The sequence below is a fragment of the Labeo rohita genome, chromosome 2 (genome assembly GCF_022985175.1).
Source record: "Labeo rohita strain BAU-BD-2019 chromosome 2, IGBB_LRoh.1.0, whole genome shotgun sequence".
In the NCBI taxonomy this organism is placed as follows: Eukaryota; Metazoa; Chordata; class Actinopteri; order Cypriniformes; family Cyprinidae; genus Labeo; species Labeo rohita.
The window spans coordinates 37,628,676-37,755,973 of NC_066870.1; the positions used below are offsets into that span (position 1 = coordinate 37,628,676).

Genomic DNA, 127,298 nt, shown 5'->3' on the forward strand with positions numbered 1-127,298 from the left:
CAATGCATATTACTAATCAAAAATTGCATTCTGATATATTTATGGTAGTAAACGTACAAAATATCTTCATTGAACATGATCTTTACTTAATATCCTAATGATGTTTGACATAAAAGAAAAATCTATTGTTGGCTACAAATAAACCCGTGCGAATTAAGGTTTTGTGGTCCAGTTAAGGTTTTGGCTCACAAATCTCATGCTGTTTTCAACATACGAAGTCTATAAAGATGTTAAGACGATGTAAATGATTCAGCCATAAATGTGGCCGACGCTCTTTGCATGTCATTTGTTTTTACCCAGAATACACTGACATGGTTTTAGACCTGAGAAGAAACTCATTCACTCACACAGACGCATCATAGAAATCACATACAAATGCAAAATCACAGAGTGAAAAGAAAGTGTATTTTCCATGTAGGCTTTATTCGTATGGTTTGTTTTTATTTTTACATCATCATTACCAGCTAATGATCTGTACAGACACACAGGCCATGGATGTTTAGTGTTAGAGACGGACACTTACGGACGCTTGCTTGGTTTGGTTCACATGCACTGAGTCTCACCAGAAAAAGAGATTCAGAAAGGACAAAGCCTAAAATACAGCACAGACCTTCCTCAAATCAATAACCAAAAATATATACAGTCAAACATCTCATACACGCACATTCACACACATTCACACACACTTTAGTTACTGAGGGCAGACTGGAAATCACATACTCAAACACGAGAGCTTCACACCAACAACATGCAGCCGGAAAAAAAATAAAAAAACTCTCAGTACTTCACACATACAGTACATTATTATACTTTAAAACATATTGTACATTATACTACAAAGACTCGCACCATTGATTTTGATAATATTGTTGATTTCATTGCTGAAATAAAGCCATTTTTTTCTTTAAAACCCAAACTGAACATTAAAGAAACAACGTAGGTTCAATAAAAGTATTATTTTATAACTTCACACATTTACATTAATACACTTTAAAATGGACATTAAAAATTTATAAAGCATTGCCACTAGACTTGAAAACATATCAGTAAAATCTTAACATTATATCCAATTTTTAATTCCATTTTAAGTGCATTTTTGTAAATGTGATTTTTAAAAAATGTGGAATTATTCCGAATTATTTTGATGTCACAGATGCTGTTTTAGAACCAAAACATTCCCTCGAGAGATTGATTATATACATTTATATATAAATTCCTGTTGTGACCATGATTATGATATTCAGCACATAGCCTTAACAAACAAAAAAGACATTAAAAAAATATAAAAAACTATAAAGTTTTCATAGACATCCATAAAATTACATAGATATAAGATGACAATAAATTAAAAATTTTTTTTAGAGAAAAACTATATTAGAAAGTCTTCCTTGAAATGGAATAAAGCTTAAAAAAGCAGAATGACAAGGTTGAAATCAAGTCACAGTTCAGTACGTTTAGTGTTTCGTCATAAACACGAACAATCAACTTCTGATTTTATGTTGAATGACAACAAACATACTGTACACACACTCTATCGCTTCCAAAAAGTCATTATGTCTTTATAGATATTGACTCTAGAGAGCGCTTAGTGCGCCATAAAAATATATTGTTTTTTCAGTAATATTACCCAAACATGCTTAAAATAAAATACATTTACTGTATTTGGGACAAAATGTTATGATATCATGAAGTACTTTTTATGCTTCACTGGCAATGACAATAATAATTTACAATAATAAGAACATTTTCTTAAAAGAAAATGACTAAAAATACTAAATTATAAATTCTAATTATAAAACAATATTAATTTATAAAAAAATGCATACATTTTATTTTTTTAAATAAATAATAGTAATATTTACTAATAATATTTTAAATGATTAATAATAATTGCTTAAAATAAGATATAAAAATTTGCCAATAAAGTACAAAAAACACTATACTACATTATAAATGACAAAATATGATTTACATTTTTAAATAAAATGACTAAGCAATAATAGTAATAATAATAATAATTATTATTATTATTATTGTTATTATTATTATTGCTTAAAATAAGAAATAAAAACCTATTTGTAGTATAGTAATATTTATTAGGAATATTTAAAATAATTAATAATAATTGCTTAAAATAAGATATAAAAAAAAATTGCCAACAAAATTAAAAAACACTATACTACATTATAAATTATAAAATATGATTCATATTCAGTAAAATGATTTTTAGCAATAATAATAATAATAATATTATTATTATTATAATTGCTTAAAATAAGAAATAAAAAACTATTTGTAGTACAGCAATATTTCTTAATATAGTAATATTTATCTAGTATTTGTAGTATAGTAATATTTATTATTCATATTTTAAATAATTAATAATAATTGCTTAAAGTAAGACAAAAACTATTTGCCAATAAAGTAAAAAACACAGTACTACATTATAAATTATAAAATAGGATAAATGATTTTGAGCAATAATAATAATAATAATAATAATAATAATTATTATTATTATTATTGCTAAATAAAAAAATATTTGCCAAAAGTAAAAACATAAATAATAATAAATAATAATAAATTATAATTATAAATTATACTGAAATAGAAAGCCATACAATTATCTAGACGAAAGATGACAATAAATAAAACATTAGTTTAAAAGAAAAATATATTGGAAACTTTTCCTTAAATACAATATGGATTTTTTAATTTTATATTTATAATAAAATTATTTTTTAATAATAATAATAATAATAATAATTAAGAAGAAAATAACTATTTGCCAGTAGAGTAATTTTTTTAACTCTTAATATTACCACAGTTTTAATTCTGAAGTAAATGCATCTCATTTTAAGGATGTTTAGGCATTGTACTTGAAAGCAAGACAAAAATATAGATTAAATAATTGATTTTCTGCAGTGTGTTGACCTGAATAGAGGGAATTCACCATGAAGAGTTTTAATGAAGACCATCTAAAACAGCATGAAAAATACAGAGAAAGAAATACACACGATTGATAGAAAAAGACAGGACTCACATGACCGATCCTGGATTCATACGTGATGTTGATATGTTGCAGCTCCAGCAGTTTCACAGCAGCTTCCAGCGTCACGATATGTTTTTCATCATCTGCACTAATGCTTTCACTCTCAAAACATCCTATTTTAACTGTATTCCATCTCAGATGTACACAAAATAAAAATACATCATGTAAATACATGCAATCACGGGGAGAAGTTCATATTGCATAATGAGGAAGCTCCACGCTGGACGTGTGGATTCGGGAGAAGAGTCACGGCGCTCGGATGAGCTCATGGAATGATTGAAGACATTAAATCTAGTCTAGTGCATTAAAATGACGAGATGCGCTTGAGGGTCGATGCACGTCACTAAACGTCCTGACGTTTGGATTCACAAACACTCACACACTGGGTTTTCTGAGAGCTGAAGGGAACGGATCGGGAAGTGGCACCCAGGTAGAAAAGGAACGTGTTTTTTGTCCGGAAGGTTCTTCGGTTCGTCTCGCTCGTGCTCGTGCACGAATTCATCCTGAAGAGCTTCAGTCCCACGGGAGAGACAGAGAGACCAGTACATCCTGATTACTGTACAGACACAAACAGAGACAGAAGAGATGTTCATGTAAACACAAGATGCATCATAATTTATCAAGTCCTCCAATGCACACTCAAGTACATACTTTCAAACAGCGAGTATGCAGTGAGAGCAGGATTGAAACACATAATTGAAAGCAAAAAAAATGCATCTTTAGACCTCACAGCGCTGATGTGACTGCATGAACCGCACACACACTCATATATAAGCATGCCCTTGGACTGTTTGCGCACACACACACTCACTGAAGAGCCTGCGGTGCGTGTGTGTGATGAGGCTCAGAGCTGAACGTGACTCAGCGGCGGCTGAAGCGTCCTGCAGCTCATGCTAATGAACGCATCTGAAGGACACACACTGTCGCCTTCAGCATCTACAGCAGCACTTCACTGTTTAAAGCAACAGTTCACCTCACAAACAAACATGCTGTCATTATTTACACACCCGTCTGCAAATCCTTTGGAAAATAAAATCAGTAAGAAAATACAGCTAACAGCTATTTATAATCAATTTTAAATATTATATACTATCATTTTAATTATTAATATAAATACGCTTCATAAACATTATACATTTTACAATAATGTAAAATCATTCAATAAATATATAATTATATTTCACTGTTATCTGTCTAAATACACTTCATTTTCAAGACGATATTATATACATATGTAATTATTAAATATTTAAAGTTTTATAAATGTTATAAATTTTATTATAATATAAAATAATTCTATAAATACATTTATATATAATATACAGAATTTTTAATATAATATAATATAATTTTATAAGTAAAATAAATGGATTAAATATTTTTTTAATTTATTTTTTTCATTATTAAGTGGTTAACATCTAAATATGTAACAAAAAATGATATATATATATATATATATAATTAAATAAATCTAATTAATTTCTTTAAATTCTGTTACTACTACCTTCATGTTATATATAACATGAATTTATATATATATATATAAATAAATTAAAAAATAAAAATACATTAAATGATTTTTTAGATATGATATACATATTAGTTATTATTAATAATTAATAAATTATTAATAATATAAATAAACTACATAAACGTTATACATTGTATAATAATTACATATATATAAATATATAATTATATTTCACAATTATCTGTCTATATATAATATACTCATTTAATATATAAATACAATTTACTTATATAAGTATTAATAATATTAATAGGCTTTATAAATGTTAAAAATTATATAATTTACTTTTTTAACATTTAAAATTATGCAATCCATTGTAACATAATTCATATATATATATATATATATATATATATATGAAGAGTTTCGTTGCAAAACGAGATATATCCATTTTGAGAAATGTTGGTTATTTGACATTATTATTTAAGACATCAACAGTCAAGTTCATTCACAATTTTTGTACATTAAACTATTACTTGAGCTCAGTGAAGGCCAGGGACACAATATTTTTCAAATCCAGGATTTTTTTTATTTAATTTTATGTCCATAAATAGTTCATAAATAAGTCAAAAACCATGCCAAAATGCAACATATTTATCTTAACATTGTCAAACATCTTAAATTGGTTAAAAAAAACAATACATCATAAATATATGGAATAGTATATACAAAGATTGATTAATAATAATAAGATTCTGAGTTAGTTTTGGCCAGAACATACACAACATAACATAACATAACTTTTTTTTTGTTTGTTTTTTTTTTTGCAAAACGCTATAAACGTAGCCTACGTGACTGACACCTCGCCTACAGTATACACAATTAAATGGTAAACGTTTTTTAGTTAGCCTATTGAATCCTCTTTTTAAAAATATATGTTTTTTTGTTTTGATATTATCGTTAAATCAATGAGCAAACTCGGAGCACTTCACCGGCATTGACTCTCTTCCCAGGGGATGCTGCGCTCGCGTGATCCCGACGTCTGTCCTAACCACCGCAGCATTTTGATTTTAGCTTATTTCGCTGTCCAGCTCAGTCCTCTTTGCTCATCCGATATTTCCTATTTCTTGTTTGTATTTTCGCGCTCTTGTCGTCGTTGATTGGACCCGCAAACCGAAGCGTACAGTATCTGCGCGCTGCTGCCAATAGGTATCTAAAACGTCACCCGTGTTCATGTGAAATGTAGGACGGAGGGGACAAACGACCCAGAGCGTCTCTGACATGATTTGCATGATTGGCTCATGCTTCACCGGCCAAACTGGCTGGTAAGTCTTTATCAATACCCGCCAAAATGATTTTTAACCCGCATTTGGCGGGTTGGCGGGTGTTAATTTCGAACCCTGGTTATATCGCACTTTGTAAAGAAACTGGTCTGGCGGATATCGCGTTTTGTGAAAAAATACATTTTATAGTAGGCCTAAAATGTACATTCTTAAATTGTATTAATGGCAGCAATTCACACATGGATTAAGGTACATCTGAACAGTGATTTCCAATAATAAAATCCAAATGTCAAAAAATGGCGTTTATCGCGTTTTGCAACCAAACTCTTCATATATTAATATAATTCATTACTCATTAAGTAAGTAAATAAGTACACTGTTATTTGAAAAGTTTGGGATCTGTGAGATTGTAATTTTTTTAAACAAGACTTTTCTGCTTATCAAGGCTGCGTTTATTTGATTAAAAATACAGAAAAAAAACTGTAATATTGTGAAATATTATTGCAATAATTTAAAATAGTGGTTTTCTATTTTAATATACTTTAAAATAGAATTTAAATCTGTGATCAAAGCTGTATTTTTTTTTTATCATCATACTCCAGCTTTCAGTGTCACATGATCGTTCAGAAATCATTCTAATATACTGATTTATTATCAAAGTTGTTTATTTATTTATTTTTGCAACCTTCAATACTTTTTTCAGGATTGATAAATAAAATGTTAAAAAGAACAGCATTTATTTAAAATAGAAATCTTTTCTAACAATATACTGTTTAAAGTTTGGGGTCAGTAAATTTTTTCTTTTTTTAAAAGAAATTAATACTTTTATTCTGCAAGGATAAAAAGTGATAGCAAACAAAAAAAGCAAGAATTCTATTTTGAACAAATGCTGTTTTAAATGTCTTTTTAACTTGTTATTTTAAAAAAAATCATGAAAAAAGTATCACAGGTTGCAAAAAAATATTAAGGTTTGAACATTGATAATAAATCGGCATATCAGAATGATCACACCGAAGACTGGAGTAATGATGCTGAAAATTCAGCTTTGATTACAGAAATAAATTACATTTTAAAATATATTCACATAAAAAAAAACACTATTTTAAATGCCAATTATATTTTACAATATTACATTTTTTTCTGTATATTTATATTCAAATAAACGCCTTTATAAACAGAACAGGCTTCTTAATGAATAAACTAAATAAATAAATAATGTGAATAATAATAATGAGTTGGTAAGTAAATAATGGTTTTCATTTTGGGGGAACTATTGCTTTAAGACTTTCTTTTCAATTTACTTGACTTGATGGACAGATGCATGAATGAATGAATGAATGAATGAATGAATGGACAGTGATGCTCAATGAAAGTGTAAGCACAGGTGTAGATCTTGAACTGGAGGGGTTTCTGAATGGCCAGGGATCCGTTTGGGGAAGTGCTTTGGGTTGGAAACCCAAACTTACTGTGTCGATTTCATCGTGAGGCTCTGAGCCGTAATGCAGCGGAGAATAAACCCAACTCCTGTCCTCTGGAGGCTGCAGACGCACCGCCGCAACAGCAGAGGGCGCCACACACACACACACACACACACACACACACACAGAGCCATGCAGACGCATGAAACACACACAGAGACAGAAAGAGCAAACGCATGTGGTGACTGGAAACATTCAACAGTGGAAGAATAAAAGGACAGATCACAGTGAAATGTGCCTCCAAACACACACTATCAGACTACACACACTAGTTTGACTGTATGCAGCATGTATGCAGTGCACAGTATGCACATTTTCAGTATGCATGCAATTTATGGAACTAAAATAAAAACCATTAAAAATTACTTTAGATAAACTTATTTCATTTCAGCTAGGTGCCAAAGCATATTTTCATTTAGTTTAACTTGACATACTGAAATAACTAAGGTAAAAACAAAGGAAAAAAATAAAATATAATAAGAAACAAATCAAAAGTGAGTGAGTCATTTAAGCATTCGCTCAACTGAGTCATTCAAAATACTGATTCATTAAGAAACAAATCAAAAGTGAGCAAATCATTTAATTATTCTCTTATTTAATTAGTTCCGAAACACTGATTCATTAAAAAAACAAACCAAAAGTGAGCAAATCCTTCAGCGATTCACTTAACTGATTCGTTCAGAAACAATGATTCATTAAGAAACAAATCAAAATGAGTGAGTCATTTACCATTCACTCATTTGTTATTCAGAACACTGATTCATTAAGGAATCAATAAAAAAAATGAGCAAATCATTTAAACTTTCACTCATTTAATTTGTTTAGAAACACTGACTCATTAAGTAAGTAATTCACCTGATTTGTTCAGAAACATTGATTCATTAAGAAACAAATAAATAATAAAATAATAATAGAATGAAAATATATAATATATAAACAACAAAAAGTATTAATATAAATATAATATAAAAGTAATATAAAATGTTTATATATTTGTATTACTTTTTAACAAAAAACAACAACAACTAAAACAGAAAATCTAAATATAAAAACTAATTTAGATTCACACAATTAAAATGATTACAGCATCTTTATCAGTGTTCTTTTAATATTATTGAAATAATACAACTTTTATTAATAGTTTGAATTTGGTTTTATATTTTCATGCTTATATTTTCATTTTAATTTTTGTTTTGTTAATTTAGTAAATGTTTTGTAATTTTTATTAGTTGTTTCAGTTCGTATTAATTTTTATTACAGTTTTAGTCTTAGTTATTTTCGCACATCAAGTTAAACTAAATGTTTCCTTGGCAAATAACTGAAATAAACTAACTTTAATTTTTGTAAATATTTTATTTAAGTTGAAATTTATTTTTTTCCCCACGTTTTTGAAGTTTTTTTTTTAAATGTATTGTTTTAGTTAAATATAATTACCCTGATCTCAATTTTCTGGCCTGCTAAAGGTTTTAAATTGGACATATAGTGTGGTCGTGTGACCACAGCATAGCACACTACTATATGAAGTGTACTGCATACTGCACACTGTTTCACACACTCATTTAATACGTAATGTTGAGTAAGCAGAAGCTAGTTTTTCATACTGCTGACCCAATGTGCAAAGCATTACCAGGAATCATAAATTTGTTAAATATGGATTGGAAAAACTACATGAGCCTAAGCTACTGGATTTTAAAACCAACTCTAATAAAACTCTAAAAACACTCTAAAACTACAGTCTACTGCAGGATTTCCCAACCGAGGGTTCGTGAAATTATAATAGAAATGCCAATGTCCAACTGAACTCAAGTACAGTCGTTATAATGTGATATTATGGAGGTGGTTGGGACGTCCTGCTCTCGGGTGTTCAGATCCGTTCACTTACGACACTGCAGGAGCTGAGCTTCCTCCGCTGGAGAACCGGAGAATAAACCCAATATCTGCCCTCAGCGTACTGACACACACACACACAGACAGAGAGACAGGAGGGAAATGAGGATGAGTAAATAAAAGAGACGGACAGAGACAGGAAACAGATCATGATGATGCTGATGAATGAAACCGATTTCAGCCGACATGGAATCAATCCATTTTTAAAGAGACACAACATTTGCCTTTGTAATCTTTTATCATAATGTAATGATTGGCTTTTGATATATCAGTTTCTATTGGATGAAATCAGTTCTGGTGCAGGATGATGTCAAACTGGTACTGACTTCAAAGCTTTAAAGAAGTCATGAAAATAAGAAATACGTAAAAGAGAGAAGCTAAAAAAGAAGTGGTGATTAAAGATTAAAAATCAATATTTGATCAATTATTTATTTTACAAAGATTTCTTTCACAAAAAACTATACATCGTTGGAAAGGTCTAAGACTCCTACATAGGTATTTTACCATATTTTTGTGTTACAAATGACGTAGGAAAAGTAATAGATTAATATATGTCATAACATGAGCTCTGACCTTTGTCACAAAAGACTTTCCTCGTCGCCTTCACGTTTTAGAAATCATAAGAAATTATATATCAGTTCAAAACTTAAAATCTCAAAATTCATCCTTTGAAAGGCATTTTAAAATCAGACATTGCATTACCACGGAAAATGTACATCAAAATCATATTACAAAATGTTTTCATTTATGAATTATAAAAATGTAAGTCTGGATAGTACATTTTTATGTCTGTGACAGTTAAAGGGTTAAATATGTACATTTTTATATTATATTTATAATATATTATATATTATTATTAAATATTATATGATTCTAAATATAAATAATATATTTTATATTATATTTTTTATATTTATAATAATAAGAATATTTAGAATAATATAATAAATAAATGTAATAATTAAATAAATGTATTTTATATTTATATTATATATTATTATTAAATATTATATTATAAATATTCTTATTATAAATATTATGTAATATAAAATATATTAGATTTTATATTATATAAAACATATATTTTGTATTTTGTATATATATATATATTATTAATGCATATAAATATTACATTATTGTTTTTAATATATGATCAAATTATTACTATATTATTAAATATTTGCTATTATAATATTCAAATTAATTCGCTTGGCTTAAATGTGACACTGGACCACAAGATCAGTCATAAGTGTCAATTTTCTGAAATTGAATAAATAAGCTTTCCATTGATGTATGGTTATGACAGGACAGCATTTGTTTGAGATACAACTATTTGAAAATCTGAAATCTGAGGGTGCAAAAAAAGTCCAAATGAAGTTCTTAGCAATGCATATTACTAATCAAAAATTAAGTTTTGATATTTTTATGGTAGGAAATTCATGGAACATGATCTTTACTTAATATCCTAATGATAATTTTGACCTACACAATGTATTTTTGGCTACTGCTACACATATACCCGTGCTACTTAAGACCGTTTTTTTGGTCCAGGGTCACATATATGTAAATGCAAAATCAAAGACAGAGATTCACAGAAATACAGAGAGAGAAGCTAAAAATGGAAAGGAAATTAGAGAGGCGATTATCTCTGACAGAGAGGAAACCACAGCATGAGATTAACAGAAAATGAGTGTGTCACTCACACACACACACACACACACACACACATATACACACATATTCTATGTCTCACGCTAAAATCCTCACAGCACCAAAACATTTTCAAACACATGGTCACCGTGTCCAAACCAGACCTGACGAGACAAAATCAGGTCACGCTGAGCAGCGAAATGTGTCATCAGGTCATGCGGTTCAGACACAGTCTAAACTAACTTTAAGACCTTCACTCAGAGAATCAGAAGAGAATCAGAAGAGCTGGACCTGAAAGCTTTAAAGCCTTGATGATGAAGAAGAGAGAGACTGTCACACTCAGAGAGAGAATGTAAACACACGCTCACACACGTTTGTTACCTTCACAGCTCCACTAGATCATCCAGACTGGCGCTCTGTGGAACACGTGACTCATAATTAGCCCCACACCACATAAACTCACCAAATTAGGTGACTTTTGCCATGTTGTTTAAGTGAAATGAAAATGTGTTTACTGTAAAACATATATATAGTTGAGTGCTGCATGCATAAGTGTGTTGAAAATATGCTGTATTGATAGTAAATACAGGGTTCCCATCTTTTGACCAATGCATTTCCATGCAGTTCTTACACACAATATTATTTTATAGAGACTGCACTCACTAAGAGCAAATATTATATTATTATTAAATATTATTAACTAGTACCTTTCACTATTTAGGTTTTCATTGATTTAGGATTTTATCCAGCAGTGTTGTTATTGTTAACTAAAAAATAAACTAATAAAAATATTTTTTGGTAATAATAAAACTACTTATTATTATTATTTTTATTTTATTTTTTTTAATATATAAAAATATATATTTGCTAAATTAAAATAAAAAAAAATTAATATAATTTTAAATCCATGATATTTAATTTTACATTATTATGATTATTATTAGCAATTTTTACTATATATTGTGTATATATTTTTATTGCTTTAATATTTATCCATTTTATTCAGCTGTGTTGTTATTGTTAGCTAAAACTAAAACTTTTAAAAATGGTTTCTGTGAACAGAAATAAAGCTAAAATAAAATAAAATAGAAATATTAAAAACTTAAATGAAAAGAGAAATGTTGCCTTGTAAACTAACTGAAATAAAATCAAGAAAAAACTAAAACTCAAGTATAAATATATTAAATCTAAATGAAAAATATTATAAAAATATAAAAATGTATAAACAATAATACATGGCAAAAGCACATGGAATAAACCTAAATTTATAAATAAATAAATATAAAAAATAATTGCATAAATAAATATAAAATAAAAACAAATATAAATTAACAAAAACATTACATATAAAGAAATGTAAAATATAAAGAAATACATCTAAAATAATTTAAGTAATTAATTAAATTTAAAGAAAAAACTATTATATATATAAATAAATAAATATAATGAATAATTGCATAAATAAATAAATATATATAACATAAAACAAATATAAATTAATAAATAAATTAAATATAAAGAAATAATAATTGAAATAATTAATTAAATATAAAAGAAAAATCTATTATATGTATATATAAATGAGAAATGTTGTCTTTGGAAACTAACTGAAATAAGTTCAAGTACAAAAAATGACTAAAACTCAAATATAAATAAATGAAATCTAAATAAAAATACTATAAAAAATACTGAAATGTATAAACAACAATAAATGACAAAAGCACATGGAATAAAATTAAAAATGCAGTAAATATAAAATAAACAACAAATAAATGAATAAATTAAATATAAAGAAATATATATATATATATATATATATATAAAAATAATAATAAAATACATAAATAATACCAAAATAACATTATTATTCATGTTTTCAGCATTTTTGTGATTGTGGGAACCCTGTATGTGACACTTCATAAACTCAGCATGAAATGATGTTAACATGACAGCATTATGCTGGTGTAAATCACCCATATTTGAGCTGACCGCCACCAAAACAATACCTGATGAAGTTCTTAAACATCCTTGAGTAACAGAGCAAACCCAAATGACGAGTTTGTCTGTGTCAGTCTAGCATCCTACAATCAGTCATACTTACAAAATAGATGTCAGTGGTCGACGCGATCTCTTCCTCCAGCGATTCCCGGCTCTGGGACTCTGAGAGTCTGTCCGCGTCGGGACGCTGCATGCTCGGGCTGGAACGGAGCGGCTCTGCTGCTTCAGGGGCCAGAGTTGTTTCGAGGGTCCTGGTTTCTGTCAAAGGAGCCGTTTCCACAGGAACTGTTGTTTGGATGGTTGTGTCATCAGGCAGAGTTGCCTGGGAGATGGTTTCCTGGGTTACGGGTGCTGAAGCTGCGAGGTCATCAGTGTCAGGAGGAGCAACATCCATCACAACACTAAAAAAAGAGAAGAGGACAAATACATTCAAAAATAATTAAGACTCAAATGTTTTTATAATAGGGCAGGGTTCTAAAGTGCGACTGAAAACTACTGCATGCGACTATGAAAAAATATTTGAGGGGAACTTCAAAGGCTTTAGCCGAAACAAAATACAATAGAAATATTAGATACTATTTAATACGTTTAAAATGTAAAATGTTGTCAAATTTTTACATTATTTAAAATCTTGATTAAAAAAAAATATTTTCTATATATAAAATATAAAATCCAAATTAAAAATTTAATTTAGATTATATAAATTAAATTAATAATTAAATATTAATTATATATAAATTAATATTAAATTTCATAATTATTACAATTTTTAATTTTGCATAATCCAAATATTTTTTTATGTGCAATTCAAACACATAAATTAAATATATAGAAATATAATATTTTTATTAACTGAAATCAAGCTATAAAATAAAACACAAAAAGCTGAAATCAAGCAGTATAAAGTAAATAAAGTATAATAGAAATATTAGATGATATTTAAAAAGTTAAAAAACTAAACTGAAAGTTTAAAATGTCTATTTTTACACTTTTTTAAAAGCTTAATTAAAAAAAATATTTTATATATATATATATATATAAAATATATAATCCGAATTAAACTTTCATTTTTAATTCGGATTATATAATTTAAATGATTTAAATTAATAGTTAAATATTAATTATATAAAAATTAATATTACATTTCATAATTATTACAATTTTTAATTTTGCGTAATCCAAATAATTTTTTATGTGCAATTCAAACACATAAATTAAATATATAGAAATATAATATTTTTATTAACTGAAATCAAGCTATAAAATAAAACACAAAAAGCTGAAATCAAGCAGTATAAAGTAAATAAAGTATAATAGAAATATTAGATGATATTTAAAAAGTTAAAAAACTAAACTGAAAGTTTAAAATGTCTATTTTTACACTTTTTTAAAAGCTTAATTTAAAAAATATTTTATATATATATAAAATATATAATCCGAATCAAACTTTCATTTTTAATTCGGATTATATAATTTAAATGATTTAAATTAATAGTTAAATATTAATTATATATACATTAATAATTATTAAATTATTTAATTTTGATATAAACATAAACGTTTTTTGATATTAACTTATTCTTATTCTGTTGTTTTAATTAGAAGTTTTAAAAAGTTTATAAAATATACTCTTTAAAAAATCTGACATAAAAGATGACATACTTTTAATCAAGACAGAAAATGCCAATGCAATGGTAAAAACAAAATTCCCCTTTAATTCAGTTTAAGGAGTCAAATATCACCTTGCAATGGGAAGGATAATTTTTCATTATTGAATTCTGACTGTGCTCCTACATTTTTTAAGTTAAAAGAAAAGTAAGCGTAGAGCCCTGTAGGGGTGAAACGTAAAATAATCTGGGATCAGTTTCATACTTGAGACAATAAGTAACCACCTAGCAACTACCCAAAGCTATCTAGCTACCAGGAATGTACAAATCTAATTTTTAACAGCTGTGCTTTGCAAAACACTTTTGTTTGCACATTATCAGTGACCCATTGAGTATTTAACATGGCAGACGTGCAGCCGAACTTCACCGCTTCCATAAAGAACTGAAAGTGACAGAAGTGCTGAGAGCGAGGCTTGGAGTGTTTACGTGTTTAACGTGAGGAGTAAAGCAGAAACAGATGGTCTGCAGTAAAGCTCTCTGGACCATATGGCCAAACCCTACACCTGTATCGCACAGATACGCCGCTTCTGTAGGATGACAATAATAGCCCAGAAAACAGATGCATATTTCATAAATCCAGCAGGAACAGCACACAACGCTCTGGCTGACAGATTTTGTATGCACTAATCATAATCTCACATACTGTGTAGAAATATTATGTGAATCAGGATGCAGCCTGACAGCTGTCTGATCAGGGAGAATGTACAGATGGTCATTATTCCAAAATAAATCCAAACAGGGGGATCACCATCACACTCAATAAAACACTTAGACCTAAATTTAAGATTTATGTATTTAAATTGCATCTAAAAATTCCATGTATTTGGATTACAGTTGTAACATAAACTACATTAAAAAGGTTTGTCAAGACAAACTTTGAAGTTGGCTTGAGAAAGCCAAGCAGGAAGTTTAAAAAGTTTTACAAGCTAGAAGTTTTTAACACAATTAGCATATTACTAGCATGTTGTTAGCATGACTTTAGCATGATTAGCAAGTTACTAGGACGTTGTTAGCATGATTCTAACATGATTAGCATGTTATTAACATGTTGTTAGCATGATTAGCAAGTTACTAGCATGATTCTAACATGATTAGCATGTTACTAGCATGTTTCTAACAGCAAGTTGCTAGCATGTTTTTAACATAATTAACATGTTGTTAGCATGATATTAGCATGATTAGCTAGTTACTAGCATGGTTAGCAAGTTACTAAAATGTTGCTAACATGTTTCTAACATGATTAACATGTTGCTAGTATGTTTCTAGCATGATTAGCATGTTGCTAACATGTTTCTTGCATGATTCTAACATAGATAAGTTGCTAACATGTTTTCAGCATAATTAGCATGCTGTTAGCATGATATTAGCATGATTAGCTAGTTACTAGCATGTTAGTAGCATGATTAGCAAATAACTAGCATGTTGCTAACATGTTTCTAACATGATTAACATGTTGCTAGTATGTTTCTAGCATGATTAGCATGTTGCTAACATGTTTCTTGCATGATTCTAACATAGATAACAAGTTGCTAACATGTTCTCAGCGTAATTAGCATGATATTAGCATGGTTAGCTAGTTACTAACATGTTAGTAACATGATTAGCAAGTAACTAGCATGTTGCTAGCATGTTTCTAGCATAATTAGCAGGTTTTCTAGCATGTTTGTAACATGATTAACAAGTTGCTAACATGTTTCTAGCATGATTCGCGGGTTGCTAGCTTGTTTCTAGCATGATTAGCATGTTAGTAGCATGTTAGCATGATTAACAAGTTACTAGCATGTTTCTAGCATGATTAGCATGTTACTAGCATGTTGCTAGCATAATTAACAAGTTGTTAACTTGCTAGCATGTTCCTAGCATGATTAGCAGGTTGCTAGCATGTTTATAGCATGATTAGCAAGTTATTAGCATGTTTCTATTTCATTTATGTATTACTAAAAAATATGCCTCACATTAAGTTTATTGGTTTAGGTTAAAACAGAAAATAAATACATATAATAGAAATATTAGATAATATTTGATAAGTAAAATTTTAATTTTAATTTGAATTATATAAATTAAACTAATAATTAAATATTAATTATATATAAATTAATAATTGTTAAATTATTTTAAAAAAATTAAGTTAAAAAACTAAAATAGAAAAATTTGAAATGTCTAATTTTTACATTTTGTAAAAGCTTAATTAAAAAATACATCTTGTATAGATATAAAAAATATTATAATTTAAACAATGGTGTTTTAAAATTGTTTTCAATACCTGAAATACAGCTGAAATAAAATATAATAAAATATTTAAATATAATTAAATATTCAATATTTTGTAGTTTTTAATCTAAAGCAGCTTACACTGCATTCAACATATACATCTTTTCAGTTCATGCATTCCTTGGGAAACAAAACCATCACTTTTTTTTCTCAAACAAATAACTAAAAGATATCAGATTCGAAATGCTGCTGGTATGAGATGTTTAGAGTAATGACTTGTGGCAGTAAAATCAATGTAATGTTTGCACATACTGTGTCAGGGTGACTTCTGGCTCCTTCTCCTCCTCCTCCTCATCCTCTTCTCTCTCTCTCTTCACCTCCACCTGCACAGTGATGGTCTGCTGGTCTTCCTCATGCACGTCCACCACTTCATGTGTCCTGCAAAACAAGCACAATCAACCAGAAAATCCCAATGGCAGCTATTTCTTCTTAAAGAAATTTAAAAAAAAAAAGTAAATTAAATTTTAAAAATTATTTTCACTTAATTTTGATTAATTTTTCTAAACACAGGACTTAATACAGCATCTTAGGTTATTTAGCATCTCAAGCAAATATATAAATTTTTTGCATCATGATTGATAAGCATATAAAGCCACAATATGGTTCAATATGGTTTGTAAACAAAAATACAGTCATGCAAATGAGGCTCACCTTCCTTCAGCGTCTTTCAGAGACAACGTGTGTCTTCTGTGAAAACAAAAGAGAACAAAAATATGCACGTGGTCAGAAAAGAAGCACCTTTGTCGCTATTTTTAGTAATTATGCTTCATAATACACCTTACGAGCATTTTATGATCTCATGAATAATTATTACCACAGTTATAATAAAATATTTATCTATTCATTGTTACACATTTAGAAAGTACAGTATAATGCATTAAAACATCTTCAGATTTAACAAGGAAACTGCAAATATTGTAATGCATTTTAACTTTGGTTACAATTATATATATATATATATATATATATATATATATATAACACATTCGGTTACATTACATATCTTTATGATGCATTATACATTAAGGCTTCAAGTAAAGTGTTACTATTGTTTCTTCTATGCTTTATGCTGTCTAATATACATATATACATAATATGAAATCATCTCTTTAAATGAGGTGACTGATGTTGACCTGTAGCGCGGGTGTTCTGTGGTGTCTGACGGAGAGCGTTCTGGGATAGATATGGAAGTGTTTGAGGACAGAGTTGTGGCCACAGACGCAGTGGTCGCTTCCTCGAACGACGGAGGAGTGCAAGACTGCAAACCTGAAACAAAAAAATAAGCAAACGCTGTTTTTTTTTTCATTCAGGATGAGTAAATGATTACTTAATTTTTTTGGTGAACTGTCCCTTTAAGTGAACATTCCATTTTATCACTTTGCAAACTTTATGGGAATGTTACTTTTAAAAGTTTAAATTTTAAATGTAGTTTTAAATGGACATTCTGAGACTAGTAGCAACATTTAAAACAGCAAATAATACATATATAATGTTTTTGTGCTAACATTTTGAGAACATTATTAAAGAGCAGACAAAATTGAATGTTGTCTTTAATGTTGCTGAAAGAACGTTTGCTCATAACTTCGAGAGAACCTTACCAGAACATTCTGAGAATGCATACTGAGCACACTACATCGTAAAATGTAACTATTTTTTATTGTATATAATATTATGGATAAAAAATTCCATTGTCACTGTAAAATGACGTTATGTTGCATGTGTAATTCAGAAAGTTTTCCTGTTATTATGTCGAACAATAAATTTGATTATTTTGAAATATTAAAACAACTCTCGAAGTCCCGATTTGAATCAAATGATTCACGATATGCACTACGAAATCCGGATCTGAATCAAATGATTCGCGCTCCGTGCTCCAAAGTACCAATCTGAATCAAATGATTCACGAACCATAATTTCAGATAAAAAATCATATCGTTCAATTCGCGAAATGATTCGCGAATCCACTCCGAAGTTCCGATCTAAATCAAATGATTCGCGATCTGCGCTCCAAAGTCCCGATCTGAATCAAAAGATAATTTCAGATCAGATCGCGGTTCGCGAATCGTTTAATTCGCAAAATGATTTGCGAACCCGCTCCGAAGTTCCGATCTAAATTAAATGATTCGCGATCCACGCTCCAAAGTACCAATCTGAATCAAATGATTCACAAACCATATTTTCAGATAAAGAATCATATCGCGGTTCGCGAATCGTTCAATTCACGAAATGATTCGCGAACCCGCTCCGACGTTCCGATCTAAATCAAATGATTCGTGATCCACGCTCCAAAGTCCCGATTTGAATCTAATTATTCGCGAACCATAATTTCAGATAACCAAGCGGATCGCGGTTCGCGAATCGTTCTATTAGCGAAATTATTCGCGAACCCATATCGGGATCTGAAGTCCCGATATGAACAAAATGATTCGCGATACGCGATGCTCCAATCTAAATCCAATGATTGGCGATCCACAATTTGAAATCCCGATCTGAATCAAATGATTCGCGATATGCGATCCATTTGGAGCGCTTCGAAACAGTGAATCATTTTGAGGCGCAATGGTTTAACTGACTCTGAGTTTTGAAAAGCTCCGTTTCACCCATCAGGTGCTTTTTAAAATCATTACAATCGATGTTGAAATTGGAAAATAAATAGCTCTTTTAATTTGATCTGTTTTTTGCTAGCGACTAGCTTGAACTGGATGATCGAAGTCACGAGTTTGAATCAATCGGAGCGGTTCCAGCGTAAATGACTCACTCAAATGATTCGGTTTGTCTGTTCTTCCGCTTTTCGCATCTTCAGCCACGTTTACACAACACTGTCAGTGCTACTACTTGCTTAGCTAACTAGTTATATGACATTAACTGAAATTAGTGGGAAAAGTATGATGTTTACAAATAAAATATCAGTTTTTCGATTCCAAAGATCCAACACAAATCTATGAAGACACCTTACGAACCCTGAAATAAGAAATCACAGTCAAGTGCATTACATTATAGGATACATTCTACTTGAATGCTGTTCTAAACATGGCCAAAAGTGGTGGAAACAGGTTTCCATGCAAAGTAGTACTTCTCAAAAGCATGCATGTAAAAATCACCATCGTTTTCCAGCACAGGGAAGCTGCGCGCTCCTCTCAGATCATAGATGTTCTCGTCTCGTTCTGAGGGAAGCTGACTGGCCGACCAGGCCGCTCCAGGACCGCCGAATTTGGGAATGTTTAGCACCGCACGGCCCTTCTTAGCAGGAGACGCCTTCAGCGCTGGACAAACCCAGAATGAGACGCCTGTTAGATCACAACATCTCCTTTAGATCTTTATTTACTTTCACTACTGCAGTCACTCACAAGTGCTTTTCCTGAACACATTGCTGCTCATGAACCTGAAGAAGCGGTCGGCGTAGAAGTTCGGCCGGTGGACGGAAACAGTGTCCTAAGAAACGGAGGAGAGATGTGAGCATTTATTTATCAGGCAAAATGTGTTTTGTTTTTTCAGTGTGATGGAGAGAAAAAGACAGACTGGAACTGAAGTAGAGAGAAACAGAAGTTGGAAAGCGAATGGAAAGAGACGTTCTCTCAGACGTACGGTATCTACAGCGAAACCAAACACAAGAGATCCTTATCAAAGTCTGTCCACCGTCTCAGTGAATCTCCACACACACACACACACACACACACACACACACACACACACTCACATCTCATGCATTATTAAAGGAGGCTACAGGGTGAAATTACCCTATTGGGGCATCAGGACCACATTCAGTATTCACCTTCACAAAAAACAGTCTGTGCATCACAGTTTGTGTTTATACAGATGTGCAGGGAGCACAGAATGATGTGTTAATGACAATATTTCACTCCAAAAACTACAGAGCACCTGCATCATATGCAATATATAATACAATTTTAAAGGGCCCAAAATAAAATAAAAACATTGCAACAAATCAATAAATAAATAAATAATTAAAGGAATTAAATTAAATTAATTAATTAAATAATTTTATTATTTTTAATTTATAGCTAAATAATTTTAAATTAAAAAAATATATATAATAATATTAACTACAAGGCACTATATGTAATATAAAACACAATTCAAAACATTGGCAATTTTGCCAGTGAAATTAAAAATAAAGTAATTAATTAAAATAAAATAATTAAAATTGCTTATACAGTACCAGTCAAAAGTTTTTGACTAGTAAGATTTTTCATGTTTTTCTTAGAGAAGCCTGCAATTATTTGATGCAAAATACAGCAAAAAACAGTAAAATTCTGAAATATTTTTACTATTTAAAACAATTGTTTTTATTTGAAAATATTTAAAAAATATAATTTATTTCTGTGATTTCAAAGCTGAATTTTCAGCATCATTACTCCAGTCTTCAGTGTCACATGATCCTTCAGAAATCATTCTAATATGCTGATTTGCTGCTCAAAAAACATTTATTATTTTTATTATTATGTTTAAAAAAGCTGAGTAGAATTTTTTTTGTTTCTTTGATGAATAGAAAGTTCAGAAGAACAACATTTATCTGAAATAAAAAAATGTTTTGTAACATTATAAATGTCTTTATCATCACTTTTGATCAATTTAAAGCATCCTTGCTAAATAAAAGTATTAATTTCTATAATTTCTTTCTCAAAAAAAAAAAAAAAAATTATTTATACAGAATTTATACAGACTCCAAGCTTTTGAATGGTATAGTGTAAAATATTACAAAAGTTTTTTTTATTATTTTATATAAATGCTGAATTGGACCTTTCTATTCATCAAATAATCCTGAATAATAATAATAAATGTTTCTTGAGCAGCAAATCTGAATATTTGAATGATTTCTGAAGAATTATGTGACACTTAAGACTGGAGTAATGATGCTGAAAATTCAGCTTTGATTGCAGAAATAAATTACATTTCAAAACATACTCAAATAGAAAACAGTTATTTTAAATAGTAAAAATATTTTACAATTTTACTGTTTTTGCTGTGCTTTGGATCAAATAAATGCAGCCTTGGTGTAAACATTAAATCTTACTGTTCAAAAACTGGTAGTGTATATTTAAATATAAATACTTTTTAAACTTCCAAAATATCTAAATGTTACTTCTGGCTCCTAAATATGATATAATATAATCTTTAAGATAATTATGCACCTAAATGTAAAATCTAAATCTAAGATTTGTATAGAAGTAAAATTAGTTATTTGTACTGGGGCAGGAGATGAATTCATCACAGAACTGTGTTTATAGTGTAGATGTATAGTACCAGGAGGATTATGATGCATTATAACAGTGAAGATGAAGATGTATTTGAGTGTGTTTCTCACCCCATCATGCACCAGAGCCTTCCATGTGTGTTCCAGCTTCTTTATGAGTCTGCAGGAAAAACAGAAAAACTCAAACATCAGCTTCACTTCACAGACTCACTGAAGCACAGAGCCACAGACTGCTGAGTGTCCTGATGGAGAGCTTCGGATTTATTTTTGTGACTTAATGCAGTCTTCTAAAAAATGTTACATAAGAGCATAAAACAACCTCGAAAGCTAGTGAAGATTATGAAGCCATGCGGCTCATCACAGTTGCTCTCTATGAGATTCACTAACATCAGCAACTAAGAAAATACGAAAAAGGAGAAAATATGAAAACTCTAAAAGGCCACCTGCACTATATGCAACATAAAACACAATTTAAAAAGGGCACAAAAAAAACAATTCTTTAAAAAATTACAGTCGCTATTAAATAAATAAATAAATAAATAAATAATAATAATAATTTTATTATTGTTTTATTTTTTAAAAACTAATTTTTTTTTGTTCAATTTTGCAATTAAATATTACAAGAGTAATATTTATTTATTTTGATTTAATTTAGAACAAAATAAAATACAATTAAACCAATAAATAAACAAATAAATGGTCCGGTTTCCTTAATGCAGATGGATATTTATAAGCAATATAAATGTCCATATGCAATATTAGACAATTAAAAAATAAAAAGCTAATTTAGGTTAAAAACAGACCATAATAAAAATAAATGGTCATAATTAACTAATTAAGAGTCTTAAAGGGTAGACAGTTAAAAAAATAAAATAAAATAAAATAAAATAAAACAAAATATTTTTAAATTCACAATTGTATTAAATAAATAAATAATACTATAATTAAATAAGTAAATAAATGCAAAATTATGCATTTTTTTATTATTGTTTTATTTTTTAAATACAGTTTTTTTGCAGTGAAATTTTACAATATTAATTTATTTATTTCATTTACTTAATTCAGAACAAAAAAATAAAATGAAACCAATAACTAAATGGCCAGATTTCCTTAATTCAAATGTATGCAATATAATATAAATGTCCATATGCTATATAAGACACACACGCACACCAAAAAAAGCTTAAAAACAATTTACAATTTAAATTAATTCATTAAAAATTAATTAATTAATTAACTAATTAATAATAATAATTTTATTATTGTTTTATTTTTTAAAATACTATTTATTTTTCTGTTTTGCAATGAGATGTTACAATAGTAATACTTATATATATATTTTTTAATCTGAAAAATAAATAAATAAATAAATAAAATTAAACCAATAAATAAATGGCCAGAATTCCTTTATTCAGATGGATATTTATATGCAATATAAATGATCATATGCAATATAAGACACAAAATTAAACCAATATATAAATGAATGGTCAGATTTACCTAATTAAGAGGTAGACAATTTAAAAAATAAAATAAATTAAAATAAAATAATAAAATAAAATAAAATAAAATATTAATGTACATATCAATAATTATTTAAAAATAATAATAACACAAGCACTGTATTTAATATAAAAAAAATCAATAAAAAATAAATAAACAACAACTGTTACAGAATATTTATTTTTAGTAATATTTTTAGATATCAGTATGTATAAAACTGTAAAATCTAAATCTTACATCAAGCTCTTAAATATTATATACCTTAAAAATAAATTAATTAAATTAAAATAAATTAAATGAATTTTAAAATGTAATTTAAATGTTAAATCTTACACAGGTTTGACATTTGTAAATAAATGAATAAATAAATAAATTGTGGGCATTAAAAATAAATCATGTGATTTGAAAGTCAGGATTTAGGAGTTTTCACTGATTTAGTGAAGAGAGCAGATTTGAAATGTGCTTTATGACTGAACTGATTTTATTTTATTGACCTGTAGGACTGCAGGATGTCTATGATGCCGATGAAGAGCAGGAGTCTCTCTCCTTTCCCGTTGACAGCAGGAATCCCACCCATCCTGCAGAGAGAGAGAGAGCAGACAATCAGTGTGTGCTGCTGAATCCGATCAATCTGGTGATGTTAAAGAGAGACACACACGTGTCGTCCGTGTCTATGGAGCCTCCGCACGCCGCTCCTCCCTGAATGGACTCCATGGCGGTGGAGTAAAGCGCTCGCTGAGCGGCCGGTCTCTTCTCATCGCTGCTGCTCTGCGATCCCTCCATCTGCTGATCGCGCTCCGCCTGATCCAGATTATGAACACCCAGCAACAGACTGTAGTCCATGATCTTAAAACTCTCCAACACCTGCACACAAACAACACACCTTCACTAGAAAACCCTCTGCACTTTATATCCACAGTAACCCAACTAGGGCTGTGCAATTAATTTAAATAAAAGCAATCATAAAATAAAATAAAATAAAATGTTAGATTTTTATAAATATTGATTTGAAATATTACAGAACAATATTTCTGTACAGTATAATAGTATTTTCTTACTTTGTATTTATTTAGCAATTTTTCTATTTTTCTAGCAATAATGACAATGTTACATTTTTAGATTTGGTAGCAATGATGATGATAATATTAATAAAAATTATTATTATTTTATAAACATATGGCTACATAATCATTTTTAAATCAGATTTAACAACAACAATAATTATTATTTTTTATTTTACAGTGAAATATCACAATAGTAATATTAGTTGTACATATTAGTTTAATACTAGTTTTAATATTAGTTTCACAATAGTTTTATTTAGCAATTTTTATATTTTTATTTAGTAACAACAACAACAAAAATAATAATCATTATTATTATATTATTATTATTTTATATTGTATGACTAAATAATCACAACATTTTTGCAAAATATTGTAGCCCTACAAGTAAGAAAAACAAACCTATAATTTTTGGTTTTAATTACATTTTAAATCAGAATAAAATAAAATAAAATAAAATAAAATGTTATTTTTGTTATTATTATTATTATTATTATTATTTTATAGCTGTATAGCTAAATAATCACAAAATTTTGGCCAATTATTGTAGCCCAACAAGAAAAACAAACCTATAATTTTTGGTTTTAATTACATTTTAAATCAGAAACACTAAAATAAAAATTAAATTAAATTAAATTAAATTAAAAAATAAAATAAAATAAAATAAAATAAAATAAAATAAAATAAAATAAAATAAAATAAAACAAAATAAAATAAAATAAAATAAAATATTATTTTATAGTTGTATGGCTAAATAATCACAACATTTTATCCAAATATTGTAGCTCTACAAGTAAGAAAAACAAACCTATAATTTTTAGTTTTAAATCACATTTTAAATCAGAATCACTCATTTGAAAGTAAAATCAAATCAAATCAAATAAAACAAAAAATAAAATAAAATAAAATAAAATAAAATAAAAGTATTATTTTTCCTAAATACTCAATTTCTATTTTACAGTGAAATGTTATAATAGTATTATTTCTTATTATTTAGTAATTTATATTCTAAATAGTAAATGAATTAGCAATATATATTTTTATTTAGTAACAAAAATAATGTTAATTTTATTTAATAGCAATTATTATTATTATTATTATTATTATTATTGCTATTAAATAAAAGTAACACTATTATCATTAACCAGGGCTGCATGATTAATCAAACAAGATATCTAATAAATAAATAAATATTATTTCCTTTTTTTTTTTTTTTAAATACTTGATTTGAAATATTATAGAACATTTCTGTATCTGTACAGAAATGTGTATTCTGCATCTACAAACAATTAGAAAAGTGATAATTCCCCATATTGTGCAGCCCTAAACCCATACGGATGTGTGAACCCATACACACTCACCAGACAGTCTCTCTGGAGCGTCTTCACCAGGGCGTTGTACGTGTCCACGTCCAGCAGGAGTCCGTCCTGAACGTCCTGCATGAAGTCCAGGTCTTTAAAGGTGGGCTTGGACTTCTCGCGCTCTTTCTTGGACGCTCGGCGCTTGTACGTGGAGCCCTTCAGGTCGAACTTGAGGTGCATGCGAAAGACGCGCGGCAGGATGTTATTCATCACCACGATTCGGATGTTCTTCCCGCCCGACTGAACGCAGTACAAACCGAAGAACTTGGGCAGCAGCGTGCGCGGATTCTGGTTCAGGTTCTGAGAGACAAACAACACAGATGAGCCTCACTTTAAGAGTCAGGGTTTTTTTTTTACTATATTTAATTATATTTATTATGATGTTTGCAGATCAAACTGATCCTATCTGGTTTTAATACAACTCATTAATATTATACTATAAAAAAAAATGGATAAAATAAATAAATAAATATTTAACAATCATTTTTAAATTATATTTAATATTTTCATTTTCACAAATTGTAAATACATACGGTATACAGTTTTTTTCACGTAAATGTTATTGTATGTTTGTGTTATTGGAAGTTAATTTTTATTATTATTTTATTTTAATTACACTTATTATTTAGGAATTTAGGCCCATTTTGAGCACAAATTAGGTAGAAATTTGTGGCATTTAAAAATATTTGGAAATTATATTTTATAAACTACATTAAAACTATACATTTATAAAACTTATATTTTATGAACTATTTTATTTTTAAAAAATATATTAAAAAGAGTGCTTTAAAACTCTCTAAGGTTTTGGTTTTAAATATATAATAAATGTATTAAAATGTATTAAATAAATTAGTTATAATTTGCATTTACTGTATCATTTACTTATTGCATATTATTATTTATAAATAAATATTAAATTGATTTCTTACAAGTAAGAAAAACAAAGCTATAATTTTTGGTTTTAATTACATTTTAAATCAGAACCACTAAACTAAACTAAACTAAAATAATTGTATTATTTTTCTCAATTACTATTTTACAGTGACATATTACAATAGTATTATTTATTATTATTTAGCAATTTATATAGTAAATTAATTAGCAATTTATATTTTTATTTAGTAACAATAATAATGTTAATTTTATTTAATAGAAATTATTATTATTATTATTATTATTATTATTTTATTACTAACCAATTATTATTAACCAGGGCTGTATGAGTAATCAAAAAACCTAAATCAGGAGATATCTAATAAATAAAAAAATAAATATTATTTTCTTATTTTTTAAAATACTTGATTTGAAATCTGTATTCTGCATTGACAAACAATTAGAAAAAGAACAATTCCCCATATTGTGCCTTGAACCTTACAAATATTTTCATTATTTTATATTAGAATTTTAATTTTTTCATTTTAAATATTAAAAAAAAATTCAGATAGTTTTCATTTCACTTAAGTTAAAGATAAATAACTAAAACTAACCAAAACTAAAAACTAAAACGTAATAAAAACTATACAAACATAGAAAAATTAGTTAAAAATTAAAAACTATAATAGTATATCAATTATGCTAATATAACAGTTTGAAAATTGTAAACATGGCACATGTGACCTATTAATTAATTAATCAATTATATATTTTTTTTTAGCATCTTTTGTGTATAAATGCACAAATTAATTGCCTTCAGATGTATTACTTCACTTATTCCTAATGCTTAATGCAACTTCTCATCACATGCATTTTTTAACATCTTAAATATTTTAAAGGAGTTGGTGTAAAATGCTAATGTAAAAATGCCAGAAGTATTACGTCGTCCAGAAAGCTTTATCATACCCTTTCACACTGTAATCAGGCACACTACTGTACGTAGGATGGATAGTACGCAGGTTGTGAAGCTGGAGCTGGACTGAAGATGAGGCTGATGACTCACCATGTAGTATCCTGGAAGCAGCTTCTGCAGGAATTCGGCCTCTTTGTGCATGACGGTCTTCAGGATGAATTCATCGTCTCGAGTGACGTAGAAAATGGAGCCGCTGGCACCGGGATTCGAGAGCTCGATCAACGGTTCATTACAGAGAGAATACTGCAACAATCACACAGATGAACAGAGACGTCACAGATGCTGCAGTTATTCTGATTAATGATTATACTCTCGACTGAGTCATGTAAAAAATGTAAGATTAGAGATTAAAGTCATATTTCGAGAATACAGTCAAATTATTTCGAGAATAAAGTCGAAATGTTACAAGAATAAAGTAAAAACTACGAGAAAAAAGTCAAAATATTTAGAAAATAAAGTTAAAATTATGAAAATAAAGTCTAAATATTTCAAGAATAATGATGAAATTATAATCAAGTCAAAATATTTCAAGAATAAAGTAAAAATTACAAGAACAAAGTTGAAATATTTCGAAAATAAAAGTTGAAATTGCAATAATCAAAATATTTCAAGAATAAAGTCAAAATAATATGAGAATAAAGTTGAAATGTTTAGAGAATAAAGTCGAAATATTTCAAAAATAAAAGTTGAAATTACAATAATCGAAATATTTCAAGAATAGTCTGAATGTTACAAGAATAAATTCAAAATATTTAGAAAATAATGTCGAAATTACGAGAATAAAGTCAAAATATTTTGAGAATAAAGTCGAAAATTATGAGAAAGTTGAAATGTTTAGAGAATAAAGTCAAAATTACTAGAATAAAGTCAAAATATTTCAAGAATAAAGTCAAAATAATATGAGAATAAAGTTGAAATATTTAGAAAATAAAGTCAAAATTCCAAAAATAAAGTTTAAATATTTCGAGAATACAGACAAAATTACGAGAATAAAGTTGAAATTATGAGAATTTATTTTGACTTTATTCTCGAAATATTTAGTCTTTATTGTTGAAACATTTCAACTTTATTCTCATAATATTTTGACTTTATTCTCATATTTTGACTTTATTCTCTAAATATTTCAACTTTATTTAATTTATTCTCTAAATATTTTGACTTTATTCTTTATTCTTGTAATATTTTGACTTTATTCTCAAAATATTACGACTTTAATCTCTTAGTCTTAGATTTTTTTAATGTGGCACTAAAGACACTGCATTAAACATGACATTTTTGTAAAAAAATGTAAATAGAAGCAACATAAGAGCTGGGATCACACACACACACACACACTCACCCACTCATCAGTGGATATCTGTTGTTTTAAGTGCTTAAAAAGGAAAGTATTAGTGTGGTAATCACCACCCATCTGTCTCAGGTAATGTGTGTGTGTGTGTGTGTGCTTATAAAGCACCCATGTGCTTCCACACACACCTAGTATGTTTCAGTTTCATTTAAGCTCCAGACGCTCATATCATAATTAGGCATTAACCTTCCCATGACCCTCAGCACTGCCCTATATAAACCTCAACACTGACCGCACACTTATCCAGCCTCACCGGCTTCTCAAAAAAGAGTCAAGATATAACAAATCAGCTACAAGATGATCATTAATTTGTTTTAAAGCAAAAAAAATCATTTGAAAAATAATTTTAAAATATTAATTCTGGGGTCAGTAAGATTGTATCACTTAAAATCATAACTTTCTATTTTAAATAAATGTTGTTCTTTTGAATTTTCTATTCATCTTTGAATCCTGAAAAACAAAATGTATCACAGTTTCCACAAAAATATTGTGCAGCACAACTGTTTTCAACATTGATAATAATCAGAAATGTTTGTTGAGCAGCAAATCAGCATATTAGAATGATTTCTGAAGGATCATGTGACACTGAAGACTGGAGTAATGATGCTGAAAATTCACAAAAATAAATTACATTTTAACAGATATTCACATAGACAACAGTTATTTTAAATAGTAAAATTATTTCAAAATTTTATGCTGTATTTTAGATCGAATAAATGCAGGCTTAGTGAGCAGAAGGGCCTTCTTTAAAAAATGTTTACAAATCTTACTGACCCCAAACATTTGATCAGTAGTGGAATATAAATTTCTATAATGTATTTTATTTTTTATATTATTTTTAATTATTTTACAAGTCAATAAGCTACTCATCCCACAGCTGATATGAACAAAATTAATCAAGAACATGGTACAAAAAAAACAACTAAGTAATTAGAATTAATAATTATGTTTTTCTGAACACAGAATCATAAATCATTTGTTACACTTCAAAACCATAAAACAAGTTCTGTACACACAGACCCAAACATGACCAAACATGCAGACAAAACACACAAACATTAAAGCCCATGTAAGTTGATGTAAAACAAAACCTCACCTAACAACATCACACACACACACACACACACACACACACACTCATTCAGAAAGCATCAATCAAAACAGACAGAAGTGAGACTAAAGTGTCAAGCATCTTTTTCTGGCATATTTTATCTGAAGTAAAGAAAACTCAAATAGTTTCTTATAGATGTTTTTAAATAAAGGCTGAGTTGATGGTGGTGAATCAGTTTCTTTGTAACCTACATTTTACATTTACGTTAAAAAATTGCGTTCATTCGTGAAGATTATCATGATGAACAAAACGTGTAAGAATCAGTGCTCATTTTCCAGAAGGAAGCCAATGGAAAAATCCTACGGTGTTTTTCTCAAAGGGATAATATGTCAAAATACAAAAGTTCTCCTGTGTGTACAAATACGAAATAACACACACACACACACAATTATTAGTGAATGTGATTTGTGTTGCGTCTCACCAGATAGTCGTCAGGACGGATCCCGAAGAGTTCTCTGAAGTAGCGAAACGCCACCGGAGCGTAAGTTTTAAACCTGAAGTCTGGATAATGATGCGCCGGCGTCAGATTACTGCCTTCACTGAGAGAAACAGAGACACACACATCAAATCTGGATGATATGACTGATCAAAAGAACTTAAGATTTTACATTTCACAATAAAATGATTTTTAGAAACAAATGAATCCTTGGTGACCTTGAAAATAAAACAAACAAAAAATCTTACCAGCCCCAAAACTGTGCTATAATATGTTTATGGGTCAAAGATGGAAAAGGGTTTAAACATAAAAGTGTAAAACTGCTTTAAATTTTTCCAAAAAAATTAAAAAGTTTTCTGTTTAATGTAATTGCATTTTGGTTTTTGGTTTTTAGAGCAAAAAATAAATATCATATATTTTTTCCTAATTTACAGAAGACACCCACTAAAATGTCATTCAGTGTAACAATCTTAGCAGGCAGAATAAAAATCAATTTATGGCATATTGAAAGATTACTTTCACCCCAAATACGAATTATAATAAATCTGCCACTATCCTTGGTTTTACCCATTTGTCAGTAAGAATTTTTTACTCGTTTAAAACACAATAAAATTTTACACGCTCCCTTGTTCTTTTATATATTTTAATGTGTACAAGTCAGAATAAGCATTTTGTTTAAATTTTTACATGAATATTGTGTTACACTGACAATGTCACATTTTATTCTCCAAAAACTTATTTGAAACCTTAAAAGCCTTAGAAGTAGACACTTTACTTACATTTAATGTGCTTTCTATGGACATAAAATCACTTTCGTAAACATCTTAACATCTCTGACCCTTATATAATATGTTTAGATATTTGTACTGAAAAATAAGACAAAAATACAGAATGAGAACTTCATTTTTTGCAGAGGATTGACTTATAGTCACTGATTGTAAGAATAAAATTATTTGAATTAATATTCCGGGGGAAAAAAAAAAAATCAAATCAAAGCTGTAAAATTTTGAAATATTTTTACCGTTTCAAATAACTGCTTTCTATCTGACTATATTTTAAAATGTAATTTATATCTGTGTTGCAAGGCTGAATTTTCAACCCAGTCCAGGACTGGACTTTAAAAAACTAAAAAATCTTACTGTCCAAAAACATTTGACAGCTACTGTACATTATATTTCAGAATACATTTTTCTACTAAAATGTTGGCTAATGCATTAAGCCATCCAAAACCAGATTTTTTTTTCCTATTTAAATAAAGACCAAAGCACTAGCTATACTAGTAATGCTTGACTAGCAAACACTACTAACTAGATTCTCCGTGGTAGTGAGATTATATGAACAGATCGGTTTAACACTCTCATACAGACCTGGGGAAGAAAATGCTCTCCACCACGTAGAAGTCTTGCATGAGGACGTCCCGCTCGGGTTTGGAGCTCAGGTTACCCACGGTGTAGCCGATCCCCAGCTGAATGGCTCCTTTCAGGGCAGACGAGGTCGTCTGTCGACACACAAGACGAACACTTCAGACAGCAGTTAAACATGCCCTGCATCCCTGACATACAATAATGACTGGATAACAGCATGAAGACAGATACAAGGGACCAAACAGCAAACTACGAAAATATAAAAGGTTCATACAGATAATGCACCCCCTTGTCATCCAAGATGTTCACGTCTGTCTTTTTTCATTCGTAAAGAAATTATACTTTTTGAGGAAAACATTTCAGGATTTCTCTCCATATAGTGGACTTCTATGGTGCCCGAGAACTTAAACTTTCAAAATGCAGTTTAAATGCAGCCTCAAAGAGCTCTAAACGGTCCCAGCCGAAGAAGAAGAGTGTTATCTAGCGAAACGATTGGGTATTTTCTAAAAACAATTTACAATTTATATTTTTTTTAACCTTAAATGCTCGTCTTGTCTAGCTTTGCGTCAGCTCCGGTTCAAGGCAGTTAGGGTACGTCTAAAAATTCCTGTCTCATTTTCTCCTCCAACTTCAAAATCGTCCTGCATCGCTGCAGAAGGCCCAGTGTTTACAAAGTGAACACGCAAAGAAGATCAAATGCCTCTTACAAAAAAAGGGAAAACAGCAATGTAGGGCGATTTTGAAGTTGGAGGAGAAAATGAGATGGGAGTTTTTTGACATACCCTAACCCTGAACGAGGATTTGTGCATTTGAGGTTAAAAAGTATATAAATGGTCATTTTTTAAAAAAATAACCAATTGTTTTGCTAGATAAGACCCTTCTTCCTTGGCTGGGATTGTTTAGAGCCCTTTAAAGCTGCATTTAAACTGCATTTTGGAAGTTCAAACTCATGGGCACCATAGAAGTCCATTATATGGAGAATATTCCTGAAATGTTTTCCTCAAAAAACAATTTCTTTACAACTGAAGAAAGAAAGACATGAACATCTTGGATGACAAGGGGGTGAATACATTATCTGTACATTTGTGTTCTGGAAGTGAACTAGTCTTTTAACTAGTTGGTTATTAGCATACATATTACTAACATATTGGCTGTTTATTAATACTTATAAAGCTCATATTAATGCCTTATTCTTTTTTTATATTTTTTAATAAATATTAAAATATATATATTATTTAAAAAAGTATTAAAAAAATTAATTTAATTTTTAAAAAATATTTTTTTTATTTTCAAAATTCTATAACATTTTTATATAAATATATAAATATTTTAGATAAAATGCATATTCTTATAATTCTTTATATAAAATTATATGCAAATATCACATCAGACTAACAGTTTTTTGAAGTAAAATTGTGATTGAAATTGACGCTTCAGATTGAGACGCTGTGAAGGCGATGGGTGACTCAAGACGCACCTTCTTGTAGGTGGTTTCACCAGACGCATCGACCCGCCTGTGACCGATCTTCTTCTCAGGGCCGGAGCTGGAGTGACACGAGGACGACGGCATCTAAAAAGAAGAAAAATTGCAAATGAGATCTCCTTAATAGATCTCAGTTATTTCTCATAGACAGAAAAGAGAGTAAATAAAGCAACAAGCCCCGTGAAGCCGTGGTTTACAGTGAATTTTTAACAGCTGAGGGGCGTTGTTAGGCATGGTGCAAAGTGGAATGCCTAAAACCTCTTTGTCTGTTATAAATTCACTGTAAACCACAGCTTCACAGGACTTACTGCTTTCATAAAACGTTTTTTTCATACACATAAGAAGGTTTCACAAAATAAAACAGAGCAAATAAAGTGTGATGATATAAATAAAAACAGTATTCTTCCACCAAACAATGTAGTTCCTCAGAAACATCTGTGGTTGCAGCAAAGTGGTTGCCGAGCAACACACAAACGTAAACAAAGGCGTATGTTTATAGAATAATTTACAACAGCTTCTAATGTGGCTCAACCAATCAGAATCAAGGACCGGAACTGTCTGTTTAATAATGGAAATTTGATCATCCAAAGATGATCTCCAAATCTGAGCTGCTATCCACATGCATTTCATAGCTCTGTTACTGTATGATTCATTTGAGCCTGTTTTTATTTCTCCTGAGGAGTTTTAGGAAAAACATTCAATTAACCTTTCATCCAAAAATGAACATTTCTTAATATGCGCTCACTCTCAGCCCATCCAAGATGTAGATGAGTTTGTTTCTTCATCAGATTTAGAGAAATGTAGGATGGCATCACTTGCTCACCAATGGATGTGAATGGGTGCTGTCAGAATGAGAGTCCAAACAGCTGATAAAAACATTAGAATGATCCACAAGTAATCCACACCACTCCAGTCCATCAGTTCACATCTTGAGAAGACAAAAGCTGCATGTTTGTAAGTAACAAATCCATCATTAAGGCGCCTTTAAATGTCATTTAAAGGCGCCATAATCCATAATATCGTTTCCTCCAGTGAAAAAAGCCTCCTGTTAATCTCCCACATTGTTTTTTTGGACTGTTTTGGCTTGTAAACGATGCTTGATCTGTGCAGATTTCTCTCCTGATTCAGACTAGACCACTTTTTCAACAGAGGAAGTGTTATTATGGATTACAGACTCAGTGTAAATATCTTAATGATGGATTTGTTTCTTACAAACACGCAGTTTTTGTCTTCTCAAGATATTAACTGATGACTGTGATGTTTTTATCAGCTGTTTGGACTCTCTTTCTGACGGCACCCATTCACATCTATTGGTGAGCAAGTGGAATGTAAATTAAATTAAGAAAATGTAAATTAAAAATGTAAATTAATTAAGAAACTACATTTCTTCTCCAAATCTGATGAAGAAACAAACTCATCTACTATTTTGGATTGCCTGAGTACATTTTCAGCAAATTTTATTTTTTTGATGAACTATTCCTTTAAATTTCAGTTTCTGAAACAATAGATCAACGTCATTTTCCAAACACTTGAACGTTTAACTCTACTCAAGATTGCATTAAGAGTGACCAAAATTAATGATATAGAAATAATAAATGATGCTTCACCTCGGTTATGTAGGTCTTCTTAAGAGCAGCGTCTGAAACGACAGAGGAAGGAATGGGCATTATGACAAATGTAGATCATTAAAAAAATAATAATAAAAGATGAATTTAACCTAAAGCAGTTTATATCAGTGAGAAAGCACAAAAAGGAGCATGCATTGCATGCAACGTACTAGTATGCAACTATGTTGTCACGTGACCACATTAGGTTGCACATCTGATTCATTGAAATAAATATGGAAATTTAACATTTTTATGCAATTTTCTGTAAAAATGTCTGTTTAGAATCATGCTTTGTATTACTTCCATTTCAGTCGTCACACAGGAATTGGAAGGTCACGTCGAGTGCATTGCACTGTGGGATACATTAACCCAAACACATTTTGGAAGCTATAATATGTACAGTAACTATAAACACACATACTGCAAAACTAGTATGAAGAGCATGCTATTTTGAACACACTTCGGTTAATGTGTGAATATCAGTTCAAGGACAAACAGCGGGAGTCTGCAGCTCTGTGCCTCGCAGATATTTCACACTGCGCTTTTCTTGCACATGTTTCTGTGTCACTGAATTCAAGGGGAGGGGGCGGAGCTACAGACAAGCAAACCTGTCAATCATCCCTCCGCACGTGCCGGCGCGGAATTAAGGCAAGATAACAGGACGCAAAATGAGACCTGACCTGCTTTACACCCGAGAGGAGCGAGACAATTTAATAACGGGGAATTAGAGCAGCAATACAGTGCAGAAAAAAGTCTTCATTTCATCCTGGGACACGGATGAATCTCATCAACACATGCTCAGGTCATATTTTTAGCACATAATCAAAATAAAATAAATAGGAAAATACATTTTGCATGAAGAAAATTAGGCAATAACTGTTTGTGTGCATAAATTAAAATTTATATTTTGATTGAAAATGATGTTGCAGTGTTATAAATATTTATCTCAAAAGCAAAGATATACTAAAAATAAATAAAAACAAAAAGTAAAACAAAAATGTAAAAAAACAAAAACATATTTAAAAGAATAAATAAAAAAAATAATAAAATAAATAAAAATACATATTGCATGAAGAAAATTAAGCTTTAAAAACGTATATTTTGAATAGAAAATGATGTTACAGTGTTATAAATATATATAAAATATATTAAAAAAATAAAACAAAAAGAAAAAAAAGAAAACATATTTAGCATAAAGAAATTAAGCCTATTTTGAGACTTATTTTGAGACTACTATTATATTAATATTTGTTTAAAAATATTAATATAATAATAAATGTTCTAATGTCATGAAAATAATCTTGTAATAAGTTATAAATATATATCTAAAAAGAAAATACATTAAAAAAATAAAACAAAAAATATAAAAAAGAAAACATATTTAGCATAAAGAAATTAAGCCTATTTTGAGACCTATTTTGTGTCCATGATTATATTAATATTTGTTTAAAAATATTAATATAATAATAATTGTTTAAAAATATTAATATAATAATAAATGTTCTGACGTCATGAAAATAATCTTGTAATAAGTTGTAAATTTATATCTCAAAAGAAAATAAATAAAAAACTAAAATTAAACAAAAACAAAAACATAAAAAAAAAAAAAATTAAGCCTATTTAGGACCAAAAATTTGGTTTAAAAATATTAATATAATAATAAATGTTCCAATGTCATGAAAATAATCTTGTAATAAGTTATAAATATATATCTCAAAAGAAAATACATTTAAAAAATAAAACAAAAAATATAAAAAAGAAAACATGTTTAGCATAAAGAAAATTAAGCCTATTTTAAGACCACAAAAGCGTAAAAAAAAAAAAAAAAAAAAAAAATTATATATATATATATATATATATATATACATACACATATATATGTAATGTAATGATTTATTTAACTGAAGTCAGAATAAATTGAAATTACTAACAAAAATCACAGATGCATAAATACTCATTATTTAAATAATACATCAGTATTTTTTACTGAGAAAATGTATTTGTCACAATGCAGTTAGTCTTAAAAAAGGCTTTTTCGTGCAAACTATACTCTTATTTCAGGGTTAAATGCGTCCTGGACATGTTCTTGACAGATTTTGTGAGATCAAGAATATCCTCTGTAAAGCTTTTAGAGTGTGTGTGTGTTTTGGGAGCAGATGCGGTATTGTTGGCGTCTCTCGTGGAGGCGCATGTGCTTGAGGAGCAGATAATGAGAGCCGAGGAAACGCATGACATGTGCAGCCGTCGTCTGACTGCCAGAGACATAAATACACACAAACATGCTGAGAAAATCACTTCTGCCTCTCACACACGCTTCACAACCAGCGTTCAAACACGGACAAATGCTGCAAAACATCACTGCCAAAGATTTACCATGGTAACCATATTTACTATAGAGAGTGTTACTACAGTTTTACACTTTATGAGAAAATGTGGAGGCGTCTGCCTGTGCAAAATGCAGAAATGATGGTTAATTATGGATGTGTGGGATCTTTTGTTAAAGTGCAGGGTTTTATCTGAAATGTCACATAAGAGTCGTTTTACAAATCTAAATCCCAGAATCCAATGCAGACAGCAGATAACAGTGTTTGCCAAAAAACAACAGCTTTAAAAAGAGCCCAAATCAATTGTAATCATATTTGTGCCGCTGCGATTTATGGAAAGAGAAACATCAGGCTCGTGTCTGACCTGACAAAACCCGCATTACAACAGAGGATTGCAATGAAACATCCACAGAGAAAAGAATATGTTGGGATAAACAAAAATGATTTTTATACATTATACATACCAGTTTTATATTTTTTACGTTTTTTTAAAGAAGTCTCTTCTGCCCATTAAGCCTGCATTTATTTGATCTAAAGTACAGGAAAAAAATCGTAAAATTTTGGAATATTTTTACTATTTAAAATAACTGTTTTCTATTTAAATATATTTTAAAACGTATTTTATTCTTGTGATTAAAGCTGAATTTTCAGCATCATTACTCCAGTCACATGATCCTTCAGAAATCATTCTAATATGCTGATTTGCTGCTCAAAAAACATTTATTATTATTATAATATTGTTATTATGTTGAACACAGCTGAGTAGAATTTTTTCAGGTTTCTCCGATGAATAGAAAGTCCACATGAACAGGATTCTACTGAAATAGAATTTAAAGCATCCTTGCAAGATAAAAGTATTAATATAATTTCTATGCTATGGGTTTTATAATTAATATTCTATAATTTCTAAATAAATACATATGCTTATGAACATTTACCTTTGAAATAATATAGTTAAAAAAACAAAAAAATCATTGTAAATTTAAAATCTTCTTCAGACAGTCTTTTTTAAATTAAAAACGTAACTGCAGCATTTCTGAATTTTTGCCTTTTTTCTTGCAGTTCTAAATTATAAACTCTCAATTCTAAGAAGAAAAAAGTCAGAATTTTAAGATATAAACAAAGAAGCTCAATTCTGAGAAAAAAAATCTGAATTGTGAGTTAAATAGTCACAATTACAGTTTAATTAATTATTATATTTTTGAAATATTTTTTAAATTTTAATTAATTTTAATAAATTAAATGATATGAAAATTTACCTTCAAAATGATATAGATAACATTTTTTATTAATTAATTAATTAATTATATTTTTTAGAATTGCAACATATGAAGTAATAATTCTGCGAAAAAAAAGGTTTTGAGATATAAACAGAATTCCTAGATATAAAAATACTCACAAAAATAGTCACAGTTACCGTTTTTTAATTAACTAGATTTTTGAAATTAACTATTTTTTAATTAATTAATTATATTTTTAAATATTGTTTTATTTTAATTCATTTTAATTAATCATATTATCTGAAAATTTACCTTCAAAATGATATAGATACCATTTTTTAATTAATTAATTAATTTAATTAATTTTTACATTTTAATGAATTTTTATTATTTATATTATATAATATATAATACAATTTACCCTTGAAAAAGACCAAAAAAATCGTACTAAATTTAAAATCTCCTTCAGACAATGTAAAAGGCTTCAGAACTTTTTTTTCTGTAATTTCTAGTCTTATTGTGGCATTTTTGAAGGGAACTATATGGAAACTTGTTTTGGAATAAAAATGCAATTCGAAACGAAACTCTCAACTCTGAAAAGAAAAGTCAGAATTTTAAGATTTAAAGAATTGCAACATATGAAGTCACAATTCTACAAAAAAGTTGTGAGATATAAACAAAATTCCTAGATATAAACTCCATTCTGAGGGAAGAAAAAAAAAAAAAAAAATTATCGGAACTGTGATTAAAATTAAAAATAAAAAAAAAATTAATTAATTATTATTTTTTTTAATTCCATGGCGGCTTCCAAAGAATTATGATTACCATGCAAATTTTTTGAATTTGATAGTTTTAAATATTTTAATTTTTTAATATTTAAAATTTAAAACCATTTAAATTGGATAGGCAGGTAATTTCCTGCAGGAGGGAAAAATTATGATGTGGGTAAATGGAAATAATGTGCAAAAGTTACCAAAGTTAGTGAGCAAAAGCATAGTTACCAAAGCATTAAAAAACCCACCTAAACTAATAAATAACAGATTTGAGATTAATATAATAGCAGATCTATCTCATTTTAAATTAATACTAAAAACTGAGATGAAAAATTTACTTTTGCCAGAAATATACTTTTACTATGTTCAATTAAATAATAAATATTCAGCGATATCTTCAAAAGATTTTGGAATTTTGCCACACTTCTTTCTCTGTATATCGTGTTGATATGGCAACTAGTAAATACCGTATATTTGGTTACTCTATCATGTGTAGAAATATTTAAACCAGGAGTGTTACGACTAACCCCACGTTAGTTTGTGCACCACGCCTAAATTATTAATTGCGAGATGATAATGATAACCGTCTCAAGTGAATGAATCATCTGCAGTCAGCAGTGATAGAAGATGGTGTGAGAACAAAACTGACAAAGGATAAGAACCCTAAATCCCCGAAAACTGCATCACACATGCATTCAAAAATAAAGAAAAAAGGAAAATTTTTTTTTAACACAACAACACATCAAGGCTCATTAGATGAATCATGCAAACACTGGTGCCGAGAGTCTCACACCTCCAATGAACGCAGCACAATCTCACATTCACACTGTCAGCGCCAATTACATCACACAGCAAAACCACAACAAACACATTTACACATGGCAAAAATATGGGATCACTTAACAAAAACCACATACTCTCATCCAGCACATGATTGTTGTATATATTCAGAGCTGAGAGAAAATCTCAACAACTCAAAGAAAACCTTCCCTCTAATGACTAATCAATATGAGATGTAGAAACACACAGACTGTTGCCAGATGACAAGAAAAGCTCAATAAATCGTGTCCTTCATACTGGATGTTTAAAACCGCAACGTGAAGAATAAAAAAAGGACTATATGGTCTAATTTGGTCGAGAGACAGACTGGATCTCACCATGAGCGTTGTGGGAGAAAGCCAACAGACTGTTCGAGACTCACAGCCAACTGATTACGACGCTTCACGTACATCTGTTTAAATGATGATTTCAATGCAGCTATGATCGCTGGTCACTTTATACGGCTGTAAACAAGACTTCACTTATGGCAGCTCTACCATATACTTTAATAGATGGTAATACTTAAAGAGCAAGTACTGAATGACTGACATATTGAACTGGATGTATTGTGCATGAAGTGGGAAGAATAAAAGCATGAAGAAAGCACATAATGCTGTATAGACTTGTAAAATAACATTCAATTCTCACTTTCAATTCAGAAAAACTATCAAAATGCATTTATCATTCAACTGATATCCTGAAAGGGGACATCCATAAAACCAAAACAATTATAGTAACATATTATGGATTCTTGATATTGTGCATCATCATTACAGCATTTGGGTAAGTCTTATTATTTCTTATTTTTAAATGAAAGGGAATAAAATATAAATTAAAAATGCCTAAAATAATGAATTTATAGTTTTTCCTTTATGCTTAAAACGAGGGAGAAAAAAGAAAATATAATAATTATATATATACTAATCATGCATATATAAATTCCAGAATTGGTAGTTGTTGTTTTTTTTTTTTGCATATGTATTTATTATAACTGTGTTAGAATCAACTATATATGCATGCATTTTTATGCTAAAACAAAACAAAACAAATAATTATAATACTGCTATAATTCAGGAAAACAAAAATACTGATCAAGTTTGTAATTTTTGCAGTTTAATTTTCTTCTAAATGGCAAAAAATAGGGGGCTAGAAAATTATAAAATGTAAAGATTTTTAAAAACAATAAATTAAAATAAAAATTGCGTGCACACAAATATATGTATGTTTATAATTTTTGCAAGTTAATGCAAACTGCAGTTTAATAGGGGTCTAGAAGATTGCAAATGTAAAGCTTTTATTAAAAAAGAAAAAAATGTAAATAAAAATTGCGTGCACCCACACATGCATAAACGTATAAGTTTATAATTTTTGCAGTTTAATGCAAATTGCAGCTTAATTTTCTTTTGAATGGCAAAAATAGGGGGCTAGAAAATTATAAATGTAAAGATTTTTAAAAACAAGAAATAAATGTAAATAAAAATTGTGCATAAACATACACAAACAAACATATGTATAAGTTTATCATTTTTGCAGTTTCAAAGCAAACTGCAGTTTAATTTTCTTTGAATTGGCAAAAATTGGGGGCTAGAAAATTATAAATGTTAAGATTTTTAAAAGCAAGAAATAAATTTAAATAAAAATTGCACACACACATGTATGTATAAGTTTATAATTTCTGCAGTTTAATTTTCTTTCAAATGGCAAAAAATGGGGAGCTATAAAATTATAAACGTACACATTTTTAAAACAAGAAATAAATAAAAAAAAAATTGTGCATGCACACACGCATATATGTACACATTTATAATTGTTATGCAGTTTAATGAAAATTGCAGTTTAATTTTCTTTTAAATTGAAAAAATAGGAGGCTAGAAAATTATAAGAGTAAAGATTTTTAAAAACAAGAAAAAATGTAAATAAAAATTGCACACTCATACACACAAACACATGTATGTATAAGCTTATAATTTTTGCAGTTTAATTTTCTTTTAAATGGCAAAAAATAGGGGTTAGAAACTGATAAATGTAAAGCTATTTTTATATATGAAAAAAGGTAAATAAAAATTCTGCACACATCCCCACACATATATAAGTATACGTTTTTAATTTTTGCAGTTTAATGCAAATTGCAGTTTAATTTTCTTTTAAATGGCACAATAAAGGGGGCTAGAAAATAATAAATTTAAAGATTATTAAAAACAATAAATTAAAATAAAAACTGTGCACACACAAATATATGTATGTTTATAATTTTTGCAGTTTAATGCAAACTGCAGTTTAATTTTCTTTTAATCGCATTTTCTAAGCACTAGAAAATGATAAACAATACAAAAAGCAAGAAATAAATAAAGAAATTGTGTACACACACACACACACACATACATATGTACAAGTGTATCATTTTTGCAGTTTAATTCAAATTGCATTTAATTTTCTTTTAAATGGCAAAAAGGGGGGGTAGAAAATTATAAATATACAGATTTTTAAAAACAAGAAAAAAAATTTAAATAAAAATTGTGCGCACAGTAATTTCTAAAAATATGAAGAAAAAAAAAGATCAATTATACATGATTTTTGCAGTTTAATGCTACTGTTTCCATACAGCGAGTTGATTTGGATAAAAACATCTGCTAAATGAATGTAAATCTGACATAAATGAAAGTTCTTACACCATGATAATTATCTAAAAAACAAAAGTTGCTAGACAGTAGATGCAGCTACTGTAAAAACACTAAAGATGAGTGATTTCTGCCCCAGCAACAGCGCTAGAATCAGTTCAACCCCAAAACATCAGGAAAAAAAAAAAATAGCAGAGCCGGCTGCAGGTCAGGCCACAAACTGTCCGACCGCATTAAAGTCAGTCTATCACGAGAGCCAGAGGGAACCAGCCTCTGAATTAACACACCAAAACTGCCTGAAAACCAGCTGAATTTAACAAGAGAGCATGAGTCATTTCAGCCTGTCATCACTCATTTATTGTCTAACATTCAGTGCGTTCAGAAATCATACTAGTTCTTTTATACATTTACATACAGCGGTAAAACACACCTTGACTAATCATATTCTCACAGTTTTCCATGACTGCAGTTTTCTGACATTTCTCTGGAGAACATGACAAATTTCATCCTGGCGCTGGAGGCGATCAATTAAAGAGGCGCTTTATGAACATCTAATGACTGATGTGAGCCTCGAGGCGACAGAGACGAGATAATGAACCGAGCGAATGTCAAACTAATGTCTTCAGCACATAAAAGTGCTAAAAGTTTGTTTGAAAACATCCTCAAACTGCCTTGAAATGCAATACGGCATCCTAAACACACTCATCAAACAATCTAGAAAACTGAGACACCTGAAGTTATGCCTGTTTTTAATCTGAGAGGTGCTCTGACACCTCTTTGCATTGGCATATTATGTATAAATGTATAAAAGTCATAAATACAGACCTCAGATGTCATAGGAGTCCCCGCGTCTGGACTGATGCTGTGCTTTTGTGTTGCTGGTTTCTATTTGCAGTCGGATCAGCGTGAGAGGAGAACGCTCAATCGGATTGACAGCAGGAACTAATCTGCTGCCCTGACAAACTCCACAATCTCTCTGATCACCTGGACGCGAGCGGCGGCCAATCAGACGCAGAGATTACGGCTGGTTTCTGCCCACCGGTGGATCAGACCGTGTGCCAAGGACGAGGGCACAGAACGGCAGACAGACAGGAAACACGACCGGAAACCAATCACAACCTCTCAAGGACTCACAGTCTCTGGCTTTAGACACACAAGAACATTCAATGATAGAATGATGGACAGATCAAACGAACGACAGACAGACAGACAGACAGACAGACAGACAGACAGACAGATAGATAGATAGATAGATAGATAGATAGATAACAGAACAAATAAACAAATTAATGAACAAACAAGTGAACAAATGAACAAACGAATGAATGAAGGAACAAAAAGACAGATACATAGATAGACAGACAGACAGACAGACAGATGAATAACAGAACAAATAAACAAATAAATGAACAAACAAAAAGTTAGATAGACAGATGGAACAACAGAATGAATAATAGAAAAAATAAATAAATGAACGAACAAACAAGTGAATGAACAAACAAACAAACGAACAAACAAACAAACAAACGAACAAGCAATAAATAGATAGTAGAACAAATAAACAAATGAACTAACGAACGAGCGACAAACAGATAGAGAGATAGATAGAGGAATAATGAAACAAATAAACGAAACACGTGAATGAACAAACGAATGAACAAATAAACAAACGAGCAATAGATAGACCGAAAGATAGATAGATAGACAGATAAATAATAGAACAAATAAACAAATGAATGAACAAACAAACAAGTGAACAACTGAACAAACGAATGAACGAACAATGGATAGATAGATAGATAGATAGATAGATAGATAGATAGATAGATAGATAGATAGATAGATAGATAGACAGATAATAGAACAAATAAATGAATGAACAAACAAACAAGTGAACAAATGAACACGAATGAACGAACAAATTAGCAAGCAACAGATAGATAGATAGATGGATATATGGGTAACAAATGAATGAACAAACAAACAAACAAATGAATGAACAAGCAATAGATAGATCAACAGACAGAGATAGACAGTAGAACAAATGAATGAATGAATGAACAAACTAACGAACAAGCGACAGATAGACAGACAGATAGATAGACAGATAGATAGATAGATAGATAGATGGATAGATAGATAAATAATAGAACAAATAAACAAATGAATGAACAAACAAACAAGTGAACAATTGAACAAATAAATGAACGAACAATGGATAGATAGATAGATAGATAGATAGAGGAATAATACAACAAATAAACAAACAAACAAGTGAATGAACAAATGATCAAACGAACAAATGAACGAACAAGCGATAGACTGAAAGATAGATAGATAGACAGACAGACAGATAGATAGATGGATAGATCTATCTATCAAATTAACAAGCATCAGATAGATAGATAGATAGATGGATAGATGGATGAATAATAGAACAAATAAACAAATGAATGAACAAACAAACAAGTGAACAATTGAACAAACGAATGAACGAACAATGGATAGATAGATAGATATAGATAGATAGATAGATTTATTGATGTAAGTGACGCTACATTTACTCAGTGTTTTTGGAAGTGGGGAAACTAACCAGACTGGAAAGTTCCAGCGGCAGTAATAATAATCTGGTCACTGTCAGACTGTACTGGAATTAAGGTTAGGTTAGTACACACACACACACACACACACACACAAAACCCTTCTGATACTACAGGTGTTTGATCACATAATGGATGGACCATTATATATACAGGGGTTGGACAGTGAAACTGAAACACCTGGGTTTAGACCACAATTAGTATGCTGTTTGGCCTCCTTTTGCAGCCAATACAGCATTATTTCATCTTGGGAATGACAAATACAAGTCCTGCACAGTAGCCAGAAGGATTCTGAGCCATTCCTTTAGCAGAACAGTGGCCAGGTCACTATGTGATGTTGGTGTATGAAAACATTTCCTGACTCGCTCCTCCAAAACACCCCAAAGTGGCTCAATAATATTCAGATCTGGTGACTGTGCAGGCCATGGGAGATGTTTAACTTTACTTTCATGTTCATCAAATCACTCTTGTCACCAGTCTTGCTGTGTGTATTGGTGCATTATCATCCTAATACACGGCACCACCTTCAGGTTACAATGTTTGAGCTATTGGGTGCACAGAGTCAACCTTCACACTCTGCTCTTATTGGTGGAATGTGCGATCAGTGAAGATAGGCCACCAGGCTGCATAAATATAGCCATGAAACCTCCAACACTATATTGGCCAGTGTTTCAGTTTCATTGTCCAACCCCTGTATGTCATGATAAGAAAGCACCCCTAATATAATAAAATGATCAACAGCATTATAATTCAGTGTTTTTATAAACACATTAGTGCATTATTTGAAGTATTCCCTCACTGTAGCACTGCAAATATATCTTTAAACTTATGTTTGAACAGGTCATCTTTACTTCAGAGACATTGCTTCACTAAAGTTGAGTCTGACTGATTAATAATCAACCTTAAATCAACCCTAAAACTACAGCCAACCTACTTATTGCTTCATGACAACATGAACATCCTGAGCTGAGATATAGAGAATTCAGAGTAAAAAAAAAACGAGAGTCTGAGCAGTTACGAGTCTTGATTTGAGCTTCACACGCCGGTAAATCAAGAGCACTTTAAAGCACAGCAAGTCTAGACCAGTCAAATAAAACATTTAATCACACAACTCTCCGCTTTCACTGCGAAATCAAGCCTGCTGACTTCTGATCAGAGTCAAACAACCACTGAACCAAGCTGAAACTCAACTGGATCTAATAGCAGTTTCACTATGATTAATCATGTCGAGTGTGTATAAACACTCATGACATTTGCAGTGCAAAACATGAAATGGTTAAAAACATTCACAAGACACTTTTCAACTACATAAGAATCTCAAATATCACGGAACAGTGGACTGGTACTGGATAACACACTTAGAAAATACACTATATAAATATATATGATATTGAAAGATTACCATATCCATATAGTATTGTATTTATTAAGGTACATTATCACAATAAATAAATAAATAAATAAATAAATAACATTATCAGTGTTGTTAACACTACTGTAACTAAAACTATAAAAAATGTTTTAGTTAATAGAAAAAACCTGAAAAAAAAATTAAATACAAATATTAGATTAAATGTAAAAAAAAAAAAAAAAAAAAAAAAAAAAAATTAAAAATGTTACCTGGCAGCTAACTTAGTTGAAAAAAAGAAAAAAAACTAAATAATACTAAAATTTAAATACAAATAAAGCTAAAAAAAAGACAAAAGCAGTATAAAAACTAGTATAAAAGTTTATATAAATATAATATGAAGTAATATTAAGTACCAAAATATTAAAATAATATTAAATATAATATTAAATAACATTAAATATTAAAATATTAATAAATATTATTAGTATATAAATAATAATAATAATACAATAACACTGCATGGTATCAATGCAGTACAATTTAAAAAATATAAACTAAAAGCTAATTCAAAATTTTTATACTATAACAGTATAAAAATAATACTAAAGCAACACTGCAACATTTTTAAAACTGGGCATTTCATGGATTTATTGACCATCTGTATTAAGAAACTGTGCTCAGATTTGCTGTGAAAAAGTCTGCAATAAAAAGTCATAAATCTCAATATGAACTCAAACATTTCTCATCTAAGATCAAATGAGACAACTGGAGACAAAGTTGTTCCTTAAATGACCCATAAGTTTGTCTCCTGAGCTCTGAGAGAGCAAAGCCTGAGCAAAAACATCTTGGATGCTGCGTTTGTGAAGAACATCAGCTAAAGCTTTTTCTCTATTAGTATTCGGGGTGAGATGAGAACATTATAACTTCATCAGCCGTATCACTGGCTGTGTTTATGTTCTGATGCGAGTGAGCTGTTCTGGATGAGACGCTGATCTGCGGCTGAGGAGATGCTAAATAAAGCTCCGCCCTTCAGCTCCTGTTCTTACGCAACTAGTGTTTACAGCCTCAGACACACACGCTCACGCGCTTGACAAAATCATGCACAAATCCAACAGAGATATCACAGATATGGCACTGAAGCACAAGGTTTGTAACTCGTCCTGCAGCACGACTCAGATCACTTAGACACTTAGAGCCATTTCAGAGCATATACAGCTGAGGTCAAAAGTTTACATACACCTTGCAGAATCTGCAAAATGTTAATTGCTTTACCAAAATAAGAGGGATCATACAAAATGCATGTTATTTTTTTATTTTTTTATTTAGTACTGACCTGAATAAGATATTTCACATAAAAGATGTTTACATATAGTCCACAAGTGAAAATATTAGTTGAATGTAAAAGTTTACATACACTTGATTCTTAATACTGTGTTGTTCCCTGAATGACCCACAGCTGTTTTTTTGTTTAGTGATAGTTGTTCATGAGTCCCTTGTTTGTCCTGAACAGTTAAACTGCTGCTGTTCTTCACAAAAATTCTGTGGTTTTTTAGCATTTTTGTGTATTTGAACCCTTTCCAGCAATGCCTGTATGATTTTGAGATCCATCTTTTCACACTGAGAACAACTGAGGGACTCATATGCAACTATTACAGAAGGTTCAAACACTCACTGATGCTCCAGAAGGAAAAACAATGCATTAAGAGCCGGGGGGTGAAAACTTTTGAAAAGAATGCAGATGTGTACATTTTTCTTATTTTGCCTAAATATAATTTTTTTTTTCATTTAGTACTGCCCTTCAGAAGCTACAAAAGACACTTACATGTTTTCCAGAAGATAAAGTAAGTGACATTTACCCTGATTTTCAAATTCCAAAAGTTTTCACCCCCAGCTCTTAAAGGCTATTTTTTTTAATGCATAAACTTGCACTAGGCTAGACTAGGCTAATCAGTGATGATGTTCTTTGCTCATTTTCTGTAGCTTTCTGTAGGAAATGTAAGCATTATAATTAGTAACTTACAATGTTTTTATTCAACTGTTGTCATGTTAAATACAAATTAATTCATATTAAAAACATTAGGCTGCTTTTAGCCTTATGCTGGAGCTGGTTTCGGGCAATGAAACTAAGTAATTAAATACATTAACATGATAATATCATATATCAGCGATCTCGCAGGCTGATGATAGGACCCAACAGTACTATAGTGTATTATTTACTCACCCTCCATGCATCCTAGGTGTATATGACTTCCTTCTTTCAGATGAACGCAATCAAAGTTATTTTACAAATTATCCTGGCACTCTCAAACTTTAGAATGGCATAGATGGGTGTTTCTCTTCATCAGTCCAAAGCAAGTCCAATAAAGTGCATCCATACATAATAAAAAGTACCTCATGCAGCTCCGGGGGATGGGGGGTTGGTGGGGGGTCAATAAAGGCTGCCTATAGTGAATTAGTGCATTTTTGTAAGAAAAATATCCATATTTAAAATGTAAGAATCACTTTAATCTAGCTTGTGCTAACAGTTGTACACAGAACTTGCTGCTTTGACAAGGGGCGTGGCAGTACTGAAACACTGTCTAAGCTGTTGACCAATCACAAAGCAGTGGTGCAGCTAACCAATCACAACACATTTCGTTTTTCGGAGGGCGGGCCTTCATTAAACCCGGAACTAATTGAGCCATTAATGCCAGGCTGGGGAGAAAGTGTTGTAAAAATGTAAATTATGTGGAGAATAATGCATTTTCAAACCACCAAGCATGAGAGCATGTTCCAGTACACCCCCAAAACAAAATCAAGACTTTGTTTAATGCATCATTTTTCCTTCTGGAGCATCAGTGAGTGTTTGAACCTTCTGTAATAGTTACATATGAGTCCTTTAGTTGTCCTCAATGTGAAAAGATGGATCTCAAAATCATACAGTCATTGTTGGAAAGGGTTCAAATACACAAAAATGCTGAAAAACCAAATAATTTGTGGGAGCTGAAGGATTTTTGTGAAGAACAGCAGCAGTTTAACTGTTCAGGACAAACAAGGGACTCATGAACAACTATCACTAAACAAAAAAACACAGCTGTGGATCATTCAGGAACAACACAGTATTAAGAATCAAGTGTATGTAAACTGTTATAAATTTAACTACTATTTTCTCTTGTGGACGACATGTAAACACCTATGTGAAATATCTTATTCAGGTCAGTATTAAATAAAAAATAAACTGTAAACTGATTAACATTTAGCAGATTCTGCAAGGTGTATGTAAACTTTTGACCTCAACTGTACATAATACTAAAGTAGCACTGCATGGTGTGAATACAGTAACACTTTGTATATATTTAGGCCAAATGACACATCTTTTCTCTCAGTGAGGTTAGTCCTAGTCTGAACTGTGGGACAGATTTCCAGCGTCTACACGTGCTGACTCCTGCTGTTCTGTCCCATATAATCATCTCCTCAAAAACCAGCACGTCACAGCTTAGTTGTCCGACCTGTGTGAGCAATCTGAGAAATTATATTTTCAATCAGGTCAGTGAACGACAGAAAAAGCATTTCACGCGTCACTGTACTAATTCAGTCCACTCATCTTCAGTGACAGACCTGCCGATACAAACAACAGCGTTACCGCTCGGGCAACCATGGCAACAAGACGTGCATCTTAATTTTTATTCGCCGTCTGACGACGTCAAAGACCTTGTTACTCAGACGGGCAGAATTACTGCAAAACAATAAAAAGTTAGACCTCATTGATATCTCAACTGTTTCTCCAAGAAATGTGAAGCAAAGAAATGTAAAGCAAATGGAGGCATTTGCTAAAGTCTCCTGCTTCTCAGATGAATCTCATCTCAATATATATAGCTGAAACACACACACAAAAAAATTATATATATATATATATATATATATATAATTTATTATATATATATATATATATATATATAATTTATTATTTTACATAAAATATTTGAAATACATAAAACTAAAACTGAAATAAAATAAATAAAAAGTAAAAAAATAAAAATAATAAAAAAAAGTAATACATGCATAAAAGTCATATAACAAAATGACTGAAACTTAAATGAAATTAAATAAGTTTAAGTACTAAAAGGAAAATAACTGAAATAAGTTTAAGTACCGAATAAATAAATAAATAAACTGAAATGAGTTTAATGAACAGAAATATTAAATAAATGAAAATTAAATAACTGAAATAAGTTTAAGTACCAAATAAATAAATAAATAAATAAATAAAAATAACTGAAATGTTTAACTACCAAAAAAAAACTGAAATGCGTTTCAGTACCAAATAAATAAATAAATAAATAAAACTGAAATTATTTTAAGTAGCAAAAAATTAAATAAATAAAAGAAATAACAATGAAATAACTGAAATAAGTTTAAGTACCAAAAAAAAAAATCTGAAATAAGTTTACATACTAAAACAAAAAAAACTGAAATAAGTTTAAGTACCAAATAAATAAATAAATACATAAATAAATAAATAAATAAATAAATAAATAAATAAATAAATAAAACAAACTGAAAATAGTTTAAATAGCAAAATAAATAAATAAATAAATAAAAATAAAATAACTGAAATAAGTTTAAGTACCAAAAAAAATTGAAATAAGTTTACGTACTAAAATAAATATAACTGAAATAAGTTTAAGTACCAAATAAATAAATAAATAAATAAAAATAACTGAAATATGTTTAACTACCCAAAAAACTGAAATGAGTTTCAGTACTGAATAAATAAATAAATAAATAAATAAATAAATAAAACAAACTGAAAATAGTTTAAATAGCAAAATAAATAAATAAATAAATAAAAATAAAATAACTTTAATAAGTTTAAGTACCAAATAAATAAATAAAAATAAATGAAATATGTTTAAGTACCAAAAAACTGAAATTAAAGTAGCAAATTACATAAATAAATAAATAAATAAAAAATAAAATAAAATAAATAAATACAAAATGAAATGCGTTTAAGTACTAAAACGGAAATAAAAAATATATATAACTCAAAGGTAAAAATGTAAAAAACAACTAATAAAACATAACAAAAACTAAAATTAAAATAAAACTGAAAATATAAATGAATATGAAATATTAAAATATGAATAAACACTCAAATAGCATATAAATAATATTAAAATAACACTGTATGGTGTGAATATAGTAACAAAAAAAGTCACTGTATAGATCTAAACGGCATTAGCATTAAGAAAATGTGAGAAAATATGCGCATAACAAAATGACTAAAACTTAAATTATTTTTTTTGTTTTTAGAAAATATAAAATAATATTGAATATCAAATATAGTTACTGATACTGTTAGTATCAATTCATTAAAACCCACAGAAGAAAAAAAAAAAAAAAAATATCTAAAGTGTTTCTTCTTAAAAATATTGAGAAAAAATGGTGCACAAATAGAGAAATTTGCCAACGCTCTTACCTCGCTAATATTTACAGCTTTATACTCCTACTGCAAGACAACGGTTTTATCTTTAGAGAAACATTTCAGACAAAATGCATATTAAACAAAACATACCTGAGAGCTCCATTCGATCTCATAAGAAACCAATGACTACAGTGAGATTCTGCTGCATATGTGTGGCCCTTCACTGCAGATGAAGCTCTTCATAATCAGCTTATCTGCTGCATGTTCTCTGATCTCAACAGCTGGAAGAGCATCTTCTGCACTCGGCGAGACTCAGCCGTCCGTTACGTAAGCCTTATGTAAAGCAGCGCTCAAGACTGCAGCCTGCGGCGGATGATGATGAGCCACACGCGACAAGACAGAACTCAAAGACTCAAAGACTCAGTGACGTTTGTTTGATCCGCTGAATCCCGCCGGAGCTCCAGCACATGACAAAACCACAATCGCACCAACTCCGCCTGCTGTTAGAAAGTCTGGGTGAAATGCACGTCTGATATCACAAATAATGAGAATTACTCTGTTTACATGAGCAAACAGTGCAAACGAAGAATGAACTGAAGAGGGTTTGTTATACATTTAATCATCAGATGCCTCAGTCTACTAGTCTCACTATTACTGATGCTCATTAACATTCAATTTTTTTTTTTTAAGAAATGTATACTTTTATTCATCAAGACTGCATTCAACTGCTCAAAAGTGACAGTAAAAACATTTATAATGTTACAAAAGATTTCTAAATATTTCCTGAGCAGCAAATCAGCATATTACAATGATTTCTGAACAATCACCTGACACAGAAGACTGGAGTAATGATGCTGAAAATGCAGCTTTGATTGCAGAAATATATTATAATTTAACATATATTCACTTAGAAGACAGCGTTTTGTAATCCTAAAAATATTTCATAATTTTACTGTTTTTATTGTATTTTTAATCAAATAAAAGCAGCTTTGGTGATTAAAAAAAGTCTCTTTTTTAATAGTGCACAAAATGTTAGTTCATATTTGCACTAATGGTAGTGCAAATATGAAATCTCCCTAGTAGCAACGGTATCTAGCACCTAGCAACCAGCTAGAGCACCCTAGAAACCCTTATCAACCATAAAGCAACACACATGGCAGCAGTGAATAAACACACATGAAGTGATGTCGCTGTTTGAACAGTGATGTCATGTGTGCTTCTATAAAAGCGCACTGACACATGAGCCGTCGCCATGGACGCCATGGCAACATGTAACACGCAGCTTATGTTCTGATCTTACGCTATTGAAGACGTGTTAGAGCGTCTCGCATGATCGAAGCACGACGAGGACATTATTAATTACTGACACTAATAATCTATCTTTACCACATGTACTGAATTTACGGGTCAAACCGGTGTTGTTAATGTTAAACTATTTTTTTTTAAAAAGTTAACAAGTAAAAATAAATAGATTAACAAAAAAATGAATTCATTAAATGAAAAATGTTGCCTTGACAATTAAGTGAAATAAAATAAGATCATATTAAACAATGACAATTATTAAAACTAAAATAAAAATATAAATTTACAGAAATATTTTAAAAAGGAATGACAAAAGCACATTAAAAAATTAATAAAACTTGTAAATATAAATACAAGCTACTTATAACTTGTATAATAGTATGTTTATTTTAAGTATCAGACATTTTCCAAAACTAAAAGTAAAGAAAACAAATTAATCCTTATCCAAAAGTCAAGCATCTTCATTGTGTAGAAAGACTTGAAAACTTGAAAAACATTCAGATCTTAAAACGTGGACAGAATCACAGAATCCAGTAAAACGCAGAATGCCACAGAATTTGGATAATAAGTCAAATCAAAAGTAGTACTGTAGACTTACTTAAATTGCAATATAAACAAGTATGCATATTTCAACTGCTATGTAAATATGAAGTCTGCATGTAATGTTTTTGAGATACACAGAAACTCAAAGCTCTTCACTACAACCTGACAAAATAAAAGTTTGCCTTAACTTGAATAAATTATGGCAGAAGTATATTACTATTGTACAGTAAAATGTACTCAAAGGAATAATTAAAATAAACAAATAAATAAATAAACAAACAATTAATAATAATAATAATAATGTTTACTATTGATTACAGTTTAAAAAATTCATTTAATTATTAATATCATTTTATTTCAATTACCAGCATTTTTGATAAATCTACAGTACATTCAATCATAAAACACAGAATCCCTCCCAAAAAACTAACTTAAATAAACTAAAAATAATTTATTTATTACATTTTTTGTGGCACTATTATTGTTACAATTTTAATAAATTATGAAATTGCTACAACTTCATGAATTCAGTTTATAAGACATAATTTTTAACTATAAAAAATACATCAAAACTGGATTTTAGAATATAAAAATGGAAAACACTAAAAAATAAAATAACTAGACTGTTATTCATTTATATTTGCCATCAGGATGAAGGACAGAAGGGTCAAGGCTCAAAAAATAGTCACAGGTCTGTTCTGAATGCAAAAAATGCAAATAGAAAGATAATAAATATCATATAATCGTTTATATAAAAAATACAGAAAAAACAGTAATATTGCAAAATGTTATTACAATATTAAATGATGGTTTTAATAATAATATACTTTAAAATAGGGCTGGTCCGAATACCATTTTTTGAGTAGTAATCAACACCGAATAGTCGAAGCTTCGGAGGGAGGCTATTTAAATAAAAGAAGAACGAAAAAAAATGGCACGGTGTTTATATATATATTTATGTTTATATAAATGATTTATAAATAAATATACATATAAATTATACATAACGTTTGTGTAAATAGGCCTATATATAAAATACATATGTATATAATTTTGAAACACAAAATAAATGAGGCTCAAACATTATTAACAAACGTGCGTGTTTATTTTAGCACTTCCGTTAGTGAACAAGCAGCCAACAAAACGCTAACATAAATCAAAGAAATAATACATTTAAATAAGAAAGTAGCCTAAATAAAAATGTTAAACAGGCCATTAAACAAACATTCGTTGCAAAAATTCCTAACAACCTCGCCCGGACCGTACGACAGCTCATCAGAATTAACGTTACTGGCCCGAGTCCGACAGAAACCGGTCTTTTTTCTCTTTTTCTTCCCCATTACACAGCTGCTGTTTTTATTCGTAAAGTGATTACATTTATTTCCGTTTCTTTCGTTTATGAAGTTAATTTAGAAATATATTTGGAACACTTTTTATTTGTTGAATTCAAGTTTTTGTTTTTTAAAGTATCGACCAAGCGGCCAGCGGCAGACAGATGAATTTAACCTTCTCAAGTCATCACGATTTAAAAATCCATAGATATAAAAAAAACTTAAAGCATATCACAATATTAGTTTAATCGTTTAACCTAGATAAATGTATGCTATTATGCGCATATGCAGTCGTTTGTGGAAGCGCGCTTTATAATTCATGCAGGACATGGAGGCGCCGGTGCGATGTGAAACTTAATTTTTGCTCATAAAGGTAAGAGTAATATATCATCCGGAACTGTAAAGGGTCTACCTTAGTTTGTGTGTACTCACATTATCAACAAAACGTGCTTTTAAAGAAAACGAACAGGATACGCTTTCTGATGTTGAACAGGAGCGCTGCACAAAAAATTACCAAAACGCCATTGCCTCAGACACGATTAGAAAACGAAATAATTCAAATTCAAAACAAAACTCTTTCATTAGCTATGGGCCTAACCATAAAAATGCATTCAGGCATTAAAGGCGCGTCCATTGAGCAGATGGTGAGTCAGGATCTTCATCTTTGCCACAAATACTAGTTTATTAATAAATTATTCGAATATCTCCTTACCTTTCCCCTGACACATTCATGGTAATTATTTTTGCTGGGGCTGGACCAGCTTTACCCTATTGCATGCATTTGCGAGGTTGTCATTGCGACAGTCACAGCCATAATTTTGCTTCCACCATGTAAGTGGGCCCGACTAGTACTGTCTCTCAAATATTGCTCAATCTCTTTCTTTGCTTTCTCTGTGCTGGTGGTGAAGCAGTCTGATTTTCTCCATTCATATTCAAGCGGGAATGAGAACCGTTTAGGGGAGGATGCCAGGTGTATGAAAAAAAATAAAAAACGAATATTCGAATCTTAAAATTTAAAATCGAATGCCAACCCACCGAACGAATATTCGAATAATCGAATATTCTGGTCCAGCCCTACTTTAAAATATAATTTACTCCTGTGATTCAAAGCTGAATTTACATCTTAAGTGTCACATGATCCTTTAAAAATCATTCTAATATGCTGATTTATTATTAGAATTAATTAAACAGTTGTGCTGCCAAATATTTTTTTGAAACCTGTGATACTTTTTTTCAGGATTCTTTGATCAATAAAAGGTTAAAAAGAACAGAATTCCTTTTACATGCTGGCTGCCAATCAACAGGTCACAGTTCCTGCAGGGTTTATTAACAGTCCTCACATAGTACAAAAGCACAGAGATTTCTTCAGAAAACTAGATTTATGATTAACTCAAAACACAGCTGAGCAACTGACTTAACTGCATTCCCTCATAAAAACAAACCCGTGACTCTGGGACTGAACTCAGCTTTTAATTCTGTCTTGCACAGTTTGTTTAATGAAGCATAGCTTTATATATTTGCAGGTTTGAAGCTGAAGATCTTACAATAACCTTCATATGACTTCACATAAGTCACCTAACCTCAACTAACCTATGCAGATGTTCCTAAGTTTCCAAACTGCGTGGAGTGGATCTGGACAGGCCCTGTGGCATGAACGTGTTTGCGTGTAAATCTGTGGTACAGGTACGAACACGTCAGTCTGTTTGCCAGAGACTGACACACATAGTTCAGGTTACCTACTGAGTCTCGACAACAGCCAACGGCTTCTATTCTCAAAACAAACTGCACACAACAAGCCACTCGCTTCAGTTGTCCTCCTTTAGATCTCAAACGGAGAGCCACGACTCAAAATTTGCTCACAGGTCCGTTCTGAATGCAAAAAAAATGCAAATAGTAAGATAATAAAAGTCATACAATCATGCATATTTATATCAAAAACACACAAAAAAAACTGTAATATTGGAAAATGTTATTATAATATAAAATGATGGTTTTCATATTAATATACTTTAAAATATAATTTATTCATGTGATGCAAAACTGATTTTTAATCAGCTGTTAGTCCAGTCTTAAGTGTTACATGATCCTTCAGAAATCAATCTAATGTACTGATTTATTATTAGAATTATCAATGTTGGAAACAGTTGTACTGCTTAATATTTTACTTTTTGGAACCTGTGATGCTTTTTTCAGGATTCTTTAATCAATAAAAGATTCAAAAGAACAGCATTTATATAAAATATAAAGGTTTTCTAACAATATACACTACTGTTCAAAAGTTTGGGGTCAGAATATTTTTATTCTTTCTTTTTTTGAAAGAAATTAATACTTTTATTCACCAAGGATGTGCTGAATTAATAAAAAATTATAGCATAGATTTACATTGTTAGAAAATATTTGAATAAACGCTGCTCTTTTGAATAACAGGTTTCAAAAAAATATTTGGAACAACGGTTTCCAACTTTGATAATTCTAATAATAAATCTGCATATTAGAATGATTTCTGAAGGATCATGTGACACTTAAGACTGGAGTAACAGCTAATGAAAATTCAGCTTTGCATCACAGGAATAAATTATATTTTAAAGTATATTAAAATAAAAACTATTAATGTATATTGTAATAACATTTTGCAATATTACAGTTTTGTTTCTGTATTTTTGATCAAATAAATGCAGCCTTGACGAACAAAGACATCTTTAAAAAAAAAAAATCATTACAAATCTTACTGATCCCAAACTTTTGAACAGCAGTGTAGGATAATGCATAGAACAATGTACTATATCTTTTCATAAATAATAAAGTTAAAATGCATTATGACATATGCAGACTCCTTGTTGCATGTGAAACTGTTTTTTGCCATGTGTTTTATACTTCAAGGAATAACAATGAATAGATAAGTGTTATAATGCATTAACTGCAGTTAAAATTACTCAAGAGCTTATGCAATGCAAAAACATGCATGATAAGTCATGCACAAAAAAGTGCATAAGTCATCAAATTAATGCATTAAAGAAACTTTGATAATGCATTATATATAAAGGCTTGAAGCAAAGTGTTAGACTAGGGTCTTACTGAAAAGTCTATAATATACTTTGGTTAAAAATTCTCAATGGTTGTGTAAAACAACACCCTTTTTACCTTGTCAAAATCAGCTCTGCAAAAATCATCCCATTCTGGTCGAGGCTGCTTTAAATGTTAATGAGCACTGCTCCCCCGCCCCTCTCTTCTCTCTGTGGAGTGACGAGCCTGTTTACTTTAGCCACATTTAGCCGCTAAACATTATTAGGAAAGGCGATCGCAAAGATTCCTTCACAAAAAAACCCTTACACTCACTTCTGCTGTAAGTGAAGCTGGATCACGAATCATTCGTGCGAACACAGACGGATATATGTAGATGGGGAGGTGCATTCCCTTCACAAACAAACATAATCCACTGCATCTTCAGCGGCTCAGATGTCGGGAGTAAATGACGACCACTATGTTCATTATTACATCCAGCAACACAACACCTCAATCGCTCAATCGGAGATATTCTTGTCTAATTTACATCTCTGCTCCGGCATCGAAACATGGAAGTTACTGGACTGTTCCAGCTGACCTGAGGTAAAAAGCTCATGTCAATCAACTATGGTGGGAGTGTCCTCTGTGGGTGTGACGCCACAACAACAGGCATCTGAGAACGGCTCGATTTGAAAAAGGGGATATTATTTTTACAGATTAATTAAAAACCACTGCATGGATTTTTACCATTACAGGGTAGATTTGTACACACACTGACAACACACATTAATGTTCAAACAACATGTAAAAGTGAACTTAGCATCCGATGACCCCTTTAAAGGGAGGAAAAAAATAGATATACTCAATTGTCAGTATTTGATTTTAAGGACATTTTATATACTTGCATAAAACAAACAGTTTGGTTCTACATTGGATCGCTAATCTACAATACGACTAACGAGATTCAGTGCAGCATTATCACCCAGACAACTATAAAGAACAAAAACAAGATTTTCTGATTTCTGGAATACGTTCAGCAGTAGAGATTTAATGTGCTTCCTCTCTTAATGCATCCCAAAATGCTCGTTTCCTTCCCGTGATCCTCTGATATGCTTCTAAGGAGCTCTAAATGCATTTATTTCCCCAAATCTGACTGCGATCTTGGACAGAACAGCACAAGGCCTGCTTTATTTTTCGGGATAAGATCTGATCTGAGAGCAGGTTTGACGTGGGCGGATCAGCGAGCGCCGGTTCTAACGTTACTCCAAACCACCTGCAGCGGTTCCACACGAAACACGCGCAAACATGCAAAAGAGCAGAAACAGCTTTGTTTCATCTCTCTTTACTGTAAACACACACAGCTCATAGTACAAAAAACATGTGAGATCATTTATAATATATAATCGCTCGCTTGAGAGCATTTAAGAGCAATAGAATTAAACAGAGAGCTAATGGAAACTATTACTGAAGAGTATTGCTTCTCAGATGTTTCTCTTGGGAAAAAGACCTCGGTAATCTCATTTACGTCTACTTTAGAGTTTCAGATTTGCTATTATCAACCCAGAGGAATTTATTTATAGTTTTATAGCTCATAAGTTTCATTTAGGTGTAAACATCTGATACAATGTTTCTGTCTGATGCTGTTTTTATGTGATACAATGTTTCGATCTGATACAATGTTTCTAAATGAGACATAAACAAGACCTCAATCTAATTTAATTAGAGCTGCAGCAGGAATATCAAACAAAGCTCTCGTCATGTCAACACTACAGTAATAATGAACATCAACAGACAGAAGGGACGATCATGTGACGGCGACACACACGCTCTGAACTCGCGATGAACGGGAATGCTGAGTGCGGAAAAGCGCGGCTAAAAAACAGGATTAGCAGCCGAGCAGAGCCTTAAAATCAAGCCCACGGGACCTGAAAGAGACCCCCTGTCTGTGTGTTCTCAACAGGATATTCTACAGGAACAGCTGTCAACACAAGGCATGTTGGGATGGAGGAAACACTTTCCACCTCAGCGAGACACTTCGGAGCATTATTACTCAGATTGACTTTGAGTTTGCATTTGAAGGACACACTCAGACTGACGTTCAGCACAACGTCATATGATGTTAACACGCAAAACATGCTCCGCACAAATAAACACACACTCTGAATCCAACAAAAGTAATGTGGCATGGCACAAAAATTCATAATTCATGATATTTAGATGGTTCTTCTAAGAATATCATGGTATTATTATGATATATATCAAAAACATGGTAAAACACGATACTGCATCAGTATATAATTTGTACATAAACACCTGTCTTTCATCTATTGCATACATATGTTAATTGCATAGTTGTATCTATGTATTATATATATTACAAAATAAAATAAGTGAATATATGTAATATTTTTTATTCATAAAAATATTTCTATTGAATTATAAAATCATATAAAATAAAAATAGAAATAAAAATAATTACGTAATTATGAAATATATTTTATATTATATATAAAATAAAAAATATAAGTATAAAATATACAATTAAAAACAATATTATACATCTAATATTTTTATTTATATTTTTTACATCTAAAACTAAAATATAAATAAATATAAAATATAATTTTAAATTTATATTATATACATTTATGAAAATATTTATATATATATATAAAATCAAAATCAAGTAAAATATACAATTATAAAAAATATTATATATATATTTATTTATTTGTATCTTTGATTAAAAAAAATCAAAAATATAAAGAAATATTAAAACTATATTTAAATTTATACAATTACAAATTAAAAGTGTGTGTGTGTGTGTGTACATATATATAAATAATCGTATTTATGATTCCATTTCTATATTTTATAATTTTATATAATATAATATTATATATATATATATATATATATATATAAAATAAAATATATATTTATAGATATTCACTTTTATTTTCTGTCTTGGAAGACAAATAAAGACAAATGCTCTTTCTGATTAATCAAATATTCATATACCATAGTACTTTCATGATTGCCATGGTGTTGGGTAAAAAAACAAAACAAAACATGTATTTCAATGTAATTTTTATCCATTTACACACAAAAATATCTATAACTCAACTCTTATGTCACTTAAAAAATATACTGTAGCAGTAACATGATTCAGTGATGAGATCATATGGTAAAACCATGGTATTTGAATACACTAAGGTACTGATTGCCATGGTAAAATGATGTATTTCCATGGTATGTTTTTACAGCGTTGCAGTTTATATGAAAATAAACTGAAAATGAATAATCTAAACATTATGCCATTTAGAATAAAAGTACTATGGCAGTAAAATAGTCAATGATTGTATGAAATGGAAATACTATGGTACTGTTTGATTACAATATTTATAAACCTGACACTGTCAGGTATTTCCAACATGACTATATTATAAAACACTAATCTTAAACTGTATATTTACATGGAAACGCAACGTATATGCATTAAATCGACAGAAGCATGAATGTGAAAGATCCTCCGCATACCGAGATCTGCAGCATCCATCCCGCATCCCGCGCCGACCACCGCGTCCGCGTCCTCCGGCAGCGCGGAACATCCTCCGGCCGCGGGTCCCGCAGCGGCTCCCTCCATCAGATCCGGATCAAACGGGCCGTCGAGCGTTAAAACGAATCAAATGAAGGAAAAAAGCAGGACGCCTCATGATCTGTGTCCGCTCCCGGCCGCCGCTGCCGCACAGCGCTCGATCACACGCGCCGCCGCCGCTGCTGCTACAATGTTACGCCAGCAGTGACGTCACTGGAGCCCGGAGCGCTGCGACGTTCATCAGAGTATCGCCTTTCAAAACGACGTCAGACACGGAGGAATTTGCACATGCTGTACATTAAACCATTTAAACCCAGTTGAAATAATTTTACATTTAAAGCACTGGAAAGCGGTTCCGACTTACCAGTGAATTAAATATGCAGGACAAATTGACAAATAAAAAAAAACAAAAAACACCGCAGTTCTTAAATGAAAAATACCGCCCTCTACCGGATGACCCTCAAACTACAGTACACTTGAAAACAATTCGGTTCCGGACGCTTATCAGCTACTCAAGTTATTTATTCAAAGTCACTATCAAGACACTTAATACAGGGACGCACGGAGGGTAAAACTAAACCAATTAAAACATTTCTGTATATTTAATTTTAATATTTTAATAAAGATACTGTATTAGATGACGAATTAACTTCTTATTTCAGTTGCAACATTACTAATTTTTGTTACTAAAATTAATAACTGGAAACAAAATATTAAAACTAAAAATAAACTAAAAATAATCATAAATGTTAATACTCAAAAAAAAAATACAAACGACAAGCATAAAACAAACAAAAAAAGTAACTAAAATAAGCAACTGAAATATTGGAAGTATATATAAAAAAAAAAACATACATATAATAAATAAATAAATATACATACATATTTTAAATACTACAATACCATATAAATAATACAAAAGCAAAAAAAAAAAAAAAAAAAAACTGGGCCTAAGGTAAAGATTTGCCCCAAAATATTAAAATGCATAAGGAAAAATTTGAAGGACAAAAAAAAAAAATATATAATAATAATAATATATAATAAAATAAAAAATAAAATAATAATAATAATAATACTAATTAAATAAAACACACACATATATATATATATATATATATATATATATATATTCTCTCTATTAAATATTTTAAAAAATATGAAATATTAACAAATACTCCGATAGCATATAAATAAAAACCAAAAAAAAAAAACAACATACACACACAAATTATTTTTGTATTTAAAGCTGATTTTTAGCAGTCATAATGACTCCACGCTAATTATCCAGAAATTATTAATTGAAATAATTAAATAAAATTTCAATTAATTTACTAAGTTAATTCAAGGTTTACCAAAAAGTGATTTTGAATAATAAATCATTTATTAATAAAATAAAGATAATTTTAAAATAAACTACGCTTACTGAAAAAAAAAAGAATAAATATTTCTTAACCTTGTGATCATTAACTAACATCAGCAAACATGCAAATGTGCTGTTAAATTTTTCAAATATTACGTTTTTAGGTTAATTATTCCCTTTAATTTATGAGGAAGCTTTTAACTACTACATCTGACTAATAGCAAATTTATGAATTATTGATGTGGATTGAACCACTTTTCCACATTGATATGATGGTGAAAAACTGGCCCAACTTACCTGCATTCACATATGCAGATACAAAACATTCATAAAAGAAGAAACCACACAGGAAGTTGTGACGCTATTGTTTAATCATTACAGCTGTTCATTAGAAAAGCTTGATCGGGTACATGTCAGTGCATGCGTGACTGGAGTTCAGCTCCTCTCTGCTCGCGCGGCTCGACATCGGAGGTTTTCCCAGAGAATTTGCACGCCGGACGACATCAGGCCGTTCCCACCTGAGCACAGGCTTGAGGAACGGCCGTCACAGATCTGGGCTTCACCCTGCCAATGTCCAGCCATCGACCAGAGAGGAGACTACGAATAAAAGGTGTCTACAAACAAGGGACGGAGATCGGATTTGATCCAAATGGCTACAGGTACTTGGGAAGATCCTTTTCAACAACCTGAGGGGACAAATAAAAAAGTGTATTTTATTTTTTTATGTTATGTTCAATTATTATACACTTAATAAAATGAATAAAATAATTGTAATTGTTTATTTAACTTACAAAAGAAGTGACACATTTTAATAAAAATTAAAACAAATATAAATAACATAAAAAGAATAATACAATTATAAAAAATAAAAATTAAGTTAATTTTAATTTAATTTTAAATAAAAATGTGATGTTTATAAAATTAAAAACAAATTAAAAATTTTTTTTACAAAATGTAATTACATTTTTATAAGTCTACAAACTTAAAATTTAAAACAAATAAAAATAAATTTAATAAAATCAATGCAATTGTTTAACTTTTAGAAATAAAATGCAATATTTTTATAAAAATTAAAACAAGTATAAATAAATTTATAAATAGATAGTACTAAATAAATAGTAATAAATGTAATTATTTTTTTTTATAAGTGTAAAAATATAGATGTTATATAACTAACATTTTTTTAATTTAAACAAATTTTATAAATTTAATAAATGTAATTTAATTTTTAAAAACTGACAAACAAATACAAATACATTTAAAGGAAAGTTTAATAAAATAAATGCAATTGTTTGATTTTTATAAATTTAAAATATAAAATTTAAAACAAATACAAATACATGTAATCATTTAATTTCTAAATACAAATATTTTATTACAAATAAATAAATTATATTTAAACATGAAATTTTTTATAAATATTTAAAATATGAAAAGATCATGTTAAATTAATACATTAATAAATTAATGAAATTTAAAACAAAAACAAATCAAATCAAAATGTAATTGTTTAATATTTATATTTAAAAAAAATGTTTTTCTATAATGTAAAAAATACAAAATGAATTTAATAAATGCAATTTGATTTAATTTATACATACAAAAGTGTTATAACATTTAAAACAAATACATTATACAAATATTAAAAAAAACAACAACTTTTAATTAAAAAAAAAAAAAAGTCAATTTTATATATTTATAAAATGTAAAACAAACAAGTAAAGTATACATTTTTTCAAAAAAAAAAAAAAAAAAAAAAATTCATATATTTAAACAAAAATTATTTTGTCAAATTCCACATGTTAAAGGATTATTTATTCACATGCTTCAAACCCACATGACTCCGAATAACATGAAGGAGAGGAAACAATGCCAGAATATTATTTTTAAATGAAATTATTCTTTGACTTACGCTTGGATCGTCCATCGGTCCGTACCTCTTCACAACCTGGCCTTCTCTGTCAATGAGGAACTGATAAAAATAAGAGTCATGAGGCCACAATATTCAACATGGCAGGGAATCAGAGAATACATATCATCTATTAATATACAATTAGTTAAAAAACACAGATACCTTAGTGAAATTCCACTTGATGTTGCTGTGAAAATAAAAACAGTTTTATGCCACATGATCAATGCATTACAAAATATGCTAATCAAATTTTAAATAAATACTTTTAACATCAAGTATTAAAAAAAATATTTTTGCTAATTTGCATCTGAAAATAAGTGAAAATATGAATAAACAAACCAGTCGAACTCACTTTCCCAGAGTTCCTTTGCCTTTGGGCTGCTCTTTCATCCATTTCCAGAGCGGATGAGCCCCGTCGCCGTTCACGTCGATCTTACTGAAGAGGTCAAACTCTGCGTTGTAGCCTTTGGCAAACTCCTTGATCTCCGCCTCTGTTCCAGGCTCCTGTAAAAGCACACAAGAGCTAGAGAACCACAACACTTCACTGAATTACAAATCACAAAACACCAGAGATTTACAATGGAAGAACATGACTATATGATGACTTGAAATCTGTGAGGAATCAATATGCAGTGGCTATAAATGGTTAATAATACGCAGGGAAGATCAGAGTCATTCACAGTTCTGCATGTAAATATTGTGGAAAAAAAGCTTACACACATGAATTCAATAAACAGAGAAATAAATAAAATAATCGCTTCTTAATTTGAAGCACTAAAATTACAAACTGGAAACAAATAAAAAAAAATAAAAGCTAAAATACAAAAAAAAAAAAAATATATATATATATATATATATATATATATATAATAATAATAATAATAATAATAATAATAATAATAATATATATATATATATATATATATATATATATATATATATAAACATTGAAATAAATAAATAAATAAATAAATAAAATACATACTTGCATACATATTAAGCACTAAAATTACTAATTGGAAACAAATAAAAACTAAAACAAAGCTGAAATAAATTTAAAAAAGAACAAATTCAATAAACATTGAAATAACTAACTAAATAAATAAATACATAAATTTAATAAACATTGAAATAAATAACTAAATAAATGAATACATACATTTAAAGCACTAAAATTACTAATTGGAAACAAAAAAAAAAGCTCAAATTAAAACAAAAACAAACACATTAATTCAATAAACATTGAAAAAGTAAATAAATAAAATTAATACAGGAATATTTAACAAAAATTGAAGCACTAAAATTACTAATTGGAAAATTCAGCAAAAAAAAAACAAACAAACAAAAAAAAAAATCCTAAAAAAAATAACATGTAATTGACCAAATCACATAGAATTATTTAAAATTAAGCTAAAATGAAAATGAAAACTGTGTAATGCAAATAAATGGATTTTGCATCTCATTGTAAGATTAAATCTCACCCAAAATAATCCACTTACAGATTCACTCGTGTGACCTACTTACAGTCATGAGAGTAAACGGTCTTACAGTCTGTTCCACAATTACATTCAATCATTAAAGACAAGCGTTCAGAACTGAATGAGTTTTAATTCACAATATAATGCACACAGCAAAGTCTTGCTATTTATGCAGCATGTAAGCACTGCACAGAACATTAGTTTTCTATATGCATGGAACACTATATCCCATAATGCAACATACTTGAATTGACCTTCCATTTTCAGAACAATTTTCAACATTTACTCTCTTAACAATTTTTAAACAAAACTGGAAGAAAAAGCAAAAATAAACTGATTTCTGAGATGCAAACTGGATGCCACTCACTAGATTAAACATGCAACGTAATCAAGTCATGCAGAGCCACTATATCATGCGATACCACTATTTAAAATATTGCATATGCATAGCATACTACTTAATATGCAGAACAGAGTATATAATGCACTGCACACTGGCATTCCATTCCTGTACATACCTGCTTTCCAAACTGGTTGCAGGGGAAGCCCAGGATGCGTAAACCTTTCTCAGCGTACGTGGCGTGCATTGCCGCAAACTGAGTGTAGTTTACAGGAGTCTTACCTCATTTAGAGGCTACGTTAGTGATGATACAAACATAACCCCTGAAACACACAAACACACTTCAGACACGACGACCCAGATTCACAGAGCAAGATTACGCTCGGCCAAAGACTAAAAATAACTGCATACACAATGAAGAATGAGCATTAAAGGAATAGTTCACCTAAAAATCACAATTTGCTAAAACATCCAAGATGCAGAGGAGTTTGTTTCTACATCAGATTTGGAGAAATGTAGCATTGCATCACTTGCTCACCAATGGATGTGAATGGGTGCCGTCAGAATGAGAGTCCAAACAGCTGATAAAAACATCACAATAATCCACAAGTAATCCACAGCACTCCAGTCCATCAGTTAACAACTTGTGAAGCCAAAAAAAGCATGTTTGTAAGAAACAAATCCATCATTAAGACGTTTTGAACTAAAATACCAAGTCCACAATCAATAATAACACTTCCTTCAGTGAAAAAGTGGTCTGGCCTGATTTAGGAGAGAAATCTGCAGAGATCAAACACCGTTTACAAGCCAAAACAGTCCAATATTTGGCTGGATTTTGATGCGAGAGACAACAAGAGATGGACTTTTTCACTGTAACAACCGGTATTATGGATTATGGACTTCTGAAGATGTTAACTGATGGACTGGAGTGGTGTGAATTACTTGTGGATTATTGTGATGTTTTTTTTAAATCAGATGTTTGGACTCTCATTCTGACGGCACCCATTCACATCCATTGGTGAGCAAGTGACGCAATGCTACATTTCTCCAAATCGGATGAAGAAACAAACTTATCTACATCTTGGATGGCCTATGTCAGATTTATTACACAACTAGAAGATAAACAAAAATAAACGTAGAGAAGAAATAGTCGTTTTATTATTATTAAACATATAAGAGTGCCTGACTTAGCAAATCAATGTTTCTAAATGTATTGATCCGTTCACCTGTATTTCTCCAGAGACACTTCATTTCCATCAATGTCTTTGGCTGAGAACTCGTATATGGATTTGGCCGAATGCCAGTCGTTGGCTTGGGCACACTGCAGTAAACAGAAAGGTTAAAGGTCACGGGGTGTGACGAGTGTCTGCCAATCCCATCAAACAGATGCTGACCACAAAGCACAATCATGTGCTATAAATCAGTTGTGCAACTTCCTCATGTAATAGCTTAACTTATGAAATCCCAAAATACGAGTCATCTTTGCCCTCTGACACAGCTATGTGTGATTTTTCACTTGCGTAAGTGAAAAATCACAGTGCAAGTTATGCATAACACAAAAACAATGTACTACTTTAAAAAAAATCAGCATTAAATGTAGACAGACACATTTTATATAGTGATCATGTCTAGAGCTACTAAACAAAGCAGATTTTCCATCTGTGGGACTGTGTATAGAAAACAAAGCCGTCACATGGGATTCATCACGCTTACAGGAAACACGTAAACATCCTACAGCTGAGACTGGTCAAAGCTAAACAGATTGGAGTAATCCATTACGGGCTTACCTGATAGTTAAGACTATATGTGACCCTGGACCACAAAACCAGTCTTAAGTCGCTGGGGTTTATTTATACATTGTATAGGTCAAAATGATTGATTTTTCTTTTATGCCAAAAATCATTAGGATATTAAGTAAAGATCATGTTCTATTAAGATATTTTGTAAAATTCCTACTGTAAATGTATGAAGACTTAATTTTTGGTTAGTAATATACATCGTTAAGAACATTATTTGAAGAACTTTAAAGGTGATTTTCTCACTATTTTGATTTTTTTGCACCCTCGGATTCCTGATTTTTAAATAGTTGTATCTCGGCCAAATATCGTCCTATCCTAACAAACCATACAGCAATGAAAAGCTTATTTATTCATCTCAATTTTGAAAAAATGACCCTTACGACTGGTTTTGTGATCCAGGGTCACATGTGACCCTGGGCCACAAAACCACTCATAAAATAGCATAGTATACTTGTAGCAACAGCCAACAATTTTTCTTTTATGCCAAAAATCATTAGGATATTAAGTAAATATCGTGTTCCATGAAAATATTTTGAAAATATCCTACCATAAATGTCACAATTTAATTTTTGATTAGTAATATGCATTGCTAAGAACTTTATCTGGACAATTTTAAAAGTGATTTTCTCAATATTTTGATTTTTTTTTCACCCTCAGATTCCAGATATTCAAATAGTTGTATTTCAGCCAAACATCGTCCAAACCATACATCAATGGAAAGCTTATTTATTCAAATAATTGACCCTTATGACTAATTTTGTGGTCCAGGGTCACATATGCTGCTATATAACAGTCCATTTGTGATTAAAAAGTATATTTTTATATGTGTGAAACTAACAATTATACAAAAAAAAAAGACTCAAATAGGACAAAAACCACATAATATTTACAGTATTAACAGTTGGCATGGGGTTGAATGTATTTTAAACATGCATAATCATCTCTGCAGGTATTCATTTGATTTTACTACAGATTTGGGAGTGGCAAATGAAACTTTATGACAGGTAACTTAAGTTAAAATAATTAACCTATTTAAATAATCACATTACACATTTATTTGGAATGACTAAATCTTTTAAATCATAGTAATGCACCTGCAACACCTTACAATAAAACATGCATCACACCCACATACAAAGCACTGGTGTATTTAAGAGATGCATTGACATTTAGCCTAAATAATGTAAATATCATTGAATGCTATTGATAAAATAACCTATAACAAATAATGAATTTATAATTGAATACTTTTAATAAAATCAACATCATCACGGGTTAGTTTTACTAACACACACACAGCAGTACTGATTACTTTTAATAATAAACCTAAATAATGACACTATCATTGATTATTCTATTTTTCTCCACGTGATTTCTTTTAAAAGCCGCATGCTAAACCCAAATCTAGGCCTAAAACATCTGTCTACCAACAAAACGTTCTTTAACGAGTCGTTTTGTTAAAAATACACTTAACAAAACGAATATAAATTGATTTGAGCGCATAAATAAATCCATAGAGACGTGATTTCATCATGAAGGCTAACGGGCTAATGTTGCTCTATCGGAGTGAATTAGCAGAGACACACAGGTGCCACAAATAAACACGAACTTTGACCTACTTATAGCAGCTACACTAACTAGCTGTCAGACAACAAAAACTAGTCTTAACACACTCTTAGATGTGTTAATCAGCAGGTAAAGATGTTGTCCGGTATCTTACCATAGCTCTAGCGAAGCTCCGGCTCCCCACCGCCCCGACCAACAGCGCGCGATGTAACAACCTCATAGTACTGCGGCACAAAGCCCCGCCCAGCTACGGAAAGACACGCCTCTTTAGTCGGCCGTAGCCAATCAGAGACGGCGCTTATGTGACGACGCAAAGTCATATGATGAATACGTGCAATGCGTGTATATTTAATCATTATTAGAGAATATACAAAGATATATTAAAAATATAAAGATTTATAATATAAATATAAATAAAAATGCTTTCATTAATCAAAAACATTATATTCATCAAAAATATTTTGCTTTATTTTAAATATATTTTATGAAACATGTCTCCAAACATCTGCTGTGGTCTTTTGGTTTCAATAAAATTAATAATAACTAGATGAGTAAAGTTTGAGAACAAACTTTAAGTTGGCTTGAGAAAGCCTAGCCTGAAAGTTTGAAGCAGTTGCAGTAGCGTGATTTAACACATTGCTTACATGATTTAACACGTTGTTAACATGTTTTAGCATGATTAGCTTATTGTTTGTATTTTTATAGGCTGATTAGCATGTTTAGCATGTTACTAGCATGTTTCTAACATGGCTAACATGTTACTTGCTTGTTGTTAACATGTTTCTAGCATGATTAACATATTACTATCATGTTGCTAGCATTTTTCTATCATGATTAACATGTTACTATCATGATTAGCAAAGCTGCTAACATGTTTCTGGCATGATTAGCATGTTGCTATCATGATTAACATGTTACTAGCATGTTGCTAGCATGGTTAGCATGTTACTAGCATGTTTCTAACATGGCTAACATGTTACTCGCTTGTTGTTAACATGTTTCTAACATGATTAGCATGTCGCTAGCATGTTTCTGGCATGATTAGTAAGTTGCTAGCATGTTGCTAGCATGGTTAGCATGTTACTAGCATGTTTCTAACATGGCTAACATGTTACTCGCTTGTTGTTAACATGTTTCTAACATGATTAGCATGTCGCTAGCATGTTTCTGGCATGATTAGTAAGTTGCTAGCATGTTTCTAGCATGATTAGCATGTCGCTAGCATGTTTCTGGCATGATTAGAAAGTTACTAGCATGTTTCTAACATGATTAGCAAAGTTGCTAGCGTGTTTCTAGCATGATTAGCAAGTTGCTAACATGTTTCTAACATGATTAGCATGTCGCTAGCATGTTTCTGGCATGATTAGCAAGTTGCTAGCATGTTTCTAGCATGATTAGCAAAGTTGCTAACATGTTTCTAGCATGATTAGCATGTCGCTAGCATGTTTCTGGCATGATTAACAAGTTGCTTTCTAACATGATTAGCATGTTTCTAACATGATTAACAAAGTTCATGATTAACAAGTTGCTATGTTTCTAACATGATTAGCATGTCGCTAGCATGTTTGTAACATGATTAACAATTTGCTAACATGTTTCTAGCATGATTAGCATGTCACTAGCATGTTTCTAGCATGATTAGCAAAGTTGCTAGCATGTTTCTAACATGATTAGCATGTCGCTAGCATGTTTCTAGCATGATTAGCAAGTTGCTAGCATGTTTCTAACATGATTAGCAAGTTGCTAGCATGTTTCTAACATGACTAGCATGTCGCTAGCATGTTTCTGGCATAATAAGCAAGTTGCTAGCATGTTTCTAACATGATTACCAAAGTTGCTAGCATGTTTCTAGAATGATTATCATGTCGCTAGCATGTTTCTGGCATGATTAGCAAGTTGCTACAATGTTTCTAACATGATTAGCAAGTTACTAACATGTTACTAGCACATTGCTAGCATGTTTCTATCATGATTAGCATGTTGTTAGCATCATTAGCATGTTACTAGGGCTGCGTCCAAAGGCTCTGAAATGCTGCTTTCGGAGGCAGCATTCTAAGGCAGGAAGGCATCAAGGCACGTCTGAATTCTAATTCTGCTTCACTTTGCTGTCTCCGGAGGAACCTTCTTCTGATGGAATTTTGAAGGCAGCATAGATGTATCCTTCACTGCCCTCGATTTCCCACAATCCTGTGTGTGTGCGTCATATAGGCTATATAAATAAAGATATTCTGATAAAATTAGACTTGTTACTTTATATAATAGATGAGATACTGACCATGATATTCTTTATGAATCGTAATAGTGTAAAAAGCATAATAAATAATATTGTTTATAATAATAGTAATTAATAAAATGTTAAAAAGGTTCAAATGAGTAGTGAATAAGAATAATATTTACAATATACTACTAATAATAACGAAACGACCTGTTCTGCAGTATTACTTCCATCAGCGCTTTTATTTGTTTAAGCAAAAAGTAGCTGACATTCTCAGTCCTCTTCGGTGGGTAATGACACTGAGGTCTTTATGTATTAAAGCATTTATATATAACTGTATAAGATCGTTTTTCTACAAAATCTACAACTTAACGGTTAGGTAACCTAGCAACGGCGTCATGTTCTGCGGCCTCTGAAGTCTGTCCGACACTGTTTCTAGAGTTTCCTTCGCAGTCTTCGAAGTCACTGCCTGATAAGGCAGCAAGTCAGCTGACTAGGTTTTCGGACGCAGCCTAAAATTTTGTTAGCATGTTTTTAACATGATTAGCATGTTACTAGCATGTTGTTAGCATGATTAGCAAGTTACTAGCATGTTGCTAGCATGATTTAGATAGATTAGAAATATTAGAGTGAAGCGTAAATGAGTGTAAATGGATTAGAAATAGCACATAGAAGGGAAGCTTGATTGAGTCTCAAGGGATTCTGGGAGTTTGAATAGTGTTGCTCATTTGAACATTCCGTCAATGTAAGTCTATGGGATTTTTGGTTTTGATAGTCTGGTTTATGAAAACCGTAAGCCGGATCAGTCTGAAAAGATACAGCACACCGAGTCAGACCAGTCTGAAGGTCTGGACCGAGTTTGGTGGTTCTAGCTTGAAAGCTCTAGGAGGAGACAGATACCGAAATTTGGCTCAGAAGAAGAAGAATAATCTTAAATAGGAGATCAGTAAGTTGACTTTCTCAAACCAACTTAATAATAATAATAATAATAATAATAATTATTATTATTATTATTTCCATTACAGTTGCAGTACAACAAAACGTACACGTGAAAAGTAATAATACGTAGTAATACTTTTTAAAATATTATATATAAACAATATATGACATTAGATATTAAATGAAAATAAAACTTTACATTTATTAAAACTTAAAATAAATGCGCTTAGTTTCTAAAGTCAGGACTGCGTTAAAACCTTTTTTTTTTTTTTTTTTTTTTTTTTTTTTTGCCTGGCAATGAATTCGACACCATCCGGGGTCTTTAAGCTCTTCTGTGAGCACGTGACTCATGACAGGAAGTGCGCGGAGTTTGAAAGAAGGTTGTTTGAGAACTGTATTATAAATATATAAATATAAATAAGGACTGTGTTACCAGTTACGCGCGCTAATGGATGATGAGGAGGAGACTTATCGATTATGGAAAATCCGTAAGACCATAATGCAGGTGTGAATGTGTCTCTCGCGATTTTAACTCTCGTTTGGTAGTTGTTTACATTGAACACTTGATCATAAGATTAATAGATAGTATTTATAAGTAAATCTAAGTCAGATCTTCTACACAGGCGTTGAAATGAACAGGACAAGAAACAAAGATGATTGAAATGCATAGAAGTACAGTACTATAGTGAATAAAAAGTCACAATTGAAACTAAATATTTTCTAAATAATATTGTACACAATAATACAATTTTTTCACAGTGTAAATTGGGTTTTCATACTTTTAAATTCAAGAGAATAAACATAAGTATACATTTCACACAAAATAAAAATAATAAAATAAATGAAAATACATGTAAAAGTGATTAAAATTAATAAAATGAGATTTTTATAAATATAAAAACGTTATACATTTTCCTAAAAAGTTAAAACAAAAATAAATGTAATTATTTAATATATATAAAAAACATTTCTACATATATATTTTTAAAATGTAACGTTTAATAAATGTAACATTTAAGTTTTAAAATATAAAAATAAATTCATTCAATTAAAAAAAAAATAATTCAATTGATAAAATAATTTATTTAATTTTTCTAAATATAAAAACTTTTTTATAAATAAAAAAATTAAAACATAGAAATGTAATAAATCGAATCATTTCATTCTACAATTATTTATTCTACATTTTATAATACATACATACATATATATATATATATATATATATATATATATATAAAAATAAAAATAAAAAATTTTAAAATATAAATATTATAAATTCATTACATTTAAAACATAATAAATAAATGTAATAAATGTAATTGTTTAATTTTTATAAATCTACAAAAGTATGTGTTTCTAAAATGTAAAACAAATACAAAATAAATTTAATGTAACGTAATTTAGAACTACAAACATTTTAGCACATTTAAAACAAACATACAAATATTCTATAAAATGTTTTAAACATGTATTAAAATACATTTAATGAATTAATACATTTTTACATTAATAAAAAAATAGTTTTTTTTTAAATAAGTAAATAACTTAAAACATATATAATGTAATACATTTAATAAACATTAGTATATTAGTATTATATTAGTACATGTTTGACAGATTTTAGATCAGGGGTTTTTGTTTTTTTCACAGTATTAATTGGGTCTTTATGCATAAAAAAACATAGCTGCCTTTTACATTTTACGATGCTTAGCTGCATTTATATTGCACAAAAAAATCTAACTTCTGCATGTTTTTTCTGCTGTAGCTCTGCCATGATCGAGGATATCTGGTGACCCAAGATGAGCTGGACCAGACCTTGGATGAGTTCAAAGGTCAGTTTGGTGACAGACCCAGCGAGGGTCGACCCAGACGGACGGACCTCACCGTGCTGGTGGCCCACAATGACGACCCCACCGACCAGATGTTTGTGTTCTTTCCAGGTGAGCTGTGATGCAGGAGTCCACGTGACACTGGACATTTCACATGTGCTTATCTGAGTGTTTTGTGTCCGTCAGAGGAGATGAAAGTGGGCATCAAGACCATTAAGATGTACTGCCAGCGGATGCAGGAAGAAAACATCGCTCGGGCCATTATCGTAGTTCAGACGGGCATGACGCCTTCTGCTAAACAGGTACAACACACATACAGATCTCACCTGAAACCTCTAAACCACAGGAAATTAGGTGCAGGCAAGCAGATGGATGGATAATTAGTGGTTTGTAGTGTATCAGCTGACCTGTTTTACCCAATGATTTTGCAGTCGTTGGTTGATATGGCACCAAAATACATCCTGGAACAGTTTCTACAGCAAGAGCTGCTTATAAACATCACAGAGCATGAGGTCAGATCTTTTATTTATTTATTTATTTACAAAATGTAATAAGAAAAAAGGAAAATAATCCAAATTCTATTCTATTATTTGAATTTTATAAGCTCAGTTTATTTAAAAAAATCATATTGAGATTTTTTTTATATTATCAAATATTTGATTTAAACTGATTAAACATACAAAGTACGTTACAAGTACTACAAAGTACTAAATTATAATTTTGTCTCTCAATCTAAATAGCAGTATAATTTTAACCCAGGCTCAAAAAATATTTTCGATATGAATGTTTAAAAAAATTTATTAAAACGTTATTTAAAAATAATAATATTAATAATTAATTATTAAAAATCATATTGGGATTTGTTAAATTTATAAAAATTGCAATTTGTACTGTGATGATGAACATTTAAGCTGTTAAAAGAACAAAAACTACTAATTTGTAGTTTTGTCTTTAATTATTAGTATAATTTTTACCCAAGCATAAAATATTTTAAAAATATATATATTTAAAATCTTGACTAAAATCTATATTATTTAAAACATTAATCATATAAATATTTATTTAAAATCATATTCAGATTTGTTATATTAACAAATATTGTGATCTAGTAAAACAAAAACTACTAAATTATAATTTTGTCTTTTTTATATAATTATTAGTGTGATATTAACCCAAGCACAAAAATATATAAATATTTAAAATGTTGATTAAAATATTTATTTAAATCATTAATCATATAAATATTTTAAATATATATATATATTTATTAAAAATCATATTGAGATTTGTTATATTAACAAATACTGTGATCTAGTAAAACAAAAACTACTAAATTATTATTTTGTATTTTATTATAATTATTAGTATAATTTTAACCCAAGCACAAAAATATATAAATATTTTAAGTATTGATTAAAATATATTATTTAAAACATTAATCATATAAATATTTTAAGTAGAAATATTTATTAAAAATCATATTGAGGTTTGATATATTAATAAATATTGTAATGTAGTAAAACAACAAAAACTACTAAATTATTATTTTGTATTTTTTTATAATTATTAGTATAATTTTAACCCAAGCAGAAAAATATATATACATAAATACATATTTTCAATATTGATTAAAATATATATTATGTAAAACATTAATCATATAAATATTTTAAATACAAATATTTATTAAAAATGACATAGAGATGTGTTATATTAACAAACATTGTGTTCCGTTAAAAGAACAAAAACTAATAAATTAATTTGTTTTTATTATAATTATTAATATAATCTTGGTGGAGGCTTTAGATAAGCCATACTGGCTTTTTGCCTTCTCTGGCACTGAATATGTATCAGTATGTCCTTGGTGTTGTATTTCTTTTTTGTGCAAAAAAAATATATATATATATATATATATACTTTAAACACAAGCACAAAAATATCAAAAAATTTAAAATATTGATTAAAATATATTAAAAAAATTATAATATAGATATTAGAAATATATTTTAAATATAAATATTATTTATTTAAAAATTATATTGAGATGTTATATTAACAAATATTAGTCTGTTAAAAGAACATAACATACTAAATTATAATTTTGTCTCACAAACACAAAATATTTTATATTTTTACATAAAAAAAAAAATATATATATATATATTATTTGTAAAACATAAGTATTATGAATAGAAATATTAAGTATAAATGTTATTTAATTTTTTTAATACTAATATTTATGTGCATTACAACAAAACAAAATCAAAAAATAATAACAAAAACAGGAAATCTTTAAATTATTCATGATTGTTTCTGTTTTTCTCCTTCAGTTGGTTCCTGAACACATTGTTATGACAAAAGAGGAAGTAACAGAGCTGCTGGCCAGATAGTATCCATAGCAACGGTGTGAAGTGATTCTTTTAAAGTGTTAAACGGAATTGCAAAAACGATTGTTTTCCAAAACCGTTGTTCAGAAAAACAGGTCGTCCTGTTCCAAACTCACTCACTCTTGACTGAGTAAACTTGGGTGAAAGAAAGTATTTCAACACTTCAGGCTGATAAGTATTTGGCTCTTCTCCGTCACTTTTCTTGACTGTAATCAGTAAACTCAAGGAGACACAGTTACCCAGAATTCAGTCTGGAGATCCCGTGGCACGATATTTCGGGCTGAAACGAGGACAGGTGAGTCTGAAAACATTTATTAACACATTCTTTGAGTTTGAAGTGTCTACACCTGGATATCAGCATTGAAAAGCACACACTGGTGGAGCAGTATTTTGTTATAAAGGTGTTCATTTCTGTCAAACAGGTGGTGAAGATCATCCGACCCAGTGAAACGGCTGGACGATACATCACATACAGACTCGTACAGTGAACGGCAACGTGTTTTTATTTTTCTTTAATGTCGATCTCGAGCTACAGATGTTTTGATTTATGTTTGTCATGTGACAGGTTTTTCATTGCTGTCTGATTTTTTGGTTTGTTTTATAATGGACGATTGAGATTTCTGTGACGGACGGCAACAATTATGAATTCAGATTTATCTTTAATTTCCATAAAACTTGAATCTTGGAAAACAAAAAATAAATCAGTTTGTGTTTAATGAATGGTTTTGTTACTGTGCTGCTGTAAATATTTTAATGCACTAACTGCAGAAACAAAAGTTCAATCCCAGCTTCCGTATACTTAAAAAAGAATTATTTTTTTAAAAATTATATCTATCTATTTACTTTTTACAATATTAATATTTAAAATAAGATAAATATTATTTATATTTCTAATTATATATTATTGTAATTATATGAATATTTTAATGCACTAATTGCAAAAACAAAAGTTCAATCCCAGCTTCCATATATGTAAAAAATATATATATATATATATATATATATATTAAAAGAATTATTAAAAAAATTATCTATCTATCTATCTATCTATCTATATCCTCTTAATAAAAAAAATACAATATTAATATTTAAAATAATAAAGATAAATAAATATTCAAATATGTATTATTTCTAATTATATATTATGGTAATTATATGAATATTTTAATGCACTAATTGCAAAAACACAACTGAAATCCCAAATTATGTGCATTAAAACAGAAAAATGATATTTATATATTTTTATCTGTTTATATATATATATATATATACACACACACATATATATATATATATATATATATATATCCACATTGCAGATATGATTAATAAAAAATGTATTTATAATATTAATATTTAAAATAATATAGTTATCAGTATTATTTGAAAATTTATTAATTCTAATATATAACAATATATGAATATTTGATATATATAATTTATACATAATATTACTATTTAATATTAATATTTAAAAATGATTAAGATAAAAAAATTATTTAAATATTTATTATTGTAATTATAAATATTCTATATTCTAATTATATGATTGTGTTAATGCACTAATTGCAAAAAGTTAAATCCCAACTTATGTACATTTATATATATAAATAATTTACAATATTATTAATTAAAATAATAACGATAAAAATATTATTTAAATATTATACATAAAGTGTATATATATATATATATAGAAATATTTGAATTATATACACACACACACACACACACACATATATATATATATATATATAACCACATTCCAGATCCATTATAAACATTCCTGAAATTATTTACACTACTAATATTTAAAATTATAAAGATATAAATATTAGAATTAATAAATATATAGCTAATTATATATTCCATCATATTTCAGATCTGTCAGACCCAAGCACAAAAGTTTACAAACTACATTAATCATTGCAAATATAGTAGAAATTACAGATTTATTGCATATAAATGTTTTCTAAGAATATATACAGTTTCAGAATATACAGAGGGTTTTGAATGAACTTTTTGAACTATATGCATTTATCAGTCAGATTTTAGTTTACGTGGTTCAGATAAAACTACAAACCCAAAATGATTCAACTGTATTAAGTTTGACAATACAGTACTGCTAGAACAATATCACTAATGAAACACACACACTATTACAAATAAAGCAAATGTTAAGAAGTGAAATATGCATAAGAACTTTATAATGCATTACAAAAGCTATAAAACCAGCACTGACCAGCAGTCCAGCTCTTGTTAGATCAGTTCAACCATAACACAATTTTATACTTATTTGCCAATAAACAATGAAAAATTCCAGTGCATAAGGGAAGCTATAATAAATATTGTAAAATATAACACACGTACGTCTTAACAAAAATGTATCAAAAAAATATGAGACTTTAACCAAGGCACTTTTAATATCCACAACACACTGTAACTATTGTATTCCACTTCCAGGTCGTGAATGTGGTGGTTTATAGAGTCTAGTGCACAAACGTATCATTATATTGAGAGAATATAACCACCATCATCTGAATAAAAAGACAAACATTATATAAGCTACACTGATCTCAGAGGTCACTGAGAGGTCATCGAGTTCACCTGTCAGTCAAAACCCTGCTATTCTTAATGTTATTAATCTGACTTAATGTATATGAAATAACACTTGTTCTCCTTTTTTTGCTTGACTAATGGTTGTAATGTGTTTTGGCCCGTCTTACTGATCTGAGACCTGCTCTTCGTTGGTTTCCTGCGGGTCGGTTCCGGCGGTCTGCTCTGGGATGGTTTCTGGTACTAGTCCGCTTAGGTCCAGACTCACTCTGGGACTCATCTGGTCTTCCTCTGTGCTGGTCTCACTCTCCTGCCTCACCAGAAGATGGCGCTGCGGTCTATTTCCTCTGCTCAGATCCTCTACGTCAGAGTCTGAGTCCAGCGAACGCTCCTGAGAACCAGAGGAACCCACCGAATGACCTGGAAAGAGATGGAAAACATCTTGATCAAAGGTAGGACAGTATAATTTGTTATTTAAAATAAATAAATAAATAAATAAAAATCACACTAAGAATATTTCAACAAATATTGTAATCTGAATTGTGATATGATAAACATTTGAGTATTTTTAGTAGCTCTAATTTTAAATTTCTAATTACTAATTTTAATTGCTAATTCCAATTTTAATCCTAATATTAATTTTTAATTTACAAAACTTAATTTTATATTATTCATAAAATATAATATTATAAAAAATCCAAATATGTAATATGTATTTATTGTTTTATATAATAAATGTAATATATATATATATATATATATATATATATATATATATATATGTGTACTAATATATTTACAATATTAAAATTAAAGACATAATTTAATATTTTTTTATTCTAATAAATGTAGAGATTTCACCACTTTCCAGATCCTTTTTTCACAAACCCAAGCAAAATAAAAACATATTAATAAACATAATATTTAAAAAAGTAAAAATAATCACTCTTTTTTTTAAATAATACAAAAATTTAAATATGTCATTATCAATGTTTAAATAAATACTATTTATTACATACATTATAGGTATTAAAATGTATTTAATATATATTTGATAAAGATAAAGAATTTACTGAATTATTATGATCTTATTAGACTTAATTTATTAAAATACTAAAATTGTAATATTTAAACAATTCAATTTATTATGACATTATTAGACTCAAATTATTAAAATAATAAAACAAATACATACTATAAAATTAGTAGATTATTACACTTAAATGATAAAACTATTAACACTTAAATATAAATATTAAAATATTTATGATTACTTTTAAAATAGAGATTATAAAATATTATTAATAAACGTGTGTTTCATTGTTTTTTCTGCTGAACTATGACTTAAATGATTAAAAAATTGACAAATTAAAACTCAAATAACTATGAAATTATTAGATGTAAATGAATAATAAAGTATTAAAATCTAAATACTTAATATATACAATTATTATTAGATAAATTATAAAAATATTACAACTTGAAGTATTACATCATTAATGTTTTTAAGAAATTATTATAAAATATTAATAAAACTGTTTATATATTTGAAATTATTTAATTATTAAAATTGTAATTATTATTAAATCAATTACCCCATAACAATTTTTTTATACATATTTTATGACACATTTAAAAAATATTTTTTCACATTTTTGTACGGTTTGGAGCAAAGTCCCACTATTTTGATTTAATATTAATAGTATTAGCTATTAATATTATTAATGAACTTACTTATTATTATTAATATTATTAATATACTTACTTAAATTCTTATTATTACTTATTACTTAAATATTTATTACTTAAATGTAATTAAATATTTATTACTACTAATTTTAATAATAATTCTTATATAATTATTATTAAAAATATATATATAATTTTTTAAATAATAGAAATGTTTATATAACAAATATTTTATATATATTATATCAACTAATTGATTTATATTATTTTAAAATATTAAACAAATCAAAATAAATATATAAATGTATATATATCCACTTATTTTACAAACCCAGCCCCATTTTTAATGCATTCTAATATTTGTAATATATATTTCTCTCACCACATTCCAGATCTGCTCTGTTTGGCTCTTCATTAACTCCAGTCTCACAGTCCTGAATAAAGGAATAAAGTCCTCAATCACTGACACTGCTGTATAAACCTGCATACAACATCACATCAGATATGATTGTGTGCAGACCTGTCCTGGAGAGCGGACTGAGGAAGAGGACGAGGTGAAGATATTGTGCTGGAAGACGATCAGAGCCTCTACGATCCGCGCCTGATGAGGGTAATCCACCAGAGATGACAGGGACACTGTGGCTCCGGTGGGTTTGGGTCTCATCAGTGTCGGCCCGAACACGATGCCTAAATTACTGGCGCTCATTTTATTGTCTTGCTCCAACTCAGACACTCTGACAGAGAGAGAAACAAGAATCCTTCAGCATTAACATTACACAGCAATGTTTTACATTCTGCGATAAATGTCAGCAAACTTCAGAAAAATCAATAAAACTGCAGTTTGTTTAGTTGATATTTCAAGCATATACTATTTTAAATAATAAACTATTTTAAACAATTTTTATATTCATACAGGTAAATGCAATACAGCACCTATAATACACCTAAAATCTTGACATTGAAAATAAAAGTTCATGTTATTTGTCAACTATAAAATTATTTTTTTATTGCATACCTTGATTTTATTGCATACCTTGATTACCTTTGTTTTTTTTGTCTGCTGAACTCCTATAATTTAAATTACTAAAAGTTTGACTTAAATTTAAATTTAAATCTAAACTGTTAAATTATTAGTTTATTATTAAAATATTATATTATTAAATTATTATTGAAATATTAGGATTTAAATATGTAAACTATTCATTTATTATGAGATTATTAGACTCAAATTATTAAAATATTAAAGATTAAATACATAAACTATCAAATTATTAGACTTAAAATATTACAACTTAAATACTTGAAATATTAAATTTTAATTACATTATTAGACAAATTAGTAAAACATTAAAATGCAGATGCTTAAACTTTAATTATAAAATATTATTAAAATTAATAAAATAATATAACTTAGTTAAACTCTTACATTAAAAATGATAAAACATTATTTAAAATGTTTATTAAAATTGTTACATTTAAAATGTTTTTTATAATGATAGAATTATTAAAATGATAATTAATATTAAATAAAGTTAAAGGCCTTTATGATTAATAATATAATTTATAATACATTTAAAAAATATTTTATTACATTTTTGTAAGGTTTAGAGCAAAGTGTCAATATTTTGATTTAATATTAATATTATAAATAATTATTATTAACTTAATGTTGATATGCAACTTACCTTTAATTTTAAGAATATACAATTTACACATAATTTAATATAGCACTGATATTTTTAATCACAATATCAAAAAACCTCCTTCAGTTTCTCTGTGAATCACTGTGATTTTTTAAACTCTGCCATGGGTTATGAATATGTTTTTTAAGGTATGACGGTGCAGAATCTGACCTGCGCAGGTGGCGAACGATGTACTTGAGCGTAGCGATGTTAGCAGGCGGCAAACGCTTGAGCAGCTCTCTGAGTTTCTCAACTAAAACCAGCACTTCACGTTCGGTTTCCGACCCGCGATCCACCAGTTCTGGGCTTTTCACCCCCTCGCCGGCCTCCGAGGTGTCTGAGTTCAGGCTCTCCTTTGCCAGTCCCATCAGATCATTATACATACGGAAGGGCATGATGGGCTCCGGGAGCTGAGGAGACAGAGACGGAGACGATGACTGTGATGCTGCTCACGGTAAACACACCACAACCCTGGTTACCTGTGTCAGGTGACTCACCTGTCTGAGGTAGAGCTTCAGCACGTTGCTGATGTCGTGTGGAGACGCCTGAGACAGCTCCACCAGCTCTTTACCGTTCTCAAACGCCTGGCACAGCTTCTCCACACGCGTCTTCACTCCATTCACACGATAGATTCCCTGAAGACATGCAAAGAAAAGCATTAGCCCTACTATGGTATCATATTTGATGCACAAAGGCCTGATGATTAACACAACGCACAGTCTACTCCATGCCTTCTGTCATCTGAGGAACGTTTGTTTCCAGAAGCTTTACCTTTCTCTTTTTTCCCCCCCATATTCTCACTATATCAAACTATATGAGCCATAGAAGTCTGATGCACAGTATCACATATTATATGTAACAAAAACACATGAATACTTTTTTTTGTTTTTAATAAATGGTTCCATTTATTGGGTTAAAACACTACACTACTACACTAACCATACTTTAACCATGGTATTTGTAGTAAAACTGTGGTTATACAAAAAACATGGTTACTACATTTTTACTAAAGTAAAACCATGGTTCATTTTGTTTTCTACTGTTTAATAAAAAAGCAAGTCCACTCTCGAGCTGAATCAAATGATTCGCAAACCTGCTCCAAAGTTCCGATCTAAATCAAATTATTTGTGATCTGCACTTCAAAGTCCCCATCAAAATCAAATGACTTGCAATCCCAATCTGAATCAAATGATTCATGAACTCATCTAAATCAAATTATTTGTGATTCGCGCTCCAAAGTCCCCGATCTGAATCAAATGATTCGCAAACCTGCTCCAAAGTTCCGATCTAAATCAAATTATTTGTGATTCGCGCTCCAAAGTCCTGATCTGAATCAAATGATTCGCAAACCTTTGTGATCCACACTCCAAAGTCCCAATCTGAATCAAATGATTCGCAAACCTGCTCCGAAGTTCCGATCTATATCAAATTATTTGTGATCTGCACTCAAAAATCCCGAGCTGAATCAAATGATTCGTAAACCTGCTCTGAAGTTCCGATCTAGATCAAATTATTTGTGATCCGCGCTCCAAAGTCCCCATCAAAATCAAATAACTTGCAATCCCGATCTGAATCAAATGATTCATGAACTCACACTGAAGCCCCGATCTGAATCAAATGATTCGCAAACCTGCTCTGAAGTTCCGATCTAAATAAATTATTTGTGATCTGCGCTTCAAAGTCCCCATCTAAATGAAATGATTTGCAAACCCAATCTGAATCAAATGATTCACCAACCCACTCCAAAGTTCCGATCTAAATCAATGATTTGCAAATCCGCTTCGAAATCTGATTTGTGATGTGTAATTTCAAGTCCCGATCTGAATCAAATGATTTGCGATCTGATCGGAGCGCTTTGAAACAGTGAATCATTTTGCAACGCTATGATTAAACTGATTCAGAGTTATGAAAATAACTCCATTTTCACCCATCACTATGCGTGCTTTTTAAAATCATTACACGATGTCGAAATTGGAAAATGAATAACTTGTTTAATTTGTTCTGGTTTTCGCTAGTAAATCGCTTGAACAGAATGATCAAAGTCATGAGTTTGAATCAATCCAGTTAAGCAGTTCCAGCATAAATGACTCACTCAATTGATTCAGTTTGTTTGTTTCTCCACTTTTCACGTCTTCAGCCATGTTTACACAACACTGTCAAGTACTACTACTGATTTAGCTCACAAGTTTAATGACATTAACTGAAATAAGTGTAAAAAGTATGATGTTTATCAATAAAATATCCATATTTCCATTCCAAAGATAACATCCAACACAAATCTCCGAACACACTGAGGTGAGGTAACCCGTTTACTGCTAACTAGTGAAACGCCCCATTAATGTGACAAGCTGCAGCTCAAAATACATGTTAGAAACATTGTGCATTATGATGGAGTTTGTAGCTTAATTCACTATATTTGAAACAGTTTGAGCACTGCAGTTCAGTTGCAGTTCAACAGGAAATCAGTTGAAAGCATCTAGTCATCTCATACCACTGAAGTGAATGTTACATTTATCAGTATATCTGTGACTCTGGACCACAAAACCAGTCATAAGGGTCAAAGTATTGAAATTGAACATTTATAAATCATCTGAAAGCTGAATAAATAAGCTTTCCATTGATGTATGGTTTGTTAGGATAGGAAATTATTTGAAAATCTGGAATCTGAAGGTGCAAAAAAATCAAATTGGTAAGAAAATCGCCTTTAAAGTCATCCAAATTAAGTTCTTAGCAATGCATATTACTAATCAAAAATTAAGTTTTGATATACAGTCATGTGAAAAAGTTAGGACACCCAATTGAATTCCATGGTTTTCCGTATCAGGACATCATAAAAAAAAACTGGTCCTTGGCTGGTCTTAAAATTTAGAAAATAAAACCTCAGATGAACAACAACACATGACAAATTACACTGTGTCATTATTTACTGAACAAAAATAAAGCCAAAATGGAAAAGCCATGTGTGACAAAGTTAGGACACCCTTACTGTTAACATTGGTAACATTAAATAACAGTCAAGCACTGATAATCAAATACCTTTGATTAACTGATCATCAGCAAGTCTGAGCGCCTCTATAAAAGCATGAGCTTTGGCAGTTTGCTGGTCTGGAGCCTTCAGGTGTGTGTTAACACAATGCCAAGGAGGTAAGACATCAGCAATCATCTTAGAGAAGCAATTGTTGCTGCCATCAATCTGAGAAGAGTAATACGGCTACACCTCAGACTCTACAGGCCTCAGTTCACATGTTAAATGATAAAGTTCATGACAATACAATTAGAAAAATATGGGACAAAAATGGCATGTTTGGAAGGCTTGGCAGAAGAAAGCCTCTTCTATCTAAAAAAAAACATTGCTGCACAGTTTAGGTCTGCAAAGTTGCATCTGAACAAAACACAAGTCTTCTAGAATAATGTCCTTTGAACAGACGAGACTGAAGTGGAGATGTTTGGCCATAATACACAGCACCAAGTTTGGTGAAAACCTTAAGAGCATATCAGCACAAACACCTCATACCAAAAGACAAACATGCTGGAGGAGGGCTGATCATTTTGGGCTTGTTTTGTAGCCACAGGACCTGGGCACCTCACAGTCATTGAGTTATCCATGAACTCCTTTGTATATCAAAGTATTCTAGAGTCAAATGCGAAGGCATCTGTCCCACATCTAAAGTTGGGCCAAAATTGGGTCATGCAACAGGACAATGATCCCAAGCAAACCAGCAAATCTACAACAGAATGGCTGAAAAGAAAAGAATCAAGGTGCTGCAATAGCCCAGTCCCAGTCCAGAGCTCATCCTGACTCAAATGCTGTGGTGAGAGCTGTGCATAAGCAAATGCCCACAAACCTCAATAAACTGGAGCAACGTTGAAAAGAAGAGTGGTCCAAATTCCTCCAGAACGATGTGAGAGACTGATAAAGTCACACAGAAAATGAATGCTTCAAGTTATTGCTGCTAAAAGTGGATCTCCAGGCAGTTGAATTATAGGGTGTCCTAACAATGTCACACATGGTCTTTCCCTCTTGGCTGTATTTTTGTTAAATAAACAATGACACTGTGTGATATGTCATGTGATGATGTTTATCTGAGGATTTATTTTCCAAATTTTAAGACCTTCCAAGGACCGGATATTTTTTTATTATGTCCTAATACAGAAAACCATGGAATTCAATAGGGTGTCCTAACTTTTTCATGTGACTGTATTTACAGTAGGAGTTTTACAAAATACCTTAATGGAACATGATCTTTATTTCATTTCCTAATGATTTTTGACAAAAAAAATCAATAATTTTGACCCATACAATGTATTTTTGGCTATTGCTACAAATATACCCCAGCGACTTAAGACTGGTTTTGTGTTCCAGGGTCACATATTGTAATAAATATTCGAAAGTGATCATGAGCATTGTGATGTTTAAAGCAGCTGAAAAGGGTCAAGCTCAACATCAGACAGGCTGCAGGTTAAAATTAAACTTATTGTATAGATTGTCTTTCAATAATTCAAGCACTTTTAAAGTACCTCTTTGGGAATATTGTTATTTCGATGGTTTTCCAAGCCTTGCACGAACCCTGAACTTATCAATAATTTATGTGCATATCTCACATGCATTTAATAGACAAATATGATGAAAATTAGGAAGATAGCATCACGAATGGCAGAGATAAACTGACCAATTAGAATGAATATGCAAATGAAGCAATGAAGATTCAGATAGGAAAATACAGTAAGACCAGCTTTCCTCTCATACCTTCATTTTGAGCGCTCTCCTCTCGATCTCTGTGATGCATTTCTTGATGATGAAGGGAACTCCTTCCACATCGCCTTGCAGGACCTGAGAGAAATCACGGCCGAAGAGCTGCAGGCGGCCCTGGAGCTTCTTATGACCGCACTGGATGGCCAGAGACTCCAGACACTTCTTATGACACGCCAGGAAACACTAAAACACACGTTACAATATCATATGAGAACAAAACTAGGACTGAATTGAGCTGAATACTTTACTGTTTAACACTTTAAAGCTGTTTATTACAGTGAAGTTGCTTTGAAACAATCTGTATTGTATAAATCACTATATAAATACATGTGACTTGACATTGTGCATCAGTGATCTGACCGTACAATAACCTTCTGATTTACAGTTCTATCTGATCTCAAACAGTCTCACCTCCTCACATTCTGCACCCTGGAAATACACGTAGCTGTCACACTCCCTGCACTTTGATGGCGTGCGCAGTTTGCGCAGCCGATGGGTTTTTGCAGCTTTGGACAACCCCACGTTTCTGAAAGGTCCAGTGGGTGCCGCACTTTCCGGTTCAATCCCATTTATACCTAAAACACAGACATACTCAGCATATATCACTACTATGTACTACAGAACTAGATATTAGAGTTGCACCGTTCGATCGGCCAGGGATCGGAATTAGCCGCTTTTCCACATGAATGGCTTGGACCGGTGAGCGGCCGGTCAGTGTCGATTTTGAGCCGATCCGTTTTGACGTTACACTTACGGCGACTGATATTGTATTTATGTCATGACAGATGAAGCTTACGCAGCTTAAAATAAGTATGTGAGAGAGACTTGTTCAGAAAATTAAAACAAATGAGCGTAACAGCACTTACAGAAAGAAATATGTATATAATTTATGTACGAAACACTGAATGACCAATATGATTCTCTAAATATCAACACGACTGCAATGGGACATTGATTTTATGCAACAGTAGTTCAATAAACAAGAAGTTTAAATTAAGCGACTTGCATTTTAGACATAATCTTGAATGTTTTTGCTCAATTTCGTTGCAGAAAATAGTTCCAATCAAAGCCACAGCAGAACTGTTGCATGTCTCCGAGCAACACAGTGGTGTTTTGTTAATGAATCCACATTTTTGAATGATTCAGAAACCCATTCATACAGACTAAATGACTCACTCATTAAAACAGTCTTTTACCGCCACCTACTGGTGGATTGGTTTCATATTTAAAAGTATCATTGCATTTTTAACAACATTTCTTATTTGTATGGTTAAAAAACATTTAAAACATTAATTTAAAAAAATTATTTATGCATTTATAGAGAATATTTGTAATTTAGTCCAGATTGGGGGAATTGTAATGTTTAATCATTTTTTATTATGTAAATTTTTTTGACATTGGAAAAAAAAGTGTGCATTTTGTTGGGACATGTTGTCAATTACACTTCTTAGAAACAAAATCGGAATCTGCAAAAATTGGAATCGGCAGGTCACACTTACAAAATAGTTGGAAATTTGGAATCGCCCAAGACAATCATAATCGGTGCATCTTTACTAGATACACAAAAAAAGTTAAAATTATATTACAATGTGCCATACAAGATGTGGATGAGTTTGTTTCTTCATCAGATTTGGAAAAATGTGTCATTCCATCACTTGATCGCCAGTGGATCCTCTTCAGTGAATGGGTGCCGTCAGAATGAGAGTGCAAACAGCTGATAAAAACACCCCAATAACCCAGTAAAAAGTAATCCACACCACTCCAGTCCATCAATTAACATCTTGTGAATCCAAAAGCTGCGTGTTTTGGCTTGTTAACAGTGCTTGATCTGTGCAGATTTCTCTCCTGATTCAGACCAGACCGCTTTTTCACCAGAGGATGTGTTTTTATGAACTATAGACTCATATTTTAAGTTAAAACATCTTAATCATGGATCTGTTTCAGCTTTTGTCTTCTCAAGACATTAACTGATGGATTGGAGTGTTGTGGATTACTTGTGGATTATTGTGATGTTTTTATCAGCTGTTTGGACTCTCATTCTGACGGCACCCATTCACTTCCATTGGTTAGCAAGTAATGCAATGCTACATTTCTCCAAATCTTATGAAGAAACAAACTTATCTTAATCTTGGATGGCCTGAGAGTGAGGCAATTTTCAACAAATGTTCATTTTAAATGAACTATTTTTTTTAATCTGCTGCTTTTCTCTTTAATCAGTCACTTACTTTGTTCAAACTGGGTCATGGGACCATCTCGCTCTTCTAAATCTTCATTGGACGACAATGTGGCTGCAGAAACTGGCCTTGAAGGTTTAGAGATGTCACCTGAGACCAAAATATTACACAACATTATTGTTTATCAAAATCATTTTATTACTGTAAACCAGACTGGTTTGGTTTTCTTCAATACCTGTGCTGGAAGTCGGGGAGCCCAGTCCACTTCCTGGACCGACGCTGTCCGTGTCACTCAGGGTGGACGGCCAGGACTTATGAGCTTGATGATGGTCTCTACCTGCAAAAGCAAAACAGCACACCAATTAATTTTAACATTACAATTCATACCAAGTCACAACAAATATTATGCAATCATAAAAACAAAGATTTCCAATTTCCAATTTAAATAAAGTACATGTCCTGTGTGTTCGCCCCCTAAAATCTGATTTCTGTTCATTTATTGTATATAAACTGACCTTGACCTCGTCTCTGTTTAACCACAGTCCCTTCTACAAATCCCGCCTCCTCTGCTGTGGGCGGAGCTTCAGAGCTGTTCTGCCGCTGGTCGTTACAGAGACTGTTGTTACGGGTCCGAACAAGCCTGATTATAAAAATAACTATAAATTCAAAGCATTCAAATCCCATTATGCTTTGCTTCTGACCACTGATCTTTAAAGCAAAGTATGTGTTCTAATAGGATGTCGTCTTACTGGTGGCTGGACGCGGAGTACGGCTCAAACTGGTATTGTACGGGCTGCTCTGTGCGGAGCTGCAGGTCTTTGACGTAGGCGGCGTACTGCTGACCCGGATCGAACAGCTTACAGCTCTCACAGAGCGTCTGGAAATGGACCGGCAGCGCTGCTGTCTGCACGTGCATCGTCTGATAGTATGAGATGGTGCACTGGATAGAGAGGAAGAGGAAGCATTAAACACAACCGGAGCATAAAATCACTCTGTCCAGTTGAATCAAGATTGAAAATGGCAAGCACACAATCATTCACATGACAGCTGTTCTGAGTAGTACAAGAGATTACTGACTTTGGGAAGAAGTTACTTATGTCATTTTTTCATATTAAAAGATTTTAGATCTTAGATAAAGATTTTAGATAAAGAGATTTTTTTTCTTTTTCATTAAATGAAAAAAAAAAAAAAAAAGTCATGAAAATAATGTTGAAATCCAAAAATATCCTAAATGCAAATACATAAATAAATTAAATATAGCAATTATAATAATTAGAATAAATAAATAAATAAATAAATAAATAAATAAATAAATAAATAAATAGATAAATAAATATACAACAAAAATAAAAATAAAAGCAATAATAAAATAATCCAATAAAAATTAACAATAATAATAGGAAAACAATTGTCAAAAAAATATCATAAAATCCTTAAATGATCCTAAAATATTCTATATGGCAGAAAAGTTAAATAGAACGCAATAATAAAATTAATGATAATTTATAATAATAAAAAATATTTTAAAAAGTATGCAAAAAATAACGAAAATAAATATATGAAATATAGTAATAATAATAATTAGAATAAAAAAAATAAAACATAAATAAATACAAAAATATTAAAATAAAAAATAAAAGCAATAATCAAATAATCAAATAAAAATGAACAATAATAATAGGGACACAATTCGAAAAGTTGTTTAGCATTTCAAGAAAAATGTCTTTGTCAAGAAAATATCCTAAAATCCTAAATTGATTCTACAATATTCTACATGCAAATAAATAAATTAATTAATTAAAAAAAAAAAAAAAAAAAACAATGGTAAGAGATTACTTTTTCTTTCATGAAAATAATGTTGAAATGCTAAAATGATCCTAAAATATTCTATATGGCAAAAAATATACATATATAAAAAATACAATAAATAAATGTTAAAAAATTAAATAGAAGGCATTAATAATATTAATAATAATTTATAATAATAAAAAGTATTTAAAATCGTATGCAAAAAATAACTAAATAAATTAAATATAGTATTAATAATAAATATAATAAAAAATAGATATAATAGATAAATAAATATACAAACAAATTTAAATTAAAATAAAAGCAATAATAAAATAATCAAATAAAAATGAACAATAATAATAGGGAAACAATGGGTTGTTTAGCATTACAATAAAAATGTCTTTAATTGTCAATAAAATATCCTAAAATCCTAAAAAATGATCTAACATATTCTATATATTAAATATTATACAAAATAAAATATTCTAAAATATTCTATATATATTCTATAAAAAATACACATATAACATAAACAAATAAAAATATAGAATAAATGTACAATAATAATATTAATAAGTTATAATAATATAATTTTTAAATGTATTAAAAATAACTAAATAATTAAATGAAATATAGTAATAATAATAATAATTTAATACATTACAAATATAACAAATAAATAAATTATTTATACTTATTTATTTATTTATGTGTATATATATATTTTTTTTTTTTTTTGTGTGTGTGTGTGTGTGTATTTACACATATGCAATAAATAAATAAATAAAAATAAAATCAATAATAAAATAATCAAATAAAAATGAACAATAATAATAGGAAAACAATGGAAAAGGTGGTTCAGCATTACAATAAAAATGTCTTTAATTGTCAAGAAAATAATCTAAAATCCTGATGATCCTAAAACATTCTAGATGCAAGAAATAAATTAAATAACTAAATAAAATATATAATAAAAATTTACAAAAAATTAAATCGAAAGCAGTAATAATATTAATTAAAATGTACAATAATAAAATTACATATATATAAAATATGATATATATATATATATGACTCTCACCGCTCGTAGGATCTGGTCCGTCTGTCTGATGAGCTCTTGTATCTGTTTGAGCACGTTCACCTTCATGTCCTCCAGCTCCTGCTGCTGTGTCGTGGCGTCTGCGATACAGGTGCGATACGTCGCCTCAGCCTCCTCCGCCTGCAGACACAAACATATCCGTTCATCATCAAAACAAATTAGCTGGCTTGATTGTTTTGTAGGCACAATACTGTTATTGAAGAATGGAGAATACTGAATATTTTAAAATCACCCCAAAATCAAGTGAAATAAATGAGCAATGATATGTTTCTTGAGGAAGATGAAGCCTATTTTTAAGATTTTTTGCACTGTGATATTATTTTCATGACAAAAACATCCCAAACTCACATTACTGTTATGCATACTGACATTACTGCATTACAATAAAAATGTCTTCAATTGTCATTAAAAAAAAAAAATCTCAAAATCCTATGAAAAAAAAAACAGATATGAAATTCTAAATTAAAAGACTGCAGGAAAAAAAAATTAAAATAATTAAATAAAAATATAAGTGGATGATAAAGATTGTAATGCCAGTCTATTCAGCTAAATGTTGTTTTTTTGCACGTGACCACAAAAGCACAGTGAACACTTCACACAAAATGTGTGATATTAACTCATTTCCTGTTTGAGTTGGCTGACCTTGTTGCGTGCTTCCTCTTCTAGTCGTCTCTTCTTGTCCAATGCTTTAGTGGTTGAGCCACTTCCTGTTCCGCTTTGCTCCTCTTCAACCTTATTGGCCACTGTCCGAGCTCTCTCGTACTCCTCACAGCGGCTCACGTACAGGTGACGTGCCTTACGCAGGTTACTCTCGGCATCGGCCTGATGAGCACAAACACACAAAAACACACGTTTACCTTGTATGTCTGATTTAGCAGGGTTTAGCTGAGTTTAGGGTGGAGTGAATCTCTACCAGTTTTCTCTTGGCCCTCTGCCACTGCTCTTTAATGTCTCTGCGCTTCTTCTCATGTTCCTGTCTGCGCTGAGTCATGGGCTGAACGAGAGAAAGACAGAGAAAGAATTTTGTAATTTCATTTTTAGACCTGCTAAGGTCAATCTCACAAAAGCTGCCAACAACACACCCAGGTCACCCAAAACTCTAGAGAAATCAATGAGCAATAAAAATGTCATAAGGGAATATGTATTAGAAGTCATGCAAAAAACGAAAAAAAAAAAAACCCTTAATAATCCAAGTTTTACATTTAAATGTATTATGTTAATAAGATAATATAATGCAATATAATATAAACAATAAATTTACAATATAACAAATAATTTAAATATAATATTTACTCTATTATAAAAAATTAAATATACGTTTTTTATATTTTATTTATTTTAGATAAAAATACAAAAAATCTCAATGATCCAAATTTTTTTTATAAAAAATGTAATTTTATTAAAAATATATAATATAATATAATAATATATTTACAATAAAATAAATAATATATTTAAACAACTTATTTAAATGTGATATTTGCTGTTTAATAAAAAAATTAAATATAAATTGTTATATTTTATTTATTTTAGATAAAAATACAAAAAAATCTCAATCCAAAATTTTTTATAAAAAATGTTATTTTATTAAAAATATATAATATAATATAATATAATATTTACAATAAAATAAATAATATATTTAAACAACTTATTTAAATGTGATATTTGCTGTTTAATAAAAAATTAAATATAATTTTTTATATTTTATTTATTTTAGATAAAAATACAAAAAATCTCTATCCAAATTTTTTTTATAAAAAAAAATGTAATTTTATTTAAAATATATAATATAATATAATATAATATGATATAATATAATAATATATTAACAATAAAATAAATAATATATTTAAACAACTTATTTAAATGTGATATTTGCTGTTTAATAAAAAATTAAATATACAGTCTTTATATTTTATTTATTCTAGATAAAAATACAAAAAAATCTCAATGATCCAAAATTTTGTATAAAAAATGTAATTTTATTAAAAATATATAATATAATTATAATATAATGCAATATAATATAATATTTAAAATAAATTAAATAATATATTTAAACAACTTATTTGCTTATTTAATGTGATATTTGCTGTTTAATAAAACATTTAAATATATGTTTTTTTATATTTTATTTATTTAATATAAAGCTCAGGTATCCAAAAATTAGACATTACATTTCATTACAAAATTATTACAATTTAATTTTATTAAAAATATAATATAATATAATATAATATAATATAATATAATATAATATTTACAATAAAATAAATATTATATTTAAACAATTTATTTAAGTGTAATATTTGCTGTTTAATAAAAAAAAAATTAATTCTATTAAAAATAATACAATATAATATAATAATTCAAAAGTAGTAATAGTAATAATGCAAAGTAATATTTGAAGTATATGGTTTTTATATTTTATTTATTTGATATAAAAAAAAACTCAATGATCCAATAATTAGACATTAATTTTTTTTTACAGTTTAACTTTATAAAAAATATCACGTAATAAAAATAATATAATATTATACATTTACAATAAAATAAATATTATATTTAAATAATTTATTAAAATGCGATATTTACTATATTTAATATAAAAAAATATCTGAGTGATCCAAAAATTAGACATTACATTTTTTATAAAATGTATTGCATTAAAATTTATTACAAATTATATAAAATACAAATATAAAAAAATATAATACATTTAAATATAATATTTATCTAGCATCCTAAAAATATTAACAATAATAAAATATATATATATAAAATATTAAAAGTAATAACATTTATTTATTTTTTTTAAATGCATACATAATTGTTATATATTTTTTAAATATAACTTAAAAAAATGTTCTCTCTTTTTGGGGTGAAATGTGTGAAAGTATTTTCACACTGTCATCCTGCTGTAATATGTGTGTGGTACCTGTAGAAATGAGTGTGTGTAGATGTTGTTTGTGGCTTGCTGTAAACCACAGCTCTGCTCCGAGTCCTGCTCAAGAGCCAGAGAGAAGATCGACAGCAACGGCATGTGCTCCTGAGAAAGAGAAAGTGAGCGAGAGAGAGATTAAGCGATTTAAGAAACCTGTTCTACTGTATATACAGTACGCAAAACAGATTCAGTATCAAAAAGGAATAGTTTATATGATAATGAAAATTCTGTATTTAATTAAAATGTATTGTCATGATCCAGTCACTCTTTCAAATTTCTGGCGAAATTTTTTTAAAGGATGTTTACAATATTATTATATTATAATATTATTTAGATATATATTTTAAATTATTTAAACATTTTTAAAAATTATATATATATATATATATATATATATATATATATTTTTTTTTTTAAATATATTTTTATATTATTATATGGTTATTATATAAAATTTATTTTATGTTAAAAAAAAAAATACAAAAAAACCCTCAATCCAAAAATATTTGGATATTTATATTATATTTTTATATTATATTATTTCAAAAATTAAGTATATGGTTTTTATATTTAATTTATTTTATATATTAAACAAAATACAAAAAAACCCTCAATAATCCAAAAACATTTGGATTTTTTTTTAAATAAAATTTGTAATTCTATTAAATATAATATAATATAATATAATATAATATAATATAATATAATATAATATAACATAACATAATATAATATAATATAATATAATATAATATAATATAATATAATATAATATAATATAATATTAATTCAAAAGTAATAATAGTAATAATGTAAAGTAATATTTAAAGTATATGGTTTTTATATTTTATTTATTTGATATAAAAATCAATACATTTACAATAAAATAGATATTATATTTAAATAATTTATTAAAATGCAATATTTACTGTATTTAATATATGGTTATATTCTTTTTTCAATAAAACAAACGTTTGCAGTAACTGAAAACGACAGGGTGCAAAAATGACTAAAAACACTGTAAAATGATCATAAACAACTTAACAACAATGAAACAAGCACAAGAGAACCATAATGATGTACCTGTATGATGTTTTGTTTGCAGGACTGGTAGAGTCTCAGAAGACCTTTAGAAAACTCGTTCTCTGTGAAAGAGAAAAATTGAGAGGTCCAGGTAGACAAGTGTAAAACGCATTTCTATTAAGAGTAATTTATATTACTGGAAGCCATTCAAAAGAGACAGACACATGCAAACATGTCAGTTAAATGTCATTACCGAGAGCGATTCTCTTGTCTACGTAGCTGATGATGTCCTTCATGTATTTGGCGATAGATTTGGCATAAGCCAGAGCAGAGTCCACGCCGCCTTCACTGCGCTGCAGGAGAATATCAACTTCCTGTGGACTCACTGCTGACACACACGGTAAACATCAGCCATCCCATATATGAACACCTGACACTTTAAATTTAAACTAGACGAGTAAAGTTTGAGAACAAACTTTAAGTTGGCTTGAGAAAGCCTAGCCTGAAAGTTTGAAGCAGATGTAAAAGTATGAAAGCAGCTAGCATGTTTTAGCATGATTAGCTTTTTGCTTGTATTTTATAGGCTGATTACAATGTTGTTAGCATGATTAGCATGTGGTTAGCATAATTTGCAAGTTACTAGAATGTTTCTAGCCTGATTAGCATGTTGATAGTATGTTTTTCTAACATGCCTAACGTTACTAGCTTGTTGTTAACATGTTTCAAACATGATCAGCATATTACTAACATGTTGTTAACTTGATTGGCATGTTGCTAGCATGATTAGCAAGTTACTAGCATATTGCTAGCATGATTAACAAGTTACTAGCATGTTGCTGGCATGATTAGCATGTTGTTAACATGTTTTTAACATGATTAACATGTTACTAGCATGTTGCTAACATGATTAGCATGTTACTAGCATTTTGCTAGCATGATTAGCATGTTACTGGCATGTTGATAGCATGATTAGAATGTTGTTAGTATGTTGCTAACATGATTACATGGTACAGCATGTTACATGATTAGCATGTTGTTAGTGTTGCTAACATGATTAGCATGTTGCTAACATGATTAGCATGTTGTTAACATGTTGCTAACGTGTTGCTAACATGATTAGCAAGTTACTAGCATATTGCTAGCATGATTAACAAGTTACTAGCATGTTGCTGGCATGATTAGCATGTTGTTAACATGTTTTTAACATGATTAACATGTTACTAGCATGTTGCTAACATGATTAGCATGTTACTAGCATTTTGCTAGCATGATTAGCATGTTACTGGCATGTTGATAGCATGATTAGAATGTTGTTAGTATGTTGCTAACATGATTAGCATGGTACTAGCATGTTGCTAGCATGATTAGCATGTTGTTAGTATGTTGCTAACATGATCAGCATGTTACTAGCATGTTGCTAACATGATTAGCATGTTGTTAACATGTTGCTAACGTGTTGCTAACATGATTAGCAAAGTTACTAGCATTTTGCTAGCATGATTAGCATGTTGCTAACATGATTAGCATGTTACTAGCATGTTGCTAACATGATTAGCATGTTACTAGCATGTTGCTAACATGATTAGCATGTTGTTAACATGTTGCTAACATGTTGCTAGCATGATTAGCCAAGTTACTAGCATGTTGCTAACATGATTAGCATTAGCATGTTACTAGCATGTTGCTAACATGATTAGTATGTTACTAGCATGTTGTTAGCATGTTTCCAGTATGATTAGCATGTAACTAGCACGTTGCTAGCATGATTACCAAGTTACTAGCATGTTGTTATCATGATGAGCATGTTACTAGCATGTTGCTAGCATGAGTAGCAATTTATTAACAAGTTGTAAGCATGATTAGCATGTTACTAACATGTTGTTAGCATGTTTCTAGTATGATTAGAATGTAACTAGCATGTTGCTAGCATGATTGCCAAGTTACTAACATGTTGTTAGCACGATTAGCATGTTACTAGCACGTTGCTAGCATTTTTTTATCATGATCACCATGTTACTAGCATGTTGCTAGCATGATTAGCAATTTATTAACAAGTTGTAAGAACGATTAGCATGTTACTAGCATGTTGTTAGCATGTTTCTAGTATGATTAACATGTAACTAGCATGTTGCTAGCATGATTACCAAGTTACTAGCATCTTGTTAGCATGATTAGCATGTTACTAGCACGTTGCTAGCATTTTTTTATCATGATCGGCATGTTACTAGCATGTTGCTAGCATGGTTTAGACAGCTCGATAGATTAGAAATACTAGAAATATTAGAGTGAAGCTTAAATGAGTGTAAATGGATTAGAAATAGCACATAGAAGTGAAGCTTGATTGAGCCTCAGGGGATTCTGGGAAGTGTTGAAGAGTGTTGCTCATTTGAACATTCCGTCAATGTAAGTCTATGGGATTTTTGGGTGGTTTTGATAGTCTGGTTTATGAAAACCGTAAGCCGGATCAGTTATAAAAGATACAGCACACCGAGTCAGACCAGTCTGAAGGTCTGGGCCGAGTTTGGTGGTTCTAGCTTGAAAGCTCTAGGAGGAGACAGATACCGAAATTTGGCTCAGAAGAAAAATAATAATAATCTAAAATAGTAGATCAGTAAGTTGACTTTCTCAAGCCAACTTAATAAAAAAAAAAATACAATTGATGTGTCCAGAATGGATGCATACTACAAAATGTAATATAATATATAATATGCATTCTTGAAAATGTATTGCTTTGTATGCATACAGAAAAATTGCATACGGTGTACCCTATGCATACTACGTACTTTCAAAAACAGTATTTCGTATGCCGTTTTATGCATAACTAAAGGCAATAAAAGAGGGATTCACTCACTGCAGTCCTGATGCTCGTATTTTCCACCTCCTTCAGGACCCTGACCTGATGACACCCTGTACAGATCCTCCATTGACTACACATATGGGAAAGAGAGAAAAATAATTATTACATTTTTAAGGAAATAATGGTAATAATGTGCTTTATTAAAATAAACTTTGTGGATTTTGAGACTGAGGTTAGAGTGAGATACATGCGGTGAGACTGTAGTAGTACATATCACTTCCTTCTCTTCTTCCATTGTAGTATTACTTCACCTTATAGCGGCTGAAAGTACTACTGAAGGCAGCAATCCAACACACACATTACTTTTTTTTATTAAAAATGTTGTTTTATTAAATATAATGTTTATCTATTTATCTAGGATTCTAAAAAAAATAAATAAATAAATATTAATAATAATAATTACAAATTACAAAATATTAACAATAATAAAATATTATTTATTTATTTATTTAAACATACATAATTATTATTATATTTTACAATATAATTAATTTCTTTTCTCTGTAAAATGATCAAAACTATACAGAAAAACCATATTCAATGTTTTTCTCAGCCGAATCCCTGTGACCTAAAATATTTTCTTAAAATCTTTTAATAATTTAACAACACATTTGCATGTTCTTTGATGTTGGTTAATGACCACATGACATGTAGGTAAACAAATATTTCATATTTTTTCTTTTATTATAAAAGTATTCATTTACTTTAATTTTACATTTTTATGATTTAATTCATTTTATCAACTCACAAACTTCAGTCAGGGACACCCTGTGCTAAAATGAATGTAAAAAATTAGTATAGATTTATAGAAATGTTTATTATAATATTTATTCTTAATATTAAATATTTAATTAAATTGTGCTGTTAATTTTTCTATGTTTCTCTGCTTTAGTTAGGATGTATTCTAGTTATTCTAGTTAAAATAATAAATTAAACATTTAAAAACTGAATAACAATTATTTATTATTCAGTTTTTTAATTTTTAATTTATTATTTTATCACATCAGAATCAAAGGCTAATGTAAAAATAATAACAATACTTCAATGAAATGTATACAATAATTTAACAATATTGTGTTTACAAACAATAAATAAATAAATAAAAATTATATACAATCTTTCAAATTTATAATTAATAATAAATTGAATTTTTTAAAGATTTTTTTAAATATTCAACTCGAATCTGTTCACATTTATGTTGTCTGATATCTAATCATTTATTTACTTATTTTATTTATTTATTTAAAAATTGATTTACCATGATTTTACCCCGTTTTTACAGCATTTACCCCATTTTGAATAATTAAAAAATTGACAAATTGATTCTTTTTATTCATCAAAGAATCCTGAAAAAGTATCACAGTTTCCCAAAAAATATGAAGCAGCACAACTGTTTCCAACATTGATAATAAATCAGCATATTAAAATGATTTCTGAAGGATCATGTGACACTGAAGACTGCAGTAATGATGCTGAAAATTCAGCTTTGATCACTGAAATAAATTACATTTTAACGTAAATTAAAATAGAAAACTGTTATTTTAAATTACAATAATATTTCACAATATTACAGGTTTTTTTTTTTCCTGTATTTTTATTCAAATAAACGCAGCAAAAGAAATCCTTGTATGAAATTTTTAATTTGTAATATTATCTGAGAAATACCTATTGAACTGAACCCTTGTTTTTGCACCAAAAATAAATGTTTTTTATCACTAAAGAGATATATTTCTAAATAACATCGCCCTTTAAGTATCTTCAAGTACTAAGCGACTTTTGTTGACTTTTTTGTTATTTCCTGACTAAAACTGAACTGCTTTAAATAATGAGTAATCGCTTGATAAACTACAGATTCAGAGCAGCATGACAGCTCTATGGTAAAGTGCATTTTACTGAAGGAAGTGAGACTTCTAGTTATTGTAGTTGCTATACTTCTAGTTGTTTCTGGGAAATGATTTGAGTGTCTCTTCTGAATATTAAAATAATTAATTTGTCATCAGTGTCATTCTAAGAAGTGTTTCTTGAAGATTACGTTGTCAGGGACTCTTTCGAGTCTGTATAGAGGTGCGGAGGAAACAATATGCTTGCAAGACAACGCAGGAAGCGACCCACACACGCTCCCAACAACATCCGCACACACACACATTTAGACACACACACACACTCACCCTGCTCTTTTCTGTAGGTGGCAGGGACAAAAGAGTAGTGCTGTCAATCTCTCCCATCAACAACTCTGAAACACTGACAGAGAGAAAATACTGCTTACATGTCACAGTTTTCAGCTATAAATAGAGAAGAAAAAATAGTTGATATTTCTCATCTAGCAAAAGCTATAAAATGAATGCAGAGAGTAAATGTTACTATATAGGATATAATTTGTAAAATAATATATTATATTTTAAAAACGTAAATTATACATATATACAACTGTATAATAATATTATTAAAAAACAAATTATATTTATATATATATATATATATATAAAATAATTTAATGTTTATATTTAGAATATTTTAATTCAGTTGAAAAAAAAAAAAAAAATATATATATATATACACACACACATACATATATACACACATATATATATATATTATAATTAAATTATATTTGAATAACAGATTTTAGATTTTTCCATAAAACTGGTTTTAATAAAGCATTTTAATAAAATTCAATTTAATAAAATAAAAATAACTAAAAATAATATTATATAAATATATTTTAATTATAGATATACTGCATGTATATATAATTATTTAGGGAAATACATATGTATATGTATAAAATATACACAATTTTAAATTATATATATTTTTATTATTAATAAAATATTTGAAGTCAATTTAATACAATTTTATATATATATATATATATATATATATATATATATATATGTATATAAACACATATATAATTATTTTATAATAACATTATAGAATTAAAATTATTAGAATTAAGTTATATGTAAATAACAGAATTTTACAAGAAATTTGTTTTAATACAGTATTTTAATAAAATTCAATTTAATTATATTATATATTAATTATAGTAAAATTTATATTAATTAATTAGGGAAATACATATGTACACAAAATATAAAAAATTTTAAATAAAAGGCATTTTTTATTATCAATAAAATATTTTAATTCAATTTGATAAAATTACATATACACATAATTTTATAATAAAATTATATTAGAATTAAGTTATATTTGAATACCAAAATTTTAACATAAAATTTGTTTTAATAAAGTATTTTAATAAAATTCAATTTAACACAAAATTATACAAAAATAATATTAAAAAATATACAATGTTTATAATTTTATAATATTATAATAGAAGTAAAAGTTGTTTTTGAAGAATTGGTATATTATGTTGATACAGAATTAAAATATTAAAATTAATATTAATATTTTTAATAGAATTAAAATTAAAAATTAAATTAAATTAAAACTAAAAAAATAAAATGCATATAATTATTGTTTGTATATTAAAATGTATTTAATACAATTAAGTAAATGAGCAGGCAATCTGTGTGAAAGCAGAGCGTCGGGTCTTACTTGCTACTGAAGGCCACAGCAATGGTCTCAATGGCCTTCTCAAAGTCTTTCTTCTGAGCGTCAGTGGTGCTTTCATAACTGAACCCTGACAAACACAGAGAAGAGAACAACTTCACGGTCACAAACGCTTCTGCTTCGATAACAAATAAAACTAGAAGTGACATCACATTTAGACGCAAAAGTGGAAACACCTGTATTTCAGTGGTTCATGTTTGCATATTATACGTGTTTTTCCTTCGTGAGATCAGATGTTGGTTGCGTGGTATCTGATGTGGCTTTGCTCATCTGGTGCTTATGCTGAATAATTTGCTTTATGTCATTGCATTACATGGGTGAGAAAGTGTGAGGAGGAGAAACCAATGACAGGAACTGAAGAAGAGGAGCTAAACACGGCAGTTGCACTGACCTTTGACCTTTGAGATAAGAGTTCCTGCTGCGGTGAGCGTTTCCACAGTGTTCAGCAGAGGGTATGTGCTGATTACCTGCCGCAAAACTCGCAGAACCTCCCCTAAACACTCGTGAACGGCCGCCCTGCTGTGCGGCTCCTCTTTCACTGCGGAGAGATGAGAAAACATGTTGATTCATGAACACCGTCTCACTTAGGAAGGCATCTGGAAGCCAGGGAGTTTTGTTAAATAGTTTGCTGTTTGCAATGGCATTTTAGATGTGCATTAAATGTGCATATACTGTAAATCACTCCAAAGCAGCTCTAACACTGTATTACCACACGTTAGGAAGTAGCCCTGCCTCTTATTTTCACCAAAACATGTCAGTTATTTGTCCACTTCCTACCCACCCAATCCCACAATGCACTTCATTCTGCTCAGTACCACAAGAGGGAACTTACAGCTGCACACATGCACTGATACTACATGTGTGAAATGACGCTCATAAACCAATGAGTTCATCAGGTTTAACAAATGCAAATGAACAACTAGTTGCCACAGTTTGAGAAGTACTGAATTTAAAAAAAAACAATCATTCTGTGTCTGATCAGCAACTTCTCATTAATGAGTGAATGCGAAAAACATTCAAAGTTTTGAACGTTACCTTGATTTTACAGCATTTACACCTTTTTGATTAATAAAAGAAAAATTGGAAAATTGTTTATTTTTTACTTTTTATTCAAAGAATCCTAATAAAAATATCACAGGTTCCAAAAAGTAACTAGATGAGTAAAGTTTGAGAACAAACTTTAAGTTGGCATGAGAAAGCCTAGCCTGAAAGTTTGAAGCAGTTGCAGTAGCGTGATTTAACACATTGCTTACATGATTTAACACGTTTTTAACATGTTTTAGCATGATTAGCTTGTTGCTTGTATTTTTATAGGCTGATTACAATGTTGTTAGCATGATTAGCATGTTACTAGCATGTTGTTAGCATGTTTCTAACACGATTAGCATGTTGCTAGCATGATTAGCAAGTTACTAGCAAGTTGTTAGCATGATTAGCATGTTACTAGCACGTTGTTATCATTTTTCTATCATGATTAACATGTGTTGCTACTAGCATGTTGTTAGCATTTTTCAGTATGATTATGATTAGAATGTAACTAGCACATTGCTAGCATGATTACCAAGTTACTAGTTGTTAGATGTTGTTAGCATGATTAACATGTTACTAGCATGTTGTTAGCATTTTTCTATCATGATTAACATGTTACTAGCATGTTGCTAGCACAATTAGCAAGTTACTAGCATTTTGCTACCATGATTAGCATATTACTAGTATGTTGTTAGCATGTTTCTAGTATGATTAGAATGTAGCACGTTGTGAACATGATTACCACGTTACTAGCATCTTGTTAGCATGATTAGCATGTTACTAGCATGTTGTTAACATGATTAGCAAGTTACTAGTATGTTTGTAGCATGATTAGCATGTTACTAGCATGTTGTTAACATGTTTCTAATGATTAGAATGTAGCACGTTGTGAACATGATTACTAGGATGCTGCTAGCATGATTAGCCAGTTACTAACATGTTGTTAGCATGTTGCTAACACGATTAGCATGCTGCTAGCATGATTAGCACGTTACTAGCATGATGTTAGCATGATTAGCATGTTACTAGCATGTTGTTAGCATGTTTCCAGTATGACTAGCATGTAACTAGCACGTTGCTAGCATGATTACCAAGTTACTAGCATGTTGCTAGCATGATTACCATGTTACTAGCATGTTGTTAGCATTTTTCTATCATGATTAACATGTTACTAGCATAAATTTCTCAAGCCAACTTAATAAATCAGCATATTAGAATGATTTCTGAAGGATCCTGTGACACTGAAGACAAGTAATGATGCTAAAAAAATCAGCTTTGTATCAATGAAATAAATTATATTTTAATGTATATTAAAACACAAAATCATTATTTTAAATTGCAATAATATTTCACAATATTACTGTTTTTTTTTTTTTTATTTTTGTTGAAAAAAAAAGGTCCTATATGAATATATTATTTTATGCAATTTATTAAAAAAAAAAAAAATCTGAGAATTATCAGTATTAACTCTATTGGAATTAAGAACTGCTTAAAAACAGTCCAAACTTATGAAACCTTCATATTTATTTCTAACAAAACAACACAAAATAAAATTTCACATGCATAAACTTTCACTTTCTGATGAAAACGTGATTTTTCATGCTGCCATGGTTCATTCAAAATGACCCAAACATGAAACGTTTAACTTGTTTTAAATGGTTATGTCTCTTAGAGAATATTGTTTTGATGTCGGAGCAGGGATGTAAGTTAGGCAAGAATATCTCAGATTGAGCGGTTGAGGTGTTGTGTTGCTGGATGTAATAATGAACATAGTGGTTGTCATTTACTCCCGACATCTGAGCCGCTGAAGATGCAGTGGATTACGTTTGTTTGTGAAGGGAATGCACCTCCCGATCTACATATATCCGTCTATGTTCACACGAATCATTCGTGATCCAGCTTCACTTACAGCAGAAGTGAGTATAAGGGTTTTTTTTATGAATCTTTGCGATCGCCTTTCCTAATAATGTGCTAGTTAGCAAGTTTAGCTGCTAAATGCAGCTAAAGTAAACTGGCTAGTCACTCCACAAAGACAAGAGAGGGGCGGGGCGAGCAGAGCTCATTAACATTTAAAGCAACCCCGACCAGAACAAGTTGATTTTTGCAGAGCTGATTCTGGCAAGGTAAAAAAGGTGTCATTTACACTACCACTGAGAAATTTTAACCAAAGCATGTTATAGACTTTTTATTAAGACGTGAAAGAATCATATCAACTTGTGGAAAAAGGGCGTCGATGACCCCTTTAATCAATAAATGGGGAGAAAAGTAACTGGCGTTACTTATTTGAAAAAAATAACTCATATTTTCTTGTCAATTAAAAACTACTAGTTTTACTAGTTTACTAGTTACTTGGAAAAAGTAATAATGTTACGTAACTCGAAATTGTGAGTTTATATCTCACAATTCTGAGAAAAAAAGTCTTGTTTTGTGAGATAACAAGTTGCAATAACCTCTTTTTTTTATTCAGTGACAGAAACAGGCTTCCATACAAATGCGAGCTTGTATCTTGCTATTTTTTTTCCCACGCAATTCCAGAATCTCACAATTCTGACTCCCAACTTTGAGCTATAAAATCCAATTTTGAGTGGGGAAAAAAGACTAATATGTCCTCAGAATTGCAAGTTTATATCTCCCAATTCTAACTTAAAGGAGAAGTCCACTTCCAGAACAACAATTCACAAATAATTTACTCACCCCCTTGTCATCCAAGATGTCTTTCTGTCTTCAGCCGTAAAGAAATTATGGTTTTTGAGGAAAACATTTCAGGATTTTTCTCCATATAATGGACTTCATGGTGCCCCGATTTTGAACTTCCAAAATGTAGTTTAAATGCAGCTTCAAAGGCTCTAAATGATCCCAGGCGAGGAAGAAGGGTCTTATCTAGCAAAACAATCGGTCGTTTTTTTTTAGGAAAATGCATTTTTTATACATTTTAAGCACAAAAGCTTGTGTAGCACAGGCTCTGGGATCCGCGTTCACGACACTACGTACTATTGAATCACGTCGAAAGGTCACGCGGAAGAACCACAGACCCAGTGTTTACAAAGCAAACACGCAAAGACTAAGAAAGTGCAAGTAAGTCAAACGCTGTTCACAAACAAAAAGGTACAACTATGTCGGACGATTCTGAAGTTGTAGGAGAAAATAAGATGGAGTTTAGACGATGAACTTAGACGTGATTCATAGTAGTGATGGGAAGCTCGGATCATTTTACCGACTCGGACCTTTGAGTCTCATTCAGCAAAATGAACGAATCTTTTTGAGTAATTTCGTTCATTTTAGCAAAATCAGCATCACGTGACAGCCCCATAAGATGAACGAATGACTCGAAAAACCCGAAGACTCAAAATAGGTGAACTAATTCCAGTACAGAACCTAACAGGATGTTGCACATGCACGACTGAACGAATCACTCCCTGAGACGACTCGTTCTTCCCCAGTCACATTAAAGATTCGTTCAAAATGAACGAATCGTTCAAGAACAACCCATCACTAATTCGTAGCGTCATGATTTCTTCACGACTGAAGACAGAAAGACATGAACATCTTGGATGACAAGGGGGTGAGTGAATTATTTGTAAATTGCTGTTCTGGAAGTGGACTTCTCCTTTAATAACTTGCAATTACGAGTTTGTGTCACACAATTCTGAGAAAAAAGTCAAAATTGTAAGATGTAAACTTGCAATTGCAAGAACAAAGTCAGAATTGTAAAAACTCACAATTACCTTTTTTTTTTTATTCAGTGGCTATCATACAAAACACGTGTGAAAAAATGTAATTTATTTCTGATCAAATCGAGTTTTCAGCATCATTACTCCAGTCTTCAGTGTCACATGATCCTTCAGAAATCATTCTAATATGCTGATTTCCTACTAAAATGTCTTATTTCTTATTATCATCCCAACTGAAAACAGTTTTACTGCTTCATAAATGGGCCAAAAATGCACTGTAAATCAACGTCAGCAGCTGTGAACAAAGAAAAACCTGGCATTATCCCATAACGGTTGGGGAAAAGAGCAGGAGTTTGGCCGCTGTACGCGTATCCTTTTTGACAGGACAATGAAAGCTGTTGTTGCTCATGACAAAAGTCCTTGTGTGCGCGTCTCCATGCCTAAATGCATGTTCAGAGTGTGGGTGTTCTTAAAAATGTGAAAAACACAAAGCAAAACACAAGAGTGTAACATTTCAAACAGTCGTTCCTCTTTGATGCAGCGCTGGAAAATGCGACGGACTCCTACACACGTGTGTAACTCAGACTATGTAATACGTTGTGAAGAAAATGCAAGTGTGTAAAACTCCCTAAGAGTGATGTGAGAAAGTGAGGGGAATGTTTTACACACGTACATGTTGATGCACGTATGCTGTGCAGATCTCAACAGATTCCCTGAAGCGCATTACTCAAACTGCCCATATGAAACCGACACGTCACTGTCCGGCTCTTCTCAGATGAATCTGCAGGTCATGAGATGATGACAAAGAAAAAAATCATGCCTAATCTTCTTCCTAAAAAAACCCCACTTCTCACCGGAATCAACTTCTGATTAAAAGCCGATGTTTTAGGAGAAAAGGAGAAACTGCAAAGGCCTGTACAGGCCTGCATGCTGCAGTCGTTTTGCGCGGTGAGCTGTGAATGAATCGCCTTCTGTGGCTTTTACAGCTCTGCCAAGGCTGAGAGAAGCTTCACTGCTGCAATGCGATGAACACCTACACACGTGTGCATCACAGACAAATTAACATGTTGTTAAGTAAACACAAGCGGTGTTTGCCCCTGCAAAACTCCCTGCCACGATGCCAGAGCGTTCTGGGAGGTTGCAAAATAGTAATAGTTATGCAACTCAATGGTGTTTAAATTTTGAAGGTAAACATGACAACACAACACTATGTGACTTCCCAAAGGAAGATATTATCACTTGTGTAGAGTTTGCGCTTTCATTCGCCGTTACGCTCGGTTTAATATCAATCTCATCTCAGACGCCACTCCTAAAATTCTGGGGAAAATTCTTAATATTTTTATATACTAAATTTTCTTTTGTTTGGGTTTCCTAAAATGGGGTTCTTGAGCTGATGGAAAGCTTTTTATTGACTAAATCATAAAAATAAATCAAAATAAAAGATTTAATATAAAAGAAGAAAACTAAATATTTTATTTGGTTAACCGCATGTTATGTGCGCTTTTTTATGTGCAATTTTTATTTTAATTATAGTTTCTTTTTTAGTATTTTCTGTGCTTTTTTGTCCATTTTTAATATTATTATTTTTTTTATTTCCAGTATACATTTTTTTTTACTAATAAAATACAATTATTTTATTTGTTTACTTGCATTTCCTGTGACCATTAACCAACATTAGAGACCTGTGAACATGCAACTGTAGCTTTTATTTTTATGTGCAATTTTCATTTTAATTATAGTTTCTTTTTTATTTTTTGTGCTTTTTTAAATATTATTATTTAGGATTATTTTGTTTATTTCAGTATACTTTATTTTTATTTTTACTAATAAAGTTAAATTATCTTATTAGTTTACTTTCATGTGCAATTTTTATTTTAATTATAGTTTATTTTTAAGTAATTTTTTGTGCTTTTTTTGTCCATTTTTTAAATAATTTTTTTATTTAGGATTATTGTTTTTTTTTTTATTTCAGTATACTTTTTTTTTTTACTAATAAAATAAAATTATCTTATTAATTTGCTTGCATGTCCTGTGACTATTAACCAACATTACGGACCCGTGAACACGCAACTGTATTTTTGTGTGTGTGTGTGTGTGTGCAATTTTCATTTTAATTAGATTTTTTTGTTCTTTTTTGTCCATTTTTTGTACGATTTTTTATTAGGATTTTTTTTTTTTTTACTAATAAATTTTATTACTATTACTATTACTATTAGTTTACTTGCATGTGCTGTGACCATTTGTGTGCAATTTGCATTTATATTCTAGTTTCTTTTTTAGTTTTTTTTTTTAGTTCATTTTTTATATTATTATTTAGGGTTATTCCTTTTTTATTTCAGGACACCTTTTTCTAAGTAATAAAATAAAATTATCCTATAAGTTAGCTTTTATTTTAATATTTTCATTTTAATTATAGTTAATTTTTTGTAATTTTGTTATGTGATTTTTTTGTTTGTTTATTTTTAACTATTACTATTTAGGTTTAATTTTCATTTCAGTTTCAGTTTTGTTTACCTGTTTGTCATCTGACCATTAAACAACATCAGAGACCCATGAAATGTGTTGTTAAACAGTGTTATTTTATTATTATTTATATACTATTATGCTTTTGTTTATATTTTAATTAGCTTTTATTTTTTAATATTTTCATTTTAATTATAGTTAAGTTTTTTTTTTTGTCTTTCCCCCCCCAAATATTACTATTTAGGTTTAATTTTAATTTCCGTTTACCTGTATGTTATGTAAACCAACATCAGAGACCCGTGAACATGCAAATGTTGTTTGTGTTGTTTTCAATATTATATACTATAATATATAAGTATTATATTTTATTATTTTATCATAGAATATAATTGAATTTTATAATAAACTTTATTTTATTTTTGCAGTTTTATGTGCTTTTGTTTGTTTTTGTTTTTATTTTTTAATAATATTTATTTTTTATTTTTATTTAAATTACTACTGTTATTTTTTTTTTTTAGTTTCAGTTTTTATTAAGTTTAGTGCTTCATCTTAAACTGACTAAATGTTTCTAATTTTCATTTATATTCTATTTTATTTTCGACATAAATGTTGTAGTTAGCTTTAATAACCCTGTTTTGTAAAATACTGAAGCATTATCTTAAAATCTCAGGGAGACTTCAAGAAAACATTTCATTTTAAAGAGGGTCGACTGACAAAAAAAGTTTGGGAATCCCTCGGTTGCACCAACACCAGCAGCTGAAATCAAGAACAGCCATGAGACGACACTGGAAACATCGCTATTGCAACTCTATAAGCAGAGCAGATGTAAACAGGAAGTAGAGCTGATGAAAATAGCGACACTTTAAGGAAGTCCACAAGGCCTGAGGAGACTCAACTGACTTCTGCTCTTTATAAAGCAGACAGTACTGATGTGATTCATCTGTCTCCTGCCCTCTGCGCTGAATAAAAGCAGACAAGGTGCACTTCGTACAGTTTACGAGAGACGCGAGACCCGTCAGCGATGGACATCATTATCTAAAGGCAATTCAGTGATTTGAGAGGAATTCAGCAAGTAAATGACTCAAAGTAGGTGCCAATATGCATGTTAACCAACTCAAACATCCCCTTAAAATTTCTCAGATTGTCAACAGTCCTTCCTAAATTTGTGCACCACCTATATCCGATTACATTTCACCAAATGAGTGTACATGAAGTCTAAATAAGCACTATCAAAAGCCTCACTGCAACACCGCATCACCACAATTCTGCATGAGGTGAGCAGCAGCATCATGAGAAAAAGAGCTCAGTAGGCGTCTGGCCTTCTCTCTGTAGGGTTTTGCCCATGAAGCGCTCTTCTAAGGGAAGGTGGAGGGGTGAAGCCCAGCGGACATGTGTAATCTCAAACTGAAGGCTACAAAGAAAACATCTGACGCACAGTTCCTCTTCCTTCCTCTCTTTCACCATGGAAACCCAATGAAAAAACACGCATTACAAATGGCCATTCCTGAACAAGACTCAAGAGGAAATCTGAAGACTGTGCCAGTTACAATTATCTGATACCATTTAAATGCTAGTTTTATTTATGTAACACACGGCCATTAGTGTCTTATTCCTTCTACTAAAAAAAGAACAGAAATATGTGCAAATAACAAAACAATGAACACAGCAGTGAATAAATAGTTCAGTCAACTAACAAACTATTTTCTGAGAAGACATATAATAAACTGTCAGTGTTTGTGGTTGAAAATCAACGTCATGTGGGTCACAGGTGTGCATTCACTTGAATTTTACAACAGCATCAAACAGGGATCATTTAGAACTACAATTAAGAGCCATATTTCTTTACAATATTTTTTACAATATTTAAAAGAATATTTTAACATTTCATTTATTTAAATAATAGATACTTTAAATACTGTTTAATAAATATTTTAAATTATTTTTACTATTATAAAATATATATATTTTAAATTACTGAATTATATTTATATATTAAATAATTTATTTATTAAATATTATTTAATAAATAACTGTTTATTAAAATAATAAATATTATTACATATTTAAAAATTAAATATAAAATAATGAATGTACAAATGAATTATTTTACACCATATTTACCACCATTACAGCAAATGTATTATATTAATTTATTTATTTTTTAAATATTAAATATTTCAATATGCGAGTAAATATTGTGAACAAATAAATTATTTTACACAGTATTACAACTCTTTATTATTTATTTAAATATCAGAATTGATTTTTTATTTACAATGAGTTAATACAGAAATATATATTAAATATATTATAAAAGTACTGTCTATAATTTTTATTCAAATATTTCAATATTTCAATATTTTAATTGTAATATTATACACAGTATTTACTAATAATACAAGAAAAAGTGTTTATTTATTTTAAGTATTTATTTAGATATTAAATATTTACATTTTTTAATGGCAAATACTGTGTACCAAAATTCTTTTTATCTAACATTTACTAGAAGTATTATATTTATTTATAAGTATTTAAATATTAAATAATTAAATATTTTGAATTGTAATTTGAATACATTTTGCAGAAATATTTTACATAATATTTACAAATATAGTACTGTCTATTATTTAAACATTTCAATATTTTTAACTGCAATTTAAAAATATTATATACAATCAATTATTTAAATATTAAATAATTAAAAATTTTGAATTGCAAATTGAGTTAATACTACAGAAATATTTTACACAAAATTGACTAATATCACAAAAGTACTGTCTTTAATTTTTATTTAAATATTTCAGTATTTTTAATTGCAATTTGACTAAATATTATACAATCAAAAGTATTATCTTTTATTTTAATTATTGATTTATTTAAATATTTTTAATTGCAAATTGTGTACAATAAATATTTTTTATCCAACATTTACTAAAAGTCTTATATTTAATCTTTATTTAATTTAATTTTAATTATTGCAATTTAAGTAAATATTGTCTGCAATGAAAGAGTTACTTATAATTACAATTAAAAGTATTTCAAAATTATTAATTTAATTTACAAAACACACAAAAAAACTATCTACCAACCCAAAATGATTTCTCAAAAATCCCCTTTTGACCTGAACCCACACAAAAATCTCTTACCTTCTCCGAGCACCATGTCCTTTAGCTTCTCCACAGCCTCTGCGAATCGGGCGACGTCTCTTAGCAGCGAGGGAATGTCCTCCACCTCGATGGCCGATGTTTCCGCACACTCCACCGCATTTCCGTAGGTGAGAGCGGCCCGTACGTAGCCCTTATGGTAGCCCCACGTCCCCGACGTCTGAAAGGCGAAGCCGGCGGCGCTGGCGTGGCGGCTAAGACCCGCGGGCCGTTTGATCGTGCCGACAGGTGAACTGCACCCTGCTAGCTTGGAGTGGGAGGACGGTGTTCCCGGACAGGATACAGGGCTTAAATCGGGAGGGGCCAACGTGCAGATGCCATCGATAGTGTCGTTGGGAGAGTGTTCCTGAAGGATGGACAACTGGGTTTAACATGAGATGGAAAGAGAGGGATGGAGCGTGAATGATGGTTGATTATGGAGATTAATATTATGAACAGGGTTAATGATACAGGCGAAATAGTTTGTTATGATTATGGAGGTCAAAGTGCTGAGGTGATTGAAACAGAGTCGACTTAAAACAGATCTACAAATCCAAATGTAGTTAAATTTATTTGATTATCATTTAACACCATACCAGCAGCAAAAACTACTATTATAGTTTTATTAATATTTTAAATAGGTTTTAAAATGGAAGGAATACTATATATTTAATTAATAATATTTTAATATTTAATTTTACAATTTCAGTAATTTTGTTGTGTTTTTGTCATTTTTAATAATTTAGGTCTATATAGCTTTTATTAATTTTATTTGAGATTTAATTTTAGTTATTTAGTATATCATTATGAGTGAATATTGTGCACAAATGAATTATTTTACACCATATTTACCAATATTACACCCAAATGTATTATATTAAATTTGTATTTATGTATTTAAATAATAAATATTTCAATATTTTTAATTGCAATGTAAGTAAATAGTGTGTACAAATACATTTACTGAATATCTATTAATATTACAAATCTGCATTGTTTAAGTATCAAAATGTTCAATATTTTTATTTAAGTTCTTTCTTCGTATCAACAACCATTTTGACTTTAGGTTTCTTGAGTTTAACCATAAGGTTCTTTTAGATTTAAAAAAGTAATTAGAAATCACTGAATTGCATCATCTGTTAACAGCAACAGTGAAACCCTTTTCTGTTCAGTTCTATTCTATTCTTATTTCCTACTGGAACTGCACAACTAAACTGCTGCTTGTACTGATATGACTCTTGCATGACTTCCTCTCGGTTTATTTCTGGTATTGTTTGCGAAACAAAGAGCAAGACGTACGTCTTAAGTGTCCTTCACCAGGCATTGTTCAGCAGTGACAGTTTTACAGCAATGCTGATCAACAATACGCGACATTAAACAATGAATTACACTTCCATAACAATTCGCGAACAATAATTCTCTTAAATGATTCAGTTGAACCGATTCGCAATGTGCTCGCAGTCTTAAATCGCTCGACTGGAACGATCCGGTTCACTGAATAGAATCATCCGAACAAACCAACCCGTTAAAATGAACCGTACTTCCTAATTTAAAATCTAATACATTTTTTTTTTTTTGCTTAAATATGAAATGTTTACAATTTGTAATTGCGAATACTGTCAACAAAAATTCTCTTTATCCAACATTTACTAAAATTATTATATTTAATTTTTACTTATTTATTGAAATAATTAAAAATGTTGAACTGCAATTTGAGTTAATATGACAGAAATACTTTACACAATATTTACTAATATTACAAAAATAATTAAAGAAATATTTCTACATTTTTCTACAGCAAACTGACTAAATGTTACATACAATCTTTTTTACACACTATTTACTAATATTACAATCAAACGTATTATCTTAAAAAAATACTGAAAAAACTGCAAATACTGTTCCTTATCCAACATTTACTACATTTATTAATTTAAATATTAAAAAATAATAATAATATTTTAAAATTTAATATTTAATTATTTTAATATTTAATATTTTGCAATTCAAAATATTAAAAAATATTTTGGATTGCAATTTGCGTAAACGTATAATATTCAACCATCCAACCACCCAAAACGATTCTAGCAACCCAAAATGATTCGCCGATTCTTTGAAATGATTCAATCGAACCGATTCGCAATGTGTTCGCGGTCTCAAATAGTGTGATCCGGTTCACTCAAATGAATTATTCGAACAAACCAACTCGTTAAAACGAATCGTACTGCCCACACACGTCCAATATCTTTAAGAATAGAGTACTTAACCCTTCTAAAACATAATTCTGTTGCGAACTACTTGAGGAAGCAATGGGGTGAATGTGAATCAATTTGTTAACCGTTTAAAACAAAGCAATTGTTGTAAACGCGTACGTTTTGTGGTAACGTTATATTCAAACATGTTTTCTCTTTTAAACACGTTTACAGTTGTAGAATCAGCCTATTACTAAACTAAACTCGGTGTTGAATTTTCCTCAGAGAAGGTTGTTGGTCTTACCGAAGGGTTTTGCGCAGAGTTGCTCTTTTTGGAGGCTGAAGGCGCTTTATTCGTCGGCTCCTTCTTCTTTCGAGAGAACATGTTCACGCCGTTTACTCCAGTTGACAGATATCGCACCACAAAGTTTGAGGAATGAGGCAAAAAGTTGTGAAAATGTCTCCTCAGGATCTCCTGCGACTGACAGTTACTTCCCCATCATGATAGTTCAGTTACTCGTGCCCGCGCACTCGCGCTCTTCCTGCTGCAGCAGCGTCGCGCGCGTCTCCAAGACGCTGCTGGCACCTGCCGGAGAGCCACTAAATAAACATCACCTGATAGCAACATGACATTCAGATATGACTCATGTACAGGTTTCATCAGGACTTATTTTTGTGGGTTATTTTTGGGGAACTCAAATGAACATGTGACGACTCTTAACACATTTAGTCACTCTTAAGACTTCTCATTTGAAATTTAAATGTTATTTTAATTAAAATAAATACAAAAAATCAAAATGTGCATGTGGTATTTAAATCTATGTAAATAGACATTTTGACCGTTTACAATGATGGTATCAGAAGCTAAATGATTAGCATATTCATATTCTATCCAATGCCAAATTTATGCTGCAAAGGTGGCACAGAAGCGGTTCTTAAGTGGCATTAAGGTGTTTTTACACACTGTTTAATGCTGCTCAGAGGTGGCATCAATCCACAGCAATTAGAATGGTAAACTTTGATGTTAGGGTATAAGCAGGAAAAATTTAGTCTGGCTTTTATGCAGCATTGCATCTTTACAATTTATTTTGAGCAGGCACAGAGCAGCCTTAACTCAGCATGTTCGTATTCTGGTATTAACATGATATTAACATGATATCTTGGCCAGCATCTCACCTATTTCCGTGAAAAAACACCTATGTCAAATTTACACCTTAAAAGTGGCACAGAAGTGCTTCTTAAGTGGCATTAAGGTGTTTTTACACACTGTTTAATGCTGCTCAGAAGTGGCATCAATCCACAGCAATTAGAATGGTAAACTTTGATGTTACGGGTATAAGCAGGAAAAATTTAGTCTGGCTTTTATGCAGCATTGCATCTTTACATTTTATTTTAAGCAAGCCCAGAGCAGCTTTAACTCGATATGTTCATATTCTGGTATTAACATGATATTTCTTGTTTAGCACCTCACCTATTTCCATGAAAAAACACCTATGTCAAATTTACACCTTAAAAGTGGCACAGAAGTGCTTCTAAAGTGGCATTGAAGAGTGTTTACATACTGTTTACTGGTGGTATAAATCAGTTTAAACAGTATTTAGAATGGTATACTTTGATGTTAGTGTATAAGCAGGAAAAATTTAGTCTGGCTTTTATGCAGCATTGCTTCTTTACAATTTATTTTGAGCAGGCACAGAGCAGCCTTAACTCAGCATATTCATATATTAAGGTATTAACATGGTATTTCATGGTTAGCACCTCACCTATTAACCTGGAAAAGAAAAAAAAACATCTATGCCAAATTTACCGCACAAAGGTGTCTTTTTTACACAGACTGTTCTATTTTTACACTTTATTTCAAGCAGGCACAGAGCAGCCTTAACTCTGCATTATCATGTTCTGGTGTTAACATGGTTTTTGCTTGATTGGCGCCTCAACTATTCCTCTGAAAAAACACCTGTGCCGAATTTACACCACAAAGGTGGCACAGAAGCGCTTCTTAAGTGGCATTAAGGTGTTTTTACACTGTTTAATGCTGCTCAGAGGTGGCATCAATCCACAGCAATTAGAATGGTAAACTTTGATGTTAGTGTATAAGCAGGAAAAATTTAGTCTGGCTTTTATGCAGCATTGCGTCTTTACATTTTATTTTAAGCAAGCCCAGAGCAGCTTTAACTCGATATGTTCATATTCTGGTATTAACATGATATTTCTTGTTTAGCACCTCACCTATTTCCATGAAAAAACACCTATGTCAAATTTACACCTTAAAAGTGGCACAAAAGTGCTTCTAAAGTGGCACTGAAGTGTGTTTACATACTGTTTACTAGTGGTATAAATCAGTTTAAACAGCATTTAGAATGGTATACTTTGATGTTAGTGTATAAGCAGGAAAAATTGTCTGCTTTTATGCAGCATTGCGTCTTTACAATTTATTTTGAGCAGGCACAGAGCAGCCTTTACTCAGCATATTCATATTCTAAGGTATTAACATGGTATTTCATGGTTAGCACCTCACCTATTAACCTGGAAAAGAAAAATAACATGCCAAATTTACCCCACAAAGGTGTCTTTTTTTACACAGACTGTTCTATCTTTACACTTTATTTCAAACAGGCACAGAGCAGCCTTAACTCTGCATTATCATGTTCTGGTGTTAACATGGTTTTTGCTTGATTGGCGCCTCAACTATTCCTCTGAAAAAACACCTGTGCCGAATTTACACCACAAAGGTGGCACAGAAGCCTCCTGAAGTGGCATTTATGCATCATTACACACTGTTTAATGCTGCTCAGAGGTGGCATTAATGCATTTACACAGCAATTAAAATGGTAAACTTTGATGTTAGTGTCTAAGCAGGAAAACTCTACTCTGGCTTTTATGCAGTATAGTATTTTTACACTGAATTTTGAGCAAGCTATATGATATTTTCATACTCTAAGGTATTAACATGGTATTTCATGGTTAACACCTCACCTGTTTCCCTGGAATTTACATCACAAAGGTGGCACAGAAGCACTTCTGAAGTGGCATTTAGGTGTCTTTTTTTACACAGACTGTTCTATCTTTACACTCTGAAAAAACACCTGTCAAATTTACACCTTAAAAGTGGCACAGAAGTGCTTCTAAAGTGGCATTAAGGTGCCTTTACATGTTGTTTACTGGTGGCGTAAATCAATTTACACAGCATTTAGAATGGTATACTTTGATGTTAGGGTCTGAGCAGGAAAACTTTAATCTGGCTTTTATGCATCTTTGTGCCTTTACACTTTATATTAAGCAGGCACAGAGCAGCCGTAACTCTGCATGTTCATATTAAGGTATTAACATGGTATTTCATGGTTAGCACCTCACCTATTTCCCTGAAAAAAAAAAAAAAAAAAAAAAAAAAAAAAAAAAACACCTATGCCAAATTTACACCGCAAAGGTGGCACAGAAGCGCTTCTGAAGTGGCATTTAGGTGTCTTTTTACACAGACTGTTTAATGCTGCTCAGAGGTGGCATAAATGTTTTTACAGCAATTACAACAGTATATACCTGGGTAATAGGGGCTGAGCAGGAAAACTTTATCTGGCTTTTATGCTGCATTGCGTCTTTACACTTTATATTAAGCAGGCACAGAGCAGCCTCAAATCTGCATGTTCATATATTGAGGTATTAACATGGTATTTCATGGTTAGCACCTCACCTATTTCCCTGAAAAAACACCTACGCCAAATTTACACCACAAAGGTGGCACAGAAGCATTTCTAAAGTGTCATTAAGGTCTTTACACGCTGTTTACTGGTGGCATAAATGCATTTATACAGCAATTACAACAGCATACTTTAATAATAAGGACTAAGCAGGAATACTTTACTCTGGCTTTTATGTGGCATTTAGGCATCTTTACACACTGTTTAATGCTGCTCAGAGGTGGCATGAATGCATTTACACAGCATTTACAACTATATACTTTGATGTTAGGGGCTAAGCAGGTATACTTTACTCTGGCTTTATGCAACATTTTTTCTTCACTGTATTTTAAGCAGGCACAGAGCAGCCTTAAATCTGCATTTTCATATTCTAAGGTATTAACATGGTATTTCATAGTTAGCACCTCACTTATTTCCTTGAAAAAAACACCTATGCCAAATTTACACCAAAAAGGTGGCACAGATGTTCTTCTGAAGTGGCATTTAGGCATCTTTACACACTGTTTATTGCTGCTCAGAGGTGGCATAAATGCATTTACACAACAATTACAACCCTATACTTTGATGTTAGGGGCTAAGCAGGAAAACTTTAGTCTTGCTTTTTATGTCATTGCATCTTTACACTTTATTTTGAGCAAGCATAGAGCAGCCTTAACTTGGCTTTCTCATATTCTGGTATTAACATGGTATTCCTTGGTTATTTCCTTTAACACATATTTCCAAATCTACACCACAAAGGAGGCATAGAAGCACATCTGAAGTGGCATTTAGGCATCTTTACACACTGTTTAATGCTGCTCAGAGGTGGCATTAATGCATTTACACAGGAATGGTAACCATATACTTCAGTCAGGCATTTATGCAGCATTATGCTTTACTGAGAATTTTAATCAGGCAGGTGCTTCTAGAAATCAAACTGACACAGACAAGAATTTGAACAAACTTTTAAAATTTTATTGTTTGTTAAAAATTATATTGCAGTACAATATATTCCTTCTGTTAAATGTAGAAAACGTTCAGAATGAGTCAAAAGGCACATTTGTTTACACTATTTACAGTTCTGTCTAAACTCATAAATATTGGGATAAAACAAAGAAGCCCAAAGTAAAAGTGCTGAACAGAATTCTAACTGGAAACATTAATAATATAACAATAATAATAACAACAGCAATGACAACAATACATACAATCAGTAGCAGTTTTAATAAATGTTTTGTTTTTATTATTAAAGTGTTCACTTGTGATTTCTTTGTACTGGGTTTTTACACTTTTACACACAAAATGCTTCAACTGAGTAACTGGAGCCAATCACAGCCTCCTGTGAACCGGATTGCTTTTGTTCATTTTACCAATCCAGTTTTGAAACTGCTTGCATACGAAAAATCATATCAAAAGGAGAGAACTTGTAGTAATACTCGAGCGAGATTCCAAAATTCGCATTTTCTCGCACATACTTCAAGTCTAGAATACGGTAGCCAGGCCTGTAAAATACAGTAGTCAGTATCACGCGTCTTCATCTGCGACGGCGCGTTCTTTCCCTCGACTTTTCCTGAGATTGAGCACGACCGAACGGAGCCTGCAAAAACCGCACAGAAAACTTTGGTGCGACGGGAAAAATCAAGACGCCCGACCCAAAAGAAAACAAATAATGAATTTCGAGTGAAGGAATAAAAAAAGTAACATGCGAACGCCAAACAGCAGCGCGGGGCAGTGCAGCTCAGTTTTGGTGGCAGGCCGCGGGCTTTGATTCTGTTTTGGGAGCGGGAGAAATAAAATAAAACCCTGACAAGGCATTGGAAAAGTGTTTTATCTTCTACACGTGATTATAACAAAGTCTACCTCTACTAATAATGTCCCTTGGATATAAATAGCAACAATAATAATAGTATTAATAATAACAATAATAATACGAACAGCAATAGCAAAGACGCCAATACATTTGCTTCCATTCCAACTACACGAGAATACAAGACCAAAAAGAAAAAAAAACAAAAAAACATTGACCTCATACAAACAAACAAACCTGCATAACAAATATAATATTCTTCCAACACAAAAATATTCAAAAACCATTCAAAAATATCACTTCTGAACAGATACAAAGAGAATCGCGAGTTGTTCGTGGGGCAGTATTTGATTTATAACATGCGTTTGGTTTTTATTGCTATTGCTCCACAGAGGTCCAGTGGTTTCAGCGCTCGTTCACAACCAAGTCTGCTAATAAATAATTTGGTTATCGACTCCCAAAGCTCACGACGATCCATCCGCAACCTATTATGTTCTATAAAATAATCTGTTTGGACAGTGACGAGTCTATACGATACCTGAGAGAAAGGATTTCGGCGAGCGCCGCCATCACTAGATCGTGAACAAATCTGTCCCTGTGTTCGGATTACTGAAATGTAGAAAGAAATGAGAAATTCACAGGGTTCGAGGGGTCAAACAGCAGTTTCAGAATCATGCGATCGGGTCCGTACGCTCCCCTAAGCGCAGAACTCTGGGTAGAGGAGACCGACGCCGCAGGAAATAAATAATATAGCACTACTCTCTCTAGAAATATATATATATATATATATATACGTACACAAGACTGCATCTGAAGGAGATAAAGGCACTGCTTTAACAGAAGGCTTTTTTTTCGAAACTCCCTAAAACAGGAAACAGTATACACCAATATCTTAATAAATAAACATCTGTTTTACCTCAATGTCTGATGTGATGAAATGGAGGGTGGAAAAGCCCTATTGCTTCAAATAAGGCCAACAAAAACCAATTTCAAGTGCCCGTGTATTTCTAAAATCGTCTTCTTCCTTAACGAACCCAACTCGTAGCTTATGGACTGAGAATGACTTGGGAAAGAACTCTTCTGACCGTGTGCGTGTTTGAGCCTCTAGGTGGCGTCCCAACCCGTTTTAAACTGGATGACGGATTGCCGGTGATCCAAAGGCGTCCCGAGGATCATGTGATCCACCGTCTCCAGGGCGTCCATGCTGCCGTGGCCGTTGGGTAACAGATGCGTCTGTTCGGAGGAAGAGGAGGAAGGCGTGAAGTGTGAGGAGGAGGAGCTAGAGTCTGAGAGGGAGGAGCTTGTGGGCGCTGATGCGAAGAGGGAGGAGGAGTAAGGCGGAGGGGGCGGAGTCGAGGATTGCAGGGCTTGTGAGGTGAACGGGTACTGAAGCGAATCGGGCGAGGGGTAGCTGAAGTCCAAATCGTCGAAATCGAACTCGTCGTTTGTTCTTTCCGTAGTAGGCCGAGCCACATGCGACTGCGTGGCTTGGGGTTGCACCTGCTGTGCAGGTTGCGCCTGCTGCGCGGGTTGCTTCGGCACCCCGAGAAAGTGTGCGTTGGAAGCGTGCGTCACGTGCGGGGGTAGCGCGACGCGTGCAGATTGCAGCAACACGCCGGGTTGCTGTCGCATTTGCGTGAGAAACATGAGCTTGCTGTACTGCGTGGACGGTTGCGCACGTGAGCCGCTCTGCTGCTGTTGCTGCTGCTGTTTCAACACTCCAAACGACGAATGATTCTGCTTTAGTGTGTGAACGTGCTGCTGCGGGACGTGGGTCGACAACATGCGCATGTTCGGGTTCACCGCCACCTGTCTCTGCTGCTCCTGGGAGATCAAATTTTCCAGGTCGTACGTCTCGGGAAGGGTCGGGCACGGGCGTCCTCTCACGCCGTTTAGATCCGCCGCTGGCGTTTTGATGTCCGGCGACGGGCAGGGGCTATTGGTCAGATCCAAGACCTCGCTGACCACCTCGCTCTTTGGCTTCGCCGCAGGCGGCAGAAGGGATCGTGGGTAGTGAAGATGGTTCTGAAGGGAGTGGGAAGGGTTTCCGATGAACTTGCGAGCGTTGAGCATCTTGGCCAGCATCTCTTGGCGCAGACGTTGGTCGTTGGCGAACTGCTCTCTCTCCCGACGTGCTTTCTTCACCTCCTCGTCCATCCGGGAGAGCTCGGCGCACACACGGGATACGCAGTTCTCGGGGATTTTTATACCTGAGACACACAGAAGATTGTTATTATCTTCTTGAATTGAGGTAAACAGACATATAAGGCCCGTTCACACCAAGAACGACAACTATATTAACGATAACGTTGTTTATTAAAAACTGCCGCTTTAAATGCACAAGCTCTTTAAAGGTTGATTCTGATTGGCTGTCAATATTTATATTAAAAGTTTGGGATCAGTAAGACTTGTAATATATGTAAAAAAAACAAGTCTCTTATGCTCATCAAGGCTGTATTTATTTGATTAAAAATACAGAAAAAATTTAATATTGCAAAATGTTATTACAATATAAAATAATGGGTTTTATTTTAATATACTTTAAAATGTATTCCTGTTTTGCCAAACTGAATTTTCATCAGCTGTTACTCCAGTCTTAAGTGTCACATGATCCTTCAGAAATCCATTATTTTATATTGTAATAACATTTTGCAATATTACTGTTTTTGTCTGTATTTTTGATCAGAATATTAGAATGATTTCTAAAGGATCATATGACTGAAGTAACGATGCTAAAAATTCAGCTTTGAAATCACAGAAATAAATTACATTTTAAAATGTATTCAAATAGAAAACAGTTATTTTAAATAGTAAAAATATTTCAAACTTTTACTGTTTTTGCTGTACTTAAATGTAGGCTTGGTGAGCAGAAGAGACTTCTTTAAAAAAAATCACGATTTTTAATAATCAATAATCTTGATTATTGTGATTTAAATTTCTACATATACATATACACTACCAGCCATACTTGTGGTTGCCAGATGTCAAGATTTTAAATCCCTCAATCAGTTTTTTTTTTTTAAATAAATCGATACATTTTCTGCCCAGTGGTTTACTTATGTTCCCAACCTGGCAACCATACAAATAAAAAAAATATACACTACCAATCAATAGGGTTTTGAAAATAAGTTTTTTTTTTTTCTTAAAGATATTTCTTCTGCTCACCAAGCATTCATTTATTTGTTCCAAAATACAGCAAAAGCAGTAATATTGTGAAATATTTTTTACTATTTAAAATAACTGTTTTGTATTTGAATATATTTTAAAACGTAATTTATTTCTGTGATCAAAGCTAAATTTAAATTTAAGGAAACATTTTATTATTATTAAAACAGCTGACTAATTTTTTTTTCAGGATTCTTTGATGAATATAAAGATTCAATAATCATCATTCATCTGAAATAAAAAGCTTTTATAACAATATAAACTAAACTGTTCAAAAGCTTGGAGCTGGTATTTTTATTTTTTTTTAATACTTTTATTTAGCAAGGATGTTTTAATAGGATCAGAAGTGATTATAAAGACATTTATAAATATAGCTGCAAGCAGCAATTGCGGGGCCAAGCACAAAAGAGGCAGAATGAGGAGTTAAGCACGGCAAGGAGCAGCAGACCGACTACAACAGTGAGTAACTTAAGCCATTTTAGGATAATATCAGTTGAAATGGCTGAAAAATCATAAATACAACCAATCGTAATAAAATTTAATGGCTTTTCACTTTTGACCAACAGGTGGTGCTGTTTTCAAATTGATGTGACGTGTTCTGTGTGAAATGACAATGACACACACAAAGTTTGCCGTCATTATGTCAAAGCTTTGCAGAGATACAGCCTCAGATGTAGTTTGGCATCTTTCCAGCAAATTTGTTGATGCGCTAAACGAAAACGGTTTCGTATATCGACACAAAATTCATAACTTTTTGCCAGCATAGTCTGAAGATGATCTGAGTCAAATTTGGTGAAGATCGGACTAACAGTCTGGGAGGAGTTCGAAAAAGTAGGTTTTGTACATTAATCAAAATGGCGGACAGGAAGTTTGGCCAATTTCGGCATAATGGATATCAATGTTCTCGACTTGACCCAAGGAATCTATTGGCATCAGTTTCATTCCAATAGGCTAATGTAAACAGAAGTTATTAGCATTTTTGTAAATTTCATTATTAATGTTTAGTGAATGGCGTATTACTTCTGACCCATAGGTGGCACTGTTACCAAATTGATGTGGCTTGGTCAGAGTGTGGTGACAATAGCACATATAAAATTTGGTGTCAATATGTCAAAGCTTTGCAGAGATACAGACTCGGATGCAATTTGGCATCTTTCCAGTAAATTTGTTGATGCGCTAAACGAAAACGGTTTCGTGTATCGACACAAAATCCATAACTTTTTGCCACCATGGTCTGAAGATGATCTGAGTCAAATTTGGTGAAGATCGGACTAACGGTCTAGGAGGAGTTCGAAAAAGTAGGTTTTCAACATGAATCAAAATGGCGGACAGGAAGTTCAGCCAAAATTGGCAAAATTGGTATCGGTGTTCTCAGCATGACCGAAGGAATCTATCAAAATCAGTTTCATTTCAATAAGCTAATGTACGCAAAAGTTATTAGCATTTTTTGAAATTTCGTTATAACTTTTGACCACAAGGTGGCGCTGGCCCCAAAATTTTTATGTACATTCAGGGCATGGTGCCGAACATTTTTGTAATTAATGTCGAAACGATACGCTAATCCGTTCTCAAGATACAGCATTTTAAAGCTAAATTCAAAATGGCCGACACCCAAAATGGCTGACATGGGAAAACTGGATATGGTTCGACTCGGTATGACACACCGAATCTAAAGAGACCAGTTTTGTGATTTTTGGACAAATCATTCAGACGTTATAAAGAAAAATAGCCATTTTTTGTATCTCCTGACCACTAGGGGGCACTGCACCGAAACACTGCAGTTAGCCTCAGGTCATGCTTGTTATAACACACACCAAGTTTGGTGTCAATATGACAAACTATTACGGAGATATAGCCTCACATTGATTTTTGCTAGCTTTTCGTAGAATTCTTTCGCGTGTTATTCGTGAACGGCTGGACGAATCGACTTGAATTCCATAACTTTTTGCCAGCGTGGTCTGAAGATGATCTGGATCAATTTTTGTGACAATCGGTGCAACGGCCTAGGACGAGTTCGAAAAAGTAGGTTTTACAAACAATTGAGAATAGCGAAAAAACTAAACCTTACGATTTTTGAATTTTGGTGTCCATTCCACTCGGCATAAGCCAAGGAATCAGAGGAAAAAAGAATTTTTGTTGTGTGGCTTACGGTTCAAACGTTATTAGCATAAATCTTTTGAAAGTTTGGACAAGTG

General features: G+C 30.6%; 5 protein-coding genes across 14 annotated transcripts in view; 1 reads left to right on the forward strand and 4 right to left on the reverse strand.

Moving 5' to 3' along the window:
* Positions 1-402: 402 nt before the first annotated feature.
* Positions 403-62,168, reverse strand: pip5k1cb (phosphatidylinositol-4-phosphate 5-kinase, type I, gamma b). Of its 4 annotated transcripts, none has more exons than XM_051131460.1 (19): positions 61,924-62,168; positions 35,096-35,127; positions 33,483-33,575; positions 32,009-32,139; positions 30,627-30,744; positions 27,837-27,989; positions 25,901-26,200; positions 24,134-24,339; positions 23,970-24,053; positions 22,084-22,132; positions 20,105-20,189; positions 19,859-20,020; positions 17,891-18,023; positions 17,409-17,444; positions 17,010-17,135; positions 12,923-13,220; positions 9,167-9,235; positions 7,273-7,344; positions 403-3,608 (listed from the first exon to the last, which is right to left on the reverse strand). In XM_051131460.1, the coding sequence occupies exons 1-19, from the start codon at positions 62,027-62,029 to the stop codon at positions 3,606-3,608; spliced, it is 2,256 nt and encodes a 751-aa protein (XP_050987417.1). In that variant the 5' UTR covers positions 62,030-62,168; the 3' UTR covers positions 403-3,605. The 4 variants fall into 4 exon arrangements, with proteins under 4 accessions (XP_050987417.1, XP_050987426.1, XP_050987433.1 ...); XM_051131469.1 differs by lacking the exon at positions 61,924-62,168 and adding an exon at positions 52,355-52,593; XM_051131476.1 differs by lacking the exon at positions 61,924-62,168 and adding an exon at positions 43,675-43,796.
* Positions 62,169-63,694: 1,526 nt separating this feature from the next.
* gpx4b (glutathione peroxidase 4b) lies at positions 63,695-70,718 on the reverse strand. Its single transcript, XM_051131494.1, has 7 exons — positions 70,591-70,718; positions 68,298-68,392; positions 67,250-67,394; positions 65,606-65,757; positions 65,416-65,440; positions 65,254-65,313; positions 63,695-64,027 (listed from the first exon to the last, which is right to left on the reverse strand). The coding sequence occupies exons 1-7, from the start codon at positions 70,654-70,656 to the stop codon at positions 63,995-63,997; spliced, it is 576 nt and encodes a 191-aa protein (XP_050987451.1). The 5' UTR covers positions 70,657-70,718; the 3' UTR covers positions 63,695-63,994.
* A 3,182-nt stretch (positions 70,719-73,900) lies between these two features.
* Positions 73,901-78,525, forward strand: polr2ea (RNA polymerase II, I and III subunit E, a). 2 transcript variants are annotated; one of them, XM_051137737.1, is made up of 7 exons: positions 73,901-74,095; positions 75,359-75,533; positions 75,609-75,724; positions 75,854-75,934; positions 77,753-77,811; positions 78,026-78,104; positions 78,232-78,525. In XM_051137737.1, exons 1-7 carry the CDS (start codon positions 74,039-74,041, stop codon positions 78,295-78,297), a joined length of 633 nt encoding a protein of 210 aa, XP_050993694.1. In that variant the 5' UTR covers positions 73,901-74,038; the 3' UTR covers positions 78,298-78,525. The 2 variants fall into 2 exon arrangements, with proteins under 2 accessions (XP_050993694.1, XP_050993696.1); XM_051137739.1 differs by having other exon boundaries at positions 74,058-74,095; positions 75,359-75,425; positions 75,534-75,724.
* A 1,219-nt stretch (positions 78,526-79,744) lies between these two features.
* Positions 79,745-116,983, reverse strand: arhgap45a (Rho GTPase activating protein 45a). 3 transcript variants are annotated; one of them, XM_051134856.1, is made up of 23 exons: positions 116,762-116,983; positions 114,269-114,632; positions 104,351-104,497; positions 103,945-104,029; positions 102,549-102,621; positions 100,375-100,450; positions 97,777-97,911; positions 97,584-97,645; positions 96,495-96,605; positions 94,467-94,547; positions 94,196-94,375; positions 93,536-93,673; positions 91,413-91,603; positions 91,179-91,303; positions 90,899-91,000; positions 90,715-90,813; positions 88,901-89,064; positions 88,484-88,672; positions 84,234-84,371; positions 83,908-84,146; positions 82,575-82,788; positions 82,437-82,488; positions 79,745-80,785 (listed from the first exon to the last, which is right to left on the reverse strand). In XM_051134856.1, exons 1-23 carry the CDS (start codon positions 116,840-116,842, stop codon positions 80,532-80,534), a joined length of 3,300 nt encoding a protein of 1,099 aa, XP_050990813.1. In that variant the 5' UTR covers positions 116,843-116,983; the 3' UTR covers positions 79,745-80,531. The 3 variants fall into 3 exon arrangements, with proteins under 3 accessions (XP_050990813.1, XP_050990796.1, XP_050990805.1); XM_051134839.1 differs by having other exon boundaries at positions 114,269-114,647; XM_051134848.1 differs by having other exon boundaries at positions 97,777-97,908; positions 114,269-114,647; positions 116,762-116,982.
* Positions 116,984-121,090: 4,107 nt separating this feature from the next.
* sbno2a (strawberry notch homolog 2a) overlaps positions 121,091-127,298 on the reverse strand; it is a 38,167-nt gene continuing 31,959 nt past the window's right edge. For all 4 annotated transcript variants that reach the window (XM_051134578.1, XM_051134587.1, XM_051134563.1 and 1 more), the window contains exon 32: positions 121,091-124,148. In XM_051134578.1, coding sequence (XP_050990535.1) covers positions 123,043-124,148 — 1,106 coding nt within the window. In that variant the 3' untranslated portion in view covers positions 121,091-123,042. The remainder of the gene's footprint in view (positions 124,149-127,298) is intronic.

Excerpts from the sequence above, each read along its gene's own strand:
- arhgap45a (XM_051134839.1), bottom strand. The coding sequence starts at position 116,842 with ATGTTCTCTCGAAAGAAGAAGGAGCCGACGAATAAAGCGCCTTCAGCC. Across the intron at positions 97,646-97,776 it reads AGACAAGAGAATCGCTCTCG|AGAACGAGTTTTCTAAAGGT; the intron begins GTAATGACATTT and ends TCTCTTTCACAG. Across the intron at positions 93,674-94,195 it reads AAGAGGAAGCACGCAACAAG|GCGGAGGAGGCTGAGGCGAC; the intron begins GTCAGCCAACTC and ends TTGTGTCTGCAG.
- pip5k1cb (XM_051131460.1), bottom strand. The coding sequence starts at position 62,029 with ATGGAGGGAGCCGCTGCGGGACCCGCGGCCGGAGGATGTTCCGCGCTG. Across the intron at positions 9,236-12,922 it reads CGACCACTGACATCTATTTT|TACGCTGAGGGCAGATATTG; the intron begins GTAAGTATGACT and ends TGTGTGTGTCAG. Across the intron at positions 7,345-9,166 it reads AGCTCAGCTCCTGCAGTGTC|CCTCCAGAGGACAGGAGTTG; the intron begins GTAAGTGAACGG and ends GTGCGTCTGCAG.
- polr2ea (XM_051137737.1), top strand. The coding sequence starts at position 74,039 with ATGGATGATGAGGAGGAGACTTATCGATTATGGAAAATCCGTAAGACC. Across the intron at positions 75,935-77,752 it reads TAAACATCACAGAGCATGAG|TTGGTTCCTGAACACATTGT; the intron begins GTCAGATCTTTT and ends TTTCTCCTTCAG. Across the intron at positions 78,105-78,231 it reads TCGGGCTGAAACGAGGACAG|GTGGTGAAGATCATCCGACC; the intron begins GTGAGTCTGAAA and ends TCTGTCAAACAG.